Raw genomic sequence first — 125407 nt, forward strand, 5'->3', positions numbered from 1 at the left:
AATTGTCAGCTGTGTGACTTTGGGCAAGTCACTTAGCTGCTCTGCGCCTCAGTTACCTCACCTGTAAAATGGGGATTGATTGTGAGCCCCACGTGGGACAACCTGATCGCCTTGTATCCCCCCAGCGCTTAGAACAGTGCTTTGCACATAGTAAGTGCTTAGCAAATACCATTATTATTATTATTATTGAGGAGTGGGGAAACATAGTTTGAACGTTTTTGAAGGAAAATGATCTGGGCAGCAGAGTGAACTGGAGTGGAGAGAAACTGGAGGCAGGGAGATCAGCAAGGAGGCTGATACAGTAATCAAGGTGGGTTACGATAAATGCTTGTATTCATGGGGTAGCAGTTCGGAAGGGGTGGATTTTAGCAATGTTTTTTTATGATGGCATTTATTAAGCGCTTACTATATGCAAAGCACTGCTCTAAGCACTGGGGAGGTTACAACGTGATCAGGTTGTCCTGCCTGGGGCTCACAGTCTTAATTCCTATTTTACCGATGAGGAAACTAAGGCCCAGAGAAGTGAAATGACTTGCCCAAAGTCACACCGCTGACAAGTGGCAGAGATGGGATTTGAACCCATGACCTCTGACTCCAAAGCTCGTGCTCTTTTCACTGAGCCACGCTGCTTCTCTATGTTGTGAAGGTAGAACTGACTGGCTTGAATATGTTGGCCGAATGAGAGAGAGGAGTCAAGGGTAAGGCCAAGGTTACGAGCTTGTGAGACAGGAAGGATGGTGGTGCCGTCAACGGTGATGGGAAAGTGAGCGCTTACTGCGTTCCGGGCCCTGTACTAAACGCTGGGAGAGATAGAAGCAAATCAAATTGTCCCACAGAAGGCTCACCGTTGAAATCTCCATTTTACAGATGAGGTAGCTGAGAAGTGAAGTGACTTGTCCAAGGTCACACAGCAGAGAAGCGTCAGAGCTGGAATTCGAACCCCGGTCCTTCCGGCTCCCAGGCCCATGATGTCACTTCATGTTCACACCTTGTAACACCCTCGTTTTCTGATCCTTTGCAGGTAGGAGCTCGATGGCTTCATGGCATTCTTGCCTCTTTAGCCCTTCTATTGACCCTTCAGGGATCCCCCCTCTAACAATAATAATAATAACAATGGCATGTATTAAGTGCTTACTATGTGCAAAGCACTGTTCTAAGCGCTGGGGAGGTTACAAGGTGATCAGGTTGTCCCATGTGGGGCTCACAGTCTTCATCCCCATTTTACAGATGAGGTAATGGAGGCCCAGAGAAGTTAAGTGACTTGCCCAAAGTCACACAGCTGACAAGTGGCGGAGTTGGGATTTGAACCCATGACCTCTGACTCCAAAGCCCGCGCTCTTTCCACTGAGCCATGCTGCTTCTCTTCTCTAGAGAGTTGTGGCTGGGGAATGTGTCTGCTTATTGTTGTGTTGTACTCTCCCAAGCGCTTAGTACAGTGCTCTGCACCCAGCAAGTGCTCAATAAATATGATTGAATGAATGCCCACTGTTGGGTAGGGACCGTATCTATATGTTGCCAACTTGTACTTCCCAAGCGCTTAGTAAAGTGCTCTGTGCACAGTAAGCGCTCAATAAATACAATTGAATGAATGTTCATTTATACATTTATAAATGAATAATCTTTCCCATTGGTCATTCCCATTCCTCCCTCTCCGTTCCTGGAGTTGAATAGTCCTGGGCCTTCCTTCAGGCCAGAGTTTATGGGGTGGGGCTCTGAGCCCTGAGAAGAGATAATTGAGTCCCCTCCTTCCTCTCCCCCCTCCATCCCCCCCGCCCTACCTCCTTTCCCTCCCCACAGCACCTGTATATATATACATTCGTACAGATTTATTACCCTATTTATTTAACTTGTACATGTTTACCATTCTATTTATTTTATTTTGTTCATCTGTTTTGTTTTTTTCTCTGTCTCCCCCTTCTAGACTGTGAGCCCGCTGTCGGGTAGGGACCCTCTCTAGATAATAATAATAATAATGGCATTTGTTAAGCGCTTACTATGTGCAAAGCACTGTTCTAAGCGCTGGGGGGGGATACGATGTGATCAAGTTGTCCCACGTGGGGCTCACAGTCAATCCCCATTTTTACAGATGAGGTAACTGAGGCTCAGAGGAATTAAGTGACTTGCCCAAGGTCACACAGCAGACTTGTGGTGGAGCCGGGATTCGAACCCATGACCTCTGACTCCAAAGCCCAGGCTCTTTCCACTGAGCCATGCTGCTTCTCTAGATGTTGCCAACTTGGACTTCCCAAGCGCTTAGTACGGTGCTCTGCACACAGTAAGCGCTCAATAAATGCGATTGAATGAATGAATGAATGAATGAATGAATGAGTCACCAACTCTGTGATGGTTCTCAGCCTACCCAGCATTTTGGTCTGGTCTGTTGGGGCTCCCCTAGGCATCACCAGTGGCTTTTTGGGGCTTTTTAAACCAGTTAGGGTCCACCTTCAGTCCATCTTCCTCTTTCCTGGCAAGACTATGGGTAGCACACATATACCTACACACACTGACACACATATACACACACTGACACACGAACACACACAAACACAACCACTCACGCCCCTGTTCTCCATGGGAACAGGGCTACAAGTATCGTAGCTCTTTAGATAATAACAATAATAATAATAATGTTATTTTAAAGCACTTAGTATATGTTACTCCCCCGGCCTGGAATGTCCTCCTTCCGCACATCCGCCAAGCTAGCCCTCTTCCTCCCTTCAAAGCCCTACTGAGAGCTCACCTCCTCCAGGAGGCCTTCCCACACTGAGCCCCCTCCTTCCTCTCCCCCCAGCACCTGTATATATGTACGTATTTATTACTCTATTCACTTATTTATTTATTTGTACATGTTTATTCTATTTATTTTATTTTGTTAATATGTTTTGTTGTGTTCTCTGTCTCCCCCTTCTAGACTGTGAGCCTGCTGTCGGGTAGGGATCATCTCTATATGTTGCCAACTTGTACTTCCCAAGCGCTTAGTGCAGTGCTCTGCACACAGTAAGTGCTCAGTAAATATGATTGATTGAATGAATGTATGAATGGTAGGCATTGTGCTAATTAATCAATCATATCTATTGAGCATCTGCTTTGTGCAGAGCACTGTTCTTAGCACTTGGGAGAGTACAATACAACAAAATTAGCAGACATGTTACCTACCCATAAGGAGCTTACAGTCTAGAGAGCGAGACAGACATTAATATGAATAAGTGATTTATAATATATAATTTAAAGATATGTATGTAAGTGCCGTGGGGGTGGGGCAAATATCAAGTGTCCAAAGATCACAGGTTGACGTGATGAGGCAGATGATGCAGTTGGGGAGAAGGGGACTTAACTGGGGAAGGATTCTTGGAGGAGATGTGGCCTTAGTAATGCTTTGAAGGTGGAGAGAGTGGTCTTCTGGAGTATATGGAGTAGGAGGGAGTTCCGGGATAGTGGGATGACATGGGAAAGGGGTCGGTGGAAAGATGGACTGCAGTAGGTCCAAGTTAATCTGGTAGGATACAGTCCCTGATCCACACGAGGCTCACGGTCTTAAACAGTGTCTCGGCACACGGTAAGCACTTAACAAATGCCATTAAAAACCAAATAAAACCGGTATTTAATCCCCATTTTACAGATGTGGAAACGGAGGCATGGAGATGTTAAGCGACTTGCTCATGATCACACAGCAAATAAGTGGCAGAACCTGGATTAGAACGCAGGTCTTCTGACTCCCGAGCCCATTCTCTTTCCACTAGGCCATGTTTAATTTGATCTGGAGGCTGATACCTTGCTGCTCCCATACTCTGAGGGTCTCCCAAAAGATATGTCGGCCTTCTTAATTCAATTTTCTACTTCCTTGTCTATCATTGTGTGGTTGGTCAGTGGGCTGCCGCAGTAACATAACTCAGGAACAGGGGTTAGCTTTGGGCTGCCAGTGCATATTTTCAGTTGTGTGTTTGGCTTCCCTGGTGCAGGCCGATACATTACCTGGGTGTTCTTTAGATTTATTTTTTTATTTTAATGCCAAGGCCCTGCTGAGAGCTCACCTCCTCCAGGAGGCCTTCCCAGACTGAGCCACTCCCTTCCTCTCCCCCTCATCCCCCTCTCCATCCCCCCCATTTTACCTCCTTCCCTTCCCCACAGCACCTGTATATATGTATATATGGTTGTACATATTTATTACTCTATTTATTTATTCATTTATTTTACTTGTACATATCTATCCTATTTATTTTATTTTGTTAGTATGTTTGGTTTTGTTCTCTGTCTCCCCCTTTTAGACTGTGAGCCCACTGTTGGGTAGGGACTGTCTCTATGTGTTGCCGATTTGTACTTCCCAAGCGCTTAGTACAGTGCTCTGCACATAGTAAGCGCTCAATAAATACGATTGATGATGATGATGATTTATCATCAGCCTGTGATATCTGGCTAATTCAGTGAAGTGTTTGCAATCAATGGGTGACAAGCAATGTACTGTTATAGTTATTGTCACCTCCATCACCTGGTCTTGCAACAAAAGGAGATTGTGGAAGGGAGTTGATTTAGAAACTCTACACTCTCTCTCTCTCTCTCTCTCTCTCTCTCTCTCTCTCTCTCCATTTTGATAATTTTCTTACATAGGATATTATCCATTTCCACTACTGTACATTTGTGTGAAGGACTGGGCAGGGAAAGATTGGCCAGTAAGCCCTCTACAGCCCTCAGAAACCTCCCCTTGGAGGGGTGACCACACATTTTTGCTCCCCAACTGAATAAGTGAATTGAGCTTTTAGTCTTCTTTGCCGCCAGGCAATAATAATAATAATAACAATAATAATAATAATAATATTTATTAAGTGCTTACTATGTGCACAGCACTGTTCTAAGCTCTGGGGAGATTACAAGGTGATCAGGTTGTCCCAGGGGGCTCACAGTCTTAATCCCCATTTTACAGATGAGGGCACTGAGGCCCAGAGAAGTGAAGTGACTTGCCCAAAGTCACACAGTGAACAATTGGCGGAGCCGGGATTTGAACCCATGACCTCTGACTCCAAAGCCCATTCTCTTTCCATTATTTTGGCCAGTGAATAAATGATGAAAAAAGGGTTCCTTTGTTTGTAGGGCTGTATGACTTTTAAGTAATAATAATAATGGTAGCATTTATTAAGCGCTTACTACGTGCAAAGCACTGTTCTAAGCGCTGGGGAGGTTACAAGGTGATCAGGTTGTCCCATGGGGGCCTCACAGTCTTAATCCCCATTTTACAGATGAGGTAACTGAAGCACAGGGAAGTGAAGTGACTTGCCCAAAGTCACACAGCTGGCAATTGGCGGAGCCAGGATTTGAACCCATGACCTCTGACTCCAAAGTCCGGGCTCTTTCCACTGAGCCATGCCGCTTTTCTAAAGTATCCTTTTGAGGTTGACTCTTCTGCCCTATCTTTCCCACCAGCCTGGACCCCAGGGCTCCCATTTAAGTCGTTATGATAGTAGCAGCAGCAGCAGCAGAAATCCACAGCCCGGGAAAGAGAAAGGGAGCATTATGTTGCCGACTTGTACTTCCCAAGCGCTTAGTACAGTGCTCTGCACACAGTAAGCGCTCAATAAATATGAATGAATGAATGAATTCCTGCCAGAGCATAGGGGGACCAGTCAATCAATCAATCAATAGGATTTATTGAGTGCTTACTATGTGCAGAGCACTGTACTAAGTGCTTGGGAGAGTACAAGGTAACAGAGTTAGCGGACACATTCCCTGCACTCAGCGAGGTTACGGGATAGAGACGAACAAGGCTGAGGCGAACTTTGGGCTTGTGGGGAGGATAACTGATCTTGCTTTCTTCTCCACTGAGAGCTCACTCAATTTGGTTCCAGATTCCCAGGATTCCTAGCATTCCAGAGCTCTGAGGAGGGAAGCCTCCTTCCCAGGCCCAGGGGACCCTCCTGGGAAGAGCCAGGAGTCCCCTCCTTCCAGCAGGCACTATTTTTCTGAGGATTCCTCATTTCCCCCCACTTTCCCCCGGCCCCCGCCCGGCCAGGCGTCCCAACAGGTTCCGGAAGCTTGCCGGGCTGGAATGGGAGCGGCCCATCTCCACCCACAGCCTCCTCCTCATGGCCTGCTCCATTGGCAACGTTAGCACCTCTGTGGGAACGGACGCCTGGCAAGCCTAGCCGGGCCAGCCGGTGGGGCTCCGGGCACCTCCCAAGGAGGCTGGTAGCGATGCTCATCTGGGGTCCAGTAATTAGAGTCTGCACCCACGTTCGGTCCGTCCGTCTGCCCCACCACGTATTAAATGACTCATCGAGATGTATTAGACTCGGGGGAGAGGCAGCAGCAAACACTGAGGAGCGGGAGATATCGGAGGATGGAAGCCATCTGTCTGCCCAAGGGCCTGCCTGTTTGCTTGCCTACCCAGCCGCCTATCTATCAGTCTGTCTGTCTACTTGCCTGCCTGCCCAGAGTAGCAGGATAGTACAGTGGATAGAGCACGGGCCTGAGAATCAGAAGATCATGGGTTCTAATGATAATAATGGCATTTATTAAGCACTTACTATGTGTAAAGCACTGTTCTAAGCGCTGGGGAGGTTACAATAATAATAATAATAATAATAATAATGGCATTTGTTAAGCGCTTACTATGTGCAGAACACTGTTCTAAGCGCTGGGGGGGGATACAAGGTGATCAAGTTGTCCCATGTGGGGCTCACAGTCTTAATCCCCTCTTTTACAGATGAGGTAACTGAGGCCCAGAGAAGTGAAGTGACTTGCCCAAGCTCACACAGCAGACACGTGGCGGAGCCGGGATTCAAACCCATGACCTCTGACTCCAAAGCCCATGCTCTTTCCACTGAGCCATGCTGCTTCTCTACAAGGTGATCAGGTTGTCCCACGGGGGGCTCACAGTCTCAACCCCCACCTTACAGATGAGGTAACCGAGGTACAGAGAAGTTAAGTGACTTGCCCAAAGTCATACAGCTGACAATTGGCAGAGCCGGGATTTGAACCCAAGACCTCTGACTCCAAAGCCCTTTCCCAGCTCCGCCACTTGTCTGCTGTGTGACTTTGGGCAAGTCACTTCTCTGTACTTCGGTTACCTCATGTGTAAAATGGGGGTTGAGACTATGAGCCCCACATAAGGGACGGGGACTATGTCCAGCTTGATTTGCTCATATCCACCCCAGTGTTTAGTGCAGTGCCTGGCACACAGTAAGTGCTCAACAAATACCACAATTATTATTATTACCTGTCTGCCTGTCTGTCTTGTCTGCCTACCAGCCTTCCCGTTTGTCCATCTGCCTGCCTGTCAGTCTGTCTGCCTACCTGCTGGTGTGAGAAGCTGGGCTGACATCACACAGAGAAGAAAAGCAAAGAGGTTGAAATAGAGAGGGAAAATTGGTGGGAGGGAAAGAAAGAAACAAATGAAAGGTCTGTTCATTTGAGAGGAGAGGAAGAAGGAGAAAGGTGAATGAGGAAGGGAGGTAATAATAATATCAATAATAATAATAATAGTATTTAACAGCTTACTCTTTGTCAAGTACTATTCTAAGCACTGGGGTAGGTACAAGCTTATCAGGATGGACACAGTCCCTGTCCCACGTGGGGCTCACAGTCTTAATCCCCATTTTACAGATGATGATGGCATTTGTTAAGCGCTTACTATGTGCAAAGCACTCTTCTAAGCGCTGGGGAGGATACAGAATGATCAGGTTGTCCCACGTGGGGCTCACAGTCTTCATCCCCATTTTCCAGATGAGGGAACGGAGGCACAGAGGAGGTGAAGTGACTTGCCCAAGCTCACATGGCAGACAAGTGGCGAAGCCAGGACTAGAAGGAAGGGGAAAAGGAGGTAAAGCCAAGCAGAAAGGTAGCAAAGATTTCTAGGTTCAGCTCTTATTAATAGGGTTCTCTCCTAGCTCTCCTTTAAACTCTCTGGCCCCTCCTTCTCAATCTCATTCACTGCTATTAGTTGGTGTCCCTCAAAACTCTGTTTTGGGGGGCCCTCACTTCTCCTCATCGTTCATCCGTAGTTCGGACTAGTGGAAAGAACTGGACCTGGGAGTTGTGAAATCTTGGGCAAGTCCCAATTTCTCTGTGCCTCAGTTTCTTCATCTGTAAAACAGAGATTAAATACTTGTCCTCCCTTCTCCTTAGTCTGTGAGCCCTGTGAGACAGGACCTGTGTCTGACCTGATTGTAGTGCTTGGCACAAATACTGCAATTAGTGTTAACAATTACAATTCTTCTTCTACTCCTCTTCCTCCTCCTTCTCCTCCTCTTCTTTCTCTGACTCCCAAGTCTGTGATCTTTCCACTAGGCCAGGCTGCTTGTCCTAATCAATCAATCAATAGAATTTATTGAGCGCTTACTGTGCACAAGCACTGTACTAAGTGTTTGGGAGAGTACAATACAACAGAGTAACGATAATATTCGTTAATCATTTATTCTGTGCAAGCATCCTACTAAGCTCTGGGGTAGTTACTAGATAATTGTGTCAGACCTAGTCCCTGCTCCCAAATGGCCTACTTGCCCCAAAGGGGGCTCATAGTCTAAGAGGGAGGGAGAACAACCACAATACCGCTATTTTAACCCCTGCAGAAATAATAATAATAATAATGATAATGGCATTTGTTAAGCGCTTACTATGTACAAAGCACTGTTCTAAGCACTGGGAGAATACAAGGTGATCAGTTTGTCCCACGTGGGGCTCACAGTCATCATCCCCATTTTACAGATGAGGTAACTGAGGCTCTGAGAAGTTAAGTGACTTGCCCAAGGTCACACAGCAGACATGCGGCGGAGTCAGCATTCGAACCCATGACCTCTGACTCCAAAGCCCGTGCTCTTTCCACTGAGCCACGCTGCTTCTCTGACGATACTGCTTCTAACCAGGGCACAGTGGGGTTTGAAGTCAGATCTCAAGAGCTTAGTACAGTGCTCTGCACACAGTAAACTCTCGATAAATACGATTGAACGAATCTACAGACCAGGTGGAGATGGGAGGTTACAGTTATCTGGTTAACTTGATCAATTAATCAATCAGTGGTATTTATTGAGTGCTTAGAGATGCAGCGTGGCTCAGTGGAAAGAGCCCGGGCTTTGGAGTCAGAGGTCATTGGTTCAAATCCCGGCTTCGCCAGTTGTCAGCTGTGTGACTTTGGGCAAGTCACTTCACTTCTCTGTGCCTCAGTTGCCTCATCTGTAAAATGGGAATTAAGACTGTGAGCCCCACGAGGGACAATCTGATCACCTTGCAACCTCCCCAGTGCTTAGAACAGTGCTTTGCACATAGTAAGTGCTTAATAAATGCCATTATTATTATTATTATTACTCTCCTAAGCCTTGGGAGAGCACAATACAACAGAGTTGATAGGCACGTTCCTTGGCCACAACAGGCTCGACCTATATATGCCACCAAATTCGGGCTAAGATAAGGTACCGTGGAGGGTGAACTAATTTTCCGGTTACCTCTCTGCCTTTCAAACCCTCTGCAAAAGTCCTTCAGGAGGCCCTCCACAACTAACCCCAACCTCTCAGGTTATGTCATCCCATCAGTCATCCACACCGCTCTTGTTTATTTCTTTGCATTTAATTGCCTACTTTTGTTTTTATCAGTTGAATCTGCTTGTACTCTTATTTTACCGTACACTCTCAAGAGGAGGCATTCAACAAACATTAAAGGAACTGAATCTCTACTTCCCCTCGTTTCTGTTGTCTGTCGGTAGTTTGGTATTACTCTGGGCCAAGCGCTGGGGTAGATGCAAGATAATCGGGTCCTATATGGGGCTCACTGTTTAGGAGGGAGAACGGGTGTTGTAACGTCATTCTGCAGATGAGGAAACTGAGGCACAGAGAAGTGACGCATCCACGGTCATACAGCTGGTGAGTGGCAGAGCCGGGACTAAAACCAGGTGCTCTGATTCCCAGGCCTGTGTCCTTTCCACTAGGTCATGGTGTCCTCGGATTCATAGTAAAAGTGCTCTGTTAACAGAAGGTGCTCACTGAATTCTGAAAATGATGAAGAGGATAAGGATGGGTTAAATTACACTTAGGGCTCCGGGAATGCGCCCTGTCTCCTCCCAGGGAGAGTCGAGATTCCCCTCTCTTTCCAACCCCAGACAGGCGAGCAGTTCTCCAGCCTGTGGAAAGAGCCCGGGCTTTGGAGTCAGAGGTCATCGGTTCAAATCCCGGCTCCGCCACTTGTCAGCTGTGTGACTATGAGCAAGTCACTTCGCTTCTCTGGGCCTCAGTTCCCTCATCTGTAAAATGGGGATTAAGACTGTGAGCCCCCCGTGGGACAACCTGATCACCTTGTAAACTCCCCAGCACTTAGTACTGTGATTCACACATAGTAAGCGCTTAATAAATGCCGTCATTATTATTATTATTATCTGCCCACATAGGTTCCCCCATTCTGAACGGGGCATTATTCATTCACAATTACTATTGGTTTTAAGACTAAAGACCCACCAAGGAACCGCTTGGGATTTTCAGGATTTTGTTGGTTTCCAGGGTGTGACCTCAATTCCCGGGGAGAAGTCCAGGAGAGCCGGGAAAACAGAAGCAGCGTGGCTCAGTGGAAAGATCACGGGCTTGGGAGTCAGAGGTCGTGGGTTCTAATCCCAGCTCTGCCATTTGTCAGCTTTGTGACTTTGGGCAAGTCACTTCACTTCTCTGGGCCTCAGTTCCCTCATCTGTAAAATGGGGATTAAGACTGTGAGCCTTATGTCGGACAACCTGATTACCTTGTATCCCCCCAGCGCTTAGAACAGTGCTTTGCACATAGTAAGCACTTAACAAATGCCATCATTATTCTTATTATTCTCTGGGCCTCAGTTCCCTCATCTGTAAAATGGGGATTAAGACTGTGAGCCCCACTTGGGACAACTTGATTACCCTGTATCCCCCAGCGCTTAGAACAGTGCTTTGCACATAGTAAGCACTTAACAAATGCCATTATTATTATTATTATTATTATTCTCTGGGCCTCAGTTCCCTCAACTGTAAAATGGGGATTAAGACTGTGAGCCCCACGTGGGACAACCTAATTACCTTGTATCCCCCCAGCGCTTAGAACAGTGCTTTGCACATAGTAAGCACTTAACAAATGCCATCATCATTATTATTATTATTGTTCTCTGGGCCTCAGTTCCCTCATCTGTAAAATGGGGATTAAGACGGTGAGCCCCACGTGGGACAACCTGATCACCTTGTATCCCCCCCCAGCGCTTAGAACAGTGCTCTGCACATAGTAAGCACTTAACAAATGCCATCATTATTATTATTATTATTCTCTGGGCCTCAGTTCCCTTATCTATAAAATGGGGATTAAGACTGTGAGCCCCACGTGGGACAACCTGATTACCTTGTATCTCCCCAGCGCTTAGAACAGTGCTTGTAGGTTGACTGTGGCTCAGTGGAAAGAGCCCGGGCTTTGGAGTCAGAGGTCATGGGTTCAAATCCCGGCTCCACCATTTGTCAGCTGTGTGACTTTCGGCAAGTCACTTAACTTCTCTGTGCCTCAGTTCCCTCATCTGTAAAAGGGGGTTAAGACTGTGAGCTCCATGTGGGACAACCTGATCACCTTGTATCAATCAATCAATCGTATTTATTGAGCGCTTACTGTGTGCACAAGAAGTACAAGTTGGCAACATGTAGAGATGGTCCCTACCCAACAGCGGGCTCACAGTCTAGAAGGGGGAGACAGAGAACAAAACAAAACATATTAACAAAATAAAATAAATAGAATAGATATGTATAAGTAAAATAAATAAATAAATAGAGTAATGAATACATACAAACATATGTACATATATACAGGTGCTGTGGGGAAGGGAAGGAGGTAAGGTGGGAGCGAGGGGTGCTGTATCCCCCAGCACTTAAAACTTCGCACACAGTAAGTGCTTAACAAATGCCATTATAAGTGCTTAGTACGTGCTCTGCACATCAATCAATCAACCAATCGTATTTATGCAGAGCACTGTACTAAGCACTTGGGAAGTCCAAGCTGGCAACGTATAGAGACGGTCCCTACCCAACAGTGGGCTCACAGTCGGAAGACTGTAAGGCTTACATAGTAAGCGCTCAATAAATACGAGTGAATGAATGAATGAATGAATGGCACACAGTAGGTGCTTAATATTAATCAATCAATCAATCGTATTTATTGAGTGCTTACTGTGTGCACAGCACTGTACTAAGAGCTTGGGAAGTACAAGTTGGATAATAATGGCATTTGTTAAGCGCTTACTATGTGCACAGCACTGTTCTAAGCGCTGGGGGAATACAAGGTGATCACGTTGTCCCACGTGGGGCTCACAGTCTTAATCCCCATTTCCCAGGTGAGAGAACTGAGGCCCAGAGAAGTGAAGTGACTTGCCCAAAGTCACAAAGCTGACAAATGGCAGAGCTGGGATTAGAACCCACGACCTCTGACTCCCAAGCCGGTGATCTTTCCACTGAGCCACGCTGCTTCTGTTTTAACCACGCTGCTTCTGATTATTATTATTATTATTATTATTATTATTGTTATTATTAAAAGGGCATGGTGGGAGAAGAGCAGGAGAAAGGGAAGCAGGCAGGGCCCAGGGAAGGTGAAGTGGGAAGCAGGAGAGGATGAAGCAGGGGGAGGGAAAGTGTCGATGGAGGGGATGGGGGTGAAGTGGGTGGGAGTTGGGGGTTGGAGGGAGGAGGAAGAACATATCTATTCTATTTATTTTATTTTGTTAGTATGTTTGGTTTTGTTGTCTCGTCTCCCCCTTCTAGACTGTGAGCCCGCTGTTGGGTAAGGACTGTCTCTATGTGTTGCCGACTTGTACTTCCCAAGCGCTTAGTACAGTGCTCTGCACACAGTAAGCGCTCAATAAATACGATTGATTGATTGATTGAAGGGTGGGCTGGCTGGGGTGGGGGGGATGGAGGAGTCGGGACAGCACACGTGCCAATCCGGGGGACCCCAAAGTCCCCTGGACCCCCCATTTCCAGGCCAATGGCCCGGGCCTTACAAGGGAAGGGCAGTGGGGGGACTCAATTAGGGAGGTGGGCGTCCAATGGAGTGAGTGAGAGAGAGAGAGTGTGTGTGTGTGTGTTGGGCGCTGGCTCCAGGAGAGAGGGCTTTAGGGTAGATTTGGGAGCCTCCTCCCCCTCCCCATCCCCCCCCTCCGCAATCAATCAATCAATCAATTGTATTTATTGAGCGCTTACTGTGTGCAGAGCACTGGACTAAGTGCTTGGGAAGTACAAGTTGGCAACATATAGAGACGGTCCCTACCCAACAGTGGGCTCACAGTCTAGAAGGGGGAGACAGAGAACAAAACCAAACATACTAACAAAATAAAATAAATAGAATAGATAGGTACAAGTAAAATAAATAAATAGAGTAATAAATATGCACAAACATATATACATATATACAGGTGCTGTGGGGAAGGGAAGGAGGTAAGATGGGGGGATGGAGAGGGGGACGGGGGGGGGGGGAGAGGAAGGAGGGGGCTTAGTCTGGGAAGGCCTCCTGGAGGAGATGAGCTCTCAGTAGGGCCTTGAAGGGAGGAAGAGAGCTATCAATCGTATTTATTGAGCGCTTACTGTGTGCAGAGCACTGGACTAAGCGCTTGGGAAGTACAAGTTGGCGACGTATAGAGACGCCTTACCTTCTTCCCCTCCCCACAGCACCTGTGTATATGTTTGTACGTATATATTACTCTATTTATTTTATTTGTACGTATTTATTCTATTTCTTTTATTTTGTTAATATGTTTTGTTTTGTTGTCTGTCTCCCCCTCCTAGACTGTGAGCCCGCTGTTGGGTAGGGACCGTCTCTCTATGTTGCCAACTTGGACTTCCCAAGCGCTTAGTCCAGTGCTCTGCACACGGTAAGCGCTCAATAAATACGACTGAATGAATGAATGAGTCCCCTTTCTAGACTGTGAGCCCACTGTTGGGTAGGGTCCGTCTCTCTATGTTGCCAACTTGGACTTCCCAAGCGCTTAGTCCAGTGCTCTGCACACAGTAAGCGCTCAGTAAATACGATTGAATGCATGAATGAATGAATCCTAATTCCGGGGAGGGGACGGGCCAGGGTTGCCAGCCCGCAGGACCGCCAGACATGCGGGGCTCGGAGGGCGGGATAATAACAGTGATGGTATTTGTTAGGCGTTTACTACGTGCCAAGCACTGTTCTAAGCGCTGGGACCAGTGCGGGGAAGGCGGGGGGAGGCTTTGGGCCTGGTTGGGGTTGGGTCCTAACGGGGATCTGGGCAGAGTTTGGGAGCCCAGGGACAGATGGGGAGGGGCGGAGAGAGAAAGAGAGACAGAGAAACAAAGAAACACGGATAAGAGAAACAGAGAGAGAGAGAAAGAAGAAAAAGAGTGAGAAAGAGAGACAGAGAGAAAGACAGACAGAGAGAAACACAGAGTGAGAAAGAAACAGGGACAGAGAAAGAGAGACACAGAGAGAAACAGATAGAAATAGAAACACACAGAGGCAGAAAGAAAGAGTGAGACAGAAAGAGAGAAACAGAAATGGAAACACACAGAGACAAAGAGCAAGAAACAGAAAGATCAAGAAACAGTGTTTGTGTATACATATATATACACACATATGCATATATACATATATAAACACATGCACACAAATATATGTACATACACACATATATAGGTACACATATGCATATATACACACATACATATATGTTCTCTTCTCTTTGTCTCACTCTGTCTCTGTGTGTTTCTATTTCTCTCTGTTTCTCTCTGTCCCTCTGCTTTTCTGTGTCTCTTTCTGTGTTTATCTGTTTCTCTCTGTGTCTCTCTCTGTCCCTCTGTTTCTCTCTCTCTCTTTCTGTGTTTATCTGTGTTTCTGTTTCTGTCTTTCTCTCTCTCTTTCTGTGTTTATCTGTGTTTCTGTTTCTGTCTTTGTCTCCGTATACATATACATACATATATATGCATACATACATTACACACATATATGCATGTACTTATATATGTATGTATAGACATAGCTGTGTTTCTGTCTCTATACATACACATACATATATATGATGTATGAGAGAGAGAGAAAGAAGAAAAAGTGAGGGAGAAACAGAGACAAAGACAGACAGAGAGAAAGAGAGAGTGAGAAAGAGCGAGGTAGAGAGAGACAGAGACGCAAAGATATGTATGTGTGTATGTCTGTATATATAGACATGTATATAATAATAATGATGATGATGGCATTTATTAAGCACTTACTATATGCAAAGCACTGTTCTAAGTGCTGGGGAAGTTACAAGGTGATCAGGTTGCCCCACAGAGGGCTCACAGTCTTAATCCCCATTTTACAGATGAGGGAACTGAGGTCCAGAGAAGTGAAGTGACTTGCCCAAAGTCACCCAGCTGACAATTGGCAGAGCCAGGAATCGAACCCATGACCTCTGACTCCAAAGCCCGGGCTCTTTCCACTGAGCCACGATACCTATGTATGTATGTATGTATGTATGTATGTATGTATGTATGTATGTATATATATATATATATAGACACATATAGACCCACATATATGGACATATATGCCTATATATGTCTCTATATCAATCAATCGTATTTATTGAGCACTTACTGTGTGCAGAGCACTGTACTAAGCACTTGGAAAGTACAAGTTGGCAACATTTAGAGACAGTCCCTTCCCAACAGTGGGTATGTATGTCTCTCTCTCAGTGGAAAGAGCCCGGGCTTTGGAGTCAGAGGTCATGGGTTCAAATCCCGGCTCTGCCAACTGTCAGCTGGATGACTTTGGGCGAGTCACTTCACTTCTCTGGGCCTCAGTGACCTCCTCTGGAAAATGGGGATTAAGACTGTGAGCCCTCTGTGGGGCAACCTGATCACCTTGTAACCTCCCCAGCGCTTAGAACAGTGCTTTGCACATAGTAAGTGCTTAATAAATGCCATCATCATTATTATTATATACGTGTCTATATATACAGACATACACACATACATATCTTTGTGTCTCTGTCTCTCTTTCTCTGTCCCTCTCTGTTTCTCTTTCTCACTCTCTGTGTTTCTCTCTGTGTTTCTCTCTGTCTCTCCCTCACTTTTTCTTCTTTCTCTCTCATACATGCATACGTATCATCAATCGTATTTATTGAGCGCATGTGTAATGTATACAGAGAGAAACTGTCATCTGTCCTCATCCCCCTTTTAGACCGTGAGCGCACTGTTGGGTAGGGCCTGTCTCTCTATGTCGCCAATTTGTACTTCCCAAGCGCTTAGTACAGTGCTCTGCACACAGTAAGCGCTCAATAAATACGATTGATTGATTGATCTGGAAAATGGGGATGAAGACAGTGAGCTCCCCGAGGGACAACCCGATCACCCTGTAACCTCCCCAGCGCTCAGAGCAGCGCTTGGCACGTAGTAAGCGCTTAATAAATGCCATCGTTAGTATTCTAAATGTCTGCCTGTCTCTCTATAGATGTATGTATGTTTATATATGTCTATAAATGGATGTGTGGGGTCCCAGGGACGTGGCACTTCGAGGCAGGGTCGGCTTGGCTCTGGAAGGAAGGCCCAGCCCTCCCAGGGGGGCTTGGCCCCCTTGCCCTCGTCCTTCCCCTCTGGGTGCCGGGGTTGTGAGGGGGTTGTGGGGGGTGCCAGGGTTGTGTGTGGGGGGTGTGGGGGGTGGGCAGGGGGTGTGTGGGGGGTGGGCAAAGGTGGCAGTGCCAGACAATGCAGGCCCCGGGCCGCCCCCCGGCGCCATGACGCGGCCCCCGCGCCGGCCAATCGGCGCGCGCGACCAGGCTCTTTAAAAAAACGAGGCCCGGCCTGGTGTGGCTGTCAGCTGGACGGACGCGGATCCTTCCGCCCATGTAAACACACTTCATAAAGGCCACGGGCCTGAAAGGCGGGGGGGGAGGTCGCTTCCATCCCTCAATCAGTCGTATTTATTGAGCGCTTACTGTGTGCACGGCACTGGACTAAGCGCTTGGGAAGTCCAAGTTGGCAACAGAGAGACAGTCCCTACCCAACAATCAATCAATCGTATTTATTGAGCGCTTACTGGGTGCACAGCACTGGACTAAGCGCTTGGGAAGTCCAAGTTGGCAACAGAAAGACAGTCCCTATCCAACAATCAATCAGTCGTATTTATTGAGCGCTTACCATGTGCACAGCACTGGACTAAGCGCTTGGGAAGTCCAAGTTGGCAACAGGGAGAGACAGTCCCTACCCAACAATCAATCAATCGTATTTATTGAGCGCTTACTGTGTGCACAGCACTGTACTAAGCGCTTGGGAAGTACAAATTGGCAACATAGACAGTCCCTACCCAACAGTGGGCTCGCAGTCTAAAAGAACGGCAGCCGAGGGGCGGGACGGCACTAGGCTCCATTTGTCTGCCCCGTTCCAGCCCCCTATCAATCAATCAATCAATCATATTTATGTATATATGTATATATGTTTGTACATATTTTTTTACTCTATTTGTACATATCTATTCTATTTATTTTATTTTGTTAGTATGTTTGGTCTCTGTCTCCCCCTTTTAGACTGTGAGCCCACTGTGGGGTAGGGACTGTCTCTATATGTTGCCAATTTGTACTTCCCAAGCGCTTAGTACAGTGCTCTGCACATAGTAAGCGCTCAATAAATACGATTGATGATGATGATATTTATTGAGCGCTTACTATGTGCAGAGCACTGTACTAAGCGCTTGGGAAGTACAAATTGGCAACATATACAGACAGTCCCTACCCAAGGACCTCTCTCCTTGCAATCACACCCCTTATAATTTTTGGGAGCCGCATTTCAGCCCCGGTGAAGCCAATCACATAATCATTAGGTATTAGGATTTATGTACCCTCAGCCCCCCTTCTATCAATCAATCAATCGTATTCATTGAGCGCTTACTGTGTGCAGAGCACTGGACTAAGCGCTTGGGAAGTCCAAGTTGGCAACATAGAGAGACAGTCCCTACCCAACAGTGGGCTCACAGTCTAAAAGAACGGCAGCCGAGGGATGGGACGTCATTAGGCTCCATTTGTCTGGCCCGTTCCAGCCCCCTACCTCTGTCCTTGCAATCACGCCCCTTATCCTTTTTGGGAGGCGCGTTTCAGCCCCGGTGAAGCCAATCACATAATCATTAGGCATTATTAGGTATTATTAGACAGTAGGTATTATTAGACAGTATTATTAGACTGTGAGCCCACTGTTGGGTAGGGACTGACTCTATATGTTGCCAACTTGTACTTCCCAAGCGCTTAGTACAGTGCTCTGCACACAGTAAGCGCTCAATAAATACGATTGATTGATTGATTAGGATTTATGTACTCTCAGCCCCCCTTCTATCAATCAATCGTATTTATTGAGCGCTTACTGTGTGCAGAGCACTGGACTAAGCACTTGGGAAGTACAAGATGGCAACATCTAGAGCCAGTCCCTACCCAACAGTGGGCTCACAGTCTAAAAGGGGGAGACAGAGAACAAAACCAAACATACCAACAAAATAAAATAAATAGAATAGATATGTGCAAGTAAAATAGAGTAATAAATATGTACAGACATATATACAGGTGCTGTGGGAAAGGGAAGGAGGTAAGATGGGGGGATGGAGAGGGGGACGAGGGGGAGAAGAAGGAAGGGGCTCAGTCTGGGAAGGCCTCCTGGAGGAGGTGAGCTCTCAGTAGGGCCCTTCCCCACAGCACCTGTATATATGTATATATGTTTGTGCATATTTATTACTCTATTTATTTATTTTACTTGTACATATCTATTCTATTTTATTTTGTTAAGACGTTTGGTTTTGTTCTCTGTCTCCCCCTTCTAGACTGTGAGCCCACTGTTGGGTAGAGACTGTTTCTATATGTTGCCAACTTGTACTTCCCAAGCGCTTAGTCCAGTGCTCTGCACACAGTAAGCGCTCCATAAATACGATTGACTGATTGATTGAAAACCGTACAGGAGAAAATGAGCCCGGGATGGGGGACTCTCAATGGCCGGGCCAAGGAAGCCGGTGGTGTGGGAGAGATAGGCCTCTGGGGCTGAACTAGGATCAGTTTCCTGAGCGTTGGGCCTATCTCTCCCTTGTCAATCAATCAATCAATCGTATTTGTTGAGCGCTTACTGTGTGCAGATACTGTACGAAGCGCTTGGGAAGTACAAGTTGGCAACATATAGAGACGGTCCCTACCCAACAGTGTCTTTTGGGTCAAAAAAAAAACGACTGGCGAATTTCTAAAGGTTACAGACACTTCTGGGATGGAGAGCCTGTGTGAACTGGTGTTTTTGGATTAGCCTTTGCTGGCTTCTTCATTCATTCAATCGTATTTATTGAGCACTTACTGTGTGCAGACACTGTACGAAGCGCTTGGGAAGTCCAAGTTGGCAACATATAGAGACGGTCCCTACCCAACAGTGGGCTCACAGTCTAGAAGTTCTTCTGTGAGCAGGCAAAGAACAACCTCTTTCTTCCCTCATTACCTCCTCCTCACCCTGCCCTTCATAGGTAAAGAAGGAGACAATTCTCACATCTTTCATACCTCACCCCCCTGCACTTCCTAGGTAAAGAAGGAGACAGTTCTCCCATCTTTCATACCTCATCTCCCTGCACTTCATCCCCAACCCTGGCATTTTTTCACTAGCCCCAAATAATTCCCAGGCGAAGGGGGATGCCTCAAATCGGGGAGCCTTCCTGGCTCTCGGGAAAGCTTTGGTAGTCACGGGCCAGGTTTTCCAGGGTTAGAGGAGCTTCTAAAGGAAGATCCTTTCCTGATACTGATGATTTGGGGTGGGTTGGAGGCCCAGGCGACCCCTGCCCCTGGGGTTCCGGCCTCTATACCTTTAGAAATCCTGGGAACCCCAACCTTTCCAACAATCAGGCGATAGGATTGGAGAAGCAGCGTGGCTCAGTGGCAAGAACCCGGACTTGAGAGTCAGAGGTCGTGGGTTCTTAGCTGTGTGACCTTGGGCAAGTCGCTTCACTTCTCTGTGCCTCAGTTACCTCATCTGTAAAATGGGGATTAAGACTGGGACAATACCTTATAGCTCCCCCAGCACTTAGAACAGTGCTTGGCATTTGTTAGACCCTTATTATGCGCAAAGCACTGTTCTAGTATGTACCTCAGCACATAGTGAGCGCTAAACAAATACCATAATTATTTTATTATAGGATTGGGGACCTCCCAGGTGAGACCAGGCACCCTTTCCCCCCTCATTTTCCAGGGTACTCCATTCATTCATTCAATCAGTCGTATATAGTGAGTGCCAACTGTGAGCAGAGCACTGTACTAAGCACTTGGAAAGTACAGATTGTCAACATAGAGAGGCAGCGTGGCTCAGTGAAAAGAGCCCGGGCTTGGGAGTCAGAAGTCGTGGGTTTGAATCCCCGCTCTGCCACTTAATAATAATAATAATTTTAGCATTTATTAAGCTCTATGTGCAAAGCACTGTTCTAAGCGCTGGGATTGTCAGCTGTGTGACCTCGGGCAAGCCCCTTAGCTTCTCTGCGCCTCAGTTACCACATCTGGAAAATGGGGATGAAGACTGTGAGCCCCACGGAGGACAACCTGATCACCTCGTATTCCCCCTCCAGCGCTTAGAACAGTGCTTCGCACATTGTAAGCGATTTACAAATACCGTCATCATTATTATTATTATTATTATAGAGCCGGTCCTTCCCCACCAACGGGTTCACGAGGGACTGAGCCCCCTCCCTCCCACCCTACCTCCTTCCCCTCCCCACAGCCCCTGTATCTATGTTTGTACAGATTTATGACCCTATTTATTTTACTTGTACATATTTACTATTCTATTGTATTTTGTTAATATGTTTTGTTGTGTTGTCCGTCTCCCCTTTCTAGACTGTGAGCCCGCTGTGGGGTAGGGACCGTCTATATATGTTGCCAACTTGTATTCATTCATTCATTCATCCATCCATTCATCCATTCATCCATCCATTCATTCATTCATCCATCCATTCATTCATCCATCCATTCATTCATTCAATCGTATTTATTGAGCGCTTACTGTGATGCAGAGCACTGTTCTAAGCGCTCGGGAAGTACACTCAATCGCATTTATTGAGCGCTTACTGTGTGCGGAGCACTGTACTATTCATTTCCTTCATTCAATCGTATTTATTGGGTGCTTACGGTGCGCAGAGCACTGTACTAAGCGCTTGGGAAGGACAAGTTGGCAAGCTGTTCTTCCCGAGCGCTTAAGTATCACAGTAAGCGCTCAATAAATACGATTGAATGAATGGATGAGGGGCTTGGGAAGTACAGGTTGGCAAGCTGTACTTCGTATCACAGTAAGCGCTCAATAAATACGATTGAATAGAGAAGCATTGTGGCTCATTGGAAGGAGCACGGGCTTTGGAGTCAGAGGTCATGGGTTCAAATCCCGGCTCCGCCAATTGCCAGCTGTGTGACTTTGGGCGAGTCACTTCACTTCTCTGGGCCTCAGCTACCTCATCTGTAAAATGGGGATTAAGACTGTGAGCCCCAAGTGGGACAACCTGATCACCTTGTAACCTCCCCAGTGTTTAGAACAGTGCTCAGCACATAGTGAGCGCTTAACAAATGCCATCATTATTATTCCCCCTCTCCCCACAGCACCTGTATATGTTTGTACATATTTATTATTCTATTTATTTATTTATTTATTTTACTTATACATATCTATTCTATTTATTTTATTTTGTTAGTGTGTTTAGTTTTGTTCTCCGTCTCCCTCTTTTAGACTGTGAGCCCACTGTTGGGTAGGGACCGTCTCTAGATTTCCCAAGCGCTTAGTCCAGGGCTCTGCACACAGTAAGCGCTCAATAAATACGATTGAATGAATGGATGAGGGGCTTGGGAAGTGCAAGTTGGCAAGCTGTGCTTCCCGAGCGCTTAGTACCACAGTAAGCGCCCAATAAATACGATTGAATGAATGGATGAGGGGCTTGGGAAGTCCAAGTTGGCAAGCTGTGCTTCCCGAGCGCTTGGTACCACAGTAAGCGCCTAATAAATACGATTGAATGAATGGATGAGGGGCTTGGGAAGGACAAGTTGGCAAGCTGTACTTCCCGAGCGCTTAGCATCACAGTAAGCGCTCAATAAATAGGGGAATAATTAGGGAAATTATAATAATTCCCAATAATTAGGGGAAGCAGCGTGGCTCAGTGGAAAGAGCCCGGGCTTTGGAGTCAGAGGTCGTGGGTTCAAATCCCGGCTCCGCCACTAGTCAGCTGTGTGACGTCGGGCAAATCACTTCACTTCTCTAGGCCTCAGTTCCCTCCTCTGTCAAATGGGGATGAAGACTGGGAGCCCCTCGTGGGACAACCCGATTACCTTGTACCTACCCCAGAGCTTAGAACAGTGCTTTGCACGTAGTAAGCGCTTAACAAAAATCAACATGATCATTAAATGCGATCGAATGAAGGGATGAGGGGGTGACGCCCCAGGGCGTCAGGCCTTTTATTTTTCCTCAGGCAAGGGTGTACACTTTTGTTGTGTGTGTGTGTGTGTGGGGGGGGATGGTGGTGCGCTCCGGGGGGTGGGTGTCTACTTGTGTTGTGTGTGTGTGTTTGTGGGCTGGTGGGGGTGCGCCCCACAGGGACTCTTTTTCTTCCTCTGAGGGGCGGCGGAGGCAGACGGCGGTTGGAGCGTCGACGGCGTCGTCGTGGTGGTGGTGGTAGAGCTGCTGCGCTGGCGGCCGGGGCAGGCCTTGGGAGGAGGCCCGGCCCCCCCGTAGCCCCCCGAAGCCCCCCGAAGCCCCCCGTAGCCCCCCGAAGGCATGGAGGCCGCCCCCGGCCCCTCGGCCGAGTTCCTGCCGCCCCCCGAGTGCCCGGTGTTCGAGCCCAGCTGGGAGGAGTTCGCCGACCCCTTCGCCTTCATCCACAAGATCCGGCCCATCGCCGAGCAGACCGGCATCTGCAAGGTCCGGCCGCCCCCGGTGAGTCCCCTTTTTGGGGGTCGGTGGGGGGGGGGGGGGGGGGCGTCCCACGGGTGGGGGGCGCCCCCCAACTCGGGCGGGGGAAAGGAGGGGGGCCTGGAGGGGCGCCCCCCCCACCCCCTTTCCGCCTCGGGGGGTCGGGGGGCAGCTGCGAGTTGGGGCGAGGAGGAGGAAAGTTTTCAATATGGCGACGGGAGCCCCTGCTCCTTTGTGTGGCGGCGGCGGGCCTCACCTGGGCCCACGCGACCCCCGAGGACCCCCCGGAGGAGGAGGACCCGCCCCCCCAACGGGACCCCCAAGGCCGGACATTCTCGCCCCCCGGGGGCAGGGGCCAGCGGGGGACCCCCCCCCCCCACATCCCATCAATCAATCAATCGTATTTATTTTGTTAGTATGTTTGGTTTTGTTCTCTGTCTCCCCCCTTTTAGACTGCGAGCCCACTGTTGGGTAGGGACCGTCTCTAGATGTTGCCAACTTGGACTTCCCAAGCGCTTAGTCCAGTGCTCTGCACACAGTAAGCGCTCAATAAATACGGTTGATGATGAGTGAGCGCTTACTGTGTGCAGAGCACTGGACTAAGCGCTCAAGAAATAAGACTGATGGTGATTGAGCGCTTACTGTGTGCAGAGCACTGGACTAAGCGCTTGGGAAGTCCAAGTCCTACCCAACAGTGGGCCCATCACTCAGACACTGACACACACACTCTCCATCGCCGCCCACCCCCCTCCTAACGGCTGTAACGTCCACGGGGTCTGCCCACGCCCCCCAACTCTTCCCCCTTAAACAATAGGGGACCTGGGCTGCCTCATTCATCCATTCACTCAGTCGTGTTTACTGAGCGCTTACTCATTCATTCATTCAATTGTATTTATTGAGCGCTCACTGTGTGCAGAGCACTGGACTGAGCGCTTGGGGAGTCCAGGTTGGCAACAGATAGAGGCGGTCCCTACACAACAGCGGGCTCACAGTCTAGGCTGTGTGCAGAGCGCTCGACTAAGCGCTTGGGAAGTCCAGGTTGGCAACATTTCACTCATTATTGAGTGCTCACTGTGTGCGGAGCACCGGACTAAGCGCTTGGGAAGTCCAGGTTGGCAACATTTCACTCATTATTGAGCGCTCACTGTGTGCGGAGCACTGGACTAAACGCTTGGGAAGTCCAACTTGGCAACATTTCACTCATTATTGAGCGCTCACTGTGTGCGGAGCACTGGACTAAGCGCTTGGGAAGTCCAAGTTGGCAACATTTCACTCCTTATTGAGCGCTCACTGTGTGCGTAACACTGGACTAAGCGCTTGGGAAGTCCAAGTTGGCAACATTTCACTCATTATTGAGCGCTTACTGTGCGCGGAGCACTGGACTAAGCGCTTGGGAAATCCAAGTTGGCAACATTTCATTCAGTCGTATTTTAGACTGTGAGCCCACTGTTGGGTAGGGACTGTCTCTATATGTTGCCAAGTTGTACTTCCCAAGCGCTTAGTCCAGTGCTCTGCACACAGTAAGCGCTCAATAAATACGATTGATTGATTGAGCGCTCACTGTGCGCAGAACACTGGGCTAAGCGCTTGGGAAGTCCAAGTTGGCAACATTTCATTCAGTCGTGTTTATTGAGCGCTTACTGTGTGCGGAGCAGTGGACTAAGCGCTTGGGAAGTCCAAGTTGGCACCAAATAGAGACGGTCCCTACCCAACAGCGGGCTCACAGTCTAGAAGGGGGAGACAGGCAAAAAACATATTAAAATAGAATAGGAAATGCGTTTATTCAGTCGTATTTATTGAGCACTTACAGTGTGCGGAGCGCTGGACTAAGCGCTTGGGAAGTCCAAGTTGGCAACATATGGGTCGCTACCCAACAATGGGCTCACAGTCTAGGAGGGGGAGACGGACAAAAAAAACATATTAATAGAATAAATATGTGCAAGTAAAATAAATACATAAATAGAGTAATATGTACAAACATATGTACGTATATCTTCCCCCTGTGCCCTCGCCTTCCCGTCCTGCCAGGCCGGAGAAGTTGGGCTGTTGCGACGGTTGGAAGCTCAAAGACCGTTGCAAAGGGGGGGTTGGGCGGTGGGCAACTGCCCTGCCTGCTGCTGCTGCTGTTGCTGGGGGATGGGGACCCCCCCCTCCACATCCTCCCCCAACCCCACTGCCATTTCAGCCCCCCCTTCTTCCCCCCAATTTAGGTCTTGAGTCAATCCGCCCCTCCCACAGGGGAAAAAGCCCGTCCCCGTCCCCCCACAAACGTTTAATTTCTCCATTCTTGCCCTTCGCTGAGCTCAGCTCTTTGTAATGACGTTTTGTGCTGGAGGGGCTAACCGCCTTGGGGCCAGAGGGTGATAAACAAGCCTTTATTTCTACTTTTCAGCCCCTCCGCTCCCCCCAATCCCTCCCCAAAAGTTCTCTCCCTGAAAATAGGAGCCTTTGATCAACTTCGAAAATAAAGTTGAAATAGCGTTCCGCCACTGGAAAAAAAAATCTTGACCCGCTCAGGGTAAATGATGGAAGGGTTCCGAAAAATGGCCTCTCTCTCAGCGTAGTGTTTAGTGGACGAGGCAGATGGTTGGTTTGCTACTTTAGAATTGCAGAGAGTCCCGCAAAAGCCTAAGAAAAATGGGCTTTCTGGAGCCTTTGTCCACTTTTAAAGGAAAACTACACGGGTTCACCGTGTCCTTGTTTATGTCCATGTACGTTGTGGGTCTCCTTGAGACGGAAGCTAGGAAAAAAAAATGGTGAATGCAGATTATTGAGCGGTTGTGTTTGTAAGGTTTGGGTCAGAAAACTGCACAACTTGGGCAAGTTCTTGGAACGGAGCTGTTGTGTGTGTGTGTTTGTGTGTGTGTGTGTACGTGCGTTTGGGGTGGGAGGGGGCCTAGCCAGAGAGGAGACACAGTGAAGTGGTGAAAGGCTGGTTCCTGGGTGTTGTCCTCCATGTTGGCATTGTGGTATGCTAGGGCTGGGGGAGACCCCGCATTTTTGCCTCTTCCCTCTCTCCCTTTACTGGGACTCTTGTGAGGGCCCCAGAAGGGAGTCCAGGTTTGGTGTGGCTACCCATTTTCCCAACTTGGCTAGCCTGTAAATGGGAAGTTGAGAGAGAAATGTGTGGTGGGTGCCTTTTCCTCATCTGAATGTCAGAGACATGATGGCCACCATTTTGTAGAGCGCAGTACAGACTGGGGAAGGGTGTTAAAAGGCACAAGTAATCTAAAAATATAAAGCAACACATTGATATTTTGAAAACTGCCTTCCTGGTGGTGGTTTGCCTTCCCCTTTGTTTAATAAGATCAAGGGCCAAATGGAAACAGTGTGGGGTGGCAGTTGTTTTTTTTTTTTTGCTGTAAATACACTAATCTAAACCACAAAAGGGAAATATTTCCTGGAGGGTGCATTTTTGGAGGCTTCCCCCACCCCTACCTTCATATCCTTTCTCCTCTCCCTTTTCTTCCCCCCCAAATCCTTAGTCCTTGTAAGCATTCCAGTTTGGGTGAGGAGGGTTCCTGGTAGAACAAAGGTTTCTTAATTCAAGAGGTGTTAATAGGCTTTGTTTTAGAGGAAAGAAGTGTCTTGTTAGGATAGCTGTGAACAAGTGGTTTCAGATAGCCGAAACAGCATTAAAAAAAACAACAAAAAACAAACAAACCCCACTCGTTTCCTTGAGGCATTAACATATAGGAATGCTTATAGATAAATTAAGTTTTTGAAATATCATTGGTTATAGCCCAAAAGGGAAGGGGCTGTGTGTCTCTTAACTGGGGAAGAAGTACATTTCCATTTCCTTTTGTTCTTACCTTTGTACCTCTTAGTGGACGAATTCAGTCAATGGTATTGAGCGCTAACTGTGTGCCGAGCGCTGTAGTAAGCGCTTGGGAGAGTACAAAATAAAGAGAGTTGGTAGACACATTCAGTTGGTAGGTACTTTTTGAAGGTACAAGTCAGTTTTCAGAAGTTAGTGAGGTTGTAATAGACCATTTACTGGTTTGTGTTGTACTTTATGGAGAGGGAGAGAGGGAAAAAAAAGGCAAGGTAAGTGCCCTTTGAGCAAATCCATCGCGATGTAGAGACGCTTGTTGGAAAATTCTTGGTTTTAAAAGTTTATAGAAAAAAGAAGTACATTTTCATCCAAATTGCATCAAATTACAGCGAAAACAATTGACCGTGTTTGAAATTAGGTTGCTTTTATTCAGACCTAATTAGAGTGGACTTGGGAAATTTGCGTTCCCTTTTAATCCAAAATGAAATTTATTTTTCCGCAAGTGTTTCTTTTGAAAAGATAAATGTACGTTTTATCTGAACGTGTGTATGGTAATAAAATTGGTCTGTAATCTCATCGGTGTTTCTTTGAGAATTGGGACACTAGTTTCACAGGTGTGCTGTTTGGGAAAAATTGGGCTTGAACTCTAACTTTTACGCTCACCAAAATAAATTCAGCATTTTGATCGGATGTTTTGACCAGTAGTGGCGGCCCACTGCTGAATGATGGGGGTTGGGGGAAGGTGAGGGGAGGGAGTCGCTGTTTGAAAGACAATAAGATTCGACCCGAAATGGGTAATGAGTAGATTCAAGTTTTCAAATACCAGATCAAAAATCCATGTGGATTTTGGATTAGTCGAGAGATTAAGGTGACACTTTTGGTATCGGGATTTCTGATAGCTCACTTAGGCTCCGTGGAGTCACTTGCTTGGTTTTCTATGCCCAAAGGAAGCTTTCGTTAGAGAAATGAAACTAATTGGATTGTTGGGGGTGGCTAACTCACAAGTGTCTGGGAATAATGGTAGTGGTGTTTTCCTGGTTTGTACCTGGCTTTATCCATGCCTTTTTCATGGGCTTTTCAATGTGGGGTTGTTTTTTTTTTTGGTGTATTTTGGACGAAACATGAATGGGCTAGGAAAATGTTTTCGCCCTGTCTTGTCCAAACCAAACAGTTCATTTCATTATCCTGGGCTTGCAAATTCCTGTTGGAACAACTTTGGCCCGGCCTTTTTGTTTGTGGTTTTTTTTTTCTTCTCCCTAACCCCCAAATCTCCAAATTTCTTGTATAACTTAGAAGCTCCACCACAGTCCACAGAATTTGACCGTCAAATTCTTACTGGCTTTGAAACCCCGCTGCTTGACCCGAGCCTGCCTTAATCAGTAGAATGAGTTAATTTTTTAAAAATTTAAATCCCCTTTGAATCACAGTCAGGGGTGATAAAAGGCAGTCGGTACCCATGAAATAAAGTTTTTGTTTGCTTTGGAGCCGGGGGAAGTATTAGGTAATCTTGATGTTCCTCCTGAAGTTAGTTCTACCAGAACCCTTCCTTCACTCCGTGTAGGTCATTGCTTCAACAGAGAATCCCTCATGCTGCGAGTGTTTTAGGGGAGAGGGATCTATGGGTTTTTGGTTGTTAGTGGTAGGCCTTTTTTCTTAATAACAGTGACATTTGTTAAGTTTTACCATCGTGCCAAGCACTGTGCCGAGTGCTGGGGTAGATGCAAGCTGTTTAAGTTGAATACAGTCGCTGTCCCTCAATGGGGCTCAGTCAAAATTGGAGGGAGAACAGGTACTTAATCCCCGTTTTGCCGATAACTTGTAAAATGGGGATTAAATATCCATTGTAGTTTAATGTTCAGTTGGAGAAATTTACCTTCTAGTCATGATGGGCCATTCTAGGATCTACAGATTAAAACGACGCAAACTACCACTACTTATAATACAAGCCCTACTGAGAGCTCACCTCCTCCAGGAGGCCTTCCCAGACTGAGCCCCCTCCTTCCTCCCCTCCGCATCCCCCCGCCCTACCTCCTTCCCCTCCCCACAACACCTGTAAATATGTTTGTACAGATTTATTACTCTATTTTAATTGTACATATTTATTCTATTTATTTTATTTTGTTAATATGTTTTGTTTTGTTGTCTGTCTCCCCCTTCTAGACTGTGAGCCCGCTGTTGGGTAGGGACCGTCTCCATATGTTGCCAACTTGTACTTCCCAAGCGCTTAGTACAGTGCTCTGCACACAGTAAGCGTTCAATAAATACGATTGAATGAATGAATGATGGTATTTGCTAAGCGCTTACTATATGCCAAGCACAGTTCTAAGCACTGGGTTAGATACAAGGGAATGAGGTTGTCGCATGTGGGGCTCACAGTCTTAATCCCCATTTTACTGATAAGGTAACGGGCACAGAGAAGTTAAGCGATTTGCCCAAAGTCACATAGGTGATAAGTGGCAGAGCTGGGATTAGAGCCCACGACCTCTGACTCCCAAGCCCGTGTGCTTTCCACTAAGCCACACTGCTTCAGAATGGAAAAACTAGGACCTAGAGTCTTTTTTGCCAAAGTGGACAAGTTAAAGATTCCTTCTTTTTTGTCTTGGGACAATGAAACATTTCCATTAACACAGTGGATGGTTTTGTTTTTCAGAGTAGTGTGATCCGGTATGTGGACCAAAGTGATCTCAGAGCTATCTCTGGGAAATGTTAATAACCAAAGGGGGATTTCATATTAAATCCATTACTTGAATGATTTCTTTATGTAGGTAGACACCAATGTAAAAATCACTGAGCTGATGAAAATCAGTGAGACCATCATTGACCCTTATCAATTCATAACCTCCTTCCCCCTTAATTGGGTTTAAAGTATATTCTTTAGTCCCCCAATAGTCCCAGTTAAATTCGAGCAAGCAGTCAATGATCAGCATGCTGAGCTACCCTGTCATTCACATTGGTGATTTTTTTTTTTTTCAAAAACCAATTCTCCGGGCTTCCAGGCAGGAGTCTTGTAGTCCAGATACCAAAAACATCCAAGATAGAGGATTTTTCAAAAGACTTATCTCCTTGGCTCATTTTCAATAACGAGATCTTCACAAACCTTGCAGCCTCTCATTGTTCCTCTTAATGGGACCACTGTTAAGGTTGGCTGAAGAAAGTCTTCTGTGGAAGAAGCCGGGCCACAAAAATGAAAGTACTAATTGGGTTCCTCAGATTTTTCCCACTCGGGGCCCACCTGTCTACGTGGCCTTGTTACAAAACTACCACCTGAGAAGGTCCAGAGCCCATCTTACCAGTGAGCAAGTTCTTTGCCTGAGTACTAGCGAGGGTGGGTTCCTAGTTTAAACTTTTATCTGTCCATTCTTCATCTTGGGCAGAGAAGTGCCCAATGCCAACGTGTAAGTTCCCGTTTGGTTTGGGTTGCTTTGTCCAAAGGAAGTCCTGCAGATATTTTCTTTGGTTCTTGAAGGGGGTTGGTGTCTTTATATACCCCAAACCATTTCAGTAGACCCATTTGAAGCCCCTTCGTAGTCATTCACCTACAGCTTGACTTAAATGGACCACCCCTGTGTGCGTAGATGGATATAATTTAAATAAATTGATTATGAAACGGGCCACTTGAAAGAATACCGAGATTGGATACCTGCATTCCTTTCTTTTCCCACCCCTTAGATCTCTTCCTGCCCCTAGCAGTGGCCCTTTGGAATAGTTTTTTGAAACGTGACTTCTGCAGTCAAGTTCAGCTGACAATAATGATGGGCCAGGGAGACTGCTGTTTTCTAAATGCATCCCTTGCAGGCCAGTGCATTTGGCTAGGAGTCAGACATCTGATTTCCAATCTATGAACTGTAGGCTCAGCTATTCTACCTGTCCCTGCTGAGAGAGGCCTGTTCTATGGAACTATTATTTTTTTTAATACCTGTGTATTTCAGCAGTATTTTCCAATTGGCATTTGGACACACGTGCTCCCAGGTGAGGTCAGTTTCAGTCTCCTCCATGGGACAGATTGCTCTTCATTTTCTGTTCTATCATTCATTCAGTTGTATTTATTGAGTGCGTACTGTGTGCAGAGCACTGTACTAAGCGCCTGGGAAAGTACAATTCAACAATCAACAGACACAATCCCTGCCCACAACACGCTTACAGTCACAGATGTTCACAGATTGTTGTGACTATGAGGATCTGCTGTGAGAGGTTTTCAGGTTTTTTGTTTTTTTTTTTGTGTGTGTGTGTGTGCCACGGGTCTGATGACATGGACGAAGCAACTGACTGACAGAAGTTGCCCTAGTGAGTATTTCCACAAAGGGTTGAGAGGATTGAATGTGGCCGAGACCTCTCTGTAGTAAAAGGCGCTGTCCTCCCACGCTGACTGAAGATAGTGTCTACATGGCTCCAGGATTAAAGGACCTTTCAGATGTAGCTTCTACGTCCAGTTCTCTTCCTTCCAGTGTTTGAGGAGCAATGTTGCCATCTTGAGTTGAATGCCTTACACATTGGTTGTTTTTATAAGGAGTTAGGGAGTTTTGGGCACCTTGGTGTCTGGAAGCAGCCCGCGTTTTGGCGAGCGTGTGCGTCTCCGCATCTGGGTAGACAGTCAGTTAGTCATATTTATTGAGTGCTTACTGTGTGCAGAGCACTGTAAACACTTGGGAGAGACACGTTTCCCTGCCCACAACGAACTTACAATCTAGAGAAAAGGTCAGTTCAGGTCAAATGGTAGGAAAGAAAACTCTTTGGGCACCATAATGAGCTGGCGGACCAAGGCCAACAGTGATTCAGTGGTTGGGAGCCACCTTGAGTTGGCAGGTAAACCCCCCCGGATCAAAGCTGAGAGAGTTACACCTTATGTTGATTTCTGGTTATCTACCTATTGTATTTCAGTTGCCTACTGCTTTATTGGCAAGTTCAGGGTAAATGTCAGACAGCCTCCACCCAGATGTGGCAAATCTTGTAGGGCTCGGATTCAACTCGTTTACTGTGGCCTTTGGTTGTATTGCTTGTACGGCGTTCACTAACAGACTCAAAAGCAGTCATTGAAAATGTTAGCCCCAACCGTGAGGAGGTAGTCTGGTCCTATACTTCCATTCTGCAGCAGGGAGGTGGTTTTCTAAAACCATGGCATGTCTCCTGCCTAAAGTAAAACCCAGTTAGACACAAATGGTGTATAAGGTTGTAGTGTTGAGAGCCGAGTGTCTCTCGGGAGTCAGCCTTTTGGTGGACTCCTAGCCAGCTAATTCACTATGATCTTTTGTTAGGTGGGCCTGGGGAGAGAGACACTTAAATTGACTCCAGATGGTGAGTTTTGGATGGAAAAAGGCATCTAAAATAGTTTTTCTTGGTTAACTCTAGCAAGGCACCTGAGTGCCCATCATCAGTAAATGGGGATAATGTGGGGGATTAACTAATTATGATTGTAAAGGGCTTTCAAGACCCAAGTCCCTGGCTCAGCAGTGTTCAGCATTTATTGAAGCTTCTTTGGCAGTTTTTTCAGTTGAGAGATCAGTGTTAGGTGATCAACAGATTTTGCTCCCTTTGAGCCCCTTTCCTCTTTAAACCCCAACTCCCCTCAAAAAAATAAAAAAAGGAAAAGAAACAACTCCCATTTCTACTTTCTCTTAGTTGAAACTGGAGGTGCAAAGAGTATACTTCCATACTTACGCCCCATTCACACACTCGCAGGATGTTTTTCAAAGGTTATGTACAGAATTTGTGTAAAGTTTCACACACCTAGCTAGCTGACTCTTTTTATCTACCAACACAGTGTGAACTGTCCCAGCAGATCCCTTAAATATTAACTGCAGTAGTTGACACTGCATTGTTTATTCAATCAATCAGAAGTATTAATTGTTTACTCTGTGCTGAGCACTATATTAAGCGCTTGGAAGAGTACTTGATTCCTGACCTTCAAGGAGTTTACAGTCTAATTGGGAATACAGGCAACAGGATACATTTCAGATTGGGGAAGCAACCAATAAGGATATGTACATAGGTAGTAAGGTGGATATCTGCTTATCTCCAAATGTTAATACTCTCAAAATATTTTTTTAAACCCCAGATTCACTGAAATTAACTTTTTTTTAAAAAAACATTTAGCCTATTTTAGGAAGTCTTTTTCTTTGTCTTTTACTTCCTAGAGTGTTGGGGGCCATTATCACATTTTCCTCCAGCTCCACCATTTAAAATCGGCTCCCCTCAGCCCCCGCAGACAAATGGCAGAGGAATTGGAGGGCCCCATTTGATCCATTTTAGGTTTAATCCGATCCTGAGTACCTGATGCGAAAGCACTGAAGTATGTCCGTCAACCCCGGGAGTAAGAGTACCATCGATTTCCCAGTCTTCTCAACCCCCCGGCAGTAGGTAGGAACTCACAGAATAGCAAACCAATTTTCCACATCATGGTTCTCTGAATGGCTGGCTGTTTATACAGGTTGGTGGAAGAAAAAGTGAACAATTTGGGCCTCAGTGAGCGTAGTGGTTTTCCTAAGTAAATCAGCTCTGTCCTTTTTAATACTATCCTGGCATTAACTGGTACTCTCCTATTAAAACTAGTACAATGATTTTTAATCCAAAAATTTGTTCTGGAATATTTGCTGAGCACGTGGATGCCATCCAAACAAGTTAACTAAATCCAAAGTCAATCAGCCGTATGTATTGAGCGCCTTCTGTGTGCAGAGCACCGTATTAAGCACTTGGGAGAGTACAATACAATAGAGTTGGTTAGATACGTTCCCTGCCCATAAGGAGCTTACATTCTAGAGCCGGGAGAGACTCATGATGGATCTGTAAATTAGTGCTGGCGGGGAGAGGGGGAAGTGAATTTCAATTAGCGGAAAGAGCACAGACCTGGGAATCAGAGGACCTGGGTTCTAATGCTGGCTCTGCCACTTTTCTGCTTTATGACCTTGGACAAGTCACTTCTCTTCTCTGTGCCTCAGTTACCTCATCTGTAACATGGGGATTAAGATCTGATTATCCTGTATCTACCCCAGTGCCTAGTGTTGTGTCTGGCACCTAGTAAGTGATCAACAAATACCATAAAAAAAAGTGCTCGAGGTACAGATTCAAGTGCACAGGTGACACAGAAGGGAGACGAGCAGGGGAAATGAGGACATAATCTGGGGAGACCTCTGGGAAAGGTGATTTTAAGTGCTCTGCACACAGTAGGCACTCACCATTCATTCGATCATATTGAGCGCTTACTGTGTGCAGAGCACTGTACTAAGCGCTTGGGACAACGGGCTCACAGTCTAGAAGACTCACTAAATACTTAGAACGGTGCTTTGCACATGGTAAGTGCTTAACAAATGCCATCATTATTGTTAATAAATACAATAGAAAGAAAGAAGGCAAAACTCCTCCCCAGCATGTGCAGGAAACCATTTTAAAATCTTCAAATTCACTGTGGTCCAAAACAGGAAGAGATAGTTAGAACCCCAATTTCTAGTCCCGGTTCTCATCACTTTTTCCTCTCCTTCCATGTTTGTGCCTTCTCCCTTCTAATAATAACAGTAATTGTGGTATTTAAGTGCTTATTTTGTGCCAGGCACTATACTGATAAGGTAATCAGGTTGGACACAGTTTATGCCCCACGTGGGGCTTACAGTCTTAGTCCCTATTTTACAGTTGAGGTAGCTGAGGCACAGAGAAGTTGTGACTTACCCAAGGTCACTCAGCAGACAAGTGGCAGAGTCAGGATTAGAACCCAGGTCCTTTTACTCCCAGGCCATGCTCTATCCACTAGACCACGCTGCTTCTACCTGGGAAGTGGACTCTTGTAGTATTTGCTTTCTCAGCTACCTTCTGGGGCAGTTGAAAACGTGATAAAATGAAAAGGTCTAATGTGCGGGGAACTTCTGGATTAAGGAGCTCTTATTAATTGGGCAGTGCCTCTGAGTTTGACGCGAGTTAGAATTCAGAGGCTGCGGCCTTAATATATTACTGTAATCACATCACTCCGGAAACAAAGACCAAATCCTGTCAGAGCTGCATAATTATAAGGTTTTTCAAACAAGAACCTCCTAATTTTCTGGGCAGTCGTGCCATTTCCGCATTCTGGAAGACTCAAACCAAATGGTAATGCCCATCATTGCCAGGACACAAATTAGGTGGCAGGGAGAGCAAGACTGAGTTGGAGGAGGGAGGGCTTAGAGTGGTGGGAAGGAGTGTGCAGAGAAGGGGAAGGAATCATCAATTAATCAGTTGTATTGAGCACTTACTGTGTGCAAGAGCACTGTACTAAACGCTTGGGAGAGTGCAGTGTAACAATATAACAGCCATGTTCCCTGCCCATAATGAACAGGATGGGTTTGAGAGGAGATGGGGGGTAAAATGGGCTATGAAATCCTTCCTTGGCTGGCATGAGCAGAAAGCTCTTGACAGTGAATGACACTGAATCAGTGGTATTTAATGAGTCCTTACTATGTGTAGATCTCTGTACTAAACACTTGGGAGAGTACAACAAAGTGGACCCTTTCCTTGCCCATAAGGAGCTCACAGTCTACATGATAATTTACCATGAAGAACTACATATCTTCACTGAAATCAATCAATCGTGTTGAGTGCTCACCCTGTGTGGAGCACTGTACTGATCGCTTGAGAGAGTACATGATAGAACAGAAGTTGGTAGACATTTTCCCTGCCCGTAGTGAGCTTTCAGTCTATGGGAAGATGTATTATGGAGATCTACATGTTTGTAAGATCTTCAGATACTTTTGCCCCTTCTGGGAAAGCTACTCCACAGAGTGATGTGGCGGTGTTTTGGAGTCCCAGGCTACCTCCAGGGAATAAGGAAGGTGACTTTGGAGCTGTTTGAGATGTCCCCGTTGTAGGGTCCTCCTGTTTCCCCCTTCCAAGGCCTTTACTGCTGAGCTTCCCAATCCCATTCTAATAAAGTATTTTAGCTGTCTCAAAAATTGGTCTCAACTTCAGCATCCTTTCATCAATTTGCGATTCCTAGGAGAGGATTAGAGAGTATCTTCCAGCGGGCCCAGTGATAAAAACGTGAGCTTCTGTTCCCACTGTCGTAATGATTGTGACCTCTGCTAAGCTCTCAATATGTGCCAAGCACTGTACTGATCACTGGGGTAGGTACAAGATAATCACGGCACATGTGCCGCGTTCAGTCTAGGAGAGTGAACAGGTATTGAATTCCCATTTTGCAGATGAGGGAACTGAGGCACAGAGAAGTTAAATGGTTTACCCGAGGTCACACTGCTGGTAAGTGGCAGTCAGGATTAGATCCCAGGTCTTTTGATTCCCACACCTGTGCCGTTTCCACTAGGCCATGCTGCTTCGTGTGAGAGTGAAATGGGGGTGGGCATGAACTGAAGCGTTCAGGAGGGTGTACGGAGGTGTGTTCCCAAGCTAGCCAGGCCTACGGGAAGATGCACCTGGTTTTCCAAAAACGTGCAGATGACCTCATGCTAAGGTAAACTTGCTTGTTAGCATTTGTGTCCATACACTAATCATTTTTTCTGGTACAGCTGTAGTGCTGTATCGAAACAGGCCCATGAGAGCAGATGAATGTTCCCGAATTTCCTTCCTCACGCTATTCTAGATAAACCGTGCAGTGACCAAACTGACCATATAGTCTAGCAGGGCAGGCCAAATCTGCAGGCAGAACAACTTGTCTAGAGTGGTTCTCAAAGGTCACGTCTTAGAACTTGGCCTGTAAGAAAACACGGTCAAGCTTGGCTCACGAGTTTGTTTTCACTTAAATATGTGGATGGGAATCGTGCTTATTAGTTGTAATGATAGTATGAGTGCCCATTCCCTGGATGTTATGCCCTGTACTAAATGCCTAGTAAAGTTTCACAGATGCAGGAGACTTGTTTTCTGCCCCAATGGAGATTTCTGTCAATCGGTTGCACTCCGCGGGGGTAGACACACAAAAATGGTTGCTAATAGTGTAATTATACTAATTCATGGACCGTACAATTGAGCATACATATTTGCAAGCATTGCGGGTGGGTGTACATTCATAAGTGCTTGAAGTTGCTGTTGGATTGAAACCTATTTTGTTGGAGTCTACTTTATGAAGCGATGTTGAAAGTCTTGGGGCGTTAGCTAGTTGGGGAATGGGGAAGCTTAGTTTAGAGCTAACAAATTTGTTAATCTGAGGCAGGGTGTCTTACTGGAAAGAACAAGGACTGAAGACCAGGACTGTACTCTTAGCCTGCTGTGTGATCTTGGGCACGTAGTGTTTCATCGGGCTTTGTTTACTCCATCTGTTAAATGAGAATAAGATACCTGCTCTTCTTCCCTCTTAGACTGCGTGCCCTGTATAGGAAAGGGACTGTGTCTGAGCTGATTACCTTGGGACTTACCCCAGCACTTAACACAGTTCTTGGCCCTTAGTATGTGCCTACTAGATACAGTTTGCTTTACACAATTTGGATAGAGTGAGTGGCATACCACAGAGTGGCTGAATTATAAGGTGAGAGAATTCTGTTTCAAGTAGGTGACAGCATTTTAGGGAAATAACATTAATAATGAAAAATTGCGGTACTTGCTAAATGCTTACTATAGGTTAAACACCGTGTGAAGGTTGGGGTAGAAACAGAATAATGAGATCAGACACAGAAAACCAGCCTATCAAGCCTTAGCCCTTCAAAAGAAACCAATTGCAAGTACATCCAGTTCTCCCGTAATGTGAGGGGCCTGTGTCGTCCCACAGTCTTGCTTTAGGGAAGGCTTGTGCCGAAATATTCATATATTCTGACACCTTGCACACACAGGCAGTTTATTCAAATTCACAGGTTGTTGAAGCCTAATAATAATGTATTTGTTAAGCACTCTCTATATTCCAAGCACTGAACTAGGCACTGGAACTATTTACGAGGTCATCAGGTTGGGCACAGTCCAAGAAGAATGGGAAGTTGATTCCCATTTTATAGATGAAGAAACTGAGGCACAGAAAAATGAAGAGACTTGCCCCAGGTCACTCAGCTGGCACATGTCTGAGGCCAGGATTAGAACCCTGGGCCTCCAACTCCCAGGCCCTTGCTCTTTCAACTAGGCCAGGCTGTTTCTCCAAGCTTGCATCACAGGAAGATTGTCCCTAATTCCCTAACCATGTTCTACCCAAACCACATATTGAAAACTTGGTTATCTCAGAGCTGAGCGTATTTCAAATTCATTGTTTAATAGAAACTGGTATTTTAAGAGGTCTACCTTGGTTCTAATGACCAGGGAGAGGAATCAGAATGAGAAGTATAGTAGTTGAAACTATGTAAGTCTAAAACACACAAAAGGCAACAGGCTTTAAAAGGCTTCTTTTGGTCTTCCACAACCATTTGGGCTTTACCCGGTGGGACAGAAGTCATGAAAAGCTGTGTGGCCCGAGTGGAAAAGCACAGGCCTTGAAGTCGAAGGACCTGAGTTCTCGGTAATCCAGCTTCTGCCATGTACCTGCTGTGTGATCTTGGGCAAGTCAGTTAGCTTCTCTGTGTCTTCAGTTCCTTCATCTCCAAAATGGAGGTTTAATACCTGTCCTCCCTCCTCCTTAGCCTGTGAACCCCATGTGGGTCCTGATTATCTTGTATCTACCCCGGTGCTTAGTACAGTGCTTGGCACATAGCACTTACCAAACAGTCCAATTGTTATTTTGTTCTATTTTCCCACTAGATGTGTCAGATCCTTGAGGACAGGGGACATGTCTTGCTCCCGTTTTACTCTCTCCAGCTTTTAGTAAGGGGGTTTGCATTCAGGGTGTTCAGTATCTACCACTGATTGAATTGTTTTAGAATCTTCTTTCCCCAGTCCCTTGTCTATCTTGAAACACTTGGCACAAAGAGATTTTTGGATTGCTGTGGCATAGGAGAAATAACTGTGCTGTAACTAGTAATATTTACTAAGCACCTTGGTGCACTGCCCTGTCATAGTGCTTGGTGAGTACAAAACCATTAATCGGTTCTAGTTACTGAGAACTTAGTGTGTGCAGAGCACTGTATTAATCACATGCTTCTCTTGTGCTTTTCCAATTGCTTGAGTACATTATACTATTAAAAGAGTTTGGGTGTTTTGAAGAATTGACTCTCTCTATTTCCTAACCTTAGGAGCTTTTCCTATATTCTTTCATTCATTCAATCGTATTTATTGAGCACTTACTGTGTGCAGAGCACTGTACTAAGCTCTTGGGAAGTACAAATCAGAAATCTATGCCGGGCATAGTAAAAAGGCAAAATTATGGCCATTTGAAAACATGCATATACTCCCCAACACAGATGGATTTTATTCTTTGAAAATACAGCTGTATCGTGGGTTTGTTTCCCCATGGGTCAGTTGCAGATCCACTGGAAAAATAGTATGGAATTATTTTACGTGTGCTGTACTGCACTGATCAACATCACTAAATGCTAGAGTAATTTGAAATATATTACAATATTTAAAAATGAGAAATAGTAATACGATCTACTTCTGCTGGCTTCCTGCAGAATCACAGCTTGTTCTGCCGTGGCGGCGGATTTAGAATTTAGTGACAAATTTAACCAGTTTATTTTGAATAGGTGCCCTCTTTTCTTAAGTGTCTCGCAGCAGGTAAATGCCTTTTGAACACCTCTCTTTCAGCCCCTTGCAGTGAGGCATTGGCTTGTTGAGTTTGTGGGGTCCTCGGAGCGAGAGGCAGTCAACGCTTGTGTCCCCTCCAGATCAACAACGTCTTTGGTTCTCTGCCCAGGGATCTCGCTAACACCTTGAAAATCTGTCCCAAACAATGGGCAGCACTCTTCCGAACTCCGTTTATCATTTATCATTGACTGGGTAATTTCAGTCAGCAGTGGGGCAGGTTTGATTTAACTGTGGTCCTTGGCCAGGATGTTGGGGCCAAGTTGGGGCTACGCCTGAGGAGGATGGTATCAACAGTACAGCGAGGACCCCTGTTCTGGTTGTATCGTGGGGTGGTTGCAGCGCCCGTCCACTGGTATATGGTTCGTGAAACAGTCCGGCGGGGGCGGGGTGATCTAGTTGGCGGGAGTGTCACAAGGTTTGGTGAGCTCAGAGGGGCCTTTCTTTTCGTTTACTATTTTTTCCACATCTCCAGCCTTAGGTCCGTGTCGTCATCCCGTTGGTCAGAACCATCGGCATCCAAAATGATGGCGACTTGAACAATTTGTACTCCTCAGTTGCATCTGTAGAGCCTCCCATCAAGTGCATCAGCCTCTTTTAAAAACAGTCTCAAATGTTTCTCTGGCGGTAGAATCTGGATATGTAAAATGATGGGGCAGTCTTGGGCACTTGTTGATGTGGGGGTGTTTTGTGGTGGGGGAGGGGGCACTCAGGCCAGCCTCATCCCTGTGGAGATCTTATCTGGCTTTTTGTTTATTGAATTCCACCCACCAATAGCTCGCAGAGTTAAGGAATGATTTACTCCTTTTGCTAACTCTCCTATCTGGCAGGTGTTTTCAGTTAGATCTTAAGGTAAGGGTGCGGGATGTTTAACTTTCTTACAGAATCGCTGCAGTTCAAGGGCAGAGTACATCGGAGGAATCTTGTCTTGAAATGCGCCTCCTGACTCTCCTGAATGTCATTTTCCGTTTAACACTTTTCCATGCAAATTGTCCCCTCTTTCTAGGAGTCCAAGTGCATTAGTATTTATAAAATAGAGAGACTCCAATTACCTTTAAATGACAAACATTACTAAAATGGCCGTACAAACAGCATTTATAATGTGAAGCAGCCTGAAAAAAAATGATCCATAAGCTAGTTTTACTTGATGCTGGCAATATAGAAAAGCCATGGGGGCGGGGGCCGGGGAAGGGCATGCGTGTTTGTGTGTTTGTGTGTGTGTGTGTGTGTGTATGTATGTGTGCGCAGAAACCCACTAGTATACGTGGAAAAGGTGGAGAGGGGTTGGCCTGGATTTATACAGGAAAGAGGTAGTGATGTCCGTGCTTTGCTTAGCTGCACAGTAACTTTGATTTAAAGTGTGGATTATCAGCCTGGGTCTCTTCCCCATCTTTATACTTTGTGAATCTGCAGGGAAAGAACACCATGAAAAATATGCTAAGCTAACATTCATCAAGTCTGGCAAATTTTATTTTCCTTCTTGGAAACCTTGGGAATAGGTACAAAAGATAGGAAAGATCAGCAACATATTTACCAGTTTCCTTCCCTTCCCCATCCCTTCCTCACAAGTAGTACTAAGGAAGCTAAACAAAGTCTTTGCCATTCATCTTGCGTGAATTTTTGTCCATCTCTGGCAAGTGGTTCTCTGCAAGTCTCATGTGGATGGTTATCTGCAGTAAGCTTGTTTACCAAATTTAATCCTGTTGGGAGATGACATAATATTTGGTAGCCTTTAATCAGCAGCATATGTTGATTGATCTATAAAAGCCATAGCCAGCATTGAATTGTTTACCTACTCTTCTAGCTTTTGGGCACCCAACTGGCAACTCAGTTTAGAGCAGTTTTTGGTTTCAAGACATCTGTGTAAGATCGTTTCTTCCTCCTCCCTCCCTGTTCACAGCTTTTTTAGGGTCACGGGAGGGTAGAGTTAGAGTTAAATCTTTCCTCAGGCCCTGGGCTTCAGCCTAGCTTCTTGTCAAGAGTTCTCCTGAAATGAGATGGCCTAATTAGCAGGTTTCAAAACTAGGGGCCAGTCCCCAAGTGGCTCTGGAGAGTTGGGCGGATGGATGGGATGGCCCTGCCTGGGATGCACATCTCCCTGTTTCTGAAGCCAGATTTTGGGTTTGGAGTGGTCGGCTCACCCAGGAATCAGATTAGCCCTCCTCGTCCCTCCTGCCCTCTGGTCAGTGAAGCTGCAGGGGGTGGAGGTGGGTGGAGAGTGGCGGGCATAGGACAACTGCCCTTTGTGCCCCTTGGTTAGGGTGGTCCAGGCCCCCTCCATTTTGGGGGTCACTAGAATCTGCCGGCTACAGATCACGGCCATTCCCTCGTCCAGGGAAGCAATAGGATATAGTGGCAGGGGACCAAGGCTGTTGCTTCAGCCCTGCTACTGTCCCACTGGGTAACTGAAAACGTCCGTTTCCTCCACTAGATTGTAAGCTCTTTGGGCAGGGGATCCTGTTTAGCAACTCTGTTGTACTGTATTCTTCCAAGCGCTTTGTACAATACTTTTCACACATTAAGTACTCAATAAATACCATGGATTGGTTGATTTAACTCTCTAGGTCTGTGCCCTCATCTTATGCCTGGCCCAGTAGTAACACTTTGACGTGGAACTGCGGAGGTGGAGTGGGCTTCTCGGCCTTGAAACTCAGTCGGATAATAAGAAATGCTAGAAGAGTTACTGGATGTCAAAAACGGTCCAGGAAAAACGGCTACAGCAGTGTTCTCTTGGGTTCGGACAGTGCTTGCAGTCACACTAACCGCAGAACACTGGGGATGCCAGCATGGCTAAGTATATTGACATTACTGTTGGCTGTTGAGAAACATTAAAGGGCTAGTTTTTTAGTATTGAACCATTTTATCTTATGCAAAATGACCATTACAAAACCTCTAAGGTCATTAAATAAAAACAAAACAACAACCTCAGCTGTGGGCTATCCTGCCCCAGAGACCTAAGCATTGTCCCCTCAGGCCGTTGGCAGGGCTTAGAAATTGGAGACTGAGAAAAGGAAGAGGCAGGAGAATGAAAAGGATCTAGCTGGTAGGTGTGTGGAGATGTGCCACCCGCAATTGCTTTTGATTCTCTTGAGTGGCAGCCATGCCACCGGTTACCTAAGTCTGAATTATAACTGTAGAGATATTTGGTTAAAGCTGAATAATTAGAAAGAAGCATATAGATTGCCTTAAATGGCCACCTTTGATTCCAAATCATTAAAACGGATGGAAATGTCATCTGTGCCATGATTTCCGTGTCTTATTATTGCAGTGTCTAAGAACAACGTAATGTTCCAGCTACCGCCATTTTCCCCATCTTGATCAAATATAGTATAGTTTCCCCTGCTCTCCACCTCCCCCCCATCTCCTGTGTTGGGGGGAAGAGTCATATGCTTTAGGCTAGCCATCCATCACGCTTGGGGGCTTTGAGACCCCCTTTAGTTATTTCAACTTAGTAGTTACGTTTAGGCTTGTGCTAAAAGAGAAGTGATTCAGGATTCACTTTTCAGGAGCACTGCTACAAGCTCAGAGTAGCCCTTGAAGCAACATGAACGTGCAGAGTGCAAGCTCCTTATGGGCAGGGAATGTATCTACCAACTCTGTATTGCACTCTCCCAAGTGCTTAGTAAGGTGCTCTGCACAAAGTGCTCAATAAACACCATTGTGTGATTTTTTTTTTCCCCTTTTCCCCCCTCTTCACCAACCTGTGTAACATCCCCAATAGCAGAGGAAAGAGTTGTGGGGACCTAGAGGATGTCTAGTTTCAATTCCGTTTCATCTTTGTCCTGACCTCACCTGGTTCTGGGGGCTCGTTAACTCAAAAGGAGAAAGGCTTTGATCTGAGTTGGGGCTAGTCTGGCTTTGGAGCATGTCTTTGTAAATAAATTCATTTTCAATACATGTGCATTGAAAGTTTTCTGGGGACTACATTTCCCACAGTGCCCACAGTATTTCTGGCTTTTTTCCCCCTTGTCCCTCACCCCCTTGCTCCCACAGATACGTCTCATTGCTGGAAAAGTTGGGGCTGACCTGGGTGCTTACTCCACTTCTGTGGTGGGTTGGTTCCATTCTTGCCTTTTGAAATTCATTCAGTCTTACTGTGTGCAAAACACTGTGCTAAGCAATTGGGAGAGTACACTATAACAGACACATTCCTGCCCACAGTGAGCTCACAGTCTAGCCCTCCCAGCATCTTGCTCAGACGGAGATCCCTCCTAAACTATTCCGGAAAAAAAGTGGACAAAATGCCTTTTTTATAATGTTCGATCGGCGTCTACCCCTCGTATGACACCCAAATGCTATAGGAATTGTTTCTCTGAGAGATTGAAGGGGAAATATAACCACCTCTCTGCTGGTATTCACACACACACTCAGCTTCAGTATTTTTTATGCCCTCCTGGTATTAGGTTGTTCCTAATTTCACTTGCCTCTAGAGGAAGAATTGACCCCACAGCACTTGTGTACATTTGTACATATTTATTATTCTATTTACTTTATTAATGCTGTGTATATATCTGTAATTCTATTTATTTGGATATTATTGATGTTATTGTTTTGTTGTTTGTCTCCCCCTTCTAGACTGTGAGCCCATTGTTGGATAGGGATTGTCTCTTATCTGTTGCCAAATTGTACTTTCCAAGCGCTTAGTACAGTGCGGTGCACACAGTAAGCGCTCAATAAATACGATTGAATGAATGAATGAATGATCCTGTGAATGGTTGGTAAGATTTATTGGGGAAGCTGAAGTTAGACTTGGTTTTGGTACCGTCAACTCCAAGGCAGTTGTTGCAACTCAAAAGATGCATAAAATCAGACTCTGAAAAGTTCTTGAAACTAACTGCCCAGCCTTGTTCTTAGCTGGTTCTGAGTAGGATTAACTCACATTTCAAGTGTTGGCAAGTTAATTAGTAAAATAACGTGCACATAGCCTAATGTTGTGTGCGTGGATAATCCAGTAGAGGTCTCACTGAACATTGTTTACCCAGCCTCTGCTTTTAATTTTCAGCTGTTGACTGAATTTTAAGAAATAAAACAACCAGCGAACGCTTTCCCTAGATAAATAGTAATGTAGGCCAGAAAGCTGGGACAATCCTGATTGTCCTTTTTTAAATAGGCAGAAGCTTGCAAAGGGTAAGTGATTATCGTAGCACTCCGTTTCAGTATGAAGAATAAATATATAAATCATTTAGCTATTTTCAGATTGAACTATGAAGTTGATCACTTTCATCAGTGTATCTGGAAAGATTTAAAAATGACAAGCAGTAGAGCAGTTATGTTGAGACTGGTAATCAACCCTTTCAGTGTAAATGGACAGAGTTCATTTCGCCAAAGGTGGGTTAAGGTGCACAATGAAAGATCACTCTGATATCTTTTCCCTGATCCCATCAGAACTTGATCCTCAGAATACATTTTTAGTTTACATTTAGTGAATACTTTTTTTTTTAAATTCAGCTAACAAAATTTAGCCAGTTAAGTTTTAGATAGGCAGCATCTAACCACTTTGCCTTTGGATTTTTTTTTTAACTTTCACATACTGGAAATTCTAGCTGTTGGATTAAGGTGTAGCAAATCTTTCCTATCATTTCAATTTATTTTACTTACAATCATGAATAATCTGTTAGTGTGTCTTCACTGACTCTGCCCATCTTTTTAAGATTTGATTAGTATTGTTTCTGGTTATATCTTTGAGTTTTCTCAAATGGCTAGCTGATCTCCCTACTCAAAGCAGTGTTTGATTTTAGAGTGGAAGGTTTGAACTAGAATACTGTGGCAGCATGAATCCCTGGAAGATCAATTGTGGATTTAGAGGCAAATACTTTAGAGGCAGTGGCCTCCACTGATTTTTGCGTTGGACTCCGAGCCTTCCTCCTTGTCCCAAGCCCCTGACAAGATCTGAGAGTTTCTGATTAGGGCTTAAAAGAACCAAAATGATGGCTCTCTGCCCCGTTAGCTCGTTGAAGCCTGTCCTCTTTCCAGTTCCCACATCCACAAAATTTCTGCCCCCTTCTGCCCCTGCCCCTCCAGTGAAATGTGGGCACCCACGCTTTTGAGTATGAGATTCTTAAACTCCAAATTAACTATCTTTTGAATATGAAAAATGAAATTCCTTATCCTTTCATTTACAGACAGCTGATATTATTGTGTGGCTGTGCTTCAAGGGGTTGATTTAAGACCATACAGAGTCAATCAGTTTAGCCCACTGGCTGCATGGCTTCTTTAATGGTAACAGCCCCATCTCCCTATTCTAGACTGGCGAGCCAGACAAGAAGTAACCTTGGAAGGGATCGTTTCTGTAGAGAGATGTAATGTGTATTCTCCAGCTTAATAATAGCATTTAAACTTTTAAACGTGATTTAAACATAAGCATTTTTAAGGCAAATACTATTTAGTATATTGCATTTCCTTTCATGTTAGAGTATAGCTGTATCATTGCAAAAATGAACACAGAAATCTGTTTTGCTTCCCCTTCCCCTCCCCACCCTATAACTTTGGTGAATATGGGCTGTTTGAAAACCGGGAGACTCAAGCCCTGAGTTTATCCTCCAAAGAGCTAGTTCGGCCATCTGTAATGCTAGATGCAGTACCAGAGTTCAGATGTTCCTCGAGTGTTGAAGTTGGGGTGATATGACAATTTGAAGGTAGGGGAGGACTGTATATATGAGATAATAGAATAGTCAGGCTCTTCTAAGGTCTGAATTTCAGATTTGGAAATGTTTTGAAATGAAGTTGGCCCTGGGAAATGGGTGCTCAGTTGCCTTGGGGAGTGAAGGATTGCTGTTCTATTGCTTTGTTAGTAGTGGTAATGGTAATGGTATTAAGCACTTAGAACAGTGCTTTGCACGTAGTAAGTGCTTAATAAATGCCATTTTTAAAAAAAGCATCTATGGTGTGCAAGACACTGTACTTAGTGCAGGGAAGGAATGCACAAGTGGGAATTAGGCACCATCTCTGTCTCAGGGGCCTCACAGTCTAAAAATTGAAAAGGGGCAGAGAGGATTTGTGACGGACATATCGGGACGTTCATGGTATACTAGAAGAAGCACTTGCCAGTTATTCTGAGTAGTCAGTTTGAAGCCAAGTAGTATTGTTACATTAAACTGGGGTTGATTGAAAAGCTGGTGTACTGCAGTTGTGAGCCTTCCATTTGTGACCTACTTGAAAATAACGCAACCACTGAGTAGCAGTTTCTGTTAGTATCAAAGAAACCTTCATGGGTAAAGTTGCCAGAAGGAATGCTTGGGCAGGTTTGTTGAGTTCATACCTGATACTTGAAGCGTTCCCTGCCCGTGGCGTGAGGAAGATGATAGCTGTTATCATTTTGACTTCACTAAGAAGCCCCTTGGCCAAGCTTCATTAATCTGAACCAAGACTAGTTTGAATAATAAAAAAACTGGATGGGTGGCCAATCCTTATAAGTGAACAGACTGTGAGCCTGCTGTTGGGTAGGGACCGTCTCTATATGTTGCCAAACTTGTACTTCCCAAGCGCATAGTACAGTGCTCTGCACACAGTAAGCGCTCAATAAATGCAATTGAATGAATGGACAGAATTGAGTTTGGCTTTCTGAACCTTAACTTTGGACCTAGTTTAGATGAGTGGCATTCCATCTCATATTTGTGTGATGGTGCTGATCAAAGGCTTATGGGGAAAATCTCATTTTTGGGAGCATTTAGTGTATTATATCTCTGAGAATTGCAGTATGGCTCTTCTGTTGGTGGATTTGGTGTTGAAACTGATAGGATGGGCATTGTCGGTACTCTGGGGTACCGGATGTTTCTTTGCTGACCCAGGAATAACAGGCATGTGTTAAGCATGTTCATGGATTATGCAGTGTAATACGACAATATCATACGGACCCCCGTATGGAAATCTGCAGTCCCTAGAGTATATCCCCAAGAGGGGCTCCTGCCCTTCTCTTTTCTCCTTTGCATCAGAGCCATCGTGTTTCCTTCTCAGGGACTAAACAGAGGCACAGCTTCTGAGTCGAAAACCTTGTGGGCAGGAGCCGAGGTGAAAGCAGTTTGGGCATTTAAAATGGAACCATCAGTCATGATATCCTCCAGTGCCACATCGTTACTGGACAAGCGCTTAGTACAGTGCTCTGCACACAGTAAGCGCTCAATAAATACGATTGATGATGATGATGACGGGGGACAGAAGAACTGAAAATCAGACTGACCGACTCTCCTGTATAAAACTGGATGACTGGCCACCCAGGACTCTTGATTTTGGCCCCCTGTCCAACTAACTGTTTGAAGCTAATCTAGTGTTAATAGACACCTTCATTCGTTAGCATTCTCCCACTCCACCCAGCTCCCTAAAAATTAATCTTGAAAATTGCACATATCAAAATGAGTTGATATATGACTCATTATACTAACTTTAGGGTATTCACTCTTGCCTAGCGCTTTCATATTGAGATCTTTTATTTTGGTTTTGCACCCTCAAATTTGGCACTTTAAGCGAACGTATGGTGCATCAGAGGAAAAAAATGGGTTTCTGATTTAAGAAAAAAACATGTCACTTCCAACTGGAATTAAGGCGAGATGGAGGGAGAGCCTGCCAATCAGTGCCTGTTGGGTTAGTTAAATACACATGGCCTTTCTGAGGTTGACTTTTGTCTCCTGGTTAATACCGTCTCCGATAAACTCACAGTGCTTTTGACACTGATTCTTCTAATTGCGCCTGCCCACCAGGAGCCACTGGGAACAGATCTACTCAGTGTCAGTAGGTGGCTTCCATTTCCAATTCACTAATCATGAGATCTTGGTTATCTTTATAATTCGGGAGATAAAACCCATATTCTGATAAAGAAATTGGTGGCTGTCCGCATTAAACTGTGTGTAATTTGATTCTGCTGCATTAATTTGCACCACCATACTGGCTAGCTGTGATGGTGTCAAGAGGTATGAATCAATCAGTCGGTGATATTTATTGATTGCTTATTGTATGCAGAGCACTGTGCTAAGTGCCTGGGAGAGTACAGTATGACCGAGTTGGTAGGCACGCCCCCTGCCCACGATGAGCTTACAGTCTTAGTCTGTAGTCTAGGTCTAGTCTGTGCAACTCAATACAGGAGGCTGCCAAAGCTTTGAGCTTATTTTCTGATTGTTTGCAAAAATACGCACTTTTAAGTTGCTGTTGTTAGGTGTATCAGGTGTTGGTAATATAGAAAATATTTACCTGCTCTGTGTTCAGTTTCCTCTTGAGTATTTTAAGGATTCAGATGCACTCTAATTGCCCTCCTAAGCAATACAGACATTGGGCTGAGGAAAGCAGTTGGGCTTCTGGTAGTAAAATTGTTTACTTGTGTTTTGGTGAGGGTTGAGGAGGAACAGTCGAAAAGGGTAGTTACTAAGATCAAGATTTAAAAGCTTCCACAAAATCCAGCAGAAATGCTAATGTATTTCATTTTTAAAATAGCCTGCCTGCATCATTGGAAAATCATGAGCATTTCCATTGATTCAAGTTGGTTTTGCTACATGTGGCCAAAAAGGTTCTGCTTTTGAGCATTTCCTTAATATGCATACTAGTTGATAAACTTGTATAAATCTTAACTATGCCCATGCATTTGTAGATTTTAAAGAATGTTTTCTTAATCTCTTAATTTAGTACTTACGTTGGACTATATCCAACCTGATTAATTTAGAAGTGTTAAACACGTGTCATTATTATTATTATTATTATTATTAGATGAAGCAGCCTGAAGGACGGGCCTGGGGGTCAGAAGGTCATGTGTTCTAATGCAGGCTCTGCCACATGTCTGCTGTGGGACCTTGGGCAAGTCATTTTACTTCTCTGGGCCTCAGTTACCTCATCTGTAAAATGGGGATTGAGTGTGAGCCCCATGTGGGGCAGGGACCATGTCCAACCCGATTTGCTTGTATCTACCCTAGCACTTAGTATAGTGCCTGGCACATAGTAAGTGATAAATACCATAAGTATTATTATTATTATTTATGCTAATCATTTTGCCAAATTTTCAACTTTTGCACGATTAGAGGTTTACACGTTTATTGAGGTCTTCTGTGCTTTTTTCCTTCCTAGCCTTGTCCCCTTGTATGTCATGGCCTAGTGAGAGTATAACAAGCTTTGTCAGGAACATCTCCATCTGAATTCAGCAAAAAGCAGTCCACTGAGTATGCAGTTCCTCTTTTGGAATGAAGCATTACAGTTGACAATGAACATTTTGTCATTGAATGATATATCCAGTGTCTCACACATGGTTCCCGGGAATGCCGAAAATGATTGGAATCAGTTGTCTTAAAAGGATAATGTGTTGACAGTATATCTTTAGTCCTTGGGAGTAACTGGTTGACTAATTTCCTATGGAGTACTCATATTTAGCATTCAATTTGTTATGAAAAAGTTTCTGGCAGAAATGTGAAAAGGAAGACATAAGCCTTCTTCCTCTATCTCTTATCTTACCCAAACTGGATACTCGGTCTATGGAAATGACATTTATTGAGTGAAAAGCTTCAGGCCGATATGACTTTGAAAATTGGATTTAAGTTGTCAAGTTGGCCTCTCTCTGATTTTAATGATGGTCTTTCCTTTTTCTTAGGATTGGCAGCCGCCATTTGCTTGTGATGTTGACAAACTTCATTTTACTCCACGAATCCAGAGGCTGAATGAATTGGAGGTAATCCCCGAGGTTGATGCCTAAATGTTAAAATGGAACCCAATTGAAAGAGATCTGCCAGCGATTTGGGAGAAATGAGTTTATTTGTCAGTCAGAGTATATTAGCAGTGAAGGAAATAATACTCCAGTAAATCCTTTGCACTGAACATATAGCAAGGGGCATTTATTTCCTCAAAATGTTTAATTCACCCTATCCCTTTTTTAAAAAAGCATATTTAGATTGGTTTAGATCCCTCAGAGTCCCTGACCTGCTGTTGGTAGTGGCAGCAGTGGGACGAAGTGTGTGTCTCAGTCCCTCTCAGCAGGAACCATCACGTGAGTGGTTCCTGAGAACTAACCATGAGAAGTAGCATGGCGTAGTAATTAGAGCCCAGGTATGAGGGTCATGGGTTCTAATCCTGGCTCTGCCACTTGCCTGCTGTGTGACCATGGGCAAGTCACATAACTTCTCTGTTCCCTCATCTGTAAAATGGAGATTGAGACTGTGAGCCCTATGTGGGATAGGGGCTGTGTCCAACCTGATTTGCTTGTACCCACTCCAGTGCTTAGTACAGTGCCTGGCACATAGTAAGCATTTAATGAATATCATGATGATAATTATTATTATTGTTATGCATGCTGCAAAGGGCCAGGCATATTTGGGTGTTTAGTAATTACCATTTGAGGTCTCTCCTCAACTCTGTGAAAGCTTCATTCAAGTCTGAAATATTTATTTCAAATGATGTATATTAAGCACTTATCTTGTGCTAAGCACTGTACTCAGCACTGGGGTAGGTACAAAACAATCATGTTGGACACAGTTTATGTCCCACATGGGGCTCAGAGTCTCAATCCCCATTTTACGGGTGAGGTAACTGAGTCACAGAGAAGTTGTGACTTGCCCAAGGTCACACAGCAGACAAGTGGCAGAGCTGGGATTAGAATCCAGGTCCTGTGGCTCTCAGGCCCATGCTCTATTCACTAAGCCATGCTGCTTCATTTGGGCATATTTATGCTAAAACTTAATTGAGCATTTTTATGCTAGAACAAGGCATTCTACCTAAAATGGAGCTTAAATTCCAGATTTTTTTTGTGGGACTTACTGGTAGTTACACCTCAAAGTGCAGAAGAAAATGGCCTCATCCCCAGTTAGGTTTCTTATGTGATGTTGGCAACAAGCCTCAGGACTTGTCTAAGCACAAATTTTGTGAAACAGCCGCAAAGAGCCACTGAGATCTGGAAGCCAAAGCTTGCCTGGTGGCTATCAAGGACCAAAAGTCCTGACAAGTCACTGAGAGCTGCTTCACTTGTAAGTCTCTGGAAGAATAATGGGGAGCTAGGCTGGGAGTGGTAGATTTCTAATGGACGGTATTTGGACTCTTGAAATGGCGGCTCTCTTTTTTTTTTTTTAAAGATTATTTTGTTTGTGTAACATGGCTTAGTAGATAGAGTGTGGACGCGGGAGTCAGAAGGACCTGGGTTCTAATTAATCCCATCTCTGCCACTTGTCTGCCTTGTGACCTTTGGCAAGTCATCTAATTTCTCTGGGCCTCAGTTACCTCATCTTTAAAATGGGGATTAAAGCCATGTCCAACCTGATTATCTTGTAGCTACCTCAGTGCTTAATGAACAGTGCCTGGCACATAGTAGATGCATAACAAATACTATGAAGAAAACTGTATGGCCTAGAAAGTTTTCGTGGAATTGTTTAATTTCTGAATCTGGGTTGCTAGTATATCTCTGTCTCTCTGTCTCTCTCTCTCTGTCTCTCTCTCTATGTATATATACATAAATATAGACTGTGAGTCCATTCCAGACTATGAGCCTATTGTTGGGTAGGGACTGTCTCTATATGTTACCGAATTGTACTTTCCAAGCACTTAGTACATTGCTCTGCACACATTAAGTGCTCAACAAACACGATTGAATGAATGAATAAATACACTCTCAGAAGCCTTTTATTAACTAAGGGAATTTCAAAACCAAATGGAATAATAATATGACTATGCCCATAGGAATCTCATTTATTCCTTACACCCTAAAAAGTTGGACTTGGGTATAAGAGACTCCAACAACTACTTGGAATTCATGCTCTTTCAGGGGCCTATTGAGTTCTAGAGAAGCAACGTGGCTCAGTGGAAAGAGCATGGGCTTGGGAGTCAGAGGTCATGGGTTCTAATCCCGGCTCTGCCACTTGTCAGCTGTGTGACTTTAGGTAAGTCACTTAACTTCTCTGTGCCCCAGTTCCCTCATCTGTAAAATGGGGATTAAGACTGTGAGCCCCACGTGGGACAACCTTAACCTTGATTACCTTGTATCCCCCCTCATCTTTAAGAACAGTGCTTGGCACATAGTAAGCACTTAACAAATACCAACATTATTATTATTATTCTAGGCACTGCCCTTAGCTTTGGGAGAGCGCATCGGTAGTAAGACACCCATTCCCCACCCTCACAGAGCTTGCATCTTAATGGGGGAGACAGGGAAAAATTATAAGATAGTGAAAGGATGAAGAGGAACAAGTATAAAGCATATGTTCAGATGCTTCCTATGTGACTCATCTTCATCCTTGAAATCCAACCACAGGATTACAGTAAATTAGTGAGACTCGGAGGTCTAGTGATTTCTGTCTTTGGCAAAAGGATGGATTAATGGAGTGTTAAAACTAAAGGCAACAAGAAAACCTTTGACTCCTTGTTCTGTTTCCATTGAATGTCTTTCAAATATTGGTTCCCTTTAGAAGAAATGGTCATTCTTGTCACCTCTTTTAAAATGTTTGCTTCATTTTTTTCGTCTGCACAATGGGGATAAGATAACTCCTCTCTTTTCCTCTTCTATTGAGCCCTGAGTGGTTGATTCTGTTGTGTAGCACAGTGCTTGGCAAAGAGTAAGTTCTGAACAGATGTCATTATTATTTTGAAACCTTTCCGCCACCCATGTGGGTATGATAATAGTAATTGTGGTATTTGTTAAGCACTTACTACATGTCAAGCACTGTAGTAAGTGCTGGGGTAATCTAAGAAAGGTACTCAGGTTGCACATGGAGCTCACAGTTTGAGTAGGAGGGAGAACAGGTATTAAATCTCCATTTTGGAGATGAACTGAGGGACAGAAAAGTTAAGTGACTTGCCCAAGGTCACACAACAGACAAGTGGCGGAGTTGGGAATATGACCCAGATGGTCAGACTCCGTGGCCCGTGCTATTTACACTAGGCCATGCTGCTTCTCATATGATGTGAACATTGAGGTGGAAGTTATCAGCCGGATAAAATATTGCAAAATGCATAATATTCAGAAGCCTGTTAACACAATTTTGTATCTTCTTAGGCACAAACTCGGGTGAAATTGAATTTTCTGGACCAGATTGCCAAGTTTTGGGAGCTTCAGGGATGTACCCTGAAAATTCCACATGTAGAGAGGAAGATCTTGGATTTGTTTCAACTAAATCGGGTAAGGTGGTTTTTTGCATCTTATTTATGGGCACAACAGTGATTGTCAAATGCCTTCAGATGAGATGGTGGTGGTGCAGTGGGTGGGGAGAACTATTGCTTCATTGTGAAATAAGAATGCATTCCAGCTTTATTGATACCTTAATGCTGTTTTTAGGGCTCCCGCCTGATGAAGTTGTACAGCTAAACAGTAGGCAGTAGAGGTAGTGTGAAAAACCAATTACCATAGTCTTTCTAATACTATTGTAGTACCCAATGGGCAAGACCATTCCCCCTGCTTTTTAAAAATATAAACAGTGATTCACTCTTGATTAGGGAAGAAAACACACGCAGAAGATCTTTGTAAGTTTATACTGATACAAAATAAGTGGTTTAGTGGGTGATCAGTTATCATCAATAGTATCTGTGGAGTACTTTGTGAAGATCATAAAGAGAATGAACATAACGACAAATAAAAGAAGAGATGACTGTTCTCGAGGCACTTACAGCTTAATGTGGGAGACAGTGGACAGAAACTGTCAAATATATGACAAGTAAAATCAACCAATAGCATTTACTGAGCACTTACTGTATGCAGAGCACTATGCTGAGTGCTTGGGAGAGTACAGTACAGTAAAGTTGGTGAGCACGATTCCTGCTCTCAAGGAGTTTACAAAACAGTGGTGGGGGGAGACGGATAATAAGATAAATTACAGTTAGGTGAAGTGGCTGAGAGTAAGGAAATGTGCATAAGTGTGGTGGGAATAGGGTGAGAATCAAAGTGCTGAAGGGATACAGACCCAAGGGCATAGGCGTCATTGGCCTGAGGTTAAGGTGGCCACTTGGGGCCTAGCAGGTTGGCACAGCCCTTCAGCCATAGCAGGAGAGACCCTAAGTTTACTCAGTCTGACCTGGGTATCTGCATTAAAGCTGTGGGATGGGCTGACTAGATAGATGCATTTTTAAAAATTAGTAACGGTATTCATTTTTTATTTTATTTTTTATGGTATTTGTTACAGTGCTTACTACGTGCCCAGGCACTGTACTAAGTGCTGGGGTATATACAAGGTGAGTCTCACATGAGGCTCACAGTCATAATCCCCATTTCACAGATGAGGGAACTGAGGCAGAGAAGAGTGAAGCGACTTGCCTGAGGTCACCCAGCATTCGAGTGGCAGAGCTGGGATTTGAACCTCAGTCCTCTAACTCCCCAGCCTGGGCTCTTTCCATTAGATCACGCTGCTTCTCTAAGCTCTTCAGTACCACCCTCAGTGGTAAACACTAATAGATGCAAGATAATTAGATTGGTCCTGGTCCCTATCCCACAAGGGACTTAGAGACTAAGTGGGGGTAGACCAATTATATAGAGCGGTAAGAATGAATCATGAGGAACATCAAGAGTGGTAATTCAACAACAAAGATAAGAGAATGACTCAGAAGCTAGATAGTATTTGCAGCAGGGACAGTGGGCATCCTCCTGACTGATCCCGTCATGTGGTCCTTGATGACAAACCGACATGGTTTTCCCAGGATTCTAACACTTCTACAGACTATCTTCTGACCGCAGTGGCCTGGGGTGATGTGGGGTGGCCGGCCCAGCATCAGGGGCCCCCATGGACCCCAGGACTCCTGATTTTAGAAGGGTTCCGGGCAACAAATAGGCTTGACTTTGCCCACCCCGCCGCTTCTGTGGTAGACTGTGGTGACAGCATGCCTGGCTGGGCCAGCATCGGTTATTGGGCGGGTATGGGTGGATTGTCCGTCTGTAGGTGTAGAGCGGGTATGGGTACATTAAGTCTTGGTGATGGTGCCTGATGTAGGAGGCCAAGCGTTCTGGAAGGGGTGTTGCAAGAATAGATATGAGGGTTTGGTGGACAGTACTGTGGCTGGGTTGAAGCTAGGGCCAGGACAGGAACGTGGGGAGCCGTGGCAGGGCGAGGAAGGGGCCAAAACCCAGTGTGAAGGAAGCTGATTAGAGGGGAATGAGAGAAAGCAGATAAAGGCGGGCTTAGTGCTGGGCAGTGGGGCCTAGGAACTGGAACGACTCAAGTGAAGAAAGAAGGAGGGCTGGACAATGATGGCGGGGCTGGTGGCAGTGAGGTAGGTGAAGGGATTCAGGGAGTTAAGGGGAAGAGGAGGAAGGGGGAGATGCAAAATGATGACCTCGTGGGTCTGTGCCACAGTGTGTTTTTGTTTACTATCTTCTCTCCTTCCCAATTGACAGCTGGTTGCCGAAGAAGGTGGATTTGATGTTGTCTGTAAGGACAGAAAATGGACCAAAATAGCCACCAAGATGGGATTTGCTCCAGGGAAGGCTGTGGGATCACACATTCGGGCACATTATGAACGCATCCTTTACCCTTACAACTTATTCCAGTCTGGAGCTAGTCTTTTGGTGAGTTTTTATGGCTCGCTAGAGCCTGGGTTGATTCTTTGCTGACGGATTGCTTCCTTTGGGGAAGAAAAGTACTTTAAACCAAGTGTAAATACGCAGTAGCCATCTTTGGTTCCGGTCTTGAGTTTGCAGTGCTTTTGGTTCAGTTCACGGAACGTGTGAGATCTTGTCTGGGAGTGAGAAAGTCTGCAGGAAAAAGAGTCCTTTTCTCTTTTTTTTTTTAAAAAAAAAATGGGGTCCACAATGATCCTCACATCAAGCAAGAATAGTTGGATGAAGAGACATTTGGGACATTGTATCTTCTGCTTGTGACTGAAGGTCACTGGATCTTTCCCCCCATACAGTGCTTTTTCTAAGAATGTTGCTGGTCATTGTATTGTGAAGTTCATGAAAGTTTCTTGTTTGTCTTTGTTAAATGGTATCCTTGAATAGATTCTCAAGGAAAGCCAGGGTCCAGGGGAGAAGTTTCTGATTTAAAATAGCTGCTGCAAAACATGGCAAAACTGGGGGATGAAGGCCTTTTTTCCATGGCAAAATGTGCTAGATGAGAGCATGGTGGTAATGGGGGTTGAGGTCATGATGGTTGGCTTAGTTAAGGAATAGAAAGCACTGCTTGTATTTTTAGTCACCAACCCTGTTTCCCAAGGGTGCAGAAAAAAAAAAAGGAAACTTTCATTTGTAGGTAATCCAAGATTGGCCTTTCACCTGAGTGAGGAAAATCCACTAACCCCAACATTTCACTCCGAATTATTCTAGCCTCCAATCTAGTACTTTTTGCTCCCAAATTAAGAACTGGCAAATTGATCAGTGAGTCAGCTTATACAGTGTTGTTCAGGGCATATACCAATTAGTGCTTATAAATGATAGGTTCAAAACCAGAAACAGTGAGTGGCTGTTTACAATGGCAGTATTTTCAGGCTCTAGTCCTGTACCTTCCCGCTCTCTCTTTATCTTGGTGCTCTTCCTGCCCTCTCCTTCCTCAAATTAGAAGTTTTGATTTCTGGAAATAGCTGAACATTTATTCCTTTTTCTGCAGTAAACTGTCACTCTGGCAGTCTGGTCTCCGACCCAAAGCTAGTCTGGGAGCCGGGACAAGCCTACTGGATGAAAATGAGTTTGTAGTTTGGTGTTCAATCATCCATGCTAGATTGCTAAATCCAGGAGTTGCTACTCCGATCAATTCCTGTTTTGTTTCAGTAGGGTAGGAGGACTCTGTGATTCCTACCTTGCCAAGCAGCTGCTAATTCACATGTTCTAGTGTGACATGTTTGAGGCACCTGGAATTACACGGCGTAGACTCCTATCTGAATCTGTCCTATGGTGGAGAGCTGGGGCTTTGGCAGGGATAAGGCTAAGTTGTTTTAGGCGAGGAAACATGCTTATTTGCAATTTCGAGTTTGGAAGCGAAGAACAAAGAGAAACCCTCGATTAGCTGCTTCTGCCTTCAGTTTTTGTGGCCCCACTTTTTGTTAAGTGTAACTTTCCAAGCTCTCTCTTGCAATAGGCACCTGACATATGTTCCAAACTGATGTGTTTAGTGGATCATGGCGTTCTGGAAAAGGTACGTTTACTTCACTTTTTGGGTATTTTTTTCAATTTTTAATACAACCTTTGAAAACCTGTGTCTTCCCCTGCCACTCAAATGTGCATTAATGTGTGAACAGAGAGGATGAGAGATTTCCTGGTGATCATCTTCTCACCTTTATGGGAGCTGATCATTTGCCTCTTATATAATTACTTAATTTGTGCTGCAATTGCTGTCTTGGTTTTTGGTGTGACACTTGATATTCCAGAGGAGGAGCCCCATCAGGAGCTCTGTTTTGCGGTGTCTCCTTCCACCTCGGATGTGGTGTTTTCCCTAGATGATTCTGGGCAGAGTTCCATTTTTCATTTACCTCCTCGATTTAATAGGGAATTTGAACCCTGTTGAGTGTTGGTTGGTTTTTTTTTTTTTTTTTTTTTTTTTTTTTTTGGCGGGGTTGGGGAAGGAAACAGCTTTGGGATTTTTGCAATCTGTTTTTCTCTCTTTCATATTTCATCATACCTGCAAGGCTTTGTGCTGCAGGTATATTAGAATCAGCTGCTTTTTAACAAGTAACCTGCCTTTTAGTAGGAAAGTGTAAAATTGTCAGGGAGAGAGGAGGGGCTATAAGATCAAGGGGGAAACTTCTTTTGCATTCTCTTTCTTTTGCTTCTTTTGCTACTGTTAGGTTGCTAGTTAGAACAGTAAGGATTAGAGACCAGGGTTCTGGTCAAAGTGGCCTTACCACAGATTCATTCACCAATCAGGGCGTCCCCTAACTCCTTTGGGCCATTTCACTAAGAAAATCCTTCTATTCTGCGACTGTGTAGAGGTTTTTTTTTTTAACAAATTGCTAGTCCGTATTCGATGTTCTCTGATTTCCCATTTTGAAAGAGGAGTCCTGTATTTTATCCGAGTGGAAAATGCATGGACCATAAATCACCTGCAGATTTTTGAAAGGGAAAGGAAGTGATCTGGGAAAAGTTTTTGAAAGATCAGTCAGTCAACTGTATTGAGCACCTACTGTGGGCAGGGCACTATACCTCGAGCTGAAGGAGAGTAAAAGAGAAATAAAAGGTGGTCCCTACCCTCAAGGAGTTCACAATAGCTAGTAGGGGAGAGGGAGACAGAAAGAATGGAAAGGAGGGGTGATGTAAGTGTTTAGTTTTTCTGAGGCGGGTTTTTTGTTTTTCCTTTCCCACCCTGGAATGCTTCTTTTCATTGTCTGCAGTACGTTTAGTCTCTCTTAATGCCTTCCTTCCCATTTTTCTTCTCCCTTTCGCTCTAGTATTGCTTCTTCCCACTAAGGCAGCAATCTTAAGCATCTTGACTGCTACCTTGCTGGGAAATATAAGAAGCAGGGAAATTTTTTGAATAATTTTTGTCTCCTGAAAAAGAATATCTTGTGATTAAATACATTGTTTATGCTAGTTGGGGAGTGTGGTGTATTTTAGAATGGGTTTGGTCCCACTGAAAACAGATATTCTAGCAGAATTGATTATTTGAAAAAGATGAAGGTGGTAGTGAGTGGCAGCCCTGAGAATTAGCTGGGGCTAAGGAAATCAACCAAGCATAGCGATGTCATGCCTCATCGTTCTGTGAACTTCTTCAGGGTCTTAGAGTACCCTCCTGTTCCTTGGTCTAGAGTAACAGTGTCTGAATTGTCTCCCCCACACACAGAAAAAAATTCAAAGAAAACCAAAACGAAAACAGGAAGCAGAAGTCAGACATCTAGATGTAGGTGGTTCTCAGGATTCATGGCAGGTATGAAGTGTATTGTTGGACAGATTCAGTGTGGACCAAAATAATCTCTTTTCATTTTTAGCTAAGATCATCATCTGCCTTCATACATAATTATTTCTGAACAAAGTAGTTCAAATAAAACCTCTTGCTCTTATAAAGTGGTGCCACTGTATGAGATAAGGATACCACCCAAACACTTTGCTTGCATTCGGAAGTCCCCTAACCAACTTGTTCCTGGAACTAGCTCCATGCAGGAGGCTGATGTTGTACAGCTGAAGCGAGGAATGAATTTAGAAATGCTTTAAGTGCCATTCACCCGAACTTGAAATGTCTTAAGATGGGGACTGTACGAGGAAACTCAAGAGCCAATCTTGATTCTTCACGTTCTGTATTATGTCCAATTTATCAGTGGACTCCAGTATTGTCTGGGTTGGTAAAGGCACTTCAGAAGACCTGCAGTCAACCTTCTACCTCCAGGCAGAATTGCACTTAACCTAAGACAGTCCAATGTCAGTATCTCCCATTTTGAAAGATTTTGGGGGAAAATAAAAATCCCTAACCTCCCACATAGATTGTTTCTGGGGTCTTTCAACCCTCATGCAGAAAGTCCAAGTACATAGTCTAGTGGAAAGAGTGCAGGCCTGGCTGAGAGTGAGAGGACCTGGGTTCTAATCTTGGCTCTGTCGTGTGTCTGCTGTGTGATATTGGGCAAGTCCCTTAACTTCTCTGTGCCTCGGCTACCTCATCTGTAAAATGGGGATTAAGCCTCTGAGCCCCACTTGGGACATGGACTGTGTCCAACCTGATTAGCTTTTACCCACTCTAGTGCTTAGTATAGTGCTTGGCACATACTGCGTAAAAAACAAAAGCAATTTCTGTACCCTAAAAGAACCACATCCAACACCTAGTCCCAGAAACTTATTTTTGAATTTGAAGCTAATATCCTACATCACTGAAGCTGCCGTTTAAAAATTTTTATTTTTCATTTTTGCCCTCAGTGGTTTGCTTTTGCTTTCGAAACTTTCTCATATACGATATTGGTGTTATCTTTTGGTATCAAGTCCCTGATTTTTGTCAGATTTGGAATTTAGAGTTCATATTTGGATGCAAATTGGTTTTTAATTTCAACCAGAAGAGTTGTGCCAGTCAAGTGTTTTCTTTTCAAGATTGTAGTCTTGCTTGTCATTCTTTGCCTTGTGGCTTTGCCCACTCGTGGTGTAGAGAAATGGCATGAAAAGCATCCAGTAGTATTTATTGAGCACCTACCCTATGCAGATCATTGCACTAAGAACTTACTTGAGTGCAACAGAGTAGACATGATCCCTGCTCTCAAGGACTTTACAGTTTAGCCGGGGAGACAGTCACTAAAATTAAATTAGAGGAAGAGGGGATGGAACAGAGTTTACAGTTTAAGGGGGTGAGGGCTCAAGTGCCCAGGTGACAGAATAGGTGGGTAAATTGGGTAGGGCTGGTAGAGCACTTTCGACCATGGGCTCGCTTATTGTGCTATTTAAGAGTAAGGAATGGAAGTGAACTTACTGGAATGGAAGTTTTTGATATAAAACTCACAGTAGCTTGTTCCTTTTGATGCTTCCTCTCAAGACTTTTTTTATTTCCCCCCTTGGTTATCATGACCATAAATTACATTTTGACATAATAGGATTCAATTTGGGAAGGAGCTGCCACAGGAATGCAATTTGGGCCTATAATTATTGATTTTGGCAAAATCAAAGGCCGTAATTGTGGTGGTTCACGGGAGCGCCTTTGGGTCAGAATGAGTAGCCAAAGGTCCGTTGTCACCACGTACTCTTATGAGTGAATGTGCTTTTGCGATTAACTGAAGTCACCCTCCTCTCTACTTTTTAAAGCTCCGTATTGTATTTCCGCTATATAGGATTATGGACTTGGCAGCTGCAGACTCCTGCTTTGTAAGCACGTGCAATATCAAAAATAGCTATCATTTGCAAACGTGGTGTTTTCTCTCCACCGGTAGCTGTGCAGTGTACCTTGCAAAATCATCCTTAAGGACTCACTTTGGGGTTAGACGATACAAAAGGAAAATGGACTGACCTGGCCTCTGTGTTTTGTTTTTAGTGCCTGCAGAAACCAAGTCTTACCACGGACACTAAGGATAAGGAGTACAAACCTCATGATATTCCCCAGCGACAGTCGGTTCAGCCCTCTGAAACCTGTCCACCAGCCCGCCGGGCTAAGCGCATGCGAGCAGAGGTGAGCGCATCATGAGTTTGCAGTGTAGCCTTCACCAGACTTAATTCTGGCCCTCACTCTGTAGTCTAAAAACAAGCCTGTTCCTAAAGTGGGTATTGAGCGGTGTCGATTTTTCTAACTCCAGGTGGAGAACTGAATGAGCTGTTGCTTTGGAAGTTATGTTTTAAGGGATCTGATGGAGCGTGGTGCTGAATTAAGCTTTTGAATTATTGAACCAAGGCAGTAAACTGAAATAGTGTCACAGCAGTGAAACCATGTGGATTCTCTTGGCCAATGGCTGTTTATACTGTGTGCCTGAGGGGCTGAGCTCTGTGCTTATACAGCACGTACATATCTGTAATTTTATTTATTTATATTAATATCTATCTCCCCCTCTAGACTGTAAGTTCCTTGTGGGCAGGGAATGTCTGTTATATTGTTGTACACTCCCAAGTACTTAGTACAGTGCTCTGCTCACAGTAAGCATTAAAATACGATTGACTGACTAACTGAAGGCAGAGGAAAAATTCCACTGTTGCCCTGTCGGAACGTCAGGCTAATGGATGAGGACCTGATTTGAAAAAGTAGGGCAAAGATTCCGGTGGCTAGGGTTTGGGTAGGTTAAGGGGAAAACTGCTGAAGGGGACGAGGCAGATCACCCCAGAAAATCTTCTATCTGTGGTGTCTTAAAGGAAATCATGGAGGACTTTGGTGGGAAAGGCTGAAAGACCAGTGTGATGCCCGGGAACTGGGAGGAGGTGACTTTGAAGGAGTTGTCCAAATGAAAGAGGACAGCGATTTATACTGTTAGGAGGGCAGAGACAAAGAAGCAAGTGAAAGAGACTGATAAGGAATAGAATTGGGGGGCAAGGCCGATTTGTGAAATTCCCCTGAGAGAAAGTGGTGTTTTCGAAGTTGCTAGATCCTTTTGCCCAAGGCTACACAGCAGTCAATTGGCAGAGCTGGAATTAGAACCCAGATCCCCTTGGTGTAGTGGATCGAGCATGGGCCTGGGCGTCCTAAGGTCATGGGCTCTAATCCCACCTCCTCCACTTGTCTGCTGTGTGACCTTGGGCAAGTCACTTCACTTCTCTGGGTCTCAGTGACCTCATCTGCAAAATGGGGATTGAGACTGTGAGCCCCACGTTGGGAACGGACTGTGTCTAATCCAATTTGCTTCTATCCACCCTAGCACTTAGTACAGTGCCTGGCACATAGTAATAATAATAATAATGATGGCGTTTATTAAGTGCTTACTATGTGCAAAGCACTGTTCTAAGCACTGGGGAGGTTACAACATGATCAGATTGTCCCACGGGGGTCTCACAGTCTTAATCCCCATTTTACAGATGAGGTAACTGAGGCCCAGAGAAGTTAAGTGACTTGCCCAAAGTCACACAGCTGACAGTTGGCGGAGCTGGGATTTGAACCCGTGACCTCTGACTCCAAAGCCCAGGCTCTTTCCACTGAGCCATGCTGCTTCTCTGTACTCTGTTGCTTGTAAGTGCTTAACAAGTAATAGAATTATTATTATTATTCCAAGCCCCACTGACCTTCCTCTAGGCCGTGCTACTTCTCACTAAAATAATAGGGTTGCCTTTGAAGAAGAGTAGTGCCTATCTTCAAGATCTCAAAACCCTTGGGCTCCAGCCACTTTTCTGAAGAAGCAGCATAATAATAATAGTGATGGTATTTGTTAAGCACTTACTATGTGCCAAGCACTGATCTAAGCGCTGGGGTAGATACAAGGTAATCAGGTTATCCCACGTGGGGCTCACAGTCCTAATCCCCATTTTACAGATGAGGGAACTGAGGTACAGAGGAGTTCAGTGACTTGCCCAAAGTCACACAGCTGACAAGTGGCAGAGCTGGGATTAGAACCCACAACCCCTGGCTCCCAAGCCCGGGCTCTTTCCACTAAGCCACACTGCTTGGTGTAATGGCTAGAGCATGGGCCTGGGAGAAAGAAGGTCGTGGGTTGTAATTCTGCTCCCCAACTCATCTGCTGCCACTTCACTTCTCTGTGCCTCAATTATCTCTTCTGTAAAATGGGGATTAAAACCCTCAGCCCCATGTGAGACAGGGACTGTGTCCAACCCGATTTGCTTGTGTCCACCCCAGCACTTAGTACAGTGCCTGGCAGATAGTAAACATTATTCTCTCATTCAATAGTCTTTATTGAGCACTTACTGTGTGCAAAGCACTGTACTAAGCACTTCGGAGAGTACAGTATAACAAAAACGGGCACATTTCTGCCCACAACGAGCTTACAGTCTAGAGGGGAAGACACATTAATTGTAAGTAAATAAATTACAGGTATATACATATGTGCTGTGGAGCTGGGAGGGAGGATGAATGAAGGAGCAAGTAAGAGGCGCTGCAGAAGGGAATGGGAGAAGAGGAGAGTAGGGCTTAGTCATGGAAGACTTCTTGGAGGAAATGTGCCTTCAATAAGGCTTAAGAAATGCCAGAATTATTACTATTATTCCCATTGCCATTTTAAACCCAACATTTGCCTAATAACTGAAAGGTTCACGATCCATAGTTTACTTTTTTTTTAGTCAATTCTTGCCCCTATACGGTGCTGTCTTGGTGGGGTTCAGATGTGATACTCTTGCCTGATGTTTTTGAGTTCCACCACCTGATGAAGCTTTATCAGGTAAAGGAGGACATGCCCTACACCCACATGTTCATAGGAAAACAGTAGTAGGTATTTTTCCTGAATGAGGCCTTCAGTGCTGTGTTGCAGTAAAGTGCCGCAAGCACTTAAGTGGTGTAGAAATTAGAATGGTTACGGTGCCTACGGACATATTTCTAACTACCTCCAGCAGGAAGAGCTCCAGAGAGAATAAACATGAGTTTTGCACATGGTAGTAAAAGCAGAGAGAGAAAAAGAAAACCCTATTCCACTGTTTTTTTAGGTGGTTTTTTTGGTGGGGTGTAGGAGTGTCGGGGAGAGGAGGAGTTTGGAGAGAGATTACTGTCAGTGATTCAGATTTTGCCGTGCACCCTAATGTATTTATAAATATAATAATTCCCCTCAGTAGCATTCATCTGATTGAGATCAAGGACGATTAGGGAAATAGAGGCAAAGAATATGTTGAACAGCAATATTCAGTGTCTTAGCCTGATACTATTCCAAAGAAATTAGTTCCAAGGATGGAAAGAAGGATTGACCACAATTGGCAAAACATGGTTTAAGACCCTTTGACCTTTAAATAATGGCTCATATGCCCATTTCATCATTCAGTGTGGGATTCCCCCATCCACTTCCCCTTCAGGAATTATAGGTGAGCTTCCTAGTGGATAGAGCATGGGACTGGGAGTCAGAAGGACCTGGATTCAAATCTCGTCTCTGTCACTTGTTTGCTGTGACACCCTGGGCAAGTCACTTCACTTCTCTGGGCCTCAGTTCCCTCATCTGTAAAATGAAGACTTTGAGCCCTGAATGGGACAGGGACTCAGTTCAACTGGATTACCTTGTGTCTACCACAGCACTTAGTGCCTGGCACATAGAAAGTGCTTAACAAATACCTTGTATTATTATTATTGTTGTTATTACTGATTTTTATTCTGCAAATTGTCCCTGTGCTGAATATAAACATGTGCTAATTTTTAAGGCAACAAATGTTAAAACGGAACCAGGGGAGTTGCCCGAAGCCAGGACTCACAATCTGAGACGTCGAATGGGATGCCCTTCTTCCAGATGTGAAAATGGTAAGAAAGGGTCAAGGCATGGGATGGGAAAAAAATTGAAATAATACTAATGGGATGAATGATAGTGCTTCAAATAGGATTTAAATGTGGCATTCAATTTTGCTGTTTTGTTGAATTCATATTAAAATTGAATCGTACTGTTAATTGCTTTTAAAAACAATTCCAAGTCTATTTGCTGAGAAACATAGCCACTCTTATTTCTCAAATCTGAAGTTGGGGATCATCTGTGCCCTAGAATAGATTTCGAGGAACCCTCACCCCCCATCCACCATCGCTCCGTCCGGGGTAAATGCTTAAGATACATACTGTTGATTGATTGATACAAAAAAGTATATTCTCTCATCTCCATTGGGTTTGGGTATCTAGCAGAGAAAGAAATGCGCAGCATCATAAAGCGAGAACTTGTTGAGAAGAAAGAACTCATTGGTGAAATTGAGAAGGAGAAACCCAAAAGTCGGTCTAAAAAGAGCACAAATGCTGTGAGTATCTCTCCTTCAACCTTCCCAAGTAACTGTGCGGTGATTAGCTATCTTGCTAGAACATGAGACAAAGCACAGTAGGTAGGTGTGCAGTATGTGTTCAGATGATGAGAAATACTGGAACACAACATAAGGCAATCGGGATTGTCCTCTGGAGATTTTGAAGAAAAGGTTAGGTACTGCCGTTCTGGGAGGGTTTGAGGTGAAATCTTGCCAGGGAGAAATATGAGGGAGGCATCTGGTCTGAATTTGAGGCAGGCAGGTAGGGAGCCCATACCTAGCCTTGCCACCTGTTCTTATTTTGGATAAGGTTATCTAGATCTCCTGGACGGCAGTGGGGTTGGGGGGGACCGCCCCAGTCTACTGAGGAGATTTTCAGTGTCATGTCTACATGACCTACTTGCCAGTAATACCGGTGTCTCTATCACCTGAGGAGGCCTACCGTGGTCCTCTGGCATCGTTTGCTTTTTTGTGGCCTGCCCCAGGCCTGGGAGTGGCTCTACCCTGGGTCCTGTCCTCCACAGAAGTCGAGGATAACTTTGATGCCCCTGTCTTACCGTCCTTTTAATTCGGTTCTGATACAGTGAGCCCTTCTCAGGATTGCTTTGTTTAAAGTGGCAGGTTTTTGCTCTTAAGATGTAGCTCCCTGGAAGCAGTGTGGCCTAGTAGATAAAGCATGGGCATAGGAGCACCACTTGGATTCAGAACCTATTCTCCCTCCTACTTAGACTGTGAGCCCCATGTGGGACAGGGACTGTGTCCAACCCAATTAATTCGTATCCACCCCAAGGCTTGACAGACAGTAAATGCTTAACCAGTGTCATTAAAAAAAAAAAAATTACCCAAAGTGACAAGCAAGAAGTGCCGGTGATGTGGGAGGGAGCGAGAAAGGGAGGGAACTCTTCCCTTTTTAACATGTTCTGCACCCCGGCTTCACAGACACATCCTCCCCGGCATGCATTTTAAATCTGCTGGTGCCCAGCTGGGCAGCCACATGCTTGGAAAGAAGATTCTTCTCCCAAGCCTGAGTGCTGGAGGGCCCTGTTGTTGAGCTCCCACTGATTACCCTGTTCAGTTTATAAACCAGAATGCCTAACTGGAGATTTAACCTCTCTCTCAGATTCTTCCGGGAAGGTGGGCTCTGTTTAGGTTACACATGTGGAAATGTTTCTTTTCAAGGGTTTTGGAAACATTGGAGTGAGTTACATGGGCAATTATAACCCGATCTTCTGGGAGACCTCTTAAAAACAAGGACAGATTCCCATTTGCCAGAGGGACTTTGTTAAAGCAGAGGGCTGGGGGCAATGACTTCTCTCAGGGCCTTTATCAAGCTTGAAGATTCTGTGAAACTGTCGGGTTTCTTGACTCCGGTGGGCCATGAAGATCATTTCTAATGTTGTAGGTGGATCTCTATGTCTGCCTCTTGTGTGGCAGTGGCAGTGATGAGGACCGCCTTCTCCTTTGCGATGGTTGTGATGACAGCTATCACACCTTCTGCTTGATTCCACCGCTTCATGATGTGCCAAAGGGAGATTGGAGATGTCCTAAGTGTTTGGCTCAGGTAAGTCCAAGTGGCGGAGGGCGTTTAGGGAGACTCGGTCACTCTTGAGAAATAGTTCCCAGCCCTGGTGTTAACACAAAAAATTAAGGTGATGCCCATTGAGACCTTCTAAATTCCAAACTCCAGTTCAGTCGTGAATCTGATGCAACCCATTGGGAATGGCAGATAATAATAATAATGGCATTTATTAAGCGCTTACTATGTGTGAAGCACTATTCTAAGCACTGGGGAGGTTACAAGGTGATCAGGTTGTCCCACTGGGGGCTCACAGTCTTAATCCCCATTTTACAGATGAGGGAACTGAGGCACAGAGAAGTTAAGTGACTGGCCCAAAGTCACACAGCTGATAATTGGTGGAGCTGGGATTTGAACCCATGACCTCTGACTCCAAAGCCCGTGCTATTTCCACTGAGCCACGCCCTGAGACTTGGGGACTGAGAATCCACGTGAAGGAATAGATTACGATACCTTAAGGCACCTACTGCTGGCCTTTCATCCAAGCCAGTCATGTTTCCACTGGGGTGGGGAGCGCAACGAGCGAGAACGCGGGCAGGGCTGCAGCCTGTGAAAATGATGCACACAAAGGCCATTCGTGACAGTGGAATGAAGGTCCAGGAGTTGGAAGCTGACCACTGCTTAGTGATGATGCTGGGCCTTGGTGCCATGAACCAGCAGGTGGTTGCCTTGGTAGCTGCTGCTGCCTTTGCCCAAATTAGCTCTTTGTCAGTCGGTGGTAGTTATCGAATGCTTACTGAGTTCAGAGCACGGTACTAAGTCCTTGGGAAAGCACGATATGACAGAGTTGGCAGATGCGATCCCTGCCCCCAAGAAGGTTACAGTCATGATTCCTGTTGGGCCTGTTCATTTCCAGGAACACCCTAGTAGTCCTTGCCCAGTGATGGCCCAGCCCCAGTAAGCAGTCTGTGGACTGGTACTAGAACATAGGTTTCCTGATTCCCAGAACAGTGCTCTTCCCGGCTGGAATAACAGTGGGCACGAAGCCAGAGGGTGGAAAGTTGGGGGCAGGGGTCTCACTGACGAGAAGAAGGAAAAGTTGAGACAGACAGGGGGTCGTCTTCAGTTTTGCATGGTGAGGTGGTCAGGAAAAGCTCTCCACCGGAGCAGCTTCCTGAGCATCATTGCTTGGTAAACTCCAGGTTGAGCTACTGGTGCTGTTATGGTGAAGTCTACTCCTAGGTAAGACTATATATACATATAAAAAAAAAGGCCAGGAGGCTAGCTGTGAAATGTGACTTTTCAGATTTTTGAAATCCAGAAGGAAATGTGCTTCACCTTCCGAAAGTTTATCCTTAGACCCAAAGTTTCCAAATGTTTCTATAGAAATAGGTACCATGGACAATTTGCAGGATGAATCAAATGTAAAATTCAATTTATTATTTTCTTGAGTTGGATTTTAATAATAATAATAACGATGATGGCATTTATTAAGCACTTACTATGTGCAAAGCACTGTTCTAAGCACTGGGGAGGTTACAAGGTTGCCGACTTGTACTTCCCAAGTGCTTAGTACAGTGCTTAGCACACAGTAAGTACTTAATAAATGCGATTGAATGAATGAATGAATGAATCATGTTGTCTCACCTGGGTCTCGCAGTCTCAATCCCCATTTTACAGATGAGATTTTTCTGACGATAGAAAAAAAAGCAATTCTGTCCCAGTTTTCACTGAAAGGTCTGGGTAGAGATAATTCCCTTTTTGTTGCAGGAGTGCAATAAGCCACAAGAAGCATTTGGCTTTGAACAAGCAGCCAGGGACTACACACTTCGCACTTTTGGGGAAATGGCGGATGCATTTAAGTCTGATTACTTCAACATGCCAGTTCACGTATGTATCCTTGCGGCGTTTTACGTTCTGCAGCTTACATTTCGGTGTTTCTGTAGCCTGAGCTGGACAGGCTGTATTTTAACATTATAAACTTATTTAGCCACATGGATTCTTTCCTTTAGCGAGATGAGATCTTCATTATAAGTGTTGCTTCTTTTGCTTAGATTCCTAACCCTGGGTCTCTGCCCCAGCCTTTCTTGATTAAGCACTTGAATAAAGAGCCCTCATCATTGAGGAACCTGAGAAGTTCTTCATTTCCCAGATCTCACAGCTCACATCACTGTGGCATTGGCTGCAATTCGTAGCGAACCCCTGGCTAAACCAGCCCCAAAACTCCCAGTGAAGTTTTTTGCTAGATTTTGGCATTCCAGTGGCGATGGGAGTCGGGGTGAGAGGGGACATTGAGCCTCTAAATGTGAGTTTTGGCATTACTTTTGATTCACAGTGAATTTGGCCCAGTTGCTTTGGGCATCTAGCGATGACCAGAAGTGACAGAAGCAGTTCGTTCCTGTCAGTTCTTTCTGGTTTGTATCCTCTCAGGTCCTGGATAATCAGAACTGAGATGGGAGCAATTTAAGGAAAAGAGCTTCCTGCACAGGGGGCTGGGGGACTGTCTCACTCTCCCTCTTCATAAATTTCCAGATGGTTCCTACAGAGCTGGTGGAGAAAGAATTTTGGCGTCTGGTTAGCACTATTGAAGAGGATGTCACCGTGGAGTATGGGGCTGATATTGCCTCAAAGGAATTTGGCAGCGGCTTTCCCGTCCGAGATGGGAAAATCAAACTTTCCCCGGAGGAGGAGGTAAATGTCTAAACTGTAGCTCTATCTTTACTGACAATGATGGAGCAAATTTTGTAGTTCAGCCCAATCCCGTTCGAATAAAAGGCTAAACTAAAAAATAAGAAAATAATAAATGTTTCTCTCTTCAGCCTGGAAATTATTTGATCTGTGTGTCTTGTAGTTCTTTATGGTTATTCTGCAACAAGTGTATACTCTCTTTAACAGGTCCTCTGGAGATGCTGACTATTTAATGTTTCTGGAATATTAGGTGTAAATGTATGTTAGAGCTAAACTCCTTTCTGGAAGTGGTTGGGGCAAAAATTTTGATTATCGGATGATGTTCATGTCTAGGAAATCTGCCTCGGAAATATTGGCAGCCATTAAACTGCTTTGTTTTGTCATTTGGTTTTTAGGAATATCTTGATAGTGGCTGGAATTTGAACAACATGCCTGTGATGGAGCAATCTGTCCTGGCTCACATTACTGCAGATATATGTGGCATGAAGCTGCCATGGCTTTATGTGGGAATGTGCTTTTCTTCATTCTGTTGGCACATTGAAGACCACTGGAGTTACTCTATTAACTACCTGCACTGGTGAGAGATCACAAATGGAGCCAAGGGGGGGGATGATTTAATAGTAAAAACCTTCTTTTTCAACTCAGCTCAGCCTCCTGGCATGGATGGCAGTGTAAATTGAAGCTCCTTGATGTTCACTTGAATGGAGCTGATTTTACAGTTGCGTATTGAGGGTGTCCATGGTAGGTCTTCTAATTATTGCATGGGGGAAGTTGGGTCCTAGCAGGCATAAAGCTAAAGGGCATTTGTCTAATAATTGTGGTATTTGTTAGTATGGTGCCTAGGACATGGTAAGCACTAAGCGCTGGGGTGGATACAAGCAAATCAGGTTGGACCCAATCCCTGTCCCACACGGAGCTCACAGTCTTTGTCCCCATTTTACAGATGAGGTAACCAAGATCACACAGCAGACAAGTGCCAGATCTGGAATTATGACCTATGACCTTCTGAGTCCCAGGGCTGTGCTCTATTCCCACTTTTAGTGGGGATGTGTCACTGGGTGGCAGGCCCAGTGACTTCGTTAGCTCTTTAGTACTGTTGCTTAACCACCTTGCCCCTGGGGTCTCCTCTCACTTCTTGATGTTTCCAGTCCCTGAATTCTGATTTCAGTTTCTCCCTCATCCCACATACTTTAGGCAGTTATGCAAGTAAATGGTTGTTGGTTTTCTTTTAATCTGCCCATCTCTAGTTGCCTATATAACTAGCTCATAGTCCCTGTTCATGTGGCACGACAGTCCAGAGACTGCCTACCAATTTCCCATCCCTCTGAAGTCCGATGATTTCCTTTTAGGACCCCTGTACTAATTTTTGCCTATCAGGGCAGCTAAACACACTCTGGGGTTGTGTGTGTAACAGGTAACCTCAAATTAAATGGAAAACGTCACCACTTTCTAAATGCTTTCCCTCACTCAGAGGTCCCTCTGGTTTTTCTTTGTCCTATCTCATTCCTTGAGTAAATATTGAACCAATTGAACATCTGAAACCCTCTCAAATTCCCATACTAGGATCTTTTTTTTTATAGAACGTTAGTGCTTACTGTGTGTCAAACAGTATTCTAAGCACTGGGGTTGATACAAGTTAATTAAATTGGCCCCAGTCTCCGTCTCTCATGGGCCTCATGTTCTATCAGGGAGAATAGGAGACTTACTGTTATATTGTACTCTCCCAAGCTCTAAGCATAGTGCTCTATGTACAGTAAGTGCTCAATAAATATGATTAAATGAATGAACTGAGGCACAGAGAAGTTAAATCACTTCCCCAAGGTCACCCAGCCAGCATTTGGCAGAAGCGGAATTAGAACCCAGGTCCTCTGACTGCCGGGCCTGAGCTCTTTCCTCTAGGCCATGCTGCTTGTGGGGTGGATCTTAAGCCCATCCCACATGCAAGATGGAATTGGAATGGATGAGAGTATTGTCAGTGTGGCCTCCCATAGGTAATTGTTTCCAGTTGTAGAGCTGGGGTGAGCCTTTCTGTACCTCACAGGGATGTTAGATTAATTGTTTGGTTTAAGGTGCTTTGAAGAGGAACTACTCTTTAGAAATGCCAGTTGCCTTATTATTTCATTTAACCTCAGCTGTCAGAGTGGAAAAGGGAAAACAGAGCATTTTAATGGCCGTTCCACATTGGATCGTCCCAAATCCGGTGTAGGAAATGGGTAGTAACCACATAGTCTGGAACTAATGTGATACCATTTAGTCCTAGAGAATAGGCATTGGACTGTTCCAAAGGATTTAGAATACAGAAAAACCCAACAACAAATCATAAGGACTTACCCAACTTTCCTGTTGAAGGAGAAAACACGATGCATATGGTCAGATTGCTTCCACAGGGTATTCTTTTGTTTTGCTTCCGCTTCGTGGCACTCATGCTTTGAAAGCAGAGTATGAATTTCTGAAAGCATCACCTTCCATATTGGGAATAGTCTGATTTTATTATTTCCCTCTCCTCCGTCCTAATTTTTTTCCCCTGTTCCATTTGCAGGGGGGAGCCCAAAACCTGGTATGGAGCCCCAGGCTATGCAGCTGAGCAGCTGGAAGATGTAATGAAGAAATTGGCTCCAGAGCTGTTTGTCTCCCAGCCAGATCTCCTCCATCAACTTGTCACCATCATGAACCCAAATACATTGATGGCTCATGGTGTGCCTGTACGTTTCGGGCCAGTCCCTTGGCCATGTGTTCTCTTTTAACTTCTCTTCCTGATGTTCCCTGCTTTTGTCAAACTGGTTTTATCGCAACCACTGACTGTAGCATAGCTTGATAGTCACCGAAACTCGTGTCCTCAAGCCAGTGGGAAGCCAAGCACTAGAGAAGCTAAATTTCAGCATTCACTCATTCCCGATCATCTACTATGCAACTACACATAGAACTTGACCAGCCCACAAGTTTGAGTCCTGAAAACACAGTAAACTCAGTTGTTTTTCCTTATGGAGCAAGAAAAGTTGTTCATCCTGACCCCAGTTTCTTTTCAGAACTCCCATCCCCACCAATCCCCAACATTACTAGACTTACGGACTTTATTTTGTATTTTGATCATGTCCTGTGAGCCTTCATGTGTACTCTGAGCAGACAGCTGTCTGTGTTGGCAGGTCTGGTCAAAGGTAATCCACATCCTATAGCCTCTGGGATGGGCCATAATCCCAGGGCCCATTCTGACTGAGCTGGGTCCCAGCACTCCAGCTGGTCCATGAAACCTCCCTGGCCAAGAGTGGGATTGAGTCTTTCTATATATGACCTGAGTTTATGTAGGACCCTCTCCGCTTTCCATCAGACTGCCCAGTCCCCTTTTAAATTTCTAATACCTGAGAGCTAGGAACGATACTGTTCCAAGACAAAACTCTCAACTCAGAAATGTCCTCTTAAGAGTTTCCCAGAGGCCATAAACCAGGGGAATAAAGTAGAAACCTTCAGACGTGACATAAGTTTTGCAGATGCGAGCTACACAGACCTTTAGCAGTAATATTCAAATGTCTGCTGGGTGCAGAACACTGTACTAAGCTTTTTGGGAAAATACAGCCCAAGTCCATCCTTTATCCATTATCATTGACTCAGGTCATCTATAAAGGAGAGACTCAGTTTGGAGAAAGAGGAAAATGAAGGTTTCCAGGAACTTTGGTTTGGTTTACAAAGATCCATGGACCACACTTATGAGATAACTGATCTTAATATTATTTGGCAAGATCAGTATCCAATTGGCAACTTTTCCCTTGCTTTTCCAAGCAACATTGGCTCTGGCATTTTTCCCCTTCAGAGATATTTGGTCTTCATCCTTGAAAATACAGTGCCAATTCCATTCCTGCGTGCCAACTCCATTCCTGCTGGCAGAAACAATAGCCAAGGTGACTTATGGCAGAAAGGGGAAGACATATCCCCTCCCCATCTTGACTGCATTTCCCTGGCTTTTTTTCTATCAGTGGGAATCCCGGTGGTCTCTCAAGGCCTGTATTGCATTGCTCAGCTATCTTCTCATGATGGGTCATTGATGGAAATAATCAACATAACTTCAGAACATCGCTAATTGTGTTCCTGCTTTTCTATACATCTTTACTGTCTCATAAATGAACCATTTTTTGCCTTGATTAGGTTTACCGAACTAATCAGTGTGCTGGAGAGTTTGTGATTACATTTCCAAGAGCCTATCACAGTGGATTTAACCAAGGTTTTAATTTTGCCGAAGCAGTTAACTTCTGCACTGTCGACTGGGTATGTGACCTGAGGACTAAATGAAAGCATTTTTGAATTTCTCATAAATTTGTACTTTTATCAGTGTAAATTGTATATTGTAATGTACAAAATGTTCGCATTCTCAGTTGCCCAAGAAACTAGATAGTGGTATCACTCACTAGTTCCTTTCTGTGCGTCATTTAGGTATTTTTGTTTTTAAGCTAGAAGCCAGTTAAAATCACTTTGACCAGCACCTACTAGCTGTAAGGAGCATTTCTCAAATTATCCAAATGGTGCTTTCTCGGCACTTTACTAGGTCCTTGGGAAGTTCAGAATGACAAAATGACCTGTTCCTTGCCCAAAAGGAGTTTATACCCTAATGGGAGAGGTGAACATAAAAATACTTGCAATTTGAGTGGTCAAAATAAATTGAGCAGATGTGTGCACGTGTATACACATATATACGCATGCGCGCCCTGAGAAGGGGGTAAATAAGTTCGTACATTCCAGTAATATAATCAAGAACCATAATTTAGTATCAGTAGGTTCAACTGTGTTACTGCCTTTATCATCCTCATCATCAATAGCATTCACTGAGCACCTGCTATGTGTAGTGCACTATACTAAACATGTAGGAGAGAACAGTAGAGTTGGTGGACAGGATTCCTGTCCTCAGGGATCTGACAGTCTTGTGGGTGAGACAGACACTAAAGTGACTTACAGATAAGAGGAAGGAAGAGGGCTTTTAAATCTTTATATATATATATATATATATATATATATATATATATATATACATATACATATATACATACATATATATATATTTATAACATATGCATATGTTATAAATATATTCAGCACACACACACACATGTATATTATACATATGGACCTATATTGGTACTGAAGAATTGGGTAAGAAGCTATGAAATTAAGGTACAACGGGTGTTTGTGAGTACACAAATGCGTAGGTGAAGTGCTGGAATGGCAGCTGGGTGGGGAGAAGATAACCTGAAGAGATAGGAGCGTGGTTCAGTGGAAGGAGCCCAGGCTTGGGAGTCAGAGGTCATGGGTTCTAATCCCGGCTCTGCCACTTGTGAGCTGTGTGACTTTTTGGGCAAGTCACTTCACTTCTCTGGGCCTCAGTTCCCTCATCTGTAAAATGGGGATTAAGATTGTGAGCCCCACGTGGGACAACTTTGATTACCTTGTATCCCCCCCAGCGCTTAGAACAGTGCTGGGCACATAGTAAGCGCTTAACACATACCAACATTATTATCATTATTAAAGCAAATACTTCGACTGTTCTGACATGTTTCTGACACATCATCCCATGCTTTTCATCAAGAGTCTCTCAGAATTAATAGTGAATGATGGGGCAAGGAGGCTAAATTTTTGCTTAAATTCCTTAGTGAATACATTTTGAAGAGATTTACTTTCCTAGCATATGTCATTATTTATTTATTTATTTGTGATTAGCCTGCTATTTCTATCTCTCTGGGTATTTGTCACTGCATCTTGAAACAAAGTTTCTCTCTCCACCTCTCAATAAAGCTGCCTTTAGGCCGTCAGTGTGTGGAGCATTATCGACTGCTGAACCGTTATTGTGTGTTTTCTCATGATGAGATGATCTGTAAAATGGCTTCCAAAGCAGACGTCTTGGATGTGGTGGTGGCTTCAACTGTTCAGAAAGATATGGCTATTATGATCGAAGATGAAAAGACTTTGCGGGAGACTGCCCGCAAATTGGTAAGGTTTCGGCAAAATACTGTGATAATAGTCGTGCTTCAGAGGAAGGTTGTTTTTTAGGATTTGGGATTTAAGGATTATTTTTTGCTTGACAGTGTTCTTTTAATTCAGCATGTAAGAGTAACCTTTGTACGTTCTTTTTAGTTGAGCTAAGTGCCCTGTGACCTATCTGCGGCATTTGTAAAATAATCCTGCTGGGGTTTTTGCTTTAATTTATGGTCCCAATATATAGACCTCTGGGAGCCTAGGGATCAATGGGTTAAAATCTATAATTAAGAAAACAACACCTAGCCGCAGCCTCTGAAATTGAGCTGAGATCTGATGTCAGCATATTCTGTCTCCTCTCCAAAAGAGCCAATTACTAAAATTCAAAGTATAAAACAGGTTTGGACTCTGATTTTATTTTAATGGTGGCAGTTGGCTGTTAGTAAATCAAGAAGTAATGGGGTGTGAATGCAAACTAGATTAAGTGTCACTTTGATTTAAAGTGGGCCTAGTTCCCTTGGACTTTAGGTGTGGGCCTTAAATATAAATAAAACTGCCAGGATGCAGGACTCAGGGTGCAGAACACCTTGTGAGGTATTCGCAGGGGATGGTGATAATGCAGATCACTGAAATCCCTGGATAATCTCAAACCTGCTTTAGCCAGTAGTTTAATCTCCTCACCCAACCTTTTACCAGAGTTCGTTCATTCATTCAATCAGTATTTATTGAGCGCTTATTGTGTGCAGAGCACGGTACTAAGTTCTTGCCTTGTCCTCTGCTAATACATGATGAAGTGAGCGAAAGACTAAACACCAAAAAAATTGATGGAGGAAAACAAGGAATTAGAGGCAAAACTCCCATTGTAGTAGTTGCCTCAGGGATCCAGGTGTATCAATTATTTGTATTTATTGAACACTTACTATGTACAGAGTACTGTACTGAGAACCTGGTAGAATTCAATAAAGTAGGTAGATAGGAGGTGTAGTTTAGTTCCTTAAAAAGTGGGGGCCCTTTGGAGAACAAAGGAAGCCTGGAATTTGGGGAACTATTCAAATACTCCCAGACTTCCAAGTTTCGGGCCTGGGAATATGAGCTCTGGGAGCTTGGCCAACCCCCAGAATGCCTGCAGCAAGCTCCAGTACTGTGAGTGTTTGGGGTGTTCAACACTTCACCCTTCTTTCCTATGATTGTGATCTTGTGACATTCCATCGTCATGATTTATGTAATGACAGAGAAGACAGGGAGAACCCAGAGTTTAAATTCTGCTTCAAGGTCACAGCTTGCTGGTAACATGACTTTCAAGGAGCTTGGATAACTTAGCAAATCCAAGAATTCCCTTTGAACTGTTAAAAGGCTGAGTATACTCCCGTTATGAATGCCAGTTTTAAGAAAAGAAAAAATTCAGCCAATGATTCTGCTTAGTCTGAATGAGAGTTGGAGGCCACTTGAGTCCACCACCCTTCCTCTAGGCAGAACCGTATTTGTACCTCTCTGGCAATCTTCTGTTCCTTAAGGGCTTTCTTCATTCTTTTTGATTGCTTGATCTCCTGTCCAAGGATTCCAACATTAAGGAAATCCTTTGGGGATTTGCCAATTCCCTTTTCTTGCAATTTCAGCCCTGTTCTATCATCTGTCGTGACCAGCCATTATCTGTTCACCAGCATCTCTTTAATTTTTCCTGTAATTGAAGATCTTCACTCTTTAAGCCCTTCTTTCCAGATTCATTCATTCATTCAGTCAGTCAGTCATATTTATTGAGTGCTTACTGTGTGCAGAGCACTGTACTAAGCACTTGGAAAGTACAAGTCGGCAACATATAGAGATGGTCCCTACCCAACAACGGGCTCACAGTCTAGAAGGGGGAGACAGCAAAACATGTAGACAGGTGTCAAAATCGTCAGAACAAATAGAATTAAAGCTATATGCATATCATTAACAAAATAAATAGAATAGTAAATATGTACAAGTAAAATAAATAGAGTAATACATCTGTACAAATATATATATACAAGTGCTGTGGGGAGGGGAAGGAGGTAGGGCGGGGGGGAGTTGTAATTCCTTTAGCCTTTCCTAATAGTTCCTATTTCTCATCATGCTATTTCTTTTTGCAGTTGACTTGTTAACTTTTCAAAAGCCTCCACGTATGACATTGTGGAACCTAAAGTGGACTTACCATCAACTCCATCATAGGATATAAAATGCTCACATGTTCATTGCCCATTTTAGTAATAATATAGGCCTTCACAATAATTGAAAAATTTTAGCTGTGTTATGCCCAGTAACAACCTCCCATTTAAAAGCCCTGTCACCCAGTCAAGGAACAAGGGGCGATTTCAGAGACAAAGAAACTCACTCATGTATTTTGAATAAGTTAAATTCCCTTGTGTTTTCTCCCTGACACTTGCTAATTTCCCAAAGCTCAGGTACTGTGTGTTCTTAACTGAGGGGGGTGATTTGTACCGTCCTTTGGAGGCTTCTAAAAGCACACTCTGTTCCAGGGAGTAATCGATTCAGAACGAATGGATTTTGAGCTGTTGCCAGATGATGAGCGGCAGTGCGTAAAATGCAAAACCACCTGCTTCATGTCGGGTGTCTCCTGCTCTTGCAAACCTGGGCTGCTGGTATGTCTACATCATGTGGAGGACCTGTGCTCCTGCCCTATGTATAAATATAAAATGGGGTAAGTTGAGTATCATTTCTTCTGCAGCCCACACCCTCTTGCCTTTTCCTTGATGTGGTTGTGTCTCCCATGAGAGGCAAATAGGCCGGGAGGTGTTAATGGAACAAATGTATTTGTACAGTTTTTCAAGGGAACCTGTGACAAGCTGTGTTGCTTTTGTTGATTGGGCCCTGTCCCCTCTGTGCTGGAGGACTGGCTTTGGAGTATTCCATTTAAAAAGATTTTAAATATATAAAGCAGCCCTCTCTCCCCTGCCACCCCTCCCCACTCTTCTCTGCCCTGTCTCGGTGTATATTTTGTCTTTGTCTTGGCATTGCAGTCCTTCTTGAGTAGTTATAGCATTTAAGTCCTTACTATATGCCATGTATGGTTTTAAGTATTGGGGTAGTTCCAGGATAGGACATGGTTTCTGCCCCACTCGGGACTCATAGGCAAAGAGGTAGGGAGAGTAGGTGTCTTATCCCCATTTTACAGGTGAGGAAACTGAGACCTTAGATTAAGTGACATTCAAAATCACACAGGAGTCCTGACTTGCAGTCCCATTTTCTTTCCAGTAGGCCATACCTCCTTAACTTGAGAGCTGATAAGGGAAGGAGTGTTAAAGGAAGGCTAACAGATAGAGAAGCCCATAATTTGCTGATGCCGACAACAGAAAAATGATCAGAGCTCTGCTACTCACGTCTTTAGACTCCCCTAAGTTGTAGTAGTAGTTATATTTGAGTGCCTTCATGCAGTGCAGTGTTCTAAGCACTTGAGGGATACAGCAGAACTCCAAGACATAATTCCTGCCTACAAGGAACTTAACGTTTTTACTGGGGGACAGACATAGAACTTTAAAATATGGATGTATACATGAGTATTGAGGTGGACATAAATGCATAAGTGAAGGAGGCAGCTAAAGGGCTGATCAAAATTGTAGTTTTGTAATTAGGGAAGGTGTGTTAAAGGAGGTGGGATTTTATAAGGGCTTTGAAGGTGGAGAGGGCTGGTATGTGGTGGGGGTGGGTCTGATTTCAGGCCTTAGGGACAAGGTGAGCAAGGGATTCAAGCTAGGCAGGATGAAGAAGACTTGCAAGAAGTGAAGACTCTGAGTAGGGGAGTAAGATGTGAAGTGAGCTGATAAGTAATGCGGAGAGCCTGGAAACCAGTGCATGGCTTAATGGAAAGAGTATGGGCCCGGGTTCTTATTGTGTTTCTGCGACCTGCTTGCTGCGTTACCTTGGACAGGTCACTTCACTTGTCTGTACTTTAATTTCCTCACATGTAGAGTAGCGATTCAGTACCTGTTTGCCCTCCTATTAGACTGTGGGCCCCACCTTGGAACAGGGACTGCGTCCGCGGTAATTAACCCCAGCACTTAGAACAATGTTTGACACATAGTACGCACTTAAATACTATTATTATTACTATTATTGAGTGTGTGATATGGACAGAGGTGATCGACTACTTGAGGATTTTGAAGAGAGGGGAGATATACTGAGTAATGTTTCAGTAAGATGATCAGGGTGACAGCAAGAAATATTGGACTGAGGGACCAGCGGGGAGGCCGAGACAATAGTCCAGTTGTGTTATAATGAGTTCTTAAATCAGGGTGGTGGGACAGTTGTGTTATTCTTAAAGGGGGGAGGGACAGGAGTGGATCCGGGGAGTGTTTATGAAGAAAAATCAGAAGATTTTGGCAGGATGTGAGAGCAAAATGACAGTATGGAGCTGGAAAATACCAAGATAACCGGCTTCAGTCACAGAGTGGAGGATGGTGTTGTTAGTGGAGAAGGGGAAATTGAGAGGAACAGTCAGGAGGAAAGAGGAGAATTAAGTTCAGTCTTGGGCATGTTAAACTTGAAGCGCAGCGGGCCACCTATTTGTGCCGTGAAGGTTAGAGGAGATTGAGGATGGGTTAGTGGAGACAAGGTTTTATGGCAGGCCAGTTTGGTTTTTAAGTCAACCACATGGAGGTGGTAGGTGAAAGCTATGTGAATGAATGAGTTTCCTGGGAGAGTGGGTTAAGAAGATGAGAAAGATCCAGCACAGAGCCTTACTGTGAGGATGAGAGGTGGAAGAAAGCCTGCGAAGGAAACAGAAAAAAGGAGTGATCAGAGGGGATCCACCTCCTCACCAATTTACCTGCCTCCTGTCTTTCCTATCTTTGTCTATGCTTCCTCACTCTGGTAATTTTTCTAAAATGTGTTCCTGCGCAGATCTCCTCTCCTCAGAAATCTTCTCTTCATCAAGCAGAGACTCTTATTCCCAGGTGCTGACATATTTACTCTGCCTCATTCTTGTCTCGTTTACCTCCAGTCCGTCTTCAAATCCATCATATCACACCTCTCCCTATCTTCAAAGCCCTTCAGGAAGCCTTCCCTGATTAATTTTTCTTCTCCCCAGGTTATAGCCCCTCAACTACCACTCCAGCACTCACAACCAAGCAGAGTGTTTTCATTCATAGCAGTTAACCTCTTACAAATCAGACTATTTGTCTTAATTCATACATATGTATCCACTTCTTCTTCTGCCTATCATTAAACTATGCTAGTATCTGTCTGCCCTAAGATCACACCTCACATGCTATTGTACTCTCCCAGATGCTCAATTATTACTGTTGCTGAACCAGAATAGTGAAAAGGCAGCAAAATCAATGTCATATAGTGTTATAAGGGGAAGGGGGTGGTCCACAGTGTCGAAGGTGGCTGAGAGGTCGAGGAAGGTTTAGACTTGGCTGTGAGAAGGTCATTGGTGTCTCTGGAAAGTGCCCTCTTGGTGGAGCGAAAGCGGGGAGAAACCTGACTGTGAAGAGCCAAGAAGAGAACTGGACAGAAATCAAAGGCAGTGAGTGCAGTCAGCCCTTGCAAGGAATTTGGGGTCTTACCTTGGGTACCCCTTTGGACTCTTAACCCCCAGTTTGACATCTGATTCTCCGAAGGACTTGAACAGCGGCTCAAGAAATCCTTCTGGGATATCTGTTGTTGCAGAGGTGGGATTGAGCTCTGTGTTGACCGTCAAAAACCTGATGGGTTGAGTGTGTTTTTGCCTTTAGATATAGATACACTTTGGATGATCTCTACCCAATGATGAATGCACTGAAGCTGCGGGCGGAGTCGTATAATGAATGGGCAGCAAATGTGAATGAAGCTTTGGAGGCCAAGATCAACAATAAGAAAAGTAAGTGATGAGAGTGTGTTGTAGTAGTAATAGTATTTATTAAGTGCTTACTTTATGCAGGTCACTGTACTGTAGAGAAGCAGCGTGGCTCAGTGGAAAGAGGTCAGAGGTCTTGGGTTTGAATCCCGGCTTCACCACAGGTCTGCTGTATGACCTTGGGCAAGTCACTTAACTTCTCTGAGCCCCACTTACCTCATCTGTAAAATGGGCATTAAGACTGTGAGCCCTGCATTGGACAGCCTGATCACCTTGTATCCCTTCCAGCACTTCAAACAGTGATTTGCACATAGCGCTTAACAAATGCCATCATCATTATTATTATTACTAACTACTGGGAGAAAATTCACCAGTGGAAATTAAAGATGGTCTTGATCTTTTGTTGGGCTCAGAATGTGAGAGGAGAAGGGACCGGAAACACTACACCTGGAAAGATGATACCTTAAAACACAACACTGACTAAAACACAAAATAAAAACAAAATCAGTAGGGTGCTGTGGCTAGAGGAGCAGAATTTCAGCCACCTCTAGTCACAGCAACCTCTACAGCAGCCACCGGTCAGTCACCTTGGGGTTTTGTGGAGGCCTTGTTTTGGCGGTGTTTTTGTCTTTCCTATTGGGGTGGTGGAAGGCAGGGCATGATGCAGTCCCCTTGAGAGCATCTAGTGTGGAGGGAGAGCTGGGGCCAGATCCCAGTGTAGCAGCATGGACAGCTATCTGTCGACCGTTGGGGACACCGAGAGTACACGACAGCAACTGAGCCCGCTGTTGGGTAGGGACTGTCTCTATGTGTTGCCGACTTGTACTTCCCAAGCGCTTAGTACAGTGCTGTGCACACAGTAGGTGCTCAATAAATACGATTGATTGATTGATCTCCCCAAGCCAGCGGACTTGGAGCAGACTGGGAGCCGGACCCTTGGTGGCGGGAGGGGAGGCGGCAGTTACCATGGATGGTTTTCTCAGCCGCTGTGGAGGGTTCTGAAAGCGTGTGGCAGCAGCTTTTATTCCCAGCCCGGCGGGCCTGGAGCATGCCAGGAACAGGGACCCTTGATGGCAGGAGGGAAGGCGACAGTTACTTTTCTTGACTGTGGTGGAGGAGGAAGGGGCCAATCAGATTGGTTTAGATGAGTCAAGAATGATCACACGATTCTATATAAAGCAGTTTATTCTGGAGAATTACATGACTGCATCTAGTGAACCAGACTCTCTAAAAATGGCTTTTAGATTAGAGGCTCTGCATTTGTACATGGATTCCCAGAAACATAAGGCTCAAAAGAATCTGGATTTATTTGACTAGACCTAGAGTTAATGAAATATTGACTGATCCCTAAGGCAGAGGCACACTTACTTTAAATTGTTTCCAAGCCTGAAGGATGCTGCCCTTTTCACTATCTATAATCATTTGAAACCGTGACTTTTAGTCATTTGCTGTTGCTCTCCAAAGTAGGTGCTATCTTATCCCTCATCTGGTAAAGTTCATTTTGAGTCACTAATTCCACTCCCCTTTCTCTTCGTTGATGGCTGATCTTGCTTACCTGGCAATCCCACCTCCCTCTTGCCTCACCTCATCCCACCCCCACCCTTCAGAATCGCCTCATGGCAGAATACTAAGAGCTCGGGCAAAGCGAGACAAATAGATGGGATCATTTTCTGTGACAGCATCACCAACCTCATCTGTAAAACCGAGATTAAGACTGTGAGCCCCGTGTGGGACATGGACTGTATCCAATCTGATTATCTTATATCTACCCCAGCACTCAGTACAGTGCCTGGCGCATGGTGAGTGCTTAACAGATACCATTAAAAAAATCCCCAAAATGAAAAACAACAAAAAAAGGGTAATAGGACAGACATGATTCTTCTTAACAAGCACTCTTAACTCATAATTCTAAAGACACGAGACTAAAGGCGGTGATTTCTTTTTTTTTTTTCTTCACCAACAGGCCTGGTCAGCTTTAAGGCTTTGATAGAAGAATCTGAAATGAGGAAGTTTCCCGACAATGATCTGCTGCGCCATCTTCGTTTAGTCACCCAGGATGCAGATAAGTGCGCGTCTGTGGCCCAGCAGCTGCTCAATGGCAAAAGGCAAACCAGGTGGGGATCTAGGTTTAATAATTATAATCATAATGATGGTATTTATTGAGCGCTTACTATGTGCCAAGCACTGTTCTAAGCACTGGGATAGATGCAAGGTAATCGGCTTGTCCCATGTGGGGCTCACACAGTCTTAATCCCCATTTTACAGATGAGGTAACTGAGGCACAGAGAAGTTAAGTGACTTGCCCAAAGTCACACAGCTAAGTGGCAGAGCTGGGATCAGAACCCACAACCGCAGACTCCCAAGCCCATGCTCTTTCCACCAAGCTACGCTGCTGGGCTGCTCAGCTCCTGACCTTCCTCCGGTTCAAGTTCTTCATCTGGCCTGGTTGGAGCCTGAAGGTCTCACAAGATTCTCCCCATGTTTGTCCTTACAGATATCGTTCCGGTGGTGGGAAATCACAAAATCAGCTGACAGTGAACGAACTGCGGCTGTTTGTAAGACAGCTGTATGCCCTACCGTGTGTCTTGAGCCAGACACCGTTGCTGAAGGTAATAAGGGGAATCTAGGTTCTCCAGGGATGGGGAGGGGAGGGTCTCCATCCCTGGGTAGCAGACCGCTTGATTGAAGAGATGTTTTCAGTTCTCTGCGTAACTCCATTTGCTTAGTAGAAGTAAGGCAGTTCTTTAGGAATTTTGGGCTGATCAAGGTCATCAACCAGATGTTTGTGAAAATCTACTGTATACGCTGCACCCTTGAGCATATAAATCTGAATAGGTACGGTCAGGAGAGATTCCAAGTAGTTCGTTTTCCTCCATCTCCAGTAATGGTTCTTTACCTTAGTCAGAAAAGGGGCCCATCCTGAACTTGATGATCTTGAGAAATGGGAATTCCACAGCCATTTATTCCGAGGTCTAATATTGGCCTTCTGGGTTTCGTCCATGCACCTGTGTTAGGTGTATTTAACCAAGGTCAGGCCCAGGTAGAGCTTTGAAGTGCCTTCTTTTAGTCAAAGTTCCTGTTGCCTCAATTTGTGTCTCTCAGGATCTCCTTAACCGGGTGGAAGATTTCCAACAGCACAGCCAGAAACTCCTCTCGGAGGAAATGCCCCGTGCAGCAGAGCTGCAGGAGCTGCTGGACGTCAGCTTCGATTTTGACGTCGAGCTTCCGCAGCTCGCTGAGCTGCGGGTCCGCCTGGAGCAGGCCCGGTGGCTGGAAGACGTGCAGCGGGCGTGTCTGGACCCCAGTTCTCTCACTCTGGACGATATGAGGCGCCTGATAGATCTAGGAGTGGGACTGGCACCCTATTCGGCAGTGGAGAAAGCCATGGCCAGGCTGCAGGAGCTCCTGACGGTGTCGGAGCACTGGGATGATAAAGCCAGGAGCCTGATCAAAGCCAGGTAACAAGCAGCTCCATCCCCTGGGAGAACGCGCAAGGGAGACATGCCTCTCTTAAGAAGGAGGTGTGGGTAGGAAAGCAGCCCAAAAAATAAGCTCTCACAAGTGCGCTGCCATTCAAAGGGGTTCTGCTTTTTAAAAATAGGCTTGTGCGGCAATCCAGCGATACCATTGCACTGTGGCCACCTGATATGGTTGCCCTGTGATAGGTGACGTGTTGGCTTATTGAAGCTTAGTGGGTGAATGTGCACTAGGGATGAGTTTCTCCTCTGTTGCCCTTTGAGGATGAGGGAAGTGCTTCGATGTGGTCTAGAGCCTGGTACAGTAGAAAGCTGATGATCAGAACCCACTAGCTCTTTAAATGGAGCCTAGCTCTGATCAGGAGGGCAAACTTTCCATTTTAAATGCAGAGGTGAATTGGGACAGGGCTTTGAGTTGGGGAGAAGGGAGAGACGGAAGGAAGGAGAGTAGAGAGGGCAAGGAAAGAATAAGGGAGATGGGGCAGGAGGAGAAGGAAAGGGGGTTCTCGTCTGTCATGGGCATGTTAACTCCTCCTGCTCCTCTGCCACCAGAGCTGCAGGAACCAGCCGAACGGTAGCTCCAACTGAGTCGTGGTGAGGCAGCCGCCACAGTGCCCCCAAAGCTCAGACACCCCCCCCCCGCCCCGCCTCAGTTCTGGAGCAGCCTCATTTTTGTCGAGACCCCAGGGGGCACTGGCAGAGTCAGTCAGGGTAAGAGGGTGAGTTGGGCATGTGGCTTGTTCTCACCACTGGTCTGGCCCTAGATCTTTAAAGAAAGTAAGGGAAACCCACCCGGGCTGGACCCAGAGAGCCATGGACTCCCAGCAGGGGTTAAAAAATGGAGCCAACATCCTTGTCGTACTTCTGGCCCTTTGCAATCAATCAGTCAATCGTATTGAGTGCTCACTGTGTGCAGAGCACTGTACTAAGTGCTTGAAAAGTACAAGCTGTCAACATATAGAGACGGTCCCTACCCAACAGTGGGCTCAGTTCCGAGGCGTGGAGAGGGCTAGTCTTGGCTGCCTACTCTGTCTAAAAAGTTAATGACTTTATCCCTTTGGTGCTGACTCCATAAAGACGGTGGCGTCCTCTCCTCCCCCTTGTCCCCCTTCCCAATTAAATGGGCCCCTTGGCTAAGACAATTCAAAAATAATTGAGATGACCCAGCAAAGTATCTGGACAAGATGGCTGTTTTCTGAACCTTGATTTTTGAGCTAATCTCATTTTCGATTGGCTTGGATAATCATCCTTTCATTGTAATTATAAAAATTGGTCCAATTTGGAGCCTTTGAAAGGATTCAGTAATATGTTGTCATTAAAGGCCACAACTGGTAAATAGAAGCTCATTTAGCCAGACCACGAGTCCTGCATGTCACATGCTGGAAGTTCATATAACAATTAGCCCAGTATTATAGCATAAGGAATCCCAGTCATCCAGCTTTCCAGTGCCCCTTGGTAAGCCTAAAGCAATGGGCTTGAAGTAGAAAAAGTCTATTTTTTGAACAGGAATGCAGAACTTTCTAGCTAGGAAATTTTGGCAGAGTGTCCAGTTGAGAATTTCCTTTTTATAGTATGTCCTAAATGGAAATGGGAGTTGAAGACAGTCATCATCGGATAGAAGGCTTATATCATCTTTGTTTCCTCCCAAGGCAGGAGGACAGTTGGAAAGTAGGAGTTTCTCAGCCTCTTTCCATTGCACGTGGCCATTCTGTCTTTGTTCATAATTCTCAGTGAAAAGTGAGCAGGCAAGAACCCCCAATTTCCTGTAAAACATAATTGTTTTTCACATCTTTCCTCTCTCTGAAAATACTTTAGCCAACTGTCCATTAGCTTTGCTCAAGATTCACTACATCACCTGGATCAGATTTCACTGGGGTGACTTTGGAACTTTCAAGTGGTCCACAGAGTTTAGGGGGGGACCCCCTCCACCACCTTGGATTTCCCTGTGCTAGCTAGGGCTTTCACATATGGGAGTTTTTTTTGGGCAGGAGTGGCCAGCTTAAAGGGTTCCCAGCTAAAAGTCTGAGGAACTTTTGGGTGGGTTTGTTGCATCCGAGGAATGTTGTTAAAGTGTTTCTGTCCTGGATCGCTGATTGCCCAAGTCCGTACCAAGGAGTCCTTGCCATCCGAAGTCTGACTCTGCAGTCAACCTTACCGTTCTCTATTTGGGAAGGTTAGTAAGGGGTTTGCTTACCTCTAGAATGGAGCCTTCCGTTTCAGAGGTAGGTCAGACGTAAGAAAAGTTTACGGAAAGTTGGATAGATCTCCCGTTCTTGCCACCCTTTTCCTTGGCATCAGCATGAAAATCTCCAGTGCTCACATTAGAGACTGCAGGCCCAAATTTTGTTCAGGGGATTATCACCAAGGGAGCATTTGCAGCAATGCCGTGAGGGTAGTTGTCAAGATCGAGTAAGTTGAGACCATAGGGAGTGAATGACTCTAGTCTTGGGTCATAGTTCATTGGACAAACCCAAGGCATTCGTATCTGGTTCAGAGTTTGTTTTGGAAACTTGGGAAATGTCTCCCTAGATCTCTGGTAACACGGAGAAAATGAACTACCGTATCCAATGTTGAGTGGGCTGTATGTTTCATTCCCATAGACCACGGCACTCATTAAATAGTCTTGCAGCAGCAGTAAAGGAGATTGAGGAGATTCCAGCGTATCTCCCAAATGGCCTTGCCCTGAAAGATGCTGTTCAGAAAGCCAAAGATTGGCTACAGGAAGTGGATGCCCTTCAGGTTGGTAAAAAATATTTACCCATTTGAGATCCCCTTGCGGGCTATTTGTACCATAATAAAAATGATCAATGTAGATCTACGTTGCTGTTTTCTTATTTGCCTCTGTGATCACTATCATTTACCATACTATTTTTTTTCTCGGGAGGTAATTTTTATTTTAGAATGAGGCTTGCAGAGTTAACGTATTTCTGCAGATAATACTCGCGGCCATTAGTCTGGGGTGTGCAAAGGGGAAAACCACCCAGATGAGTTTCGGGCTAAAGCGAAAGCCTCTGCCGTCCATTTTTACATTGAGTTGATTGGGCTACTCTTCCAACTCCACTGCTTGATCTTTCCAACGACTAACTGCAACTACAAGTGATTGCAAATGGGCCAGGATTGCGAGAAGGTAGCCCAGGGTCAGGGGCACAGAGCCACATGTGAGCCTGCTGTGGAGAGGGGGTGAGGGCAAGTGGAGCAAATTGCTGCTCTCCTCTCACCCTCACTTCCCTCTCTAGGTCGTGCAGGGACCAGTGAGGAGAATGTAGGGTGAGGAGGATGCAGGTAGTATAAAAGCACTCAAGACTTGTCACAGCCTGGAATTCATTCATTAATTTTGCAGACTTCAGAAGAGACTGTAATTTATTACCTACCAGATTGCTGGTAATCCATCTCTCTAGGACTACTGAGATATCCTGAAACCTCCTAAGGCTAACTGTAGCTAACCGGTGCTCAAACCTTGGAGTTTTTATATAACTTCTTGCCTTCACATTACATTTGGAGGAGTTGGAGAAAACAAACAAAAAAAAACCCGAAGTGAATCTCACAGCAGCTGAGTACTTGCTGAAGTATAAGATGCTTCATCGTTATTTGTTTGTGAGCAAGCATCTAAAGTCCACTTTCAGGAGACATAACTTTACGCCAGTGCCTGGGGTCCATATTAGAGAGTAGACATAGCCTACTTGTCCTCAGGGACCTCTCTGTCCGAGAGGAAAGGTAAGTCAGATCCACGGACCATGGACAACAGTATTTACATTACATAAGAACAGTTGCAAAACATAAGTAACAGGGAGAAGTAAGCTTTGGATTGTGTTGGTGGGTTAATTGTTTTCTCCGAGGTCATAAAAAGCTAAACAATTCACAGCAAGACCTGTGAAAGAAAGGTAATGAATCTGGCTGATGAGAGTCTAAGTTGTATGACCCTGGGTAACAAACTTAACTGCTTTGGAGGGGTTGTAAAAGGATTGGTTTGATCCATCCATTGAATCTCTCAGGCCCATAACTACAGCTTACCAAGTAAATATATACGGATATAGACATCTATCTACTGGTAATTTATTTTAATCTGTGTCACCCCTACTAGACTGTAAACTCCTTGAGAGCAGGGATCGTGTCTGTGAACTTGTATTGCACTCTCCCAAGCGCTTAGCACACAATAAGTGCTTAGTAAATACCGTTGATGATGAGGATGATGAGCATGATTTGAAGGGTTCTTCACATAACCAGAACAATCTTTTTAATAGATAAGGTGAATCTCAAATATTCTGTGACCCTCATTAAGCGTTCTTATAGCCCAGATAATTTCCCATCCTGTTCTATATAGTGAGGACAATTGGAGACCTACATATGCTAATCTGTTAGCATCCAGGCTCACAGACTGGCTCTTGAAAATGCTTTTTTCTTTGGCTCATCTGAGCTGAAATTTTGGACAGGCGGTATTTTGAGAAGCTGCGTTGCCTAGTGGACAGTTAAAGGCCTGGGAGTTGGTGTTCCTGGCTTTTAATCCTGGCTCCTTCACTTGCCTGCTATTCGACCATTGGCAAATCACTCAACTTCTTTGTGCCTCAGTTTCTTCATCTGTAAAATGGGGATTCAATACCTATTTGTCCTCCTACTTGGGTTGTGAGCCCCATGAGGGACAGAGACCATGTCCGACCTGATTATCTTATGTCTACCCAAGTGCTAAGTACAATGCTAGGTTTATAGTCAGTATTTAACAAATACCGCAGTTGTTATAGTGATTAGTATACAGCGTGGAAAATATTGGGAGAACCAGGATTGGGCTTGCTTGTGTCCATTTATAAAACACATTTGTTCTCCAAAACCTGGTTTGTGCAAGGAGATATACCTTAAAGAGGAGAACAGTGTTATAGGATCAGATCCCTCCCCTCCCCTAGTTGATGTAGAAAAATGGGAATTTCATATTTTTCTTAACCTAGTTTCTGATATTGAGGAGGTGGTAGGAGGTGGGAATGAGGCAGATTAACTGATTCAAGTGCCTTTGGCCCCGAACAATGATGTGGGTAGGGCACAGAACTGGAGAGATGCACACAGCTGAGATGAGCAAAGGCCTACACTTCAGGGAGAAGTGAGTGGGAGACAGAGACTTCACTCACGGACACACCCGGGGTTATATTCCCTGACCCCACTCGTTGAGAATGCCAGGAGCCTATTGCAGACAGAAATCTGTAATCATTTGGGCCTAATCTTGTGAAGGCTGATGGGGAAATGTAGGAATTTACAGATGGAGGCCATCCCAGTAAATTTGTGAGGCAGTATTCATTCTTAGCCCAGATTCATCAGATGAAATACATAGCGCTAGATATATAGATCTACATATATCTATTTGTACCTTACAAGGAAGGAATTTTAAGTTGGGATAGGGTAGGATTAGATTTTTGCGTATTTAACAAGTTTAGCAATCACCCAGGCTCCCTGACCCTTAACTGATCTTGTTTGAGCAACCCCAATTAGTTTAGAATCTGCCATACCCGCTACAAGATGGCTAGTTGTACATAGCAAAACAAGGATTGATGTAGAATGGAGGTTTTCAGGCGTGGAGCTGCTGTTTCCAAAACTTATTTTAGTTAGGCTTAATCACCCACTTACTCTGAAATTAGCCCAAATATTCATTTGTGGGTAGGTCAGCTCCCACTCCTAGCTCCCTGCCTGATGAGACCCTGAGACATTTGTTGTCATTAGCATCACTAGTATTAGACTAGATAATATAGTAGTGGTGGAAGAGTCAGACAGTATTAAGAATTTGCCTCAGACTGGCAGTAGTTTTGAACCTCTGATTTCTTGGGCCAGGTTGACCAATTTATCACTTCACCCACATGTGAGTTCTGGTAGTATTTTAGAATGATCAACAGAAAACTAGTAATGGATGCAGGAGAGAGAAGACCGGATGATAGCTGACCCAGAGATACCATAGCAAACTGCTTTGGTTTCTTCAGAAAAACCAGCTCCCTGAGAGCAGAGAATGAGGACAGAAGCCATTTGTCGATTATATAAATTTATCTTGTGTTAAGAACAGAAGGACTCACAAAAAAAAATGTATGGAAGAAAGCAGGAGGTGTAAGCCGTTTGGCACAATGTTCAGACTTGTTTGTAACTAATTTGTCTTGAGAATGTTCTTCAATGTGCCTTTAGGAGACAGCTGGCAATGCACCTTGAATAGCTGAATAACAGTCATCATTTGTGCCTTAGCTCATTCTGCATTCCTTAACATTACATTAGGCTGAGAAAGGAGTTGATGGTGTGGACCCTGGCTTGGTACTAGTTGAGAATACGTGTCTTTTAAAGTTGTCTCGTACATATCAAATTTCAGTTTCAGGCTGGGACTAGGGCTTCCTACCCTTCTGTCTCATTCTGGCCTTTCTAATCAGAAATTGGGCATCTTTGGTTACAGTGCCTTATAGCAGGTTTATCGTCTTAGTGTCTGAAAGGTCAAATCAACCGACATAATTATTCTAACAATTTGCCGCCGCTCGGGAGGTGTCACAAGTAGGTAAAATGAATCAGGGATCTTTTTGGCTTGGGTTGGCTGGTCTTCCATTGGGAACCAGGGGCAGGTCTCTGTCCTGAGATTGATTGTAATGCTAGTGCATTCTGAACCCTGCTAATTTTCACGCTGGGGCATGGAGTGCCAATGAGCATAAAGGCATGTGGGGCTGCAGCTTATTACCAAGGGGAGGTAAATGTTTTTTATATATAGGACCCATCTAAGGCCAAAGTGATCGCACCATAGTGCCAGTGTGGGGCTGTAGTGCCATGACTTCACAGGCCATTACCTTAGTAGCTGCTGGGGTTTCTGCTGCCTATGTGAGCCAGCTATTCTTCAGGACTCCCTCTGAACCCGTTCACTTAAAGGGATGCCCTGTGTGGTTCTTTGGTCAGAAACCTTCACCACTGATGGCACAGTGCCAGTAGACAAAACTGGGACTAGAACCCACATCTCTCGATTCCCAGCACAGCCTAGGGGAAGGGATATACAGAAATGGGAGTCAGGACACTGGGGTTCTAATTCCGGCTCCTCTGCTTGTGTGCTGTGAGACCATGGGCAAGTCACTTGATGTTTCTGTGGCTCCGTTTCCTCATCTGTAAAATACCCATTCTCCCTCACTCTTAGTTGGTGAGCCCCTTGTGGGACGGATCTGATTATCCAATCTAATTGTCTCATGCCTACCCCATTTGTAAAGGCTCAGCCTTTGGGATTTAGTAGGTTTCGTGCTTAAAGTGATCATCATCATTATCATCTTTCCACTAGATCAAGAGCAGGGCTTCTATAGATGGTCAGTTGGTTAGTTCTTCTTGGTGAGTATTTTCCAGTGTGATCTTGCAAACTGAGTGTCTGATTCTGAGGGACCCAGCTGTAGTGTATGTCTGGTTCAGCAGGAGGTGAGCCATCTGTGGGATAGCTACAGTGGTATGTGAAAACCCTCCTTAGGGGAGAGGGCCATTTTTTTCCTTTGACAGTTTGACCTTTTGCAAGTGAAGACTTGACAAGTCCTCTCTCTATTAAGTGAGATTTGCAGTTTAATCCTATCATTTTAAAATAGAATCAACTGGAATTCCACCCCCGCCCCGACTCCCTTCCTTCCATCACTCTTACTTTGCAAGGGAAAACCCAAGTATACTCAGAGGGGCCAACTTTTCAATTTGAGCAGGGGGGTGTGAAGAGAGGGCAGGGATTTGGATCTGGTGGTGGAGGTGTGGATTGGGCAGAGACAAACTACAGTGAACCACTAGGTTAGAAAGTCTTTTGGGTCTTTTTAGCTTGATTGGAAACTGAGGTCTTATCACAAGTGCCCTTGTCTTGGGACCCTCTGCCTGCTCAGTCAAAGGGCCCCTCAGCCAGGCCTCTTCCTCCCCTTTATTTCCCATCATCTGGTGGGAAATTCCAGTCTTCCCAGCATGATCCCGAAGTCACAGTTGGGCCACATGCCCTGTACATTTTATACTGTTTCCTCTTCAACCCTATCGAGTGTATGTGGGCGAGGGCCTGAGTGCCTACTTTCACCTTGTTAGCTGAATGAAGAGTTTTATTGGGTTTCTGCCTTTTGTTGCAGTGGCACAACACATTTTTCAGAGCATCTCAATGTTATTTCCTGTCCCAGTTTATTTCTTTGTCAACTGAAGAAGTAACTGGTGATGCCAAATGGCACCTGAGCCCCTACAGGGTAAACAAGGAGACTCTGGGGTTTGGAACTGGGGCACCAAAATTTTTTATTGCTAGATCATTGGTTCCCATCGACCGTGTCTGAAAGCTTCTCGGCGATGTAGGGGCAAGGAGATATTAGGCCCTATCCACCTCAGTTCTAGTCCTTTGACTTGAATGCCTTCCAAAAGCCCTGTACTGCAAAACCCCATTAATGACAAGCTGGAGGGCCTGTCATCAACCAGTGTATCTGTGAGCATGAGCCAATAACTGAACAGACCAGGGATTTCTGACTTTTTAGAGACACTCTACCCCTGGGGTCTCAGGCTTTCACCTGCAGCCTTCCCTCTCTCCACTCATCTTCATTCTTTCAGTCAGCAGCAGCAGCAGAAGGAAAGCAGGTGACAAAAGCAGCCGCTTCAGCGCCTGCTGCTACCGATTCTTGCTGCTTTTCCCCACCCGCCCTCCATCCCCATTCCAAGTTTCTGTCCCCAGTACCTGCAAAGATGGTGGTACTCCTTACAGTGCTTTGAAGAGCACCCAGATTTTTTGGAAACCCCTCTGGCAATTTCTGAAATAGACTAGGGAAGTCAAATTATTTGCTCATCTGAAATGGTTCATATTGGGTCATAGTTGAATATCAGCTGAAAGGATGGGATCAGGGTTGTTGTTCTGAATGAGGTGGCGTCGGCTGTGAGAGTCTTTGGCTATGAGGGTGTTGGCTGTTTAAAGCTCTTAAATTGATGTACTTTAAAGGTGATCATCTGCTTTCCTACTCCTCTGAATGCCACGTGTGAGCTATAGCAGCGTGGCCTTATAGATAGAGCCGGAGGACTTGGCTTCCCATCCCATAGACCATGGGCAAGTCACTTCACTACTGTGCCTCAGGCTCCTCTTCTGTAAAATGAGGGTGAAATACTTCCCTCCTTAGAACATGAACCCCATGTGGGATAAGGACTGGGTCTGCCCTCAGTGCTTAGTATAGTGCTTGGCACATAGTGTTCACTTAACAAATACCGCAGTTCTTGTTTTTGTTAAGGAAGAGAAGAGTTTCTTTACATGTTATTACCCTCTTGTCAACAAGGGATGCTGTCCCCAGAAGTCCTTGAAGAAAGCATCTCTCTGGCAATTTGTGGGGAATTAGCAGAACAAAGACTGTTTCCAGCATGCCCTCCTAATGATTTCCTCTAGGACTGTGGAGCTGGGTGGGAAGTTATCTTATTAAGACTGACTAGTATTCAGACTCTTCTCCAAGGATGAAGTTGTGTGGCGAAATGTTTAGCCTTAAAAATCCCTCCTACATTCCCAACCTGTGTTTAACACCTACTGTTTTTGAATTGTATCAGGCTGGAGGCCGAGTGCCCGTATTAGACACACTCATGGAGCTTGTGTCACGAGGTCGATCTATCCCAGTTCACCTGAATTCCCTGCCGAGACTGGAGTCCCTGGTGGCTGAGGTTCAGGCATGGAAGGAGTGTGCTGCCAATACGTTCCTGACCGAAAACTCACCGTATTCTCTTCTGGAGGTAAGAGATCTGCAGCCAACTTGTTTGTGAACCTAATTGGCCTAACTGCCTATGGTCTGTCTGTTAAGCTTTTTGATTTGCTTTCATTTTCTGTTTGCTTGTCACGCATACTTTAGAAATGTGTGCATGCCACTGATCTCATGAAACAATTGCTCTGCCTTTAATACGGACAAACTCTGAGTGTCTAATTTTTAGTAACACTGATGAGCCCAGGAAGGAGAGAATTGAGACTTTCTGTAGGCTCATTAGCCTGGACATGCATGTAAGTAGCTGCAGTCATAACTGGAATTGTGGTCGCCAGGAAAGGGAACCGGCCTTCTTTTTATTCATTGCCAAATTGAGGTAGGACTTAAAATTCAGCCCATGAAAAGATTGTCGGCTATAGGTTGGTCAAGGGAGGTTTGGCCCCTGCTGGGTTGTGTAGGTCAGAGCTCTCCCATATTTTTTGATTGGGAGCGCATTCAGTGAAGCAGCTTGATCCTAGTGGTAGGAGCCTGGGGCTGGGAGTCGGGAGACCCGAGTTCCAGTCCCGTCTCTGCCACTGACCCACTGCTTGACGTTGGGCGATTCACGCAGTCTCTTGTTGCCTCAGTTTCCTCATCTATAAATGAGGATAAAATACCTGCCACTCCCCCCTCCTTTATGGCAGGGACTGTATTCGATCCGATTGTTCTGTATCTATCCCGGCGTTCAGTGCTTAGACCTATAAACACTTCATTAACACCATCGTAATTACAGGAAGAGGGGTCAGTGCCCCAGTTCTGCTCCTTTTTACCTTCGCCCCACCTTCCTCCTTCCCCGTCCACCCCTCAGAAACCCATGGGAGTGAAGAGATGGGCTCCCAGGCTGCTCAACCTGTGCAGCGATGAGGTCGTGGTTTGTGGTGCCTCCATCTTTGACTTCTCATTGTACAGGCACATTCCAAAGTTTGGGAGCAAGCCTACATGTGTGGGGATATCAAAAGTGCCTGTGATAAATTTCCAGTTCCCTGGATTTTTGGTTTCACTGTGCCTGCATGGACACCTTTTTGAGTTGGGGTACATTACCGGCTCGAGGGACGTGAAATCAATCAAAGGGAATTGTTCTCCAGGGAATTTCCGAAGGAGATTCCTGGTTGGGAAGCACCAATCTAGATCATAAAAATTTCTCCCTGAGGATTTTGTTCCCCAGTTGTCCCAAACATCCATTAAACAAGTCATTGGCTTGTTCTTTTCTTGGGGCTGGTAGCTTGGAAGTATTTCACCAACTGTTGTGCTTTGGCTCTTTTCTAGGTGTTGTGTCCCCGGTGTGATGTGGGCATGATGGGATTGAAAAGAAAGCAGAGGAAGTTAAAGGAGCCTTTGCCAAGTGGAAAGAAGAGAAGCACTAGGCTGGAGAGTCTAAGTGACCTGGAGAGAGCTCTGACTGAAAGCAAAGAGACAGCTTCAGCAGTATGTATTCGTTTTCCCCAATGATAAAATGGAGAGAGAAAATGTACCTCTCCTCATCAGTCATTCAGAGAAGTTGGGTGGCCAGATGAACTCCTTGGGGGGTACATACTTTATAAATGCAAGGTAGCATTGGTAATAAAAACACATGAAAATAAAGGGCGTGGGCTCTTGTTCTTGCCAGGTTTGCGAGGAGAAGGAGAATTAGTGCTTTCAATTTCAGTTCTCCCTTCAGAATTTCCAACTCTGCACTCTTCTTCCTCAGTTCAGAGGAACCATTAAACTTGAGCTCTCTCAGCTTTTGACTGAGTGTGTCATTCATTAGGTCCAATGCTCAGTGGCATGATTCTCAGAATTGAGCTTGGCCTTTGGGGCTTTTTAAAACTGAAGGGGAACACAGCTAGCAATTCTTCAGGGCAGGAGTAGGGAGAGAGGGGAGGTGGGTATTTGGTGAGTAAATCCTGATCCGGAGTCAAACATCCATCAGCTTTCACAGCAAAATGAAAATGCTGCTACCATTAAGATACCTGCCTTTGTGGAACCCTGCAGCAGGTAACTTCCTGGTAATAATAATAATGATGGCATTTATTAAGCGCTTACTATGTGCAAAGCACTGTTCTAAGCGCTGGTAGTGGTGAGTCGTCTTAATTGGGGGAGCAGCGTGGCATAGTGGAAAGAATATGGGCTTGGGAGTCAGAGGACATGGGTTCTAAACCTGGCTCCACCACTGGTCTGCTGTGTGACCTTGGGCAAGCCACTTAACTTCCCTGTGCCTCGGTTTCCTCATCTGTAAAATGGGGATTAGGACTGTGAGCCCCATGTGGAACAACCTGATAACTTTCTATCTACCCTAGCACTTAGAACAGTGCTTGGCACATATTAAGCGCTTAACATGTACCATTATATAATAATAATAGTAATTAGAGCCTCAAGTTGAAGACTTAACAAACAGAACTCTCAAAGGCTAGCCAGCAAAAACAGGCATTTTAGTGGTCATTCATTCATTCAATCGTATTTATTGAGCACTTACTATGTGCAGAGCACTGTACTAATTCAGCAACGGAGACAATCCCTACCCAACAACGGGCTCACAGTCTAGAAGGGGGAGACAGACAAAACAAAATAATAATAATATCAAAATAGATTAGAGTTACAGATATAAACACATCATTAATAAAATAAATAGAATAATAAATATGTACAAGCATGCATGGTCCAGCACCATGCAAATGACCAGCTGTGAAGTCAGTTTCCTAGTCAATTTTCTATAGTAAAAAGTTAATTTGGCTATGTTGTTACATTTCTGAACCCCCAATAATTCTGTAGGCATATCTCAAAGGTTGCTTTCAGACAGACACTTCATCATCAGGGGTGTTCACTGAGCACTTACTGGGTGCAGAGCACTGTACTAAGTGCTTAGGAGAGTGCAACCGAGTTGGTAGCCACGTTCCATGCCCACAGCAAGCTTACAGTCTGGAGGGGGAGACACGTTAATATAAATAAATATTGTCCCTCAACTCTGTCAAATAAGAATACATCCAGGCAAGAAGAACGGAAGCTGGTGAGTGGTTTTTCTTCCTTGAAAAGTTGACGTGAGTCCTGTCACCTCATTGGGTAATGCTTATTTTGCACCAACAAGACTGGCACTAAATGGAGTACTTTCTAAGCAAGGATTACCCAACGCCTACCATCCAGTAGGCTTAGTGGGGTTTAGACTGCAGATGCATAGAAAACTGAAATGAACACAACCGAGTATCAAAGAAAAGTCACGTAAGAGCCAGGTTCCGGTATCTACTCCCAGTCAATACAAGGTATTATGATAGCAACTCTCCTTTCAAGGCAGATGTGACTCGTACATTGGGGAAGGACCATTTATTTAGTCAGTGGTGGCATCAAGGATGAGGTGGAACTTTGGTTCTACTGAGAGCTCACCTCCAGGAAGCCTTCCCAGACTGAGCCCCCTACTTCCTCTCCCCCTTCTCCCCCTCCCCATCCCCCCACCTTACCTCCTTCCCGTCCCCACATCACTTGTATATATGTATATATGTTTGTACATATTTATTTTATTTGTACATATTCTATTTATTTTAATTTGTTAATACGTTTTGTTTTGTTGTCTGTCTCCCCCTTCTAGACTGTGAGCCCGCTATTGGGTAGGGACCATCTCTATATGTTGCCAACTTGTACTTCCCAAGTGCTTAGTACAGTGCTGTGCACACAGTAAGCGCTCAATAAATACGATTGAATGAATGAATGAGAGGCTTCCAACAAAATGGGAGGTATCTGGCCAAGTGGCAAGTTAGAGGATTGGAATGGCAGGGAGAGGTCATTCTAGAGTAGGAAATTGAATATGTGAAGCTGCTTTTTTGTAAACCAAAGTGCTTTCCTCCTCTCCGTGTCGTCCCCTTCCCCCCCACCCCCACATCCTAGGGGTGAGATGGGAGGGTCTGTCCTCCCATAGAATTAAGTCTCTGGTTGTCCCATCCTTCCAGATGGCCACCCTCGGGGAAGCCCGTTCGAAGGAGATGGAAGCCCTGCACGCCCTGAGATTGGCAAACGAAGGGAAGCTCCTGTCACCTGCCCAAGATACAGAGATGAAAGTCTGCCTGTGTCAGAAAACACCAGCCGCGCCCATGATCCAGTGTGAACTCTGCCGGGACGCCTTCCACACAGGCTGTGTGGCTGTCCCCAGCATCTTGCAAGGACCCCGTGTCTGGCTGTGCCCCCATTGTCGGAGATCCGAGAAACCCCCGTTAGAGAAAATCCTGCCCTTGCTGGCCTCCCTGCAGCGCATCCGCGTGAGGCTTCCGGAGGGAGACGCGCTGCGGTATATGATCGAGAGAACCGTGAACTGGCAACATAGAGCCCAGCAAATGTTATCTTCAGGGAGCTTAAAATTTGTACAAGACAGTGTGGGGTCGGGACTGTTGTACAGCAGATGGCAGGCATCAGCTGGACAGTTGCCAGAGACAAACAAGGTGAGTCTGGACTTTGAGCAGGGATGAATGGAGCCCGCGGAATGGTCATCCTCGGAAGTGGCGGTGGCATCTCGGACACTTGAATGGCTCACGCTCGCGAGTTCATATTTCCTTCGGTCGGTAGCATGATACGACACGCCTACCGTGTGCAGAGCACTGGATGAGCTCGGGAGAGAACGGTAGAATTAGTAGATGTGATCAAGGCCCTCAGGGAGCTTGCAGTCTAATGGAAGAGGTGGACCCCAAATTAAATTTCAGATGTAGTGGTAGAGTGTCAAAGTATAGGGCTGGGAGATGTGAATAACCAAGTGCCTTTGTGGCACAGCGGTGCTGAGGTGGCAGTTGGGAGGGTGGGTAAGATGGGGAGATTGGAAATGAATCGGGGAAGACCTCATGGAGGAGATGTGATTTCAGAAGGACCTTGAAGAAATTGGGGGTAGTGGTATATGGGAGGTAGAGGAGGAGGGAGATATAGGCAGGAGGGAAGGACATGAGCTAGTGGCTGGTGGCAGCAGTGGATGAGAGCAAGGCTTCCAGTGGCTTCTGTGCCCTTCCCTTCCCAGTAATGTTGCCGGGGCCATGTCCTGCAGCACCTGTTCTCAATGTCTGTCGGGTTACCAGGTTGTTAATGTTTACTCCTGGATGTTGGATGTTCTCTATAGCAGGATCCCCAGGAAGCAGGGATTTTCAGAATTTTCCTGAGATGAGCTTGATGGCTTAGGTATCTTGCTTAAGAAGGTGGTTCCTTTTAATCTTTTTTCACATAGGCCTCCATCAGTCCGTCCTCTGCTTATATGCTGAGTTGTAAAATAATTTTGATCTCCTTTAAGCCGTTTATTTTATTTTTTTCCCCAAGCTTCCTTTCATCCCCACTGAGTGGGAAAGCCATGAAGACCCCGCCCCACTCCTTTCATGGGAATCCCGAATCACCTTTTGGGGAAAGGATACTTCTGGGGCCCCAAATGTTCTTGAACATCAGGTGGAGAATTGTAGTTGAGGACTAAGTGCTATGCAGAAAAGCTTGTCTTGTCCAAGCTCTCAATCCCTGAGTGCCTTGGCTTTCAGGGCAATGCCAGAGGAAGCAGCCTGGCCTAGTGAATAGAGAACGGGCACGAGAGAAGGACCTGGGTTCTAATCCCGGCTCCACTACGCATCTACAGTATGACCTCAGACAAGTCACTTAACTTCTCTGTGCCTCATTTACTTCATCTGTAAAATAGGGAATAATACCACGAGCCCCATTTGGGAGGTGGACTGTGTCCAACCTGATTAGCTTGTATCCACCTCAGCACTTAGTACAGTGCCTGGTGCATAGTAAGCACTTAAGAATACCATTTTTTTAAAAAAGCTGCTGCCAGGAAATAGTACAAAGACAAAGGGCATTTCTCCCTTTCGGTTGCATTCTCCCAGTCCCTTGGAAGAGCTTGAACTGGTATTTTATTAAAATACCACGGCCATGTCCCCAGTGCCCTTGTGAGGTTGTCTCTGTACTTTCCAGAGAAAACAGTAGGTCCACGGTCACCCAGTAAATCATCCTTGAGATCAAGAGAAAGGAAGAAGCCCTGCAGAATCTTTTCACTTCTGTTCCTCTTCTTGCTAAATGAGTATAGGTCATTCCAGCTTGAGTTTCAGGAAGATTCAGGAATGGTACACATATCTTTTGCCCTCTTCTAGCACTTTTTCTTTGCTCTCCACCTTCTGACAAGGCTTTTAAGTTCTTTCCCTCTGACATCCCTCAGGCAGGCTTTCAGAGGTGCTCTATATCTGTGTGTTTATAACTCTCTCTTCCCTCCTCAGGCAGTGGGGTAGCAGGGAGGGAAATAAGTTTTAAGGCGATCAAAATGATTTTAAACCTCAGTCGAACGAGGTTCAAGATCATCCTCATTGGGGTCACCCTGACCTCTGGAGCTTGCTCCTTGCCCATGAGATGTGGTAAGAGCTTGGTCTTTCAGATAAAGCAATGGAAGAGGGCAACTGGCAGCTTCAGATCATTCCAGTGACGATTACCAACCTTGCCCTCAGGCTTCTCTACCCAAATGGGTAGAGGGAAATGTTTGCTTAAGGGGTGGCCTTGTGGGATTGGCAAAGTATGGGAGATGGGAGCAAGGGCAGATCTCAAAGCATCTCTCTTCAGAGTTGGGATTTAGTTGCTTTTTAGTTGTATAAGTCTTCAGGGTGAAACGTGTACATTGGTATGGTAGAGGAGTCTCGTGTCAAAGGGAGCACAATTCATTGTGAATCAAAGTGTTCACTATTTAAGAGGCTAGGAGCCACCCAGCTAAAATCTACCCCTCCCAGGAGAAAAGCAGACATAACAAAGTTGCAAAAAGCTGGGACCCTAGGGAAAACTACTTTAAAAGTTACCTCAGTGATGAAAGATGAAAGTCAGGGAGATCTGCTCCCTTCAGTGACTAGTTAGTCATATTTACTCAGCACTTACTGTGTGCAGAGCACTGTACTAAGCACTTGGGAGAGGACGATACAACAATAAACAGACACATTCCCTGTCCACAATTAACTAAAAGTCTCAGATACAGGGAGGAAGGAAAGCCAGCATCCTATGTCGTTAGAGCTTATGTCACTCTGTACTGGCCAGTCTCAAGTTTCCATCACCACCAAACTGGTGTGGCCATGCTGACAGACTCTAAGTTACAGAATGTCTTTCTCCCCATAGGTGTCGCAGACCATTGGTGCCACATCCTTCTCTCTGCCCCATGACTGGGATAGCCGAACCTCATATTTACACTCTCCATTTTCTACTGGACGAAGCTGCATTCCCCTCCATGGTTTGTGCTCTTTGCTTCATCTGGTGTGGAGTGGGGGCTGGGAGGGATCAAGACCTGGGCATGATGGCGTAGAAAGGAGGGCTGCCTGCTGAAATGTTTGTCCTTCCCAGGTATTGAGGGCCCATTGTTAGGAAGAATTGGTCAGAGTGGTTTGTAGGTGGCCCCTTTCTCTGGGATGTAATAGGCCAAACACCAGGAAGCCCCCAGAAGGGAAATATTAACTGGGCTAATAGCTTGCCTTTTCCAGCAGTCAATCACTGGTATTGAGTTCTTAGCATGTACAGAGCTGTACTAAGTACTCAGAAAAGTACAGTACAACAGATTTGGCAGACACAATCCCCGCCCGCAAAGGGGGACCTGGTCTCCAAACCACATTTGGGTTGGGATCACAAGAGCCAAAAGTTAGTTGAAAGCCTTAATTCCAGCCAGATCCTAGAGACTAAGCTGTCTGCAGAGCCACAAGTGGATAGTGAAACCCTAACCCTCGTCCTTCCCCTTACCCAGGTTTCTCCATTCCTCTAGTGGCCCAACCAGCCACAATTCTTGCTGTTGCTAAGCCCAAGTTCCTACTTGTCCTGCAGCAGCTTCTCGGGGGAGGAAGGTGAAGAGTTTAGGGTGACCTAGGCTTGATTTCTTCTTCTCCTGATAGGTATCAGTCCAGAACTGGATGAACTGATGATGGAAGCCCAGTTGCTCCAAGTGTCTCTACCCGAAATTCAAGAACTCTACCAGGTCTTGCTCACCAAACCGAGTCCTCCTAAGCAGAGTGACCGCAACTTCCCCGTTGGCCTCACCAGTGAGAAGGCAGGTATTGGGGAGGCTGGTGGGGCTGCCGGCAGGCGCTCTTTTCCCTGTTGGTGAAAAGGGTTGGTGGGGGGATCAGTTGGACGTGGGACAAGTGTCATCACCTCCAGCCACCTGTGGACCATCTAGGGCTTTTTCTTCTCTCTGGTTGTGTTGCCCATGTTTTGGGTGAGGAGGGGAAACCAGTCCGTGGTGCCGCTTTTCATTCCTTTGGACCAAGGGTTGATGCTCTTGGGTATTTTTCTTTTTTGTGTGTGTGTGTTATGTGCTTACTCTCTGCCAGACACTGTAGTAAGCACAGGGGTAGATACAAGGTAATCAGGTTAGACACAGTCCACATCCCATTTGGGCCTCCACAGTCTTAAACCTCATTTTACAGACGAGGTAACTGAGGCACAGAGCATTGAAGTGGTCACATAGCAGACAAGACAAGGGGCAGAGCCGGGACTAAAACCCAGGTCCTGACTCTCAGGCTCGTGCTCTATCCACTAGGCCATGCTTCTGCTTGGGTAGAATGAGGATTTGGGATTCTCTGTGGATTTCAGTGATTCAGACTTTTTTTATGGTGTTTGTTAAGTGCTTACTATCTGCCAGGCACTGTTAGAAGCTCTGGGCTAGATACAAAGTAACTCAGGTCCCTGTCCCACATTGGGCTCACAGTCTTAATCTCCATTGTACAGATGAGGTAACTGAGGCCCAGTGAAGTGACTTGCCCGAAGTCACACAGCAGACAAGTGGTGGAGCCGGAATTAGAACCTAGGTCTTCCAGACTCGCAGGCCTGGGCTCTTTCCACTAGACCTTGCTGCTTCTCCAGACTCCGGTTAACATGAGAGGGATCCAGAGCCAGTAGGGGTTGTGTCTTTTTAGTTCCACCTGGGCAATGGGATTAAACGGATTTTCCTCCTCTTTCCAGAACGACTGCTGCCGGGGGAAGCGGGATGGGGGCAGCAGTCTGGAGAGGAAGCTCAAGAGGCGCCTAGAGAGAGAGGGCTTGTCCACTGAGCGGAGGGAGCGAATGAAGAAGATGCGGACCCCCCAGAAGAAGAAAATCAGAATGGCCCACTCGAAGGACATGAACGGTCTTAAGCTCGAGAGAGAGCGGGGTTACGAACTGACCCACTCCAGTGAACCCCTGTCGCTGCCCTCTGACACCTCCTTCTCGGAGCAAGAGGACTCCGAGGATGAAGATGCCATCTGCCCAGCCAGGAGCTGCCTACAGCCAGAAGGAGATGAGGTCAGTGAGGTGGGCACTAGAGGACATCCTTCCCCTTAACTCAGAAATCCCATAAGCTAGTCCTCACCGGGCCTCTCTCTCTTCTGCCTATTTGCTCTGAACTGCGCTGAGTCGATGACCGGCTTCCTCCCTTCCCTCCTCCGACTTTTCCCGCTCTCTTCATCGTACCCCGTGGCCCTTTTATCAACGAAATCTCTCTTCCTCCACTCTGTCCTTCTCTCCTTCCTTCCAGAGGACCGCTCTCATCTCTTCCTGTCACTGTGGAGGTGGGAGGGATGCTGCTAAGTTCTCTTGGGTGCTTTTATAACATCCCACAAAGTGGCAAAGTCAGGGCGTCTCGAAGAACGGCTCCGACACCGTGTCTGGCCAGAGGCCCGCTCGGCTTGTTCTGCCCGGCCATTGCCGCCAGAGTTGCCGGTGGTCGGAGGTCGGTTGTAAACGGGCCAGACTCTTCCGAGAGCGTGACTGCCGGCCCGCCAGCTTGCCCGGCAAACACGTTTCCCTTCTGAACCCCCGTCTCCCTGCTCTTTGTAACTAGGTGGATTGGGTCCAGTGCGATGGCAGCTGCAATCAGTGGTTTCATCAGGTGTGTGTTGGTGTTTCTCCAGAGATGGCAGAGAAGGAAGACTACATCTGTATGCGTTGTACTGTGAAGGACGCGCAGAACCGAAAATAAAAATAACATTCGCCCACCTTCCCTGCCTGTGTAATTCAGGACTCCAGTAGAGAAGATTTCTGCAATTTCTCAGCAAAGCTACGGGACTGGTGTTAGAACCAGGCTGTAAACGGTGCTATTTCTATCCTCAAGGGATCATTTTCCAGAACTCTTTAAAAAAAAAAATACACAGAAAAACAACAAAAAAATTTTTTTGACACTTTTTGTATTTTTTCCTTAAGAGCTGTTTGTGGTTGTTGAGGTTTGAAATGCTGACTGTTTTTTGCAGGGGTTTCCACCAATTCGGAAGGCATTGGATGAAGCTGGCACCTTCCTATGTACAGCATTAATCTGACTTTTGGGTTTGCTGGCATTTCAGCCTAACTCGGTTTCGGTGCCCCTTCGGGCACCAGAAAATCCAGTAAATCCTCTTTCGAGGACACCTTCCTGTTGACTCTCTTACCATTTATGAATTTTTTTTTTCCCCACTTCGGGTTTTTTTTTTGGTTCCGATTTTTTTTTTCCCAAGGGGGCGGGGTGGGGGGGTGTAGCCTAGGTTTATTTATCTGAGCAATAACTTCTATGGTTTCAGTGGCTGGAATTAAAAAAAAAAACTTTTGAACGGTGTGGTGCTTTAGCATTCGGTTGATGTACAGAACCCAGATATTTAGGTTCTAGTGTCACTGATGGACTAGTGATGTAGAGGAGAGACCGCTCTGTAAGTAATTGCTACAGCTGTATTTTGGCTTTCTCTTCTTTTTTTCTTTTTTTTTTTTTTGTTTTGTTTTTGGGGTTTTTTTGGGGCGGGGGGTAGCGTGTATCAAATGTTGCAGTTTATGTTGTGGAATAAATCCTTGGTTATGATATACAATTAAATGCTGGTTATTTAGAGCCCTTAGGATGCAGCTCTGCTCCCTGCCTCCCTTTCCTCTTGGGTCTCTCCTGGACAGATGGGGCTGCTCACTGTGACTCTTTCCACCTAGGCTGTTGTGGCTTGGGCTGCAGTCTGCCGGGGTTGAGTTAGGGCCCATCTGGTAGTCAGAGCCTTTTTCTCCCCCACTTCCCCTCTCTTCCTCTTCCTCTCTCTCTCTCTCTCTCTGTCTCTCTCTGCCCCAATGCCTCCTTTCTGATGCACCTACTCTCCCCCACCCCCAAGTCTTCTTGTAATGCGGGCTATCTTTAAAAGCTACGCTACAACCACCCCCAAAATGCTGGCAACTGGACAGATCTCTATCCTGTCCAGGATGAATTTATGAATTGGCCCCAGGGGAGACTGCATCCTGTGAGGCTGCGGGGGAAGCAGGAGTTGGAGGGTCCCAAGGATCCCTGCTTGGTTTAAGGGAAAAGGGAAATTTGCTTCCACAGGGCTGAGCACTTACACGACAGCTGGGAAAAGCATCCACCCTCGCCTCTTTCCTTTTCTTCTCCCAGCCGGCTACTCATAGTGCAGTGTGGCCCGTATCCTCTTTCTCACTCTCTCTTCTTTTCAAAGGGGTGCGTGTGGCACTGGAACAATCTCTCTGGCAAGCAGAATAAGTTCTTGCTTCCTTCCCTATTCAGGCGCTTCTGTCCTTTTAGTTTTTTTTTTTTCCCATCCATATTCCATAGTCATCAATTTGAGGAGGGTTAGGACTAGTTGTTTGGGATTTTTTTTTTAAATTAGATTGTTATGTAGTGGAGATTAAATGTACTAGCCCCTTTATGCAATTTGATTAAATCTCTTTATGAATGACTCTCCAGTTGTCTGCAGTTTTGATGCAGTGGCAGGGATGACTTTCAGTAGGGGCGGGGGGGTGGGGGTCATCAAGGAGGTGGACCCCAAGCGTCTGTCGAGCCGCAAAGGATGAGGTGCCTGACTCATGCACGCTCCCGCCCATCGTTGATACAGGCTTCCCATCATTTGGGACCAGAGACAAAAGGATGCAGCCATCACCGCTCTGCACTTCTGCTTTGCAAGGTGCCAATCCCAGACTCTCCCTCCGTCCAATCCAGTGAGGTAGGTGTCTGAGGAAGTGAACTTCCAAGGGGAAGAAAAGCCAGATGGTAGTAAAACTAAGTTACTTGGTGGGCTCTGCAGCGCATTTGCAAGGTTCAGCACTGGGAATTCTCTTCAGATGCCTGGAGAGATGCCACCACAGCCCAGAATTTCAGCTAGAGGCTGCCCACCACCCCGCCAATGAATGCAGATGAACACTTGGCCTTAGAGAAGCAGTGTGGCTCAGTGGAAAGAGCCCGGGCTTGTTAGAGGTCATGGGTTCAAATTCCGGCTCTGCCAAAGCTGTGTGACTTGGGGCAAATCAATTCACTTCTCTGGGCCTCAGTTCCCTCATCTGTAAAATGGGGATGAAGACTGTGAGCCCCACGTGGGACAACCTGATCACCTTGTATCCCCCCCAGAGCTTTGAACAGTGCTTGGCACATAGTAAGCGCTTAACAAATACCAACATTGTTAGTATTATTAATTCCTGTCTTGCCAGTGAGCAAAGCCTAATCACCCTTTTTTGGTCCTCGAAACCCATCCTTGGTGCTATGAATTAGGGGTAGCACGTCTCTAGGAAGATCACAAAACGGCTCTATCCCCTGCAAATGCCAACCCCTTATATAACTAGGTGGGCGTGGAGGTTGGGCATCTTCAGGTTCAGGCTGGTGCTGCCTGCCTGGTGTGTGAGCGCTGGGGCTTGCACTCCGGAGACCTGCTGCTCTGCTCTGTGAGCCCCATGTGGGGCCCGGACTGTGTCCAACCTGATTAGCCTCCACCTACCTCAACCCTTAGTACAGGGTCTGGCATGTAGTGAGTGCTTTACAAATGCCATTAAAAAAAAAAATCCAGCTGCTTTCTTCTCTGCCCTCAGCCAGACCCGAGTCCAGGCTTTAAGAAAATAACCAGTTGTAGGGAGGTTGGACGTCAAAGGGCTTTGAAGGCCCTCAGGCCTGCTGTGCTGGACCCAAGCTGGTTTCCCTTCCGTGCTGGAGCAGAGGGAACAGTCTTCTGGGGGCAAGGGCAGGCCCAAAAGTGGTGGAGAAGGAAAAAAAGGTGTGGAAACCAAGGGGAAAAGAATGGGATAGGAATGGAGAAATGACTGGCAGGAAAGAGGAAAAGAAAATGTAAAGCAAAAAAAAAAATGGGAAAGCACAAGAGGAAAGTGATTTAAGGGAGAATATTCAGCTACCAATTCTCAGAATAGAACAAAGAAAGATGATAGATCCAGTGGAAGGAGGGGAAAAAAGGGAAAATTTCAAATCTGAGAGGCATTGGAGAATCAAGAAGTGGGAGGGATTTAGGAATGAAAGGGAATGGTAGAGGAAGAAGAGGTGTTTTTTTTTTTCTGAGTTTGAAAGCGCAAACCATTTGTAACACTGGCCCCAGCTGTTTCACCCCTCCCCCCACCCCATTTTAGAGGACCCCTGCAGTTGCCTGGAAGAGCCAAGTCTACACTACTACCACCATCCTCCATGGAGAGAGCTGGGCTGGCAAGAGCCAAGGCTGGGATTGGGGGATGCTGTTTAGAGGCACTGGAATCTTAGAGTTGTCCTTATTCCAAGAAGACACTTCTGATGGTCATTAAAAGGAGCAGGACCAGGCCAGCTGAAGGAGGCATGGAGCAATGGCTGCCAGAGGCTCTTGCCCCCCCTGCCCACCAGCTGCCCTGCCTGACCCTTGGCACTGAGAGGAGGGCCCAGCCTCTTGAAACACAGTCAAGTCAAGCCCAGCCACAGTCTTCTAGACTGTGAGCCCACTGTTGGGTAGGGACCGTCTCTATATGTTGCCAACTTGTACTTCCCAAGCGCTTAGTACAGTGCTCTGCACACAGTAAGCGCTCAATAAATACGATTGATTGCAAGAAGCTACTGCTGCTGTCCCCCTTTCCAGTGGAGCTGCAGCCCTAGAGACCTTCACTGTAGTGAAGGTAGTGGTTCCGCCACTTGTCATCTGTGTGACTTTGGGCAAGTCACTTCTCTGGGCCTCAGTTACCTCATCTGTAAAACGGGGATTAAGACTGTGAGCCCCATGGGGGACAACCTTGTATCTATCCCAGTGCTTTGCACATAGTAAGCGCTTAACAAATACCATCATTATTATTACAGACCTGGGAATTCTCTTCGGTGTGTCCTGTCCAGAGGGGCAGTGGGAGAGCGAGAAGGGATCACATGGCTCAGGATTGGATTCCCTGGAAAAGTAGCAGGCTTCCCCGTGGAGACTTTTCTGGCATCAGGGGTTCCAGGGCAGCTACAACGATGCAGGCGTCCAAGCTAACTCAGTCCCGGGAGAGGCCATATTGATCTGACCCGAGGCTTATTCATTCAATCGTATTTATTGAGCACTTACTTTGTGCAGAGCACTTTACTGAGTGCTTGGGAGAGTACAATACAATAAACAGACACATTCCCTGCCCACAACAAGCTTACACTTTACTGGATCCTTGTTCCTGGCCAGGAACTGCCCAGAATGATTTGTGCCCCCTTTTTTAAAAGTTTGCTCCTGGAAAACTTACCCATTGAGAATTTTTGAAAAGAAGCATCCAGCAGGCCCACAGGAAGAAAAATAAATGCCTTCATTGCCCCCCACCCCCTGAATCCATTTGTTGAATTCCTGCTGTGAACAAGTCACTGTGAGGCTGTGCATGAACTGGGGACTTGAGGAATCCTTTTTGCTGGGCAACAAACAAGTCAGACCAGTGTGCACAGTAAGCCAGTGGTTCCCAAGGAATATTTAGGGGTAATGATGGATTCATTGAGCACCTACAGAATGGGATGCATTCTACTAGACACTTGGGAAGGCATGGCAGAAAAACAAGACAGGTTCCCTGCCCGTAAGAAAATTATGCCCAACAGGGGAAACACAAAAATAAGTTTACCAAAACTGGAAGCGGAATAATGAGAGAAGTAGTGTGGCTCCAGGTTCGCTCTACTTCTGTTCATATTTCATGCTGCTTCCCGGACCGCCACCCTGTTCCTTAGTACATGGGTCTACTGTCTTAGTGCCCTCCTATCAAGTGCCCAACTCCCACTGCTCTGGGAAGCAGTGTGGTCTAGTGGATAGAGCACAGGTCTTAGAGGACCTGGGTTCTAATCCCTGTTCTGCCACTTGTCTGCTGTGACCTTGGGCAAATCACTTAACTATTATGGCATTAAGTGCTTACTATGTGCCAAGCACTGTTCTAAGCACTGGCACAGACACAGGATAATCAGGTTGTCCTACTTGGGGCTCACAGTTTTAATCCCCATTTTCCAGATGAGGTAAATGAGGCACAGAGAAGTTAAGTGGCTTGTCCAAGGTCACACAGCGGACAAGTGGCAGAGCCGGGGTTAGAACCCATGTCCTTTGAATCCCAAGCCTGTGCTCTTTCCACTAAGCCACACTGCTTCTCTATACCTCATCTGTAAAATAGGGATTAAGACTGAGCCTCACGTAGGGCATGGACTGTGTCCAACCTTATTAGCTTGTATCTACCCGAGTGCTTATTACAGTGCTTGGCACATAGTAAGTGCTTAATAACTTGAAAAAAAAATGAAACAAACTCCTTCAGCATGGGCTTCAGGGCCATCCACCTGCAGTTTCCACTACATATTGCCCATCTTGCCCTTCCTCTCCACATCCACAGCTAACAATTTGCTTCTCCCAAACCCACCCTCTAACTGTATTCTGCTCTCATCTTGCCCTCCCCTCCAATCCCTGGTTCTTACTGTCCCCCCGATCTGCTGGCCTGAAACGCCCTCTCCTTCCCCACCAAATCCACAGATCTCAGTCTCTCCCTCCCCACCAAACCCACAGACCTCAGTCCTTCCCACTCCCAACACCTGCCTAAATTCCACCTCATCCAAGCCCTCTCCAATCAACTCCCAACATTTCACTTTCTACTGGCTCAACTACCACTTCAACACTAGGTACGTAGACCCATTTTCAGCCCTTAGGCACAAGGGCATATTGGATTGAAAATTCCATTAAAAAAAAAATGTATTTGTTAAGCACTTACTATGTGCCAGACACAGAAGCAGCATGGCTTAATGGAAAGATCACGGGCTTGGGAGTCAGAGGTCGTGGGTTCTAATCCCGGCTCTTCCACTTAGCTGTGTGACTTTGGGCAAGTCGCTTCACTGCTCTGTGCCTCAGTTACCTCATCTGGAAAATGGGGATTAAGACTGTGAGCCCCATCTGGGACAACTTAATAACCTTGTATCTCCCCCAACTCTTAGAACAGTGCTTGGCACATAGTAAGCACTTAACAAATACCATTATTATTATTATTACTAAGCACTGGGGTAGACAAAATACAATCTGAATTGAACACAGTCCACATTCCATGTAGGGCTCACAGCCTTAATTCCCATTTTACAGATGAGGTGAGTGAGGCCCAGAAGAGTTAAGTGTCCTTAAGTCACAGAGCAGACAAGTGGAGATCCAGGTTAGCACCTAGATTCTTCTGACTTTTTTCTTTGATGGTATTTGTTAAGCGCTTACTGTGTGCCAGGCACTGCTCTAAGAGCTAAGGTATATTACGAAGTAATCAGTTGGAACACAGTCCATGTCCCACATGGGGCTCACAGTCATCATTTTTTACAGATGAGTGAACTGAGGCACAGAGAAGTGAAGTTACTTGCCCAAGGTCACACAGCAGACAAGTGACTGAGCCAGGACTAGAACCCAAGTCCACCTGATTCCCAGGCCGATGTCCTACCCACTAGGCCATGCCACTTTCCTTGGGTGACAGTGCCCAGCTAAATGTTTTGGCACTTAGTTAAGCCCTCAATAAATACCATAATTATCATCATCATGTTCCGCTTTCCAGCTGGGCACTGATTCAAGGGCCCATTTCGTCTCGTAAATTTTAAAACTCAGATCGCGTTCAAGTGCCATCCCGTGGGCCTTCTGCAGGGACTCACCCCCTCTCTGGGAGTACTTTAGTCACAAGTTTTCCTTCCGAACCAGCTTGGGCTGGGGATAGAAGAGCGGAGCAGATGACTAATGTGACAACTGCCCTGATTTGTGTGGTTGAGATCTCGGAGAGGGCCGGGCAGATATTCTGAACTCATCGAGTCATTGGCCCCAACATCAAACAGTTAGCTGTAAGGGGATGGCGACTGATACCCGGGAAAATACAGTATCTAGGCTCCTGTGGGGAAGCCAAAGAAATGGAGGTACTTTCCGATTCATCTGGGATGTTCCTGAGGACCCCAATTTTGGATTAAACCATTTTGGGGACAGAGTTAAGTTTCAGTGAACTCTCTCTTCTCTCTCTAAATCTTTCTCTCCAAACCCTGCAGAGAATGAGACTCAATCCCAGGGTCAGGGAAAAGAGGATTGCGAGGAGATGGAATGGTTAAATTGACCCCAATCAGACAATCGTATTTACTGAGTGCCTACTGTGTGGAGAGCACTGTACTAAGTGCTTGGGATAATTCAGTATAACTGAGTTGGTAGACACGTTCCTTGCCCACAACAAACTTACAGTCTAGAGTTTTTTATTATGGTATCTGTTAAGCACTTACTATCTTCCAAGCACTGAACTGAGTACTGGGGTAGATACAAACTACACAGTCAATGTCCCATATGGGGATCAAAGTCTTAAATCCCCATTTTACAGATGAGGTAACTGAGAAGTGAAGTAACTTGCCCAAGGTCACATAGCAGACAAGTGGCGGAGAGCGGACTAGAACCCAGGTCTTCTGATTCCTAGGCCTGTACTCTTTTGTCTGGAAAAGTTCCTGAAAACATCATCTTTCTGCCCACATCTCCTTCTCAAAAGCATCTAATGGTTGCCCATTCCTCTCGCATCCACTTGTCTGCTCTGTGACTTAAGGACACTTAACTCTTCTGGGCCTCACTCACCTCATCTGTAAAATGGGAATTAAGACTGTGAGCCCTACATGGAATGTGGACTGTGTTCAATTCAGATTGTATTTTGTCTACCCCAGTGCTTAGTACAGTGCCGGGCATATAGTAAAAATGCTTAAAATATACCAATAATTAGAAGAGAGTTCACAATCCAAGAGGTTAAGAGAGCAGGCATAATCCCCATTTGACAGATGAGGCAACTGAGGTCCAGAGAGGTTAAGTGATTTGCCCAAGACTGTGCAGCAGGCCAGCGGCAGAGTTCGGGCTTGAACCTAGGCCTCCTGACTCTCAGCCCTATGCTCTTTCTGCTAGGCCATGCTGCTTTAACTTAAGGCCAATGGGGAAACTGAGGCACAGCAATGGTGCCGCCAAGTTCCCAGGCTCTATGTAATTCTTCATCCTTCCCTGCCCACCCCCTGCTGTCGCACCCAGCTTTCTGGGAGTGGATTCCCACTAAGCACTTTATCATTTCCCTGACTTCCTATTATCAGCTCTTTTCTCCCACTACAACCCAGCTCACACTTTCAGTTCCCCTCAAGCTAACTGGCTCTCTGAGCTTTGTTCACCTTGAAGAGAATCCTGCTTAGTTTGCAGGATGCTTAATATTCTTGGCATAGTATTTGTTCTTGTTAGACAGCACCCCAGAGCCTAATTGGTGTTCCTTGGGGTGCCACCACTTACACAGACTAGGGCTGGGTCAGGCTGGGCTGGCCTGGGGTCCCTCACCTTTCCATGGCCTATCTCTCTTCCTCTCTCCTGCCCTTCCTCTGCCCTTCCTTCTCTCCCTACCTTTTCTTTCTCACTCCCTCCCCGCCTGTCTGCCTCTCTCCCTTCAACCCTGCCTCTCTCTCTCCCTCCTGCCTTCTCCCCCTTCTTCCCATCCTGTCTCCTCTCTACCTCCCTGCCTCCATCCTTTCTTCTCTTCCTGCCTTCTCTCTCTCCTTCCCTCCACGCCTTCTTCCTCTCCCTTTCTCTTTCTCTCTTCCTCCCCTCCCCTCAATCCAGCTGGGTTTCTAGCCAAATTTGGGACAACTAGCTCTCAGCTGGGATCCGCTCACTCATCCCACCCTATTCGCCATCCTCGCCACTGGCCCCAGCCCCTTGCCCACTGGCCTCCGGCTCCCGGGCCTGCGCTGGCTTGGGAGACTTTCTGTGGCTACTAGAAGGCAGCCTCCAAGCTCCAGCTGGCCCAGGGAAGGTGTGGAGGCCGCCACCAGCTCTCTGCACCCTGAGGAGGCCGCTTCTGATAGTGACTAGAGCACTCTCCTGGGAGACAGAAGGTCATGAGTTCTAATCCCAGCTCTGCTACTTGTCTGCTGTGTGACACTTAACTTTTCTGTGCCTCAGTTACCTCACCCATCAGACTGAGTCCCACAGGGGACAATCTGATTACCTTGTATCTACCCCAGTGCTTATTACAGTGCCTGGCACATAGTAAGCTCTCAACAAAAACCAAAATCATTATTATTATTATTATTTTATTATTATCATTGTTACTGCCAGCTTTCTGCACCCTGAGGAGTCTGCTCGCATTCAGGCCAACCCTGAGGGTTTCCGGACCTTGTCCTGGCCTCATTTGGAAATGATGATTCCATCTGGAAAGGATTCCAGGGATGTTTTCATGTCTGGCAGCAATGGTCCCAGGGGGTGTCCGCCTTAAGCGTCTCCCAGGGGCTTCCGGTTATAGAGAATCCTGAGGGACCCCAGGGTGGAGGGCGCCTTTTAGACTGTGAGCCCACTGTTGGGTAGGGACTGTCTCTATATGTTGCCAACTTGTACTTCCCAAGCGCTTAGTACAGTGCTCTGCACACAGTAAGCGCTCAATAAATACGATTGATTGATTGGGAGTCTCTCCAAGCCACTCTACTCCAAACGGTGCCCTCGTCCTCCCAGCGGCTTCAGGGTAGCCTAGTAGAAAGAGCACAGGCCTGGGAGCCAGAGGTTCTAATCCTAACAGCACCACTTGTCTTTTGAGTGACCTTGGACAAGTCACTTAACTTCTCTGTGCCTCAGTTACCTCGTCTGTAAAAAGGGGATTCATTACCTGTTCTCCCTTCTATTTAGACTGCAATTATTTTGTAATTACCCAAGCGCTCAGTACAGAGCATGGTACAGAGCAAGTGCTTAACAAATGACCTTGGGTAAACCACTTTACTTCTCTGTGCCTCAGTTACCTCATCTGTGAAACAGGGATTAGGACTGTGAGCCCCACGTGAGATAACCTGATTGCCTTGTAGCTATCTCAGCGCTTAGAACAGTGCTGGGCACATAGTAAGCGCTTAACAAATACCGTAATGACCATTATTATGCATATATGTAGCCAACTTGGACTTCCCAAGCGCTTAGTCCAGTGCTCTGCACACAGTAAGCGCTCAGTAAATACGATTGAATGAATGAATGAATGAATGAATGAATCTACGATCCCAAGTTTAGGAGCTTGTGCTGCCCCCTAGTGGGCGTGGCCGGTGAAGCTGCCGCTGCTCCCCGCAGAAGGCAGCGGAGGACTATTCATTCATTCATTCAATCGTATTTATTCATTCATTCAATCGTATTTATTGAGCACTTTCTGTGTGCAGAGCACTGTACTAAGCGCTTGGGAAGTACAAGTCGGCAACATATAGAAACGGTCCCTACCCAACAACGGGCTCTCAGTCTATTTATTGAGCGCTTACTATGTGCAGAGCCCTGTACTAAACACTTGGAAAGTACAATTTGGCAACAGATAGAGATGGTCCCTACCCAACAATGGGCTCACAGTCTAGAAGGGGGACTAGTAAAGAGGGGCTCATCAGGAACCCGGTTGTTTTCAGCCCCACTCCTCCTACTTTCCATCTGCTTCCTTAAGGCCAATAAGTGATAATCCTTCTGCTACCAATTTTTTATGGTATTTGTTAAGCACTTACTATCTGCACTAACCCCTGGGGTAGATACAAGATAATCAGGTTGGACACAGTCCCTGTCCCTCATGGGGCTCACAGCCTAAATTCCCATTTTACAGATGAGTTAACTGAGACACAGAGAAGCAAAGTGAATTTCTCAAGGTCACGCAACAGACAAGTGGCAGATCCGGGAGTAAGACCCAGGTTCTTCTCACTCCCAGGCCTGTGCTCTTTCCACTAGGCCACTCTGCTTCTCATTAGCTCCTTTCAGGACAGAGCAAAGGCCATGAGCCCACTGTTGGGTAGGGACCGTCTCTATGTGTTGCCAACTTGTACTTCCCAAGCGCTTAGTACAGTGCTCTGCACACAGTAAGTGCTCAATAAATACGATTGATTGATTGATTCAGCACCTTAACAGTGAGCCCTGCCGTGGAATACCCTCCCTCCGCCAATCCAACAATTACTTTCCCCCCTTTCACAGCCTAATAGAATTATAGCTATATGGCTCAGTGGAAAGAGCCCGGGCTTGGGAGTCAGAAGTCATGGGTTCTAATCCCGGCTCTGCAGTCAAAGCTGTGGGACTTTGAGCAAATCACTTAACTTCTCTGGGCCTCAATTACCTCATCTGTAAAATGTGGATGAAGACTGTGAGCCCCATGTGGGACAGCCTGATTACCTTGTATCCCCCCAGCGCTTAGAATAGTGCTTGGCACATAGTAAGCGCTTAACAAATGCTATCATTATTATTATTATATACACATGGGGTGATGGGGAAGGGAGTAGGGGGACTGAGATTGTGAGCCCCACGTGGGACAAGGACTGCGTTCAACCCAATTTGTTTGTATCCACCCCAGCTCTTAGTACAGTGCCTGGCACATAGTAAGCGCTTAACAAATAGTATTATTATGATTATTATGGAGTTCCCCCAAGTCTCCTGGCTCCCGGCTCACCTCCCCAGTGCCCTTCCCCTGCAGCGCCCTCAGGGGGCAGCAGAGGATCAAGAATGAAGGCAGCAGCCTCCCTGCCCGCTCCAAGGACAGCTTGCTTCATTCATTCATTCATTCATTCATTCATTCGTTCGTTCATTCATTCGTTCGTTCGTTCATTCATATTCATTCATTCATTCATTTTCGTTCATTCATTCATATTCATTCACTCACTCATATTCATTCATTCATTCATATTCATTCATTCATATTCAGTCACTCATATTCACTCATTCATATTTATTCATTCATATTCATTCACTCACTCATATTCATTCATTCATTCATATCCATTCATTCGTATTCATTCACTCATTCATATTCATTCATTCATTCATATTCATTCTCATTCATTCATATCCATTCCTATTCATTCATCCACACATATTCATATATTCAGTCATTCATTCATATTCAGTCATTCATTCATTCATTCACTCGCATTCATTCATTCACTCACATTCATTCATATTCATTCATTCCCATTCATTCATTCATTCATTCATTCATATTCATTCATATTCATTCATTCACACATATTCATATATTTAGTCATTCATTCATATTCATTCATTCATTCACTCACATTCATTCATTCATATTCATTCATTCATATTCCTTCATATTCATTCCTTCATACTCATTCCTTCATATTCATTCATTCCTTATATTCATTCATTCATTCGTATTCATTCATTCATTCATTCTTATTCATTCATTCATTCATTCTTATTCATTCATTCATATTTATTCATTCATTCAGTCGTATTTATTGAGCACTTACTGTGTGCAGAGCACTGTACTAAGCACTTGGGAAGTACAAGTTGGCAACATTTAGACGGTCCCTACCCAACAACGGGCTCACAGTCTAGAAGGGGGAGACAGACAACAAAACCAAACATGTGGACAGGTGTCAAGTCATCAGAACAAATAGAATTAAAGCTAGACACACATCATTAGCAAAATAAATAGAATAGTAAATATGGACAAGTAAAATAGTGATAAATCTGTACAAACATATATACAGGTGCTGTGGGGAGGGGAAGGAAGTAGGGCGGGGGGGATGGGGAGGAGGAGAGGAAAAAGGGGGCCCAGTCTGGGAAGGCCTCCTGGAGGAGGTGAGCTCTCAGTAGGGCTTTGAAGGGAGGAAGAGAGCTAGCTTGGTGGATGTGTGGATGGAGACATTCCAGGCCCGGGGGAGGATGTAGGCCGGGGGTCGATGGCAGGACAGGGTTCAAAGCTGTCCATCACCTTCCCCCTCCTACCTCACCTCCCTTCTCTCCTTCTCCATCCCAGCTCACACTCTCCGCTCCTCTGCTGCTCACTTTCTCACTGGGCCTCCACCTCACCTGTTTCGCCACCGACCCCTGGCCCACGTCCTGCCTCTGGCCTAGAACACCCTCCCTCCTCACATCTGCCAGACAATCACTCTTCCCCTCTTCAAAGCCCTACTGAAAGCACACCTCCTCCAAGAGGCCTTCCCAGACTAAACCCCCTTTACCTCAGTTCCCCTTCCCATCCGTATGACCATGACTTGCTCCCTTTTCTCTTTCCCCTCTCCCTGTCCCACGGCACTTATGTATATATGTATATTTCTATAATTCTATTTGTTTATATTGGTGCCTGTTTACTTGTATTGTTGTCCTTCTACCCTCCTCTAGACTGTGAGCCCACTGAGAAGCAGCATGGCTTAATGGAAAGAACATGGGCTTGGGAATCGGAGGATGTGGGTTCTAATCACAGCTCTGCCACTTGTCTGCTGTGTGATCTTTGGCAAGCCACTTCTCTGAGCCTCAGTGGCCTCATCTGTAAAATGGGGATTAAGACTGTGAGCCCCACGTGGGACAACCTGATCACCTTGTATCCCCCCCAGCGCTTAGAACAGTGCTCTGCACATAGTAAGCACTTAACAAATGCCATCATCATTATTATTATTATTCTCTGTGCCTCAGTTACCCCATCTGTAAAATGGGGGTTAAGACCGTGAGCCCCATGTGGGACAACGTGATTACCTTGTATCTACCTAAGCGCTTAGAACAGTGCTTGGAACATAGTAAGTGCCTAACAAATACCATTATTATTATTATTATTATTATTATGGGCAAGGATTGACTCTATTGCTGCATTATACTTTCCAAGTGCTTTAGTACAGTGCTCTGCACACAATAAGCGCTGAAGAAATTTGATTGAATGAATAAGGACGCCCCGCGGAGAGACCGATGGAGTGGCCCAGACCCTGTGAGCCTCTTGACCCAAATCCCCATCCTTCCACTCTCAAGATTTTCAGCTCACCCAGCCTCCCGGGCCCAAGACCTCCAAAGCAGTGCCCAAGGACCGGTTCCTGATGCTTGGCCTCTCCACCTCAATTCAATTCAATTCAATTCAATTCAGTCATATTCATTGAACACTTACTGTGTTTGAAGCACTGTACTAAGTGCTTGGGAGAGTATAATTGTAACAGTAAATAGGCACATTCCCAGCTCAAAAGGAGTGAACTGCTGCTAGTCATTCCCTCTGGAGCCCAGACCAGAGCTCCATGGGAGGACAGCTCCCGCCTCTGTCCGGGGAAAGGAAGAGAGAAGGACCAGGGAAGAGGAGAGTCCCACAGTTCTCCCACCCTGCCTCGTCCAGGAAGACCCCCTTGATTAGCCCCTTCTAACTCTGGTCATGCCAACCGCTCCAGCCTTTCCCATTCCCTCTAACCCCACTCGCCACTAGCACTTGGGAACATCCCTCTGCTCTTACTTGTCCGTTACACTGCCTGTCTCAGTCATGCGTGTTTTATGACCGATCGCCCAATTTGTATCTGGGTGTCTTTGCCTATCCCATCTCCAGCATGAGACAGTGACCTCTCCAGGGTTGAGGGCTATGTTCTCAACCACCCTGTACCCTGGACAGCACCCAACAGCACAGACCTCTGCCACTGAGGATGGAACAGGCTGGTGACTGGGTTTATTCAATGGAGAGGCGGAGATGCCACAGGCCAGAGCCTCCTGCTCTGATGCCCCTCAGGCCTGGGGTAGCAGCTGAGGTCTGCAGAATTCAGGGTTCCCTCACCCCCTTCCCCAGGGACAGATCTCTGTTTGCCTCTCTGCCTCTGTGCCAAAGGTCTGGGGTTCCAGACAACTGCAGAGAATGGAAGGGCAGAAGCTGTCTGGCCACTCTGTTGCTGAATTGTACTTTCCAAGTGCTTAGTACAGTGCTCTACACACAGTAAGTGCTCAATAAATATGATTGAACAAATGAATCTCTGAGACCCCCGGGGTGGTCTTCATGGGAGCACTGTCTTTCCTGCCTGTGACCACTGCCTCTCTGGGGGTTTCCTGAGGCCCCTGGCAAAATCCCAACAGGCTGCCTTAAACTTGTTACCATAAGCTTTTTACCAGGACTGCTGAACTTTCAAGACACATTTGGAGAAACTGTGTGTGTGTGTTGGTCTGCCTATGTATCTATGTGGGAGGTTGGCTTTTACAGCATTAATTTACTGTTTTTTGAACACCTAATTCCAATAGGGACTGGTTTTTGGATACAGGCCTGTGGTTCATGGACACTAAACTGGGTAAGCTGGCTCTTGGCTTCACAGAATTACCCACACTACCTTGACAAGGGAGTGGCGATGTGGTCTAATGGAAAGAGCACTGGCCTGGAACTCAGAGGAACTGGGTTCTTGTCTGCTGTGTGACCTTGGGTAAGCCCCTTAACTTTTCTGAGCCTCAGCTTCCTCATCTGTAAAATGGGGAGTCAATACCTGGTCTCCCTCCTACTTAGATTGTGAGCCCCATGTGGGACTGTGTCCAATCTGATTCATTTGTATTTACCCCACTGCTTGACACATAGTAAGTGCTTAATAAATGCCATTATTATTATGAAGGTTGGAGCTTTGCACAGCAGGGAGGAGTCTAGACCTGATCCAAGTTTTCATTCATTCTTTCATTTATTCATTCATTCAGTCGCATTTACTGAGCGCTTACTGTGTGCAGAGCACTGTACTAAGCGCTTGGAAAGCACAATTCAGCAATATACAGAGACAGTTATAATAAGGGGTAAAGAAAGTCTGGGCAACACGAGCTTCAGGGCTAGCCCACCTTCCCAAAAGCCACCAATGTCCTTTATGCATCCATTTCACAGTTTGGACATATTGGAGCATCTCACCTTTTGGGGAGATAGCTTGGCCTAGTGGAAAGAACCCAGGATTTGAGAATCAGGAGACCTGAGTTCTAGTCCCAGCTCTGTAATTTGCTTGCTGTTTGACCTTGGGAAAATCCTTTCACTTCTCTGAGCCTCAGTTCCCCCAACTGTAAAATGGTTTCAAAATTACCTGTTCTTTCTCCCTTTTAGACTGCGTTACCTGTATGAAACAGGGACTGTCTCTGAGCTGATTGTCTTGTATCTATCCCAATGTTAAGCACAGTGCCTGGCACATAGTAAATGCTTAATTGACTATGCTGTGTGATCCTGGGCAAGTCACTTAATTTCTCTGGTCTCAGTTATCTGTAAAATGGGGATTAAGACTGTGAGCCCCATTGTGGGACATGGACTGTGTCCAATCTGATCAGTTTATATCTATTCCAGTGCTTTTACATATGTATATATATATATATATTTTATATGGTATTTGTTAATCATTTACTATGTTTCAAACACTGTTCTAAGCTCTGATGTAGATACAAGTTAATTAGGCTGGATACAGTCCCTGTTCCTGTCTCCCATGAGGCTCACAGTCTAAGTAGGAGGGAGAACAGGAGAACTGAGGCACAGAGAAGTTAAGTGACTTATCCAAGGTAACACAGCAAAAAATTGGCAGAGCTGGGATTGGAAACCAAGTCCTCTGACTCCCAAACCCATGCCCTTTCAAATAGGCCATGCTGCTTCTCAGTGCTTAATACTCCATTCTCTCTCTCTGCTTTTCATATCTGACAATTACCCTTCCCACCTTCAAAGCCTTTTCGAAGGCACATCTCCTCCAAGAGGCCTTCCCTGACTAAACCCTCATTTCCCCTTTCCCTACTCCTTTCTGCATCGCCCTGACTTGCTCCCTTTATTCACCACCCCTGCCCCCAGCCCTACAGCACTTATGTACATATCTGAAATGTATTTATTCATATTAATGTCTGTCTCCCCCACTACAATGAAAGCCCGCTGTGGGCAGGGAATGTGTCCATTATATTGTTGTTTGTACTCTCCCAAGTGCTCTGCACACAGTAAGCACTCAATAAATACCACTGATTGTTCGTTTGATCCCTTATTAAGTCGATCCTTTTTATCTTGGGGCTCCTGGTAATAATAATTTTGGTATCTGTTAAATGCTTATTATGTGGAAATACTTTACTAAGTGCTAGGGTGGATACAGATTTTCAGGTCAGATGCGTTCCCTATCCTCTTCTGGGCACCCAGTCTACTACACTATGATGGGAGGCTTCTTGGAGGAAGCAGCCTCTGTCTTCAGGTTTGAATGAAAAAAGGGTGACACTTGCTTATTTTGCTCTAATAATGATGGTATTTGTTAAACGCTTACTATGTGTCGAACACTGTTCTAAGTGTGGGGGTAGATACAAAATAATCAGGTTGGACACTAGCTCGCCTCTAGCTTGTTATGTGCAGGGAACTTGTCCACTAATTCTTGTATATTGTACTCTCCCAAGTGCTTAGTACAGAGCTCTGCACATAGTAAGCACTCAATAAGTACCATTGACTGATTGATTTTTAAATTATATTCTTAAGTTAGCTTGTGGGTTGCTTATTTTAAAAACTATTTTACTCAAATCTTTTTCCTTTCTAATCAGTCTCTCCCCTCTGTTTGGAAACTACAGTTGCATTATTATAGTGACTGTTTTTGTGTTTCCCATCAGGCAGTTTTGCAAAGTTGATAGGAAGCTAATGTAAATCCTATTAATTCAATTAAGCTAAATTTAAAAATACAACGCTGCTCAGTAGGCCATGTATTTTTTGAAACAAGGTACAAAATGGAAACTGAGATCCTGAGTGAAGGACTGTAAAGGATTAAAAAACCAATTTATGGAATTAAAATCCATGCACTGTGTGCAGTTCTGGGGAGTATTTAATCTTTATTTACTTAATTGTCAGGAACACTACAAACCGCTTGAGAGACGAAAGACAGCTTTAAACGAAGAGGAACAGAAACAATTAGTTTGTTGTTTGAATCTGTGTGAGAGAGAGGCAGAGAAAGACATATAGAAGATAGAGACACAGAGAAAAAGACAGAAACAGACCCACAAAAAGATAGAGGGAGAGATATATATAGAGAGGGAAAGAGATGGAGGAAGATAAATAAGAAAGGGAAGGAGGAAGACACAGTAGTACCCTCAGTTCTGTGTAATTTGGATGAAAGGTGACAGCAGAATTAGGGAATTTTCTTCAGACTCTGTGCATCTGTCTGGATACAGTGCAACGTGGAAGGAATTGTTGTGCACACATTTACAGCTTCAGCCTCGGGGTGAGTATTACAAAGAAACTTCTCCTTACCATCTGCTTCTCTCAGGATGTAACCATCACATCCTAAGGAGAACTGGGTCTTCTCATCATCCCATCAGCCAATATCATCCCCATGTGTGTGCCCTCTGGTTATCTTCTTTCTGAATTGCTTCATTTTTTTTTAACGTTTATATTTCTAATCGGACTCTTTTGCCTCCTCTAAATTTGATGATTTGGGTGCACCTTTCTCCTTCATTAGAAGGTATACTCTTCAAGGGTAGTGGCTGCTACCTTTTTCACTTCTATTGTGTGTGTCAGTGCTCTGCAAGCTGTAGAAGCTCTGCAAATGTAGCTGCTGATACTGCTGCTGCTGCTGCATTGATTACAGAAGACAAAAAGAATGAGGTAAGCACATATGGGTCCATGTGGGCAAATTATCCCAGTTCAGCCCCCCGGGATAGGAAATTGAGGTCAATTTTGGGGTCTGAAATACCAAGATAATTCGTTTTGTATTCTTACAGACTAGGCCTTGATTGCCCAAGTGAAGGGAAGGATGAAGCAGTGAATAAATTCCAAGTCAGATCCCAATCGAGCCACTTGGGCTATGTGAAGCAAATCCTCCTGGGAATTGATTAACCCTCCTTGGGAGAGGGAAAGGGGAGAAGAGGAGAAGGGGGAGTGGGGAGAGGGAGGGAGGAGGAGAGACAAGAAGGAGGGAGGAGGTGGGGAGGGACACCATTCAAGATACCTCCACTTCCAGGTCCCCCCAAAGAAAGACTTTGTATAAAGAAGCCTAGCAGGGGAACCCCAAAACATCTTAGTCCAGGCTGACCCTCTTCCCCTCTCAAGTCTGGAAGGAAGCTAGATGAAGGTCACAATCTTTCCCAGTAGACCGCCCAATCAGTGACTCTTCTATTCTCGTCTATTTTCTGTTTTGAAGAGTGATTGAATAGGTAACAACCTCCTCTGCAGAAAACAGCAGCGAGAGAGAAAGGAGGAGCTGGAAGATACGAAAGGTTAAAGAAATGGAAAGTACAGTGGACAGCTTAGAGAACACGGATAACTTCAGAATAACAAATGACTGCAAGGTCTTTATAGGAAGAAAGTGGTAGGCTGTTCCTCCTCTCCACCAAAAACAGAATTAGAGGACATGGGCTTTCAAGAGCAGCAGAAAGAATTTATATTAGACAATATTTTCCTAAAATTGAATGGCAAGATACGTCTGAGGCAGGTTGTGGAATTTCTCTCTTTAGACAGTTTTTAGATCCAGTGAAGTTCCGTTGGTCTGGGCTGGATTAGGGGCAAGAGGATGAATGAGATGAAGCCATTTCCAATTTGATGATTCTGGGACTAGATTATTAGCTGGTCATCCTTGGGGAGGGGTGGAGGGGTTGTGTAGGGGTCTGATCTTTTCTGCCAGAAAAGCCTGGAGAAACAGGCACCGGAGAAAGTAGCTGAGGTTACTCATTGCTGATTAGGTTTATAATCCAGATGCTTTTGCTTCTGATGAATTAAAAGAACATTAGAACGGAAGCCAGGGACACTGTGTTTTTCATTACCCAAATTGATTGCAGCACGGACTCCCTTAACAGTCTTCAAGAAGGCAGGTTGACTTTATCTAACCCTGGATTCTCAGGAGTCTTTAGAGAAAAGGAAGGCACAGGATTGATATAAAAATTTGATTGGCATCATGAGGAGGAGGCTAGTATGAAGTTGTTCATGCAGACAGACTTCCTTTGTCAGATGTTTCATTTAGCTGTTGGGGATTAACCCTTCCCATCAGCTGGATCATTGTGATAACTCCTGAAACAGGTTTAAATGATTTTACAGGGGATGGCGGAGGGTCCCCTCCGGGTTTTCAACTAGCCTTGCCAATAATTCCCTGCCTACTCGCCCAAGGTGAGTCACTGATTGGGTGGACCGGGGGAACGATTGTGTCCTTCATCTTGCTTCCTTCCAGATTTGGGAGGGGAAGAGGGACAGCGTGGACTGAGATGCTTTTGGGCTCCCCTATTCCTTTATGCAAAGTCCTTCTTTTTGGGCATCTGGGAAGCGGAGGTATCTTAAATGGTGTCTCCAATTGCGGAGAGCAGGAGATGGAGCCTCAGCAGGAAATGTGCCCATTGTCACTGGCCTTGAGGATCTCTCCCTCTTACAGATGGTTGAAAAGAAGGGCTTGGGGCAGATTACATAGGGAAAGGAGTAGGGGGACGCCTAGGGGTCTTAGCCCCCTTGCTGGAAGAGGAGGACTCCATCTCAGCTTGGTGGATGAAATGGCCAGACAAGAAGGATTAGGCTACTGAGGAAATGGGAGAGCAGATATGAAGGCAGCATTTAAAAAAATAGTATTATGTAAGTCCTTACTGTGTATCAAATACTGCTCTAAGAACTGTATAAGCCAGTTAGGTTGGTCACAGTCCCTGTCCATCATGGGACTCACAGTCTATGGTGGAAGGAGAATTGGAGCAAAGAGAAGTTAAGAGGCTTGCCCAAGGTCACACACATCAGGCAAGTGGCAGAGCAGGAATTAGAACCCAGGTCCCCTGACTCCCATGCCTGTGTTCTTTCCATTAGGACATGCTGCTCATTAGCCAAAGCCCTTCCATGATTGGCGCTAAAATAGTGGTTGTGAACTGGTTTTGTGATTTACAGGTCATTTGTAGGGGATAGAGCACAGGCCTGGAATTCAGAGGTCATGGGTTCTAATCCCAGCTCTGCCTCTCGTCTGCTGTGTGACCTTGGGCAAGTCACTTCACTTCTCTGGGCATCAGTTACCTCATCTGTAAAATGGGGAACTGAGATTGTGAGCCCCTCATGGGACAGGGACTGTGTCCAGCCTGATTTGCTTGTATCTACCCCAGCGCTTAGAACAGTGCCTGGCACATAGTAATTGCTTAACAAATACTATTATTATTATTATTATTTGCACGCAATAGATTTCCTGTCAGAATGAACGGAAAGCTC

The 125407-nt window shown here is 45.4% G+C and overlaps 1 protein-coding gene across 1 annotated transcript; it reads left to right on the forward strand.

Annotated features, from left to right (window-relative positions):
* Positions 1–22712: 22712 nt before the first annotated feature.
* Positions 22713–106045, forward strand: KDM5B (lysine demethylase 5B). The gene is made up of 29 exons (XM_038749281.1): positions 22713–22871; positions 49745–49822; positions 53129–53251; positions 55454–55624; positions 57129–57185; positions 58827–58910; positions 60984–61118; positions 64718–64814; positions 65181–65293; positions 66696–66854; positions 68580–68699; positions 69342–69500; positions 69893–70074; positions 72037–72199; positions 73635–73754; positions 75273–75467; positions 77951–78132; positions 81167–81291; positions 83231–83381; positions 83762–83876; positions 84370–84725; positions 87344–87482; positions 94248–94427; positions 95699–95857; positions 98347–98832; positions 101507–101618; positions 102268–102422; positions 103337–103657; positions 104196–106045. Exons 1-29 carry the CDS (start codon positions 22713–22715, stop codon positions 104331–104333), a joined length of 4734 nt encoding a protein of 1577 aa, XP_038605209.1. The 3' UTR covers positions 104334–106045.
* Positions 106046–125407: the final 19362 nt, after the last annotated feature.

This window comes from Tachyglossus aculeatus, chromosome 7, assembly GCF_015852505.1.
Source record: "Tachyglossus aculeatus isolate mTacAcu1 chromosome 7, mTacAcu1.pri, whole genome shotgun sequence".
NCBI lineage: Eukaryota > Metazoa > Chordata > Mammalia > Monotremata > Tachyglossidae > Tachyglossus > Tachyglossus aculeatus.

Excerpts from the sequence above, each read along its gene's own strand:
- KDM5B (XM_038749281.1), top strand. The coding sequence starts at position 22,713 with ATGGAGGCCGCCCCCGGCCCCTCGGCCGAGTTCCTGCCGCCCCCCGAG. Across the intron at positions 69,501-69,892 it reads AACTTTCCCCGGAGGAGGAG|GAATATCTTGATAGTGGCTG; the intron begins GTAAATGTCTAA and ends TTTGGTTTTTAG. Across the intron at positions 78,133-81,166 it reads ATGTATAAATATAAAATGGG|ATATAGATACACTTTGGATG; the intron begins GTAAGTTGAGTA and ends TTTTGCCTTTAG.